This window comes from Talpa occidentalis, unplaced genomic scaffold (genome assembly GCF_014898055.3).
Source record: "Talpa occidentalis isolate TD23 unplaced genomic scaffold, MPIMG_talOcc4v2.1 talOcc4.9, whole genome shotgun sequence".
NCBI classification, from domain to species: domain Eukaryota; kingdom Metazoa; phylum Chordata; class Mammalia; order Eulipotyphla; family Talpidae; genus Talpa; species Talpa occidentalis.
Genome location: NW_023605305.1, coordinates 38,853,358 through 38,997,536, shown reverse-complemented (window position 1 = coordinate 38,997,536; position 144,179 = coordinate 38,853,358). Strand labels below are relative to the sequence as shown.

Genomic DNA, 144,179 nt, shown 5'->3' with positions numbered 1-144,179 from the left:
GCCCAGCCCCTTCAGTCCCTTTCCTGTGGGTCACCATCAAAATGTGTCTTAGACTTGTGGCAAGCTTTTGGGCCTCAGTGGCCCTGCTTTGGACCAACCCTCTTTGGCTAGGCATTTATCCACCAGGGGATGGGTAATTTGGGATGTTTTATTGGAAACTATTATCCTTTCTTTTCTTCTCTCTATTGCACACTATTCTATTAACATTCTTAATTACTAAGAGTATGTTTTATCTTGGTGCAGCGTATGGCAGAACCTACTTAGTGAGTGCAAAGTTGGGGGGTCCCAGTGTTCCCCTCAGCCAGCCTGCTAACAGATTCTGTTTCTCTATTTCTCTTTCAATGGGTCTTTTTTCCTTAGTATTCTAAGTGATTCAGTTATTTCTATTTACTCTCCACCCTATCAAATGAATTACTATGAACAGCTGTTTTTCTTCAGAGAATTAAAATTTAAAATGCTTACTCAGGAACCTCAAAGAGACAGAGATTTATTCCAACTTGTTGGACTTGGGGCAGAGAAACCAGGATTGTGGCTATTTTTAGTATATTAGGTCAGAAGTTGCCAATTGGTGCCAGGGGGCTAGTTGTGGCTTGTAGGCCTATTTTGTTTGACTATCTAGTCTTCTTTTAAACTTAAAAAAATAAAACCCACCAATGTACGACTTACTTGGCTTTACTAATTGATTAATGGATGAGCAGCACCTCCTCTAGTAAGTAGAAAGGTGCTGCAAAGGTCCACACAAAATGGAAGGTTTTTATAGACAGAAAGGGGGTGGGACAAGATTATTAACAAAAAAAAAGATTATTTCTGGCAAGATCATCTTCCCTGAGGAAATGCAAGGGGTTCTTACTATGCATATTATCTCTCCGGTGCTATTCAGGAAACATCGGACTGGTTTAAGATTATACATTTGGAGAGTTGAAAATACACACACACAAACTCCATTTTTATCTATTTTTTTTTTTGTTCTTAACAAACCAATACTTAAAACTCAGGGTATGCATAAAACTCAAGGTTTCTAGGTGTTTGTGAAAAATCAGTATATATGTCGATATTGGGTTAGCTTTTCTAACAATACTGGGCTTTAGTAATGGATTTAAGTCAGTTCTGTAATCCTCTAGACACAGCCCACACCCTCATACAATATATACTGTTCTCTTTATGGCCTGGTAGTGTATAAATTTGCAACCTCTCAAGTATGTAGTTTTATGGAGAAGCGCAGCAAATGCACTTGCCTACAGTGGTCTGTCCTAAGCCATCATACCAGGAGAAGTAATACTTGAAGGAGCTGTCCACTCACCAACAGGGGAGTCTTTTGGGAGAAAGGAAACTTGACCATTAGCAATCACATCTTGACCAAGTAATTTAAATTTTCTGAAACTCAGTTTCCTAATTTGTAAAATGAAACTAATAGGACTTATAATCCCTCCCCAACTACTGTGAGACCTTGCTACATAAAGCCCTTATTATTTTGTGTTAGTGTTAGTAAGCAGAATAAGGGCAACCCAGGCCTTTAAACCTGCATGCTCTAAATTAGTTCTGCCATCTGCCACATAAAAACATATAGTAGTGCGTAAGACTTTCAACAGAAAAGAACTTTAATACAATTACAGTGCAACAATTAGTGTACAATAAAGAGAAGAGAAGGAATATAGTTAAAATAGTTTCCAAAAGAAGAACCCAAAGTTACCCATGCCCTCATGGGTAAATGTCCAGCCAAACAGGGTTGGCCCAAAGCAGGGTCACTGTGGCCCAAGAACCTGCCACAAGTCTAAGTCATCTCCTGGTGGTGACCCATAGGAAAGGGGCAGAAGGGGCCATCAAATCAAAACAAAGGCTGCCATTGTCAGCCTCCCTATAGCTCTATCACTAAATTTTCCCTCTTTCAAGTGTTTCCTTCCATGTCCCCCAAGTCCCTGGTACATGCCCAAGGCTGAAAAGCAAGTGTGGTTTTTCACATGTCTCTCTGCTCTATACGCTTCCTCCAAGTCCTCTCTTCTTTTTCCCCTCCTTTTTCTTTGTCCTTTCTAGCTTCTCTGGGTTGCTCAGCTCCATCTTTCCTTGGGTGGGGCAGGGAATCTGCAACCTCCCCTTCCTATGGATATCACACTGATACATTAGCAATTAATAGCTGCTAAGTAAATGAAAATAATTATCGTAATTGTGGTTATTATCTGAGGCAATCACAAGCTTCAGGTGCAAATGCTAACTGGCTTTTCTGTGTATTTTATTCATGCATGTTTATTGATACCTCCTGTGGATCTCGTTCTGTGCAAGACATCAGAAACACATAAAGAATAAACATCTTCCTGCCCTGGGGGGATTCCCTGGTAAAAAGTAAAAGGGTTAAGAGAAAATGCATTTAACAGGACAAAAGATTTTCTTAATACCATCCAAGAGAAAAATTGGAAATGAAAAACTGGGAAAGGGGAAGAAAATTCAAGACCAGGGTCAATATAGTATATAGGAAAATGTCAAAAAAAAAAAAAAGTGAAAGTGAAAGAATACATCTGTTCCTTAGATTATGTTGAATTTGGAATTTCTAGAAAAATACATTCCATGTTTCACAGAATGATGAGTATCTGAAAATAACAACTCTAACAACTAATCCTTATGTTTCACTTCCTACATACCAGGCAGTACTTTAATTGCTTTGTACATATTAGTTCATTTAATTTGCAGAATAATTTTTTCAGATAGGTTCTTTCTGTTATTTTCCTTTTGCAAATGAATAAAGAAGAACGCAGAGATTATCAATAATTTGTCCAAGAGTATTCTATCATTGAATGGTGGAGGTAAGATTTAAAAAGAGGTCCAATTGCTGCATAGACCACATTCTTAAGGAAATTTGTAATTAGATCCTGGAAGAAGGGAGGTGTTTTCATGGAAGCACATTTCTAAGTACTAAGGAAAATATAATCTAACATGTTTAACCCAGTGCATTATTTACTGCAGTGGATATACAAGCTGCCTCATGGAATCTGGCCATCCATTTATTCTGATCAAACTCTGTCAGAAAACCCTAAATCCTAATCACGGTTTTGAATTTCTGAGGAGGCATCTAAAAGACTTTGGACATACTCAGGAGCAATCACACCATCTTTCTTTCCTGTTAAGTGCCGAAATTTCGGGAGTGAAAGCTGAATTAAAAGGTGAATGACTGACCATATAAATCGAATTGCAGGGTAGGATCTGGGTTGTTGTTATACTCAAGATATTGTAATGAAAAGTCCCTCCCAGAGTGGGGACACTTCACTGACTGAGGAAAGCAAGCCAAATGGATGCTTGGCACAACTTAATTGCACACCAAATCTGTACGAAGAAATCCATAAATGTATGAAAACAGTCAGTGATGATACTAGGAAATTTTTATTGAGTACTTATTCTGTGTCAGATTTGTTACCAAGTACTTCCCATGCAGTATCTAGCTTTACCTAACAATTACATGAGAGGGGCAATATTGTTCTTTTTGTACAGATTAATAAGCCAAGACACAAAGGCTACACAGCTAATAAGTGCTGGCGCCAGTTTTGAACCCAAGTAGACTGACCTAGGGTTCATATTAATCATACAATTTTTTATATTCAGGCACACATGTAATCTTAATTTCTAGTTTTTTTTACTAGATTGATATTTTTGGCGACAATTCAGAGCATTTTTCAGCCCTTATTAAGGACTGAGTCAAAAACTCATGCTCTTGGCTGCAAACTGCAAGGCTGATTGCTTTCCTAACACTTCTCTTAATCTAGGTTAAGCCTACATTTCCTTAGATTTATGTGATGATATATGGATAAAAATAAAATTATAAGTGTAGATTTCAATATTAATGTGAGTTCCTAAACAGAACTGAGAAAGAATTGTTTGAAATTTGATTTGGCTAGCAAATGTCTGCCTCTTAAGACTCATTAGGTAGTGATGATTTCTTTATATAGGAATGAATTTTCTGTTAATTTAAGTGTCACAATAAAGCAATGAGGCTACGAAATATGTATTTCTACATACTAGAACAAACTTTGAACAGATTCTTTAACATGAAAAACTTAAATCTTTTCACTGAAATCATATAACAGTTTACCACTAGATGGAGCAACTAATTTTTAAATTTTTCACTCATGGTAAAGCTTTCAACTTGTTTTGAACTTAGTCCTGATTTTAGGTCACTTATTTCTTATCTCCTCCCTCTTTAAAAAAAAATGTATGATATTTTTGGGTGTTTATTATAATCTCTAGCAGAGAAAATTTAATTTGAAAACATCCTGCTAGGGCATTTGATACTCTTAAACATAAGGCTCCATGAGAAAAGATTGAACATCGACAAAACGGAGTTCAGAATTTCAGGCAAAAGAAGTAAAAACTTTAACTTACACAGATGTTAATATGCTTAACCACTATACCAACTGTTCTTTTATCTGAAATCTATATGGAACAATGTGACTGATCCAGTTAAACCAAGCCAAAAATACCTTTGACCCACCAGAACAATGTCACACAGTTTGTGTATATGGCTTCATGCAGCCATGCTTTGTGCCTGCAACACTACAAGTCCTGACTGGCAGAACTGGGATGACGTGTGCATAGGAAACACAACATTTGGGGGCCAACGTTTCTGTGTAATTTGTGGGCAGATTTTTCTAGACCATGTGCATTATTCTCTTCCCACTGAACATCAGAATATACAGCCACTCATTTAATAAATATTTATTAAGGGATTGTTACAAGTTTGGTATCATTATCTCCACTCTCATCTCAGAGACAGAAAGCTTGTCTCACAGTTAGGCTGAGGTCAACTATGTGCTGGAATTTTCAGCACTATGTATGCGGGTCTGTTTTTGAAAAACAAGAAGGAAGGATAGTTAAAAGAATGAAGCAAAACTTTTGAAACTTGTGCAACTGGGATAATGGAAGAAGAGCATCTAAACTGAATGTGGTTAGAGATATTTCTTTTATCCACTACTAAGGGTGACACCAGTTCCAGAACATTGAGTATTTGGGGTCAACATCAGAACCTTAGACTTTTAAATTTGATCTGAGCATCATGATTAATATAAATACTCATAAGTTATATGCTCATATTTTAGGCTGAGCCATTTTTATCTGATTTTGTCATTATAAAGACCTGAATTAAAGAATGCTCATAGAACATTAAATTCTGTCTAAACCAATAATAGGAGCCAAGATTCCATTGATCAGAAAAAGCGTATCAGGTAAGAAGCTCCTCTTAACAGAATGATGCTTCATTAAAGGTTTCTTTCCTGCATGAATGCAACAGCTACATTAATGTTCAAACATTTTCCTTATAGTCTAGTTGGTTAGGCATTCACTAAAAAGCCATTTAATTTTATCTTATTTAGAGTTCAGATAAGCCCGGTTATTTGGTTTCCAAGTCCTTAGCAAATTTGAAATAACAAATGAGAAGGAGAATGATAATAACAAATATTTATTGAGCACCCATTATTTTCCAGACATTGTTTTAAGCATTTTTACTTCACTTAATCCTCACGACAATCTCATAAGGTAGATTCTATTATTCTCTGCCATTTCATGCACGGGGAAACTGAAGAGCAGAAAGGAAACTTTCCCAGGGTTTCACTCTCTTATGCAATATACCTGTTATCACCCAATAACATGGCTTCAGACTCACTCTTCAGGCTACTAGCTCTACTGTGAGAGTGGACTATTAACTGGCAGGCCCATGAACCTGTAACAAATGACAAAAAGTTGCTAATGGGATAGCAAGGGAAGGAAATGGTATGCGAAGGACAGCCAAATAAATTGAAAATGCAACTAGCAATCTAGGGTCATTTAAACCACAAGGAAACTATTGCTTATTACATGTTTTCTGGACTTTTCAGGACACCAGATTTTAACCCATTTACTCAAAAATTTCCCAGTTTTTCCAAATTTTTAATTCAGAAAATACCCAGAATTTACATAACATTAGTACAATCTACTAGAGATTATCACATATCTCAGAGATGTTGAGAGTCAATGTCTGAATGTACTATGACCTAGGAGAAAATATTATAGATGCAAAGTCTCTGAGAGTCATTTGTGGTCCAGGTAGTAGGGACCATCCTAGGGGCCAGGATTTCTACAAATGGCAGGCTGGGATCTGAAGTGTACCATCATATGACCTCTGTTAAGGGGAAGGCTTACAGAGGAGCTATCATAAATCACATTAAGAGGGCAGGGCATGTGCCCCACCCCATTAGGAAAGCTAGAGTTACAAGAGTTACTAGGTGTGCATAGTCTGGAACCAGTTGTCACAGCCAGTCAATGGCTTAGCCAGATCATGTTTCAGATGACAAAAGGTGAAAGCTGAAAAAATAAGACCCCCACCCCCACCAGTGAGACAAGTGGATACAGAACACCTGTATACCACTGCCTGGCTCCTCTAAGATCAACATCCAAAACTGACTTTTTAGGATGAGTCCCCCTTTCTTCCAAAAAATGAAGAACTGGAAAGTTTTTGCAGAGTTTTGTCAATTTCCTACAAGAAGACAAAACATTTCAGATCATGAATGGTCCTGAGATAGAGTGTGTGGGTGCAGGGGTGAGTACAAGGGTGGGTCTAGGTTTTATAATGCCTGATGAATGCTAATACAGTTTGGGAGTACCTATTAAGAAAGCAAATACAAAATTATAATGCAACACCCTTAGGTTCAAAAATGCATATTCATGTATTGAGTAGAATGAGAAAAGAAATAACAACAAATTAAAAATTTCGAGAAGCTGACAAAATTCAAAGACACCCTCTAACCCCCCTAAATAACATTTTATTAATATCATGACATTATCTATAATTTTTTCCTATTTTGGGCTGTATATTCTCTGATGACATTATTTAAATGACAATAATTTTTAATATTTCTGTAGAGGAAAAGAAAAGATACCTTTCCTCAATTATGTTTGATCAAATTTTTTTCATTATTGACACATTTGAAAATTTCCTTTCAGCTCACTCTTCCCAGTATCATTTTTAGGACCATTGTCAAATTTGGAAAATATCAAGTTTATCATAAATCAGTTGTAAGATTTCAGGGTAATTCACATTTTCCTAGCAGGGACTACACTAAGCTACTCTGGATTTGTACTCATTAACATATTACTGAGGTCTGGGAAGCAAGCCAGGCAGGTGGTGGACGCTGAAGATTAAGCATCAATAAATTCGTGGTAAAGCCACTTCTGAGTGCATAGACATGCTGTTCAGATTTGAGGACCCACAGAAAGCTCAGTAAGGTTTATTTCTGTGGTGGCAATGGCAGCTAACTACCTAGAGCAACCCCTCCCACAAGTGACCATTTGAGGACTTTGGATTCACTTCTAGCTTCAACAACTAAGCCCCAACAACTCAGAGGCTTCAGTAGCAGGATAAATCTCTATACCTGCAAGCTAAAGGAAGCATTGCTTGAATTCTTACCAAGTCAGTCGGTACTGAGGGTGGTCAGAAGTATAACAGTACTGCCCCAAAGGAAAACATTTTCTATTTCCTTTCCCAAGGTCTTATTCCACCAAAGGGGTGTAATAATAATGCATTAGATAAGAGGTGTGTATCATAGTAGGTGTTTTCAAAAATAACTTCCTTTATTTAAAGATCCAGAAAATACAGTATTGCAATTGATGGTATTGATAAAACAGGTGTGGACTTTGGAATTAAGGGACTTAGAATGAGATTTCATCATCCAGTTTCAAATTTTATTAATTAGCCCTAACCTGTTTTATCTGTACTTCTAATCTACACCAAATACCCTTAACCTCTGAGTAATTTTTGAAATAAATTTCAGAAATCAACTATGGGGTCCTAAAAATTTTTAACTTCTTGTCATTTCTTATCTCATTCTACATAAATATTCATTTTTGAAGCTAAGGGCGTTTCATTATAATTTCACATTTGTTTTCTTAGTAGGTACTCCCAAACCGTATTAGCATCCATCTGGCATTATAAAACTTGGACCCACCCTTGTACCCATAGCTGTTCATTCATAAATACCAACAATGTAGCTCTAAAAATAAGAACTCTTTAATCACTTTGGGCTGCTATAGCAAAATACTATGAATTGGGTGGCTTATAAGCAACAAAAATTTACACCTCAATTGTGGAGGCCAAAAGTCAGATCCAGATGCCAGCAGTTTCCAGTGAGGACACTCTTTTAAGACTCTGACTTGACTGAGAGCAGAGAGGGAAACAATCTGTCTCCTCATACTAATAAAGGTTGAATCCCACTCGAGGCCTCCACCCTCATCTGACCCTAATTTCCCTATCTCCCTAAGAGCTATCTCCCAAAACCATCACAATAGCACATTGTTTTCATCATTTTTAAAAGGCCCTAAAATAATATTAGTACTTATTAACTGTAAAATTTGGGGTTTTCATAAAATGTTTTGAAAACTATTAAAGCGTAACTCAGAACAAATCAACAACTTCCTGTGAACATAAGCAAAATTGTGCCACTGTTATCTATGCAGAAAAGATAATTGACTTATTCTATAATTTATCTGTGCTCAGCAGAAGGTAAAAACTGAAAGAGATTCTCGACTCTCTTGAGTCAGCATTAACCTGATATTCTAAGCACATCTCCTGGGAAGTTAGAAAAAGAAAATCAAAGGAAAATATTACTTCTCCCTGTTTGAGATGGAAGCAAGAGTTCTGTCTTAACCCATTACCAAGTAAAGTCCCTGCACCACAGGTATTGAAGGTATAGTTTAATTCTGTAATGTTAGACTGACTCTTCTACGTGTATTTCCAATTTTTCATCCAGCTTTCCTCAGTACCATTGCTCTGCATTGCTGCAGTGATCTTACAGATAAAACAATGACATAAATAAAGTAGGAAAAGAGTAAGACAGCCCATCTAGGAAAAGCCTGTTTGTGTGACAGACCTGTCTGCACATTTTCATGAGATTTAAGTTCACTTTAAGACAACAGGAAGAAGTCATCAACATAAATGCAATGAATTATAAAATAAGTCTTAAGTAAGAAAAGAGAGCATATTATGTAAGAAAAAATGTATAGGATTATGGGAAAGGAAAAATATATTGGTACATATTTAAAAAAAAAAAAACAGATTATGGGCATCCTGGAAGTCTAGAAGCAGAACAAAAACATCAGCATTTACCTAAGGCAGTTCAAGAGGCAATATCTCAAATAATATTAGATATACCCTAAAGAAAAGGTATGCTTTTTGTTACTGGAATGTGAAATAATATTTTAGGATGTACTATAATTTCTAATATTGCTGTCATCTTTCTCCATTCATTCTAATGTTTTTTTCTAAGAGATTATACTAACCTTAAACTCATGTACCTTGGTCCCAAACCTCTTCATAGGAATTTGTCCCTCTCTACCAACATCAGTTTGAAAATCCTAGAGGCTTGTTTCTAGCTGCTTGGTAACTTTTCCTTGTTTTGGGACCTAGTTAGGAGACAGGTCTGTATTTGACTCAACAAGATCCCATTTTACTTCTAAGTGTTTTCTCCTGTTCTTTCCTTTATGAATCACAGCAGACACCAGCGACTAAACCTCTACGGTTGCTGGAACACCCTGTATTCCTTTTCACCAAGCACTGTAAGATAAACATTCTAATCTTTCCCAGCTGCTCACTAGATGGACTCTAAAATCTTTTCTTTTGTTTGTATTCAGGATTAAGGTGAATTATTTACTTTCCTAACTCTGGATAACTTAGGAACCAGCATCTTCAAAACTGGACTGGATAACTAAAATTGTCAGCATTCTTAGAATCAAGCAGCACAGTAGAGAAACTTAATAAATTATACTTTCAGAACAAAAAATTTGACAACCTTATGTGCTAATCCTCCATTTTAATGATTAATAAATCTGCTGTCCCAAACACTGCCATGTTGGCCTGGCTTCAAATTGTAGGTTAAGCCTGCTTGTCATCATGGTCATAGCTGATCCCTGTCCTGTTATTAAAGGATATTTCCTTTATCTTTTCTCTCTTTTTTTTTTTAGGGGAAAACATGAATGCAGTCCCCATTACCACAAATAATGCAGTCAAGTTTCCCACATTTGGGGAAATATTAGGGGTCAGCACAGCCCTAATATAATGGGGGATTCTCGCCTTCAGCAAACATCTGCGTGATCAGTGTCTCCCCTGCCAGGTAAGTATGACTTTGTCTTGTCTCTAATTTCACCATCTAATATTTTCTTAAAACTTCATATGCACTTATAGTTCTCAAGTCTACTTATTTTCTAAGATCTTGACATACATTTGAAGAGGTATGAACTTATACCCCTAAATCATATACAGTGTGGTAAACCACCATTACTCCAAAAAAAATTGTACAATTTATAAAGAAAAACAAAACAAAATATTTCTCTTCAAGTAGTGCTATCAGTATTAGCCTGTGTTATAATGGAGGTTTCATTGGCACAGATCATGCAAAAAAGCTTACTTGATGATCTTACATGCCCCTGGTGATCTTTATCTTACTGATAAAAGTGCAGGCTTTTATTGCCCATTCACGGTCAGCTAATTATTCACTCTGACTCTATGTGTTTTGCTCACATGCCTCTGTATGGTCACAGTCCCTTTTCTGACTTTTCTCTTTGATAATTTATTTGTCACTGTTGCTTTGTGTTGTATGTGCTCCCATACAGTACTATATTTTTGGTTTCTAACACTTCTCTATTTGTCCAAGGTCATTTAGAATTCTGAGGTTACCATCCTGTTAATGGCTACCCATTGTGAGATGTTTGGAAGCATCATTGCTAACCTCTCATTAGGTCCACACCAGGCTCGCTGTATTATAACAGGAAACATCAGCGAGGAAATTTAAAGAGGGAATTCTCACCCACAATAAGCAATAGTTCAATGAAAACTAAAACTGCTGGATTTGAATCATAAACTTTAGCTTATAATTATCAAACTTCTGAAAAAATGGGATTAGACAAAACATTAATTAAAAATGTAAATATTAAAATGCTCATTGATAATACATTTTGTAGGTGAAGCTGCAAGGCGGGAATGGACACAGTGCAGGTTTTCTGATCCCATGCAGACCAGGTAAAGAAGGAAGAGTCAGAGTCCTCAGTGGTTTTTGCAGGTCTTTCATTGGGGTTCACCAGGCATATGGTAGGCAGGGGTACTGGGGGGCCGGGAAGCTGGCAGGCCTCCCAGCCCCCAGCAAGTCTCCACTCTATCTGGGCTCTCCGACCTTCTCTCACATTCTCTCTGCTCTTCTCATGGCTCTGCTTCTCTCTCGGCTTCTGCTGGCATCCCCGTGACGCTGCCCTTAAAAGCCCAATCGAATCCCACCTACCTATGCCCACACCCTACTCCAGGTGCCCGCCATCAGGCATGCATTCAGGACCGCAGGGTTCTGTCATCTATCCTAATGGCAGGAGGGTAGAAAAGCCTGATATCTTTTACCTTACCCTACAGAAGCTAAGACACATAGTGTTTCGCTTATAGTAGGTCCCTCAAGGCAATCATGTATTTGTCCCCTCATTGAGCTACTACATGTCAGGAAATGCTATTTGCAACTGATACTAAAATAAATACTATTCGTAGCCTTCTAAAAATTCACAGTGCAGTTGAATAACAAATAAATCACAGGACAATAATAAGTGCTGCTATAGAAGTCTGTGTCACATATTTTATGATCTAAAAGGACTCACAGCAGGGAGGCGGGGGGACAGAGGGTTAGCAAAAGTGAATGTAAGATGTGAGTGTCCAGTAGGGTTGACACTGAAGACAGGAATAGCAAGAAACTATCAGTATGGAAAGTTAAACCAGATCATATAGGCATTTGTATGTCATGCAAATGGACTAGATTTTTTCTGGGAGGTAATGAGGAGACACTTTAGAAGGAGTAGCAAAAACTGTTTGCATTTTAGAAATGAACCTCTAATGACAATGTGAAAATGCAGAAGAAGTGAGGCTGGAGATAGGAAAGTCTTCGGGAGGCTATTTCAAAAGCCCAGAAGTGAACACAAACATCTAAAGGAGAACCCTAAGGCAGTAGTGATAAGGGTTATGAAAAAAGTTACCTGAGTGATGTTAGAAAATAGGTTCAGTGCATTCCATGTGATGAGATATGAAGTAAAACATGGAAATGAGGACAATTCTGAGTTTTCTGGTGTGATCAGTTTGGTGATTTGTGGTGCCATTAGCTGAAATAGATAAAATGAAAAAAAAGCAAATTTGGAGGAAACACTAATAATGAGTTTAGTTGAAGATATGTGGAGTTTGGAATAGAAATGGACATTTATGTTAAGTGTTGTGTTGACTAGGACAAATATTTGAACAGGGTACTCATATGTAGATGCACAGATGATATCTTTTTTTAAAAAAGGTTTATTCATGCATACAAGAGCTGGGGTACAGGCCAGAGATGCGGGGGGTGAGAGGATTCACCAAAGACAGATTGGGGAACAGGCAGACTGACTGAAATACACTGCTGAGGGGAGCAGCGGGCGAGACAGGAGAGTTCTGCTGCGCCATGTGGGTTGAACTCGTGCTGCAGAGGCTGTGGATTGTTTCATAGTGCAATGCTTAACCTCTTGCACCACCAGAGAGGCCCAGATGATATCTTAATTAATGTGAATTGATGAGTTGGTCCACATGTAAAACACTAGTTCTTAGTAACCATTTCCTAATTCAACACATATGCTTGATAGATCTCAGCCCTGTTGGGAACTGTGGCAACAGGGTGATTGTAAAGGGTTGTGCTTCTAGCACTATTCATTTTAAGTTTTAAGAAGCAGTCTAGTGTTAGATTGTTAGATTAACAATCTAAGTGACAGAATCTGTGAGAAAGGCAATGACAACAGCATTACTGTTTAAGCATCAGCATGTGTAAGGCCATCCAGTATGCTTGTTAGAATAAAGGTGCCTAGATTTATCCAGAGATTTTGATTCAGCAGTATTGGATAAGGATCAGGTATCTGCAGGTTTAAAAGCAACTCCAAGTGTTTCTTATACACACTGATGTTTGAGAAGTTCTTCGGGGACGATCAAGGAAAAAGATAAAAGATAGTCAGAATTTGCATATGTGAATTTTGCCTTTAAAAAGGCATATATTTAACTACATTGGAAATAGTTCTCTTTTTTAATTAATTTATATATTTTTAATTGAGATGATCTTTGGATACCCCCATCAGGTATTGCCAGTGTGGTGCACCCACCACCAAATAATCACTCTTAGCTCCCCACCACAGTCCATTGTGCTTCCTTCCCTCTTTGTTTTTACCACTGCTCCACCAATTGGGATTATTTCTTTTGGTTTTTTGAAATTCAAAACCTAGAGTTATTTTTCCTGGGAAAGTTTTTAACAAATTAAGCTGTCTGGTTTGAGTCATAACGGCATATTTCCTTAGGCTTAATATGGAAATAATCTAAAGTTAAAAGCAAAACAAGCAGTGAAAAGCAATTGTTTACAAAATTTGAAAATGACTAATTTAAAATTTTGAACTCACTGGGCTGAAATTCAGAAAAAACCTCCTCCATTACTCAGTATCATTACTAAACTCAAGCATGCCTTTTGAAGTTTCCAGGTCTTCATTTTCCTATTAGTATAAGAAAAAATTCTCCTAAGATTCTATGTAAGATTGACATGTATTCTTTTGACCTTTATGTTGCTTTGAGACAGGGGAAATTTTATTTAATCATTTTGACCCACAAAAAACCCCCAAATTTCATATGGTTCAACATGTCTGGAATGGAGCTGATCCATTAGGTTTGAGTAGTCTTGAGGCTTTCTACCACTCCATCTCAATGTCAGTTTGCTTTATTTTCTCCAACTACAACTAGTCTTTCTCTACAACCACAAACAGACCCACCTTAATATACTCAACCTCTGGGATTTCAAAGGACAATCACCCTTTCACCTCTAAATCAAAAAACTTGGAGGATTCAAATTGATATGTCTTGAATCATACCCTCACCTCAGACAAACACTGGGATCAAGGTACTATTATTGACTGGAAACTCACCACTTTCGGCCCCAGGACCCAAAGGGCTAGAATAGTATGAATGGCAGTGTTTAGTTCCTAAAGGAAATGTGGATCTGAGCAAAAAAAAAAAAAAAAAAAAATTAGATGTCCTATTTGTGTCTGCATTTCCTGAGGTGTTTTGTGATTTAAAATGTACTTTCTTCATTAAAAGGACATTATCATTAAACTAAATTATAAGTAAGAGATTTGGATTCAAAATCTTGGTGACCTTGAAGTTATTTTCCTATTTTGAATCTTTTTTTTTTATTTTAAATATTTATTTATTTTTGCATAGAACAATGGGGATGTAGGCCAGAGGTACAGGAGGGCAGAGGATACACCAGAGACAGAGTGGAGAGCAGAACAGTAAGATTTACTCAAATACACTGCTAAGGAGAGCAGCAGGCAAGACAGGAGAGTTCTGCTGTGCTACATGGGGTAGCTCGCTGGCCAGGGATTGAACTCATGCCATAGTGGTGATAGCACTGAGACTTAATTCCTAGGCCACCAGGCAGGCACCCCTGAATCTATTTCTTATCTAAAAAATGTATTATAAATACATCCAAGTGTCATTATGGGATTATATGAAATCATGTGTATGAAACTTCTTTGAAAACCATAAGACACTATAAAAGTTATGGAAACTTTCATTCAATAAACATCTATTAAGTGCCTGTAGGGTAAGGCAAAAGCATCAGGCTTTTCTGCCCTCCCACCTTTAGGATGACAGAACTTTGAGTCCTGAATGCATGCCTGATGGCGGACACCTGGAATAGAGTGCCTGTAGATGGGATTCACCTGGGCTGACTGAGCTTTTTAAGGGCGGCATCACAGGGACGCCAGGAGAAGCAGAGGAGCATGAACCACGAGAGCAGCAGGACCACCAGAGAATGCCAGAGAGCACAGATAGAGTGAAGACTTGCTGGGGGCTGGGAGGTCTGCCATCCTCCCAGACCCCCAACACCCCTACCTGCCATGTACCCGGTAAATCCCAATAAAAGCCTGCAAAAGGCACTGAGGGCTCCAGGACTCTCTCCTTACCCCATCTGCTTGGGTCATAGAAAACCTGCACTGTGCCCATTCCTGCCCACTACAGTGCCTATTGTAGGTATTGATCTTTTAGGTGAGGATATATAAAGATGAATTCAGTATGATATCTTTGTACTCTATAACATATAGGATCAGGAAAAATATTAAATATGTAAATATATTTAGTGCATTGTAAGGGCAGGAATGAGCACGGAGCAAGTTTTCTATGATCGAGCAGATGGGGTAAAGGAGGAGAGAGTACTGGAGCCCTCAGTGGCTTTTGCAGGCTTTTATTGGGATTTACTGGGTACATGGCAGGCAGGGGTGTTGGGGAGCCGGGAGGTTGGCAGGCCTCCCAGCCCCCAGCAAGTCTTCACTCTTTCTGGGCTCTCTGGTGGTCTCTGCTGCTCTTGTGGTTCTGCTTCTCTCGGCGTCTCTGTTCTCGTGGTTCACTCTGCTTCTGCTGGCATCCTCGAGACGCCGCCCTTAAGAGACAAGTCTTAGCCCAGGAGAATCTCATCTACATATGCCCACACTCTACTCCAGGTGCCAGCCATCAGGCATGCATTCAGGACCACAGGGTTCCGTCATCTATCCTAATGGTGGGAGGGCAGAAAAGCCTCATACTTTTACCTTACCCTACATGCATCTTAATTTTTTTTAAAGTTTAAAATACACTAAAATATTTGAAAATTGAATTCAAGGGTATGACAATTTCACATATGCAGAGATAGTCTAAAGGGTCATATATACATATGTATATGTGTGTGTGTGTATATATATGCTCTTTCAATCAAAATTGGACAAATGGGTGAAGAAGCTATAACTATATTTTTAACTACAGTTAATAATATTGTATTACATGTTTGAACATTGATAACAGAGTAGCTCTTAAAAATTCTCATCACAAGAAAAATCTTTGTAACTAAGTATGGTGATGGAAGCAAACTGGACTTCTTACATTTCACAACGTATACAAATATTGAATCATTATGTTGTACACCTTAAACTAATATAATGTATGTCAATTGTATCTGAATTTAAAAAAAAGAACTTACAAAATGCTACCAAGATACAGATATCTATGATAAAGAGGTTAATAATCGTTTTTAATTGAAAGACAACTTAGAATTAGTAACTGCCAAAATGAGTTTCAATGCATGATTATTTTACATTTGTACAGCAGTTTCTGAAATTTGACAATAATCCCAAAAATATTACCAAGATCAAGTTTTGAAGAACTTTTCTAAACTGCCAATGATTAAAAAAAAAATCTTGATAGAGTTGCTTTAGGATGTTGAAAGTGTAACCCTAATGCAGGTAGACATTGTGGTAAAGCTGTGAATGGGTTAGGGTGTAGAGGTCAACTGTCATCATAAATATGCAAGGGTTCTCACTATTCATGTGAAGTGCCAAATGAGATTAGTTTGTTCTCCAACAGGGGACCTGTGTGAACTTTGGTATGCATCAGTAGTCTCTTGGGAATGCAAGTACACCTTGTGACTAGGAAGAGTAGGGTGAAGGTAGGTTTAGAGGTGGGGGATTGTGGGTGAGGAGATAAAATGATCTACCTCAGATCATGGCTTATCTAGTAATTCTGAGGGAGCAAGCTATGAACACAGGGATCTAAGGCTAAGTAAGAATTCCAAAAGAGAGATAGTAGCAGAGATGTGGTATTACTAGAGATTTGTAGTGAATAGAATATAGCTATACATTCAGGTATAGTTCCTAGCCTAAGATAAAGAAAAAAGAAAACCAACTAAGAAAAAGTGCTGGAGAGAACCCAAAGAAGAATTTGATGCTAGTGTTGACAGCACTAATCAGATCCCCCAGCAAAAAAATGGTGCAGCCAAATTTGCAGGGATTGTTCATCCAAACTTCCTGTGGTTTTGGAGAATACTTAGTATGAGAGATTATGAGCCCATGAAATATACTAGAGATCTCAACTAAGAAGTGGTGGTAGAAAAAATAGGATGGATGTAAGATACATTGGTGAAGTAATAAACATCAAGACTTAGTAATTGCCAATAGGTGAAGTGCAAAGTGGATAGAGAGGTAGGAGTGAAAAAATTCACTTAAAATTATTTTAGGCCTGAATAACTAGAAGAATGAAGATACTTTTTATAGAAACAAGGAAACCTGAAGGAGAGACTAGTTTAAGAAGAAAGATGATATGTTCAGTTTTAAATAACTTGTTTGAGGTGAATGTGACATATTCAAGTAGAAATATCCAGAATAGTCAATATTTAGTAGGAGATGCAAGGCTGAAGTTAGAGAAAGAGGTCAAGGCTAGAATTCTATAGAGTGGGAGGTGGAAGCTAGAGGAGAAACAAGGTGACTGAAGGAGGTTCTAAGGACCAAAGATTGACGTGTGAGAGTGTCTTTTCTCTTATTTCTACATGTTAATTTTAAATATGTAAACTGAAGCTATTCAATTATTCCTTGAACTGGTGATCATTTACTGCCTATAGTCTGAGACACAACACACCAGGGAGACTTGTCTGAATTTGAATTTCAATATTAACTTAGTTTAATCAAGATTAATCATATTTAAACACCATAAAGTTGCTCCCAACTAGTGGTACAAACTCTATTTTCAGTTACATTAAAATTTTAAATTGTCACCAAATACTGAACGAATACAATGGTCCTCATATACCATTTTTCTTTAAATCTATTTGTAGTATGTTTTTCAAAGAAGAATTTCAGATCATTTCTGAATTTTCTGAATTTTATAGTACTAAGACAAAAGAAACATGGCTTTTAAAATACAGTGTTAAAGAGTTTAGTACACTGTACAATCCAAAATACCTGTGTGAATGTTTAATTATACTGAGAACATTATGCAAATGTTTAACTGAATAAGGAAGTAGATGTCATTATTAATAATGACTTGTGAACGTAATTAGACATGAGTAATTAGGAAAAATACCACAGTAATAAAGAGTATACTTCAAAAGTAGTACACTGGGGATGTGAAATTAAACCTTATATATTCTTTATAGAGCAGTAGAACATATTTATGGTGCTCCACTGTCTTTGAAAATGATTTGAAGTGAAAGGTAGAATTAAAAGGGTCACAATGGTTACTAACTCCTTTGAGTAATTTAAAAATAAAATACTACATTCTATGTATACATAGACTTAAATAGAGTATGAATCAAATAAAATATACTAACCCCAGAAGAAGTGTTATCCTCTATAGAGCAGATTATATCATCTCCCAAAATAATATATAAAATTATAATATCATCTCCCCAAATCATATATACTTGCTGCATTTTATCAAAGAAGATTTTGCTTCTATAAAGGCATATTTTTTTTAAGATTTACTTATTTATTTATACAAGCACTGGGTACAGATAGAAGTGGGAGGATGAGATAATTCACCAGAGCCAGAGCAGGGAACAGAACAGGCAGATGGACTGAAATACACTGCTGAGGGGAGCAGCAGGCATGGCAGGAGAGGTCTGCGCGCCATGTGGGACCCTCCCTGGGGGCCGGGGATCAAACCGGTGCTGCAGAGGCTGCAGGCAGCTTTGCAGCCCAGCGCTCAACTGCTGCGCCACCAGGGGAGGCCCTGTAGTCAATAACTGTTAAGTGAACATTGAATGTATGGCCTCATCGCTCTGAAACTAGCCCTGAGACTGAACCATAGGATCAGGGAACAGAAAGTAAGGTTCCTGTCCTGTTCTTTTTTGACTGTTTTCAAGTCTGAAAGATTCCAGGTCTTCCAAAGGCAATGAATCAACAAAAGAAAGTTGAATTACTAATATGTATAGGTATATTAGAGAAAAGAGAATAACCTATAGGAAGCATTCAGTTTGGTGCCCACTCTAGTCAAGGACATGACAGAAAATTTGGAATTTAAAGAACAATGTCTCAAATCCTCTCTTTCTAGTAACTGGCTCATTCTTCTTATTTGGTTTATGACCATGCGTTCTGACCCAACCCATTAATAACTGGATTTGTTCACTGTTGTTCCAGTGAATGTTAGCATTATGAGAACCTAAGTTTTGGAGTCAGATAATTTTGAATTCTAGCTCTGCCTCTTGTAGCTTTGAAGCCTCAAATAGTTCACTTTAACCCTCTGAGTCTCCATTTCCTTCTATAAGGCTGTTAGGATGATATGGCATCAATGTTTATTATTATAATATCATTATTATTGACATAAATATATTTGATCCACATATAGACACACATATTGAACATATACAAGTTATGTTTTGTCATGTGAAATGTGGTCAGTAAGTATACTGGTTGAGGTAAAGAGAGGCAGAAAGAGAATTTTCACTTCAATCTCATAGAGTCAAACTTAGAATTTAGTGCTCGTATAGTTCCTTTGGAGAGAGGTAAAATTGAATGTATATTTTATTTAACTTCTAAGTTCTCCTGTTGTTTCATGCCTTTTTGCTGCTTTACTGTTTTATTCTTTGTAAGTTAATTAAACAAATGCCAATAAGACAGAGAAATACAAAATAATGCAGGTAAAAACAGTAACAGGAGTAATCTGAACCAAATCTAAAGCTCAAATACTAAAGTAACCTGCAGGAGTTTCTGTACCTTGGCTAATCATATTGATCAGATCCACAAGATGATTCAAATTAAGAAGCAAATGAGACCCTAACACAGTCACTTGATAGTTTTAAAAATTAAATATGATTACATATAAACAGAATAGTGACTGCTGAATACAGAGTTGAATAAGTTAGCCAATTAATCTCATTCTGATTATACTTATCTGAAAATACTGAATTGCTAAATGTGAAAATTAAATAGCTTATATATTTTAAACCTGAGAGTGAGAACAAACTTAAATTCGACTGAAAAATTTATAGATTTGACAAAAGGAAGAATTTTAAGACTAACACAGGGAAGACATGGATTTTCTTTCTTTTGAAAATGTTAAAGTTAGGCTTGCTCTCCTGTGATTTTCTTAGAACTATTAAGAACTATCAATTTTACACATATATGTGTGCATGCATATATGTATATATTACAAACCCTGAAATGAATTGATGCTGTAGCTGTGGGATATTACCCTTATTTTCTGCATGCGTTACTTCTCCAATCCATTTCAAGTAATTTCTAACCATCTGGGGTAAAGGAGGTGAGTAGGGGAGAGCAGGGGGCCTGTGTCAGGGAAAAAATGATGTTATACTGAAAAACGTTATTTTGCCACTTACAGATAAAATGACCATTTGTCTATAAGCTATCTCCATCAAGGAGACCACATCAATATCACAGCAAGTGTAGAGGGAATGAATATGTAGAAAATCCTGACTATCACATTTCAAATCTTTCCAGGTATGTCCTACCTTTCATCCGCTCACACTGCCTAAGGCAAAGGATGTTCACCATGAACTGCATACAGATAACAAGTCAAATCTTTAACACTTTGGGTTACCTTTGCTTTTTTATAAAAGTCTTTATAGCTTCTGGCTTCATTACCTTTTGAAGAAAAACAAATGAGTTTAGTGTATCCTTATAGGTACACTATAAGAATTTAAATTCTTCCAGCATTTAAGTGACAGAAGAAGGTCCAAATTGAGATCAACTTTTACTTGGTACTTGGGTAAATAAAACAGGTGCTAATGGAAAATGATTCACTCAGACTGCCTTACTAGGATTGTTAGTCTATATCATGAACCAGTGAAAGGAGAAAAACACATTAGAAGGTTAATGGCTTTCAAAGGACAGTTCAAAAGTGAAAATTTGAGGTAATGTAAAAATCTGTTAATGTAAAAATCTGTAAGAAATTATTTGCTTTATTATTCTGTTAACTATACACACATAATGACAAACCAAGAAGTTGGAAATGAGAAAATGCAGTTTCTTTACTTTTCCAAATACAACCTGAATGATGTCTACACAGTGAATTTTAACATATTAGAGTCACAACCTAAATGATATCTTTAAAAATGACTGACTAAAAAAATGTAAAAGAGCGTTTATTTTCATAAACTTCTTTGTCTATGATTCTTTGTCTTGATTCACATATTGGTGGATTTCACATATCATAGTAAATTTCAAATTTTAATATAGTGTGATCAAATCAAAGATTATAATATACTTAGTTAACGTAACATTTTCATTGTCTTAGTATACAAAATTATTTTTGAAGTGTGTTTAAAGTCAGGAAGACATGTATTTTCTAGGTGAATAATTATATACTTCAAGTACATATTTTATCAGCACCAGGACACTGAAAAAAGGATACTGACATAAGTAAGTCATTTACAAGTATTTATGAAGAATTTATGCTAAGGCAAATATAATGCAAAATTAAAAATGCCATATTCTTTGGAGTAGACCCTTAAACTGCTTATACCTACAATATGTGGTATTGTTTTTATATTTATCCCACTGTACAGGTTTTAATAAAAAAACACTTTATAAGGTTGGTGATTTTTATTCTTTTTAAAATGTGGATAGTTTCTAGCTTTCCATTCTCAGCACGTAAAATATAGGAAGCATTTTTCTATGGAGCAAATGAACTCATGAGAAGACTCTTGAATGTCTTCTCTGCAGTCCCAATTTCAGTCAATAGATTAAGTGTCCACATTGTTTGCAACTAAGTCACAGCTGTCTAAATTGCCTCAGAAATGTTTAGCAGATTGCTTTATAGCAGGATAACACAGTTTGAACCATAGTTTTTTGAATACATCTTGCTGAGAGCTTATCTCATTCAAATGATGAAGGCAGCTGAAGCATGGTATTTGAATCATCCACATTTTGTTCTAATAAAGGAGAACTTTAGGAAGTTGTAGTTGCGATAGGCAACACAGTAAGGCAATTGAAATGTGGATCTTATATTTTACACCAAACTGCTTGCATGTGTGTGTGCAAATGCGTGTATGTGTGTGTGATAAGATACTTAAAAAATAAAATTTCATTTGGCAAGAGGCTTATAGTTAAACTGTAAAAGCAATACACAGATCATGTGAATTACCAGCATATAAAAATAAACATGCAAATGACTATAATACTCTTTTCCAAAATAGCATCTTTAATAGGAATCCCTTCATAAGAATCTTTATAAGGTGATATATTTTAAGTCATTTTTATATTTTAAAAGTACTTATAACTAGCAGTTCTTATTTTTAATTAGAAAATAAACATCTTTTCAGCCATACTTGAATAAACTGTATGTATGAATATACATATATACTTCTATTATAAATTTTAAAGTATCACCAATTAAAGAAGTTCTCATCAATACTAAATGCTGCGGAGATTACAGAAGTCAAATACATTATTATTTTTTACTCAATATGCTTAAAATAACCCTAGAATCTTAAACTCTACTTGAAAAACATAAGAGTGAATATAACTGCATCCTAAAGTGTGTGGTTTTATAGCTATAACCTATATAAATTGTGGACACTCCATAAATATTGTCAACTGAGTGAATGAATTATAAAAGCTAAACTTGTTTTTATTTGATCATTTTACAGAATTTAAATCATTCAAAATTCCTAACAGTGGCAAGTTTAAGAAAGTTTATGTAAATATCCAGTTTGGAATGTATGTTCTAGGTATTTACTGTGTATATTTATAGCTCTGCCAGCCCAAAACGAATGTACAAATCAATCATTTTAATATGGTTACAAATTCTATGGTTCCAGAAATTGGACAGGGCATACCAGGGATTGTCTATCTCTTTCCATGTTGCCTATGGCTTCATATAGAATGACTGAGCTGGTGACTTGAATGGATGGATGGAGGAATGACTGAGACTGGAAGATCTGTTACCAAAATGGTTTCTTCAGTCACCTGTCTAGTGCTTGGACTGGGATGATTTAAAGTTTGGGATCAGCTGAGACTGCTGACCACACGCCTACAGATGGCCTCTCCGATTGGCTTTGGCTTCTCATAGAATGGTGGCTGTGTTCCAAAAAAAGCTCAAGCTATAAAGGAGTAACCTACTTTGAAAGCAATCATCTTCACTTGCCGAGTGTCAAAGAATTTGTTTTTTTTTTTTTCTCATTTTTAAAACAGACACAATGACTGTATTTACTCCAGACCCTAAGGAATCTGACAGTTACAGATTTGTTGTTTGCATTTTAAAGCCTGAGAAGTACATCACTTGGTTTATTGCAAAAATCATTGCTTAAACTCTATGAGGTGGATACTATGAACTATCAAAATCAAAATTATCTTATTCAGTAAAAGAATTGTGGCAGGCTATGACCGTTAGTGAGCACATTTCCCGGCTTCACTTGAAGTTATACTACAGTCTCAGAGTGGAATGGGAGTATAAATGATATGTGCTAATTTTGATCTTGGGACTTAAGATATAAAACATAGGCTCTCTTTTCCTTCTTGCAAGGTAGATCATGGAGTTTCAACCATGCAACTGAGAATAATACCATGGTGGATGGTAGAGTTTTAAGACCGGGATTCTAGATTCCTAGATGAACTTATGGAGCAGAGGAAGGCTTAAAATCGAATTGCTTATCTTGTATAATTCTTGTTTGTGAGAGTAACACATTTTAGGTTTCTTTACACATTATGTACTTGGTGTGTCCTTGCTATAAAAGTTTAACTTTATCCTAATTCAAATATTTGATACACTAATTATTGAATAATAGCTGTGTGCTGAAGTAGTAATGGTAGGGAAAACCACCTCCCTGTTGTCCACCTTCCACCTAAACCCTTTCCAATATTTGGTAGGATCAATATTAAGTTCTGTTTACCTATAATTTTTTTGTTGTTGCCACTTTATAATTGCAGAAGCATTTTCCTCCAAAAGAAGTATCCCAGTAGTAAAACAGTGATGTTTTACATAAACTTCCCACACCTATCTTCCCTTATCATTTCAACAAAGACAACTAAAATTTCTGATGTGCCACACGAAAGTTTCACTTGAAAAGTTCAGAAATTTATAATTGTTTTGGTATTATAAAATATATGGCATATGGCATTATAAAACAATTTATAGGGCCTCCCAGGTGGCGCAGCGGTTGAGCACTGGGTTGCGAAGCTGCCCGCAGCCTCTGCAGCGCTGGTTCGATCCCCGGCTGCTCCCCGGCCACCGGAGGAGGGGTCTCGCATGGCGCGCAGACCTCTCCTGCCGCCCGCTGCTCCCCTCAGCAGTGAACTTCGGTCCTTCTGCCTGCTCTGCTCCCTGCTCTGGTTCTGGTGATTTCTCTCACCCTCCCATGCTTCTGACTGTACCTAGTGCTTGTATACATAAATAAATAAATACATCTTTAAAAAAAAATCATAAAACATGTTTAGGTCAGCTTAACTCTGGAAGCACAGAGATAATATTCCCATGTTTACTTGTAGAAAAATCTTACTAATCCAGAATCATCATAGACAGCCTAATGGTTGAGATTAATAGTTCTTCAAGAGGGGTGATCTCCAAAAATATAACCATTTTTGTAATAATATTAATACAATAATAAAATATTATATATTATATATAACTAATAATATGAAATATAATAATATAATATTAAGATGTTACTGGATTCTTCACTCCTATTATACAGGTGTAGAGTTTTTCAGAGGCAGTGTAACATGGGATGAGGTCATCACTCTGAGGGCTAATTAAATCAGTTGATGTATTCTTGTGTTTTAAAAATTCTTCAGTTTTAGCTTCTAATACATTAAACATCAGACGATATAACCCCAGAGACAAAAGCTCTGGAGTCAATAATTTTGAAGACTATAAAAGGGATCCTGAGAATTAGAATAAGAAGTTTAACTTTTCAATGATTAAATCTATTTTCATTACCTCAAATACATAAAATTTAAAATGTTATCATTCATTTAATCATTATATAACAATGCTAGAAAAAATGGTAGCTACTGGTATCCCTTTCACAAGAAGAGTTTCTATTCCGGAGAGGAAAAATCCACATAATTCTATTTGATATAATAGATAAAAATCAGAAAGATCAGAGTATAGTCAAATCTTAGGAGCTTGGGAAAGGAATAGGAAATGCTTGTTAATCTATTGAGGGTGGAGAAAAGAGGGAGACTTACCATCAAGGTGAAAGGAACAGTGGAGGCAAAGAAAGGTTATTTATTTATGTATAAATAACCTGTGAGTCCCCAAAATTGGATTGGCCTGTGTTCAAAGTATCCTGAATTCATCTTCTTTTTTTAAAAAAGATTTATTTATTTATGCATACAAGAACTGGGGTACAGGCCAGAGGTGTGGAGGGGTGAGAGTATTCACCAGAGACAGAGTAGGGAACAGAACAGGCAGATCAACTGAAATACACTGCTGAGGGGAGCAGCAGGCAAGTCCGGAGAGTTCTGCCTCACCATGTGGGTAGCTCCCTGGTCGGGGATTGAACTTGTGCTTCAGTGGCTATGGATAGCTTCATAGGTTGTGTCTTAACCCCTTGCACCACCAGGGAGGCCCCTGAATTCATCTTCTTTGTCACTGTGTCTCATTAACTAAACTTTTGCAAGAAGGAAAAGCATTAACTAAATATGTTGCACAAAGACACAGACCAGATATGCTTTGGTAACCATTATATTCCTTTTCTCTTTCCATTGAGCAGCTTTTTCTGCATTTTTGTGTACATGCAGAAAATGGCCATCTAGCCCCAGAACCAAAATATTTCCCAATTATAGGGCCATCAATTGATCAGAATTCCAATGTTTTATCTACAAATTCTTGGAGAATCTGGTTGGCAAAACTTAGACATGTTCTATTGTGGTCCACCCATCATTTACTAAAAGATTTAGGTCAAGCCAAATCTACATGGTTCCAGAGATGACTTCTTTGGAGATGAGGACAATTCTTTTTATGAAGGAAAAGTGGGTTGATAAGATATCCCCCCAAATATCTACTGTAGTCATGATAGCATACTCTATTCTGTGTTCTTGACTTGTTCTCAGGGTTATTCTCATAGAACATATAAGGGACCAATCCCTACAAGAAGGAAAAGGGTGGTGATCTAATAGTTCCGTTTCCCTTTCCTTTGGGAGTCCCACTTAAAATACTTCAGCTTCAGGGCCTCCCTGGTGGTGCAAGGGTTAAGTTGCAAACTTTGAAGTTATCCCCAGCCACTGCAGCATGAGTTCGATACCCAGCCAGACAGGGAGCTACCCACATGGCGCAGCAGACCACTCCTGACTCACCTGCTATTCCCCTCAGCAGCGTACTTTGGTCAATCTGCCTGTTCTGTTTCCCACTCTGTCTCTGGAGAATCTTTTCACCCCCCATGCCTCTGGCCCGTACCCCAGCTCTTGTATGCATAAATAAATAAATCTTAAAAAAAAAAAAGAATACTTCAGCTTCATGTTGACCCATTGGGAGTGGAGAGTTAGTCTTCTCTTTTTCTTTTAACCCTAATAACAAGAACTGCCACCAAAACCAAAACCAAAGGAAAAACACTTCCCACAATTCTTCACATAATACTGCTGGGATAAGCTAGAATTTTCAAAAACACTTTTACTATTAAGGAAGAACAAAAAAGGAAATAAACAATACATAGCAATTAAAAAAATAAGTGTGGCTCACAAAATAAGTTTCTGACCCTTACCCTAGAGAGATGATTCTTGTCTTACTTCACTTGGGACCTAAGGGAAAAGAATCTGAAAATATGATTCTCAGCAACAGCACAGAAAAACAAAATTAGAACATAACTTGATGTGAACTATACTTAGGAGTCTCTAAAAACATTTGCAAATAGGAACTGAATACAACACATCTGAATCAACATGATACCAGTTTCCATCAAAACCTATTTCAAATATGCTTCAGTCTGATAAGCATGCTCAATGTCCTATTACTTTTTTGTCCCCCAGAACACAGACTGAGCTGGGTGTTTGTTTTAAGCTTAAATTAAACCAATTTACTATGTAAAATATCACAGTTTCCAGGACATCAAACAGTTTTTATAAAGTGTTGGTTTCTCTTTTGTATTGTACTGCTTTCTGTAGAAAAACTAATCTCAGATATAATACTTAAAACTTCTTATGTTATTTACATGTGATATGAAAAATTTAAATGATTATCAATGTTTCAAGACTAGAAATATGTAAAGTTTGAAGTCTCCAAGTTAAAAAATTTAAGGGGCTACTTACTGCTTTGAATTCAGTTTAAATAAGGATCCTGTTTTTAGGTTCTAACAGCAGCATGGTATAGGTTAAAACAAGTGGAGAATCGGCAATTAGGAGATTTAGGTTCTAGTCTCCATTTCTGCCAGTAAGTAATAATGTTACCATGTTCCTAATGTTTTAAATAAATTATGGCTCATTTTTTTCTACTTATAAGGGTTATTTAGAAACTTTAAGTCCCTTCTAACTCTAAAATGCCATGGTACTAAGATGTAAATATTTTCTTTCATATATATCTTTTTTTAAAAAAAGATTATTTATGCATACAAGAACTGGGGTACAGGCCAGAAGTGCAGGGGGTGAGAGGATTCACCAGAGTGGGGAACAGAACAGGCAGACTGACCAAAGTACACTGCTGAGGGGAGCAGTGGGCGAGTCAGGAGAGGTCTGCTGCACTATATGGGTTGCTCCCTGGCTGGGAATGGAACTAATGCTGCAGTGGCTGCGGACAGCTTCATAGGTTGCTTCTTAACCCCTTGCGCCATAAGGGAGGCCCCATATTTATCTTTTTAAAAAGAATTCTCATTGACTCTCTGTGTCACTAAGTCCTTTCATAGGTAATTTTTAATTCCATTATTAATAAGCATCTACTCTGTGCATATCAGTAATCCCAAATCCATTCTGGACTAAGGCAGGGCAAAAAACTAAGCAAAACATATATGCATTCCTTTAAGGCCACTATACATTTAAATGACTAAAAAAGTAAATTTTATATTATGTATATTTTATCACAGATTATATATGTGTATATATGTGGATGCAGCGCTCACCTAACACGTTGTGCTTAACATTTAAAATTGTTTTATAGTTGTTTGGACACCAGTCTGTTTCTCCAAAGGACTCAGTCACTCTGAGAACAAGGACTCTTTCTTAATCCTAGCTGTAACTCCAGGGCCTAGAACACTGTCTTACTCTTAGTTAACAGGGGAGAGCAATTATATCCAGGCTTTTCCAAGTGTTGTTATTTCATATATTTTAATTATGATTTTCAACCAAGGCAATTCATTCAGCACAGACTTTTGCAACACACACCAGAAAAATTCTTTATCTCATGTGTGAGTTCAGGAAATATTACCACAGAACTTTAGACTTTTAACAAACGTTTGTCAAATTAATGCCTGAGATTTGACAAGACAAAAAGATCAACATTAAGTCCTACAATCAGGCCAATAGATATGGAGTGTAAGAGAAGTACATAATGTTATACTTCTTAAGAAATATGCTAACTAAACCCTCCTTCAAGCAGCTAGCAGGGTGAATAACCTTCTACCACTTTCTCTGAGTGGTTTTTAACCAAGCCATTGTATTTCAACCTCAAATAATCAAAAAGTAGGCAGTTACCTAAAATAGCAATTCATTCCTCAAACAAAAGCTACCTGTTGGAAACTTTGACATTCCAATATACTATATAATGTCATTTTTTTTTTTAAACCTAAGCTTAGACTACTTATATAATTGACAGGTGGCTTGGATGCTTACTACACCAAGAATAACTGGCTTTTTTTTCCCCATTCGTGGGAATGATCAGATCCACCCCTTTAGTTACACAATTCAAGAAGCCAGTTAAATACCAAAATCTGTCGAATCCTCTAGTCCAAACCTTCGTTCAGCGCTTGGGAAAAAGCATCTTAAAAGACTATCAATAAAATTGTCAGGAATCTAGAGCTCTTTACATTCCTTGGAAAAAGTACAGAAAAACACCCCATGTTCAGCTAGCTGTGCACTTCACCGGCTGGAAAGGAAAGCTAAGGGTGGGGGCGACCAAAAATCAAAAATGACATCTTGGGTTGTTGGGAGGAGGAGAACTGAGTTACAGGGTTTGAGTCTGAAAGCTCTTCGGTAGTGGAGGTTAGAGAGCGGCCCATTCACGCTAGGCCTAAACTTCAGCCAAAGAGAAGGTCGCTCTGGGGGAAAAACAAGAAATATACAGCGAAAACGCTCCATATTTCTAGCGTTCTCAGAGGGGCCGTTAACCGCAGCAGGAAAAGTCGGCCCGTTTTCTTCTTCCTCTTCCCGCCTCCCAAGAGACGCGAACCCAGTCCTTTCCCCTCATTTTCACCCCCGGCGGGTCCAATGGCTGCCCCGGCCGGCCGCGGAGCCGCCAACCCGCGTCGGGAGCCGCCCCGCCCACCACGCCGCTCCGCCCCACCCACCCCGCCCGGCGGGAGGCGGCGGCCGCGGCCGTCACGTGTCCTGGCAGCCGCCAAGCGCGGCCGCTTTTGCGACGCGGTGACAGCCAAATGGTGCGACAGGAGGAGCTGCAGCCGCGGCCGCTGCGCCCCGCACCGGGAGGCTCGAGGCGGCTCCAGGCGTAGCCCATAGGGAGCGACCGAGCGAGCAGAGTCCGGCGCGGACGGGCGGCGGCGGGCCGGCGGGGAGGGGGAGCCCGCTAGGAGTGTCCTCGCTCCCCGCCGCTTCCATGAACGGGGTGAAATAAGCCGCGCCTCCAGCAGGGGCTGCGCCTCCATGAATCCCTAGTTGTTGTTTTTTTTTTTTTTTTCCTTTCTCTCCCCGCTCCTCACCCCCCGCCCCGGCTCCCGTCCCGCCTTCTCCCTTCGCCAGCGGCGGCCGCGTCCAGGTGCGGAGTCCAGAGCGGAGCGCAATGGCGTCTAACCCCGAACGGGGGGAGATTCTGCTCACGGAGCTGCAGGTAAGGCCCGCGGCCCGGCGAGGGGCTGGTGGCGGAGAGAGGGAGAAAGCCTGGCGCGGGGTCCAGGGCCGCGGGGAGCGGAGCTGCCGCCTGCCCCCCAGCCCGCTAGCTGCGGAAACTCGGGGTGTCACTCGGGAGCCGCTGCCTTCGGGAGCATGACCCTCTCCCCCGCGCCGGGTCCCCGGCCTGCCACCGCTTTAATTTGATTACCTCCCAGAGGAGAGACCCCCATTTCTTTTCGGCTGGAGCCAGCTCTCACCCGGTCCCGGGAGCGGCCAGCTTCCCGCCCCCTCCCGGGGTGTCAGAGCCGCGGGGGTCGCCCCGGTCACCCCCTCCCTCCGCGGGGTCGGCCCCGCCCCGCTTGTCCCTCGGACACCGCTCGGTAAACTCCTTTTGAATGACTCGCAAGCTGTTTTCTCGTCCCTCCCCTTCCCCTTCAGACTGTGCACAAAGAGCGCCCCCATAACTTCCAGCCCCCGACAAGTTTTTTTTTTTTTTTAAACGTGTCTCACCAAATGCTTGCTTAATTTCATCAGCTCTTTTCAGGTAACTGTATTTCATTCCTCTAAAAAGGGCTGCCTTTTGGTACCAAATAGTTGATATGTGTTCCTTTGCCCAGCTACTCCCTGTTTAGATCCGGAAGCTCAGATGCTGATGCTTTTCAGACTTTCATTTTCCCTCCCGTTTGAACTCCAGAGAAAGAGCTGCAGAAGTTGTTTACAAATCAGAAAGCAGTTGGCTAAGGGAAAAAGTCGGACACCACATACCCGCAGAAGATGAGAATAAAATAGGCCCCTTAATTAGTTAGGTCCATATCGAGTAAGGAATATTATTTCTTTGCAGTTTCCAGCTAAATGTTTGATGATGTAGGCTTGATTTTTGTCTTTGGGTCTCTGATGTACAAGGGGACCTACTCAATCCTTTAGGGTTTAATTCTTATTATTTTGTAGTGCTCCAGCGATGTCTCCATCTGGGTTATAAATGTCATGCTTATTTTTGACTTAAACTTATTTTTGTTTTAACGTAGTCATCTTTTCGAAGGTTGAAGATGGGAATTTAGGGCGAGATAGCATATTTACATTTCTTTTTCTGCATTGAACAGTTAAATTTTTTGAAAAAATATTGAATCTGGAAAGTGAAGGGTTGATTCTTGATGACGTAAACGTTGAGTATTGCAACTGCTTCTAAATTTCTCGCTGTTTATGTGTATTTTTAGATAGATCTCTAAGCTTGGTTTATTGTGCAGTTAGATGTAATCTGGAAGGCATTGTGATAGTTACACCACAAATAGAGAAATTTCAGCAAGATATACCAGTGCTTTGTTGCAAATTTGAAATCCTTTGGAAATGCAGAGCTGAATTTCATATCTTCAAACATGTTGCTAATTTTAATTACTCAGCCTTTTATGAGGTCTTACAACTCACCTCCTTTGCTGGCCGAATGGAATTTATTTTATTAATTTATATGAGCTTTTAAAATGAAGTTTGTTTTAGGCACATTGGAAATCATTGCCTAGTCATGAAATAAGAATAGCACGTTTTGATTTTGACAAAAAAAGCCATTAAAGTGATATTTACTTCACTGGGTTATGAAACTAGTATATAGTAGAAAAAGTATTTTGAAAACTTCTTTGGAAAAACTGCTTTTTAAAAAAACTTCTAAATTGTTTGAATTTATTTAAATTGAAAAGTAGTTTAATATGAAATTCTTAATGCTTCTGGGCCATACAGAGTTTTAAGTATCTAAATAGTAATTTATGTAGCAAGTTTTAAATGTGTTTAGTAGCAAAAAAAAAATGCTACTTTGCCATTACTTGTCACAGGAATACTTGTCTCATTCTGAAAGTTATGTGTTACAACCTACTTTTAATGAAAATTGATATTTAGAACCATTAAATATCTGACTTTTTTTTTATTAGTTTTCAAATTATAATGCAGAATTAGAAATGCTTTACTAGTTGAGCTGGAATTGGCTTGTTAATAACGTATGGTTGTTATTGTAAAAAGACAAAACTAAGAAAATATAAAAGCACAGTGCTTTGACCTGTTAATTACTATAAAATTTCTGCTAGGTAATACTTCTAATTCTTTACAATAACGTAGGAGGCAATTCAACAAGGAAGCATTAATAAACTACACACAAATTCTGGTTAGAGGCTTTGATGTGTAAGAAAGATATTTACTATACTAAAAAATAAATTAGGCTGTTTAAAAATATAAACTTAATTGGCAATTTCTAATTTTTATCTCTTTAACTTGTGTTATGTTCTCTTTCTTATTTAGTGAGATTCTTTTGTGAGGCCAAAAGAATACTTAACCTTGAATTACAGTGATTCATTTCAAGAAACATTTATTATCTACCAAAGCTATTTTGGTAGGTGGATCTAAAGATGAAAAGATAAGGTTTTTACTTCCTGAAGATACTACAAATAACATTTATTGATTCTTTGCTACAAGACAAGCATTGTACTTGGTACCCTTATATATTTTATTTAATCTATATAGCAATCCAATGAGGTGGATGTTGTGCTGTTGTTTACATTTTACAAATCAGGAAACTGAGTTTACTAATGTTAACTGAATGGTTCATGGTCAAACTGGAAGTCTGAAATTGAAATCAAATCTATTGAATATGTTCCCCACTGCACCATCCTTTCACCTGCCACTGTTCTGTGGACCTATAAATGTTTTACATTCCAGTGTTATAGATATGTGAACTTTCTAAAAATTTGTCAAAAAATGTAATACAAGCTTTATACTAATTGTAAGATTCCCCTATAACTAGTAAAAATGATGTCTATGCCCTATTTGGTAGTCTGTAATTAGGCAGTACTTTATTATTGCAAGTAAGGTGTAATAATTTGCATACAATAACAGTACAAAAAAACCTTGCAGGTTTTCCTCATTTAACAATTGCTGTTTCTTATGAAAATTCTCAAGTGCTTACCCAAAACCTTCCAAGAGAGTTGGCATTTCTCTGTAGACTGTGCATAAGATAAACTTTGCCTTAGAAGTTTATGTGTAAGCATGTTATGTGTTTGACATTTAGTGGGTACTCAATACATCAGTGAGAAGGCTCCATGTGTTACCTAGGATAGGAAATGTCTTTTGACTACTTTAAGAAAAGTTGATTATGGGGCCTCCCCGGTGGCGCAGCGGTTGAGCGCTGGGTTGCGAAGCTGCCCGCAGCCTCTGCAGCACCGGTTGGATCCCCGGCTGCTCCCCGGCCACCGGAGGAGGGTCCCACCTGGCGCGCAGACCTCTCCTGCCGCCCCCTGCTCCCCTCAGCAGTGTACTTCGGTCCTTCTGCCTGCTCTGCTCCCCGCTCTGGCTCTGGTGAGTTCTCTCACCCTCCCACGCTTCTGACTGTACCCAGTGCTTGTATAAACAAACAAGCAAACAAATAAATAAATAAATAAAACATGCCTCTATTAAAAAAAAAAAAAGAAAGAAAAGTTGATTATGGCTACTGACATAAAAAAATTACTTATCTTTTCCTTAATTTACGTTTTTGATCCCTTGTCCCAAAAATATTCCCTTGAAAAGTTAAAGGGATTTTGGTACTGGGTATATCTACATTTTGTTATTTTCCATTTGGTGGGAAGTTAGGAGGTGGCATCTAATGTTGCAGTGCTACTGGAAAGTGGAAGTCTCTTTTGGGGAGATTAAAATTTTAGGGTGGGTTGGAGAAATGGTATATGAGAAAGGAATCAGAGTAGATAACACAGATTTTATAGTTTTTTCAAGCTATATATGTAATACATATTCATTATAGAAAATATGGAAAATGTAGAAAAGCACAAAAGAAAATAATAGGTGCTATTAATTCTGTCACTCAGAAAACTGATAATTTTTTTCAACTTTCCCTGGCATTTGTGTCCATTTTCTTTTTCTTCCCTTTATCCATTTTATTTACTAAAATTTTAAAGAAAAAAAAGTTCACAAAGTTTTAAGATAAAAATTGCTATAGATTTATTTTCAGTTTTGCCTGTAGTCTTACATAAATGGATCCGGCTAACTTTCTAATCTCAAACTTTTGACTTTGAGTCGGTGCTTTGAGATGCAGTTAAGAAAATTGGAGAAGATAGCATGAATTTTGTAATAGACAATATAAGCATCAGCTCTTTGCATAATTGATACATTGTGGTTTTAGAATGCCACATACTTTATTGAATAAGATACATTATTAAATAACTTGTCAAATATTTACTAATTAGATAAAGGTCTGTACTGAAACTGGTGCTGTAAAATGACAACTCTAAAATGGATCGTGTGTTTCAATTATCTAATCAGTGCAACAGAAATTAGTTCAGGTTTCTTGCAACTCCTACTATGCACATTTATGATCAGTGTTGGAAATATGGAGAGATAGGGGTACTTTGTATTCATTGCCTTTTTACCTTAGTGCTTGGCATCTGATTCCTTGGGCTTTCATCTTTCTGCTTTTCAAATTCCTTTCATCAGATTAATTGCTGTGTGTCTGCTTTTGAACAAATAGGAAGGATGGAGTACGACTTTATAGATATGAATATAATTCAAAATAATGTTATTTCCAGAAGCATAAGTGATATTTGAATAGGATAGTTAATTCTGCATCATTTTCTAGTAAAAATTTTTAGATGTCTATTCTATTTTTTAAAACTAATTTTACTCTAGATTATGAGGAAACCATGGCATTTAATATGATTAACATTTGATATACAGCAGAGTTCAATCTTGGCAGCAAAATAAAGTTGAAAACTGGTTAATAGTTTTAAAAAGATTTTGAAAAATTTGAATGGGAAAAACATGCTAATGAAAAAGTAGCTTCTAATATTTTAGAAAAGTGGAACTGGAGAACTTTTATCTTGTTATATGTTTGGTTTCTTAATTATATCATGAAATTTAGATAAAACATTCAGTTTTTCACACTCTTACAGCAATTAAATTTATGTAACATTATACATATAAATACTGTTTGTTAAAAATGAAGAACCAGAAAGCCTGAGAGGAATGTATTTGATGATAATTCCTTTAGATGTTGGTGTCTATTATAAAAATGAACTGATATACAAGAATTGCATAATATATGCCATTGCTAGGATTTTACCTATTTTAGAAATTTGGCAGTGATTGCTTTTTCTAATTGGTTAAAACTATCATACTGGCTCACAAACACCTTAATTCATCAGGAAGTTGTTATTAGAGAAAATGGAATTTAAGCTTATAGAAGTTATACTTAGAACCTGATAGATGTACTGAATATCAAATATTTTACACATTAATCCTGTTGTTTCCCTTCCCTATCATTGCTGCCTCAAGCATTCTCTACGGAAGTGCTTATTCTATCTGTTTCAATTTTAGTTGAAAATTTTCATGCAATTTTTACTTTTTAAATTAACCTTAGATACACAACATTGGATTAATCATTGTCCATCTATCACTATAATAAGCTCCCTGGACTACCACTTACTCTTTCCCCTCTTCCCCCCAAAGCTAGGAACTTAATCTACATTTGGTTTTTCTCCACCCATACCTCCTACCTGTATACCATTCTTTATCATCCAAGGTAGTAATTATGAGTCCTGTACTCATCCTCTTGCTTTCTTTGTATCTGGTTTCGTTGGCTATGTAATTCTAAAAGACTTTTCATTTGGTTATTTTTATATTATTATGTTGAATATCATCTTTCTATACTTGATTTTTCACCTGTTATTGATAATTTCTCTGTATAACTTGCATGTTGCTGTAGTCAGTCGTTTTATTTGCTGTATAATATCTTGTTGAGTACAGTATTCAACCTCCTCTTACTTGATATTTGAATTTTTAGCCACTTAACTGTCCCTTATTGGGCATTTAGTTATTTTGTGTTTTTGTAAGTCTGAAGAATGGTTTTATGAACACGCTGTTGTGTCTATATCTAAGAGTTTCTATTCATTGTATACCTGGAGGTAGAATTGCTGAGTGCCCAACTCTGATTTTCTGTGCAGTTATAATCAGTTTATATTCATAGCAGAATTTATGAGATAAAAGATCTTTGAGTTATTCATCCTCTCTGACATTTGATACTATCTTTGAATTATAAATCAGATGAGTATAAAGTACTGTCTTACTGTAATTTGATTAGCATTTTCCTGTTCATCACTGATACAGAGCATTCCTTTTCATGTCTACTAACATTTCTGTTTTTGCTCTAGTAAAATTATTACTCTCTTGCTTGTTTTTCTAAATGATTTGTAAAAGTTCTTTTATTCTTGATGTTAATACTTTATATATGTTGTGAAATATCTTCTCTCAGTTTGTAACTAGTCTTTTCATTTTGTTGTAGGTAGGTTTTTTTAAAAGATTTATTTATTTATGCATACAAGAACTGGGGGACAGGCCAGATATGTGGGGAGTGGTGAGAAGATTCGCCAGAGACAGAGTGGGGAACGGAACAGGCAGACTGACTGAAGTACACTGCTGAGGGGAGCAGTGGGTGAGACAGGAGAGGTCTGCTGCACCATGTGGGTTGCTCCCTGGCCGGGGATCCAACTCATGCTGCAGAGGCTGCGGATAGCTTCATAGGTTGCGTCTTAACCCCTTGCACCACCAGGGAGGCCCTGTATCAGGTAATTTGTGGGAGAAGCAGTTTTAAATGTTTTACCATTTTGGCGAATATTCACAATCATTTAAGGCATTGTGATCAGCAAACCTGAACTTAATATCTAGTCTACATTTGGTATAGGAAGTTTAGTTATACAGTTTATGGACCACTGAGAAGTCACAAATTTTCCAAAAGGAACAGCCATAGAAAGTTGTATAATGTGTTACTTAACACATTCAAAGGCTAGTTGACTCAAGGAGTGAATTTAGGACAGAGAATTATATGTAAATAGTGCTTCATCTGTTTCTTTTTTTCATTCTGTATCTTCACTGCAAACTGTTGATAGTTAAAATTATTAATTACTAATACTCAGGTTTCTTTGTTTAAAGGGCAATAGTTTCCAAGTGTAAAATTAGGTAGATTGTTACTCTTTTTTTTTTTTTTTTTTTAAAGATTTATTTATTTATTTATACAAGTACTGGGTACAGTCAGAAGTGTGGGAGGGTGAGAGAATTCACCAGAGCCAGAGCGGGAAACAGTGCAGGCAGACTGATGAATTACACTGGTAAGGGGAGAAGCGGGCACGGCAGGCGAGGTCTGTGCGCCATGTGGGACCCTCACCTGGAGGCCGGGGATCGAACTGGTCCTGCAGAGGCTGCGGGCAGCTTCACAGTCCCGCGCTCAACCCATGTGCCACCAGGGGAGGCCCAGATTGTTACTCTTTTGTGTGCATAGTTTGTCAATAAAGTTTTAGAGTTGATTAGATTTAATATTGGCTATAAAAACAAAATATTCTCTTGCAGAATGTGGTGGTATTTTTATTTTTTTAATTAATTAATTAATTTTTTTTAAGGATTCCATTAGAGTACTACTATTACATGGAAGGAGGGAGAAAATTCACATTACATTCTAAAGGAAGGATGTATAATTTTTTTAAATATTTATTTATTTATCTATTTATACATACAAGCACTGGGAAGAGTGAGAAGCAGAGAGTCAGAAGCACGGGAGAGTGAGAGAATTCACCAGAGCCAGAGCAGGGAGCAGAACAGGCAGAAGGACCGAAGTACACTGCTGAGGGGAGCAGCGGGCGGCAGGAGAGGTCTGCACGCCATGTGGGACCCTCGCTGGTGGCTGGGGATCGAACCGGTGCTGCAGAGGCTGCAGGCAGCTTCGCAGCCCAGTGCTCAACCGCTGCGCCACCAGGGGAGGCCCTAAATTTATTTATTTATACAAGAGCAGGGGTACAGGCCAGATGTGAGGGAGGGTGAAAGGATCCACCAGATACAGAGCAGGGAACAGAACAGGCAGACTGAAGAAATACACTGCTGAGGGGAGATCTGCTCGCCATGTGGGATTCTCGCCGGCCCACCCGGATCGAACCTGCACTGCAGAGGCTGCGGAAAGCTTCACAGTGTGGCACTCAACTGCCTGCGCCACCAGGGAGTCCCATGTGTTGGTATTTTTAAAGTTAAAATCCTAAATGTGGTTTTTGTCACTGTTGTGGTATTTTTTTATAAAAAATTTAATTTTAGTCAAGTTTGTCAGTCTTTCAGTGTAATTACTTTTTGATTGACAAATTGTTCTTTATGCTGGGTCTAAAGGATAATCACTTGCTAAGAGTTTTGAAGTTTTAATTTTTACATTTAGTCAAGACATCTGGACTTGACTTTTTAACATGGAGTAAAATAAAGGACCAAGTTATTTTTTAATTTTTAAAATATATTGAAATGTATATCAATCTTATAATGTAAATTTAAAATAGACCACTGTTACATTTTTAGGACAGAGACATTGCTCAATAATCTTATTTAATTTTTGTAAGTTAGAAGTTAAGTTTACATCATAGTAGGTTATATAATAAAGTATACCTGAAGTTATCTTTCCCTAAATCATTAGTACTTCACTTTCCCCTTTTAGCACTAATTGTGGTTTTTATGTGATTTGTTGCATTCTCTAAAGTCTTGGGTCAGAGGAGGTGATTCTTAACTTTCTTCCTATTGAACTTCCATCCCCCTAGTGGCACAAATCTTTTACATTTTTGTAATCTATTCCTCCTTTATTTTCAGTAAATCACTGCCTCCACTGGATAGTACATGATATTTAACAATGAATTTCTTCAACTTTTCTTCACTTTAAGAGTTATTGGAATTTTAGCCCTAATTTTTTTCTTAACTAATTTGAAGGACAAATTGTTTGACCTTGCTAAAGGTATACTTTCCTGGGCTTCTTTTGGAATATCTTGCTTCATTTTTTTATAGGGTGGGGCTCTCATTCTCACCTGACTTTTTGTTTTAAAGCTAAGTTTTGTTTAAAAAGTGTCTGCTTTTAAAAGATAATTGAATTGTGCTTTTAGTTTTAATATTCTTTTCACCATACTTATTTAACCATCACTCTTTTAAAGAAATTTCTTAGTTGTATTTATTTTCTGTCATTTATTCAAATATTATTCTGTTGAAATTATTTTCTTATTAATGACCGCCTCCTCCTAGTTTTTAGAGGCAATTGATAAATCTTCAACTTCCTCAAACACTCTTGTTTAAATTAAGCTTCTGGATCCTGCACAATATTATTTTTAATAATATTTAATTTTAACTTTAAAATTAATTTTCTTAAATCTTATTTTCCTCTATTTAGCACCTTTTTTTGATAACTTCTTTCTTAATTAAAATGTTCAACCTCTGTCTATTCCATTTCTGCTATAATTTGTTCATCATAATTAATCATCTCATTTTGCTGGGGTTTTAGAGAATAGAAATAAATTTAAATTAACCTGAACAAAATACAGATTTATTGGAAAACTACATGGGCATTACACTTAACCCAAGGTTAGGATTTATAGCTAGAACCCATGAGTACTATATAAGAAACTAGAGGGTTTCTTTTTCTCTGAGGGCTGGACGTTCTCATGTTTCTTCTTTGGTTATGTATTTCCTCTGCATACTGGTTTTCCTTTCCGGTCATCGGATCATCCCCAGATGACACTCTTAACTTTTGAATTTACATTAACTCTGCAAGTTAATGGTCTGATGGTCCCAGCTAACTGGTTCATTTATTCTGTTCTATAATTCTAAATTCTTGGGTGAGAAAATCTGATTGATTCCATATAGAATGTGTACTCCTAATTATATCAACTATAGCAGTGGAGGAATGGAGTTCTCATTACCACTCTGTACTTAACTTGGCTGCAAGGACTCTTCTTGTGAAGCAGGGATATTCTCTGAGAAGGGAGTATAGGCTGACAATGCACTTTTGCTTAAGCACTCTGAGTAACTTTCTAGTAATTTTAGAATAAAATATACCTTGCGTCATCAGGTCCTTATCAGTCATTTCTGATTTTACTCCTTATATAGCTTATACTTTGTTACGTTAAAATATTTGCTGTTCTTGGAACTGCACTGCTTCTTTTTATCTCTGTATTTTTGCATATGCTGTTTCTAACTTTACTATTGATATTATACTGCTAATGGGACTACAAACTGGTCCAGCCACTATGGTATGCTGTGTGGAGGTTCCTCAGATTACTAAATATGGAGCTACCATATGACCCAGCAATTCCACTCCTAGGAATCTACTCAAAGGACACAAAAACATAAATTCAAAAGGAAACCTGCACTCCTATGTTATTGTAACACTATTTACAATAGCTAAGATACAGAAACAACCTAAATGCCCAAAAACATATGAATAGATCAAGATGTGGTGTCTGTATGCAGTGGAATACTATTCAGCAATCAAAAAAGATTAAAACTCATGCCACTTGCAGCAACATGAATCGAACTGGAAGGAATTATGTTCAGTGAAATAAATCAGAAGGAAAAAGAAAAATATCGTATGGTTTCACTTATAGGAGGAATATAGGGGAACCAAATAAGAGATCAGGAAAAAAGAAAGAAAGAAAACTAGCAGGCAACTAGAAATCCAAGATATTCAACAGGGGAAGAGGGGAAGGAGAGAGATTAAAATGGGCAGGAAGCGCACAAGAGACTTTGTTGATGGTTCACTGGTGACTTGATGATGGGAATTTTCAGGGACTACACCTGAGAGGAGAAATCAAACATTGTACAAAACTGAACAATGTTATTTATATATATCTATTAATAGATATATAAAATAGAATAACATGTAAAAATATATAAATAGAAAAAATTGATATTGATCGTGTGCCTCAAAAGCTTTTGACAAATTGGATACTCCTTAAAAACTCTTAAGAGAATATATCAATATATGAATATATTCATAATTGTGCAACCAAGAAAAAATTTTACATAACAAAGGTTTTTGATAAGTAAATTTAGTTATTATCATGTAGTATATTTACCCATCGACAAATTAACCTATTTACCATTTTGTAGTTCCCATTATTGAATATATTGCCCAGTATGGCAGTTAATTATTAAATTATCTCTCCCCTGTTCATGATAGGAATTAGGTTTTACCCATCTTAGTGTTTTTTGCACCTGGCATATGATTTATATGCCATAAGTGCTTGAATAATTAAATGAACTTTTTTCATTGTATGATTTACTGCAACTGATTTCTCTCTGTTTCTAAAGATTATCATTCTTCCCCTGCTTGTACATGCTAGACATCTGCAGTCACTTTTATTTGATTAGCCTTTTCATTTGAGTCTTCTAAATAATGCATCTTGAATTCATTTATTATGTTGCTCTTATCTATGTTTGGGCTTTCATAATCATTTGGATGACCATAGTATCTAGACAGTACTCCTCTACTCCTGTAGTCTCCTTTAATTAGACTGTCTACAATTGCTAGATTCAGAAGTTACTGAAGCGTGGCTCCTTACTACCTGTGAGGTAAAGTTCTAATTCCTTAGATTGACACTGACAATATCATTGTTGTAACCTCCCAAATGCCTTTTAATTCTTAACTTTTCATACAAACTGCACGATCAGTAATTTTCCTCATCTGTGTATTGTATTTTATCTACTTGGAATGTTTCTTGAAGGCTCAGTTCAGATCTTACTTTTTTCTTTTTTTCTTATTTTCCCCCAGTCATGTATAATCTTTTCAAAGCAAGATATTTATTTTTTGAAAATAAAACAAGATATATCATATTTCAAAACAAGATATATCATATTTATCATATATTGCATTGCCATGTGGTTCTTTGCATTCTTCTTTCTGTCCTGAATTGGATGATTAAAATCTTTGAGGAAAAGGAATATATATCTTTTACCCCTTTATAGTCTCAAGCAGAACAACTTGTACATAGTATCTACTTATTAATGCTTATTGAATAAATAACCGTTTCATGTCTGAAAATTTCTGGATTTTAGGTTTACATAAAATGTTACAGTAAACTCTTTTTTCTGTTTTTATTTTGGTATTTATGAGGGAGCAGAACTGCATTATCTCACTTTTCTTTAGATAGAGCTACTTGGCAGGTACATACTTGTAAATTTATTCGTTTAGTAATAATAATAATTGAATCTCCCATATCAGATTGAGAATATTCTATTGACAGAGAAGGGGCCATGTCTAGTTAAGACTGAAGTAAGTAAAAATGAAAGTGTGTTTGTATTAAAAACAAATTATAATTAATTCATACAGATGTTATTTCTTTTAATCCTTAAGACAACTGTACCGAAGTAGTGCTATTACCTCCACTTTATAGACAAGTTGGCTAGAGTTCAGAGAAGTTAAATTTAACTTCTTTTGGTCACATAATTGCTTAGAACCAAGATGTAAGTCCAGGTCTCTCTGCTTTGAGAACACAAATTCCTCTTAACACATTTACTCTAGTGTCTGTTTTCTTTTAGCATATATATTTTTTCTCTTTCTTTCTTTCTCTTTTCCTTTTGGCATGTTTCTCTGCTCCTCCTTCCCCTACACTCATCCCTACTTTAGTAACTAGAGCCTGTCTCTTGTAAGCTCAGGTTCTTAAATTGACCTTTCACTTTGTGCGGCATCCCTTGTTTTATATTTCTTTATCCCAGTGCCTTTTCTTTCTCCACTTGCCTTTTCATTAGGATTGTTCTTCATGACTGACAAGTTGATCTGAAAGGCAGATTTATGCTGAAATCTACATAAGATAGATTTGAACATTCAGTGTTATACCCTGTAGCAATCCTATGTCTTTTCAAGGTTTGTTTCCTTGGTAAAGGGCACTTAAATTCTCATGACATCCTCAGCTTCCTGGGTTTCTGTTTCTGCATGTATTTATAGAATACAGTAACTGGTTTCAACAAAGATACTTGTATTTCACTTAGTCCTTCCACCCACCTCCATGTATACCCAGTTTTATATCCTACATTAGCTCCCCTGTCCTCCTATTCATGTTTTTAATCTTTTCTTCCTCATTTACCATTGAAACTCCAAACTCTTCTCTCCCTAGAAAAAAATTTAGTTCCCTCAGATTCCTTCTCAAAGTCCTAGCCAAATTCAAGTGACATCAGATCAAAGGAACTTATGTATTTAATAGAATCATTCCTCCTTGGAAAACACTTATACTTGTAAATGTCAAAATTTATTTCTTGCTATGTCAGTGAAAGTTATTCTAATATCTTCTTATATTCTTGGGAGCCTTGAGGAGGGAGAAGGGTGTTTTTTAATCTACCAATAAGCCTGTTATTAGAGGCTATTACAATAAAGATACTTGAGGCAGTATCAGTTTAGTTCCTAAAAAAAAAAAAAAGAGAGAAGTTTCATTGAGTTTTTTAAAAACATTCATTTTTTTAAAGTTATTTAAGCATTTTACAACCACTGCATCATGGACCAATGCTGTTCATGATGATATTTTCATGCTAAGGACAATGTTATATGAGCATGTATTCTGTATATGTTGATAGAAGGTTGCCAATTTCTAAGTGAGGGGTAAACTATCCTTTATTCTGAGAAATTGCCATTTCTGCTTCTCTTTACTGCCTTTCTATATGTTAAAATACATTACTGTCTCATAATTGATACTAATGTCCTGACTGGCCAAACTATAAGTTAGTAACCTTGTCTGTATCTGAAATTTGTTTTTGTAAATTTACTGATCAGTAATTTCAAGGCCTAGCTGAAATATCTAGTAGATAATTCAAGTTTTGCAATCATATAGACCTAGATTTAAATAATATATTTTGCACATATTAGCTGTCTGACTTTGATGTGGTTTATTTAGATTCATGGGGCAAGTTTTCTTTATAAAAATAGGGATAATTTGTGACTTAGAGGACTGTTGGAGTATTTTTTTAAAAATATACCCTAAGTGCCTGGTATATTTTAGACACTTAGCATCCTTCCCCTTTGTCAGGTTTACATTTCATGCTTCATTTTTCTGTAAATACTTAAGTTATTGACTGCAGTTGGGCACGGTCATACTTCATATGTTAATTCCCCTGCCCCCCTTTTCTTCCTTCTTCATAGAGGGGATAATTAGGATAAGATAACTTACAAGAAGGTTTATATTTTCACAGTCGTCTTAATGTAAAACAATAGGATGCTAAGATCATATGTATGAATAATTAAAGAAATCATAGACTGATATAAGAGGAACTTCTGTGACTGAGTTTTCTCTTAAGTATCTGGGGTTATTTGTCATGCAAAAAATGCATTTTATATATTAAACTATAGAACAATTCAGTAATTTCATGAAACAGCTTAAATAAGCTCTCATCTTTATTTTGTCCTTTGCCAGAGATTTTTTGACTTTTTATCAATGTGAACTGAGATACGTATCTGCAAAGTCCAATAGGGTCCTGCACATATCAGCACTAGAGAATCATATTTAAGGTGATACACTAGTGAATATTAATAAGTAATATAGGTGTTATTAAATGTGGCTTGAGCTTTGATGTGTTAATTACAGTTAAGTGTCCAGTTTGTCACTTACTGCTTTGCATAATTGATTTTCTAGTTTATTGCTATGGAAACCTTATCTTTGCTTTCCAGCACCAGGAGATTCTTCATTTTATTATTGTTTTTGTTCTGGTATATGTTTTCATTGTGTTAAAACCGCATACAACCCTGCACAAAATTCTTCATTTAGTTTTGGTTTGTCTTACAAGCAATGGGAACCCTAAATACAAGATCTTCCCAAATCCCAAAAACCTCTTGACTGAATCTGTAAAAAGAGGTAGACCTTTCTTTTCCTTTGAGGTTGACAATTATTTCAGCATAGTGCAGTGGTAATTATAGAGAATATACAATAAAGAGAACCATGTTGAAAAAACACAGATATTACCAATAGTGGTAGCGATCTCTATTTATGAAGCTTTGAGTTACAAAGTTTCTTGATTCTTAAAATGGCCCTTTGACTAATTTGCTTATGGTTACTTATATAATTTGCCACCTAATTATAAGTATTCGTGGTAGTGTCAGGATTGTAGTATTTTTGTAAAATTAAAAATACTATAGAAGTGTGGTGATTTCACTTGGAGAGTTGACCATGATTTCAGTTTATGTAAAATTAAAAAAAAAAAAAACATTTGAAGAAGCTGTTAATGAAGTTAAATGATGTTTTCCATATTTATAAAGTATCTGTGTTAGAGGTCTAACATGTTACCCACAGTATGAGCTTGCAGAGTGAGTGATTTTTAGATGCAAAAAGATTTTAGTGCACTGACAAAATGCTTATCTTTTGTGTCTTTCAAGGGGTGTAATATACTGTCTTTGATCCAGGTTTATTCTTCAGTTACTGCTAATTTATGACTTTGGGAAGGGGAGTGTTAGTGGTGGTAAAGATCTTATAGTAGTAAATTGCTTTAAATGAATAATTTTTAAAAGTCTAAGAATAAACTTCATTTATATGCTCTTTTCCACTTGAGATCTATCCTAAAATATTTTGTTGTAACATATTGGCACTCTTAGTGGTCATAGTAGTTCAGCCTAAATATATTCACATAGATATATGAGGAAAAGAATGACCTCTTTAGTTTTCATCTATATTAATTTTATTCTCCTTTCTTGTGCATGTGCTATTTCTTATTAATGGTGGTGCTCTCATCCCTACCGTAGTTTTTTTTTGCTATGCTCTTTACTACCAAAGAGTCTACTTGTATTCCAACCTTCCACTAAAATTCAGTTAGTCTTTCCTTCTCAGGAAGTTAAAAATAACTGAATACATTTTGAGGTTGTGTTTTTCTTGTTGCTCAGTGTGCCTAGCTCAAGGCCAGCTCTATTGCTAGTGCTTCAAACCAAACCAAACACAAATACTTTACAATTCAGTTTTGACTTTGTCTAGCCTTGTTATTTTTTAAAGGAGTTCCTGTATGCTCTGTGTTAGTAGATCCCGTAGAAGTAAATTGCTTAGTACTTGCCTATGGTAGTGTTATGTAGTACAACTTGATTTATTATAGTGCTACTCTTTTTCGCAGCAAATCTGATGTTTCCACATTGAGAACACTTTATTGCCTTTACTGAGCTGAAGTACTTATTTGATCAAATTGAAATACTTTTAAAAATAATTGAAATATATGTTGTTTTAATCAGGTTAAAAATAATTTTAATATAGGTTATTTTGAACAGTGCTAGATAATGAATAACATGCTGATTGGTTTATTTTTATATCCTGAATTTAAAAAAACACAGAAAAGCCTCTCATGGATTGTAGAAATATTATTATTTACAGTTGAATAACAATTTGTTAATTTTGTTTGGAAATGATTGTTTTACATTTTTTCAGTAAGATCACAGATTTTTGTTTACTAACTGGAAAGTGTTAAACTATTTTGTTCTGGGTGAACTTTAAATAAACTAGTTCTCCAGTGAAACAAATTGTAACCAATGTCTTAGAAGTTTTATATATTAAAATATATAAACCATTGTATAATTTATATGTTTCAGAGATTCACAGGAAATAGTATGAATTTGAAATCATATTTTCTATCCATTCTTAGGTGTTAAATTGCATCCTTTTTAGGAATTGGAATTTAACTGGTCTCAGGTATAGAAGACAACAAATGATGATTCATAATTGTCTAGTTTTTTTTGTGTTGAGATCGTAAGCAGCTTATCTAAAAATTCTGCAATTTTTAAAAAATTGTTTTTTTAACAGAGATATAGTTGACGTCACATTGTATTGGTTTTAGGTGTGCAGCATGATGATTAGGTATGTAGATGTATTGTGAAGTGATTACCCCTGTAGTCAACACACATCACCGCACATAGTTAAAATATTTTTTTTCTTGTGATGAGAACTGTAAGGATCTCAATCACTTTCAAATAACTACATAATATTATCTAGAAATTCTATATTTTTAAGCACTTTATTGTCACTAAGATTAGAGGAAACTATTTTTTACTAACAGTCACAAATGCCATCTTTAGAGAACTGGAGGAGCAGAGTGTGTGTGACTGTCTTTTCTAATTCTGGGTTGTATGTTTTTATTAATACCAGTTTGTTCTGTCTTTAAATTTCTTTTTTTTTTTTTTAAAGATGTATTTATTTATTTATTTATTTATTTGTTTATTTATACAAGCACTGGGTACAGTCAGAAGCGCCGGAGGGTGAGGGAATTCACCGGAGCCAGAGCTGGGAGCAGAGCAGGCAGAAGGACTGAAGTACACTGCTGAGGAGAGGTCTGCGCGCCATGTGGAACCCCTCGGTGGCTGGTGGCCAGTGGCCGGGGAGCAGCTGGGGATGGAACCAGTGCTGCAGAGGCTGCGGGCAGCTTCACAACCCAGCGCTCAACCGCTGCGCCACCAGGGAGGCCCTAAATTTCTAAAAAATACTTTTAAATACTTAAAACAGAATTTTAACTTGCTGGCTATGTTTAGAAATGATTTTAACCTCCTAATTACTTGAGCTTGAGAACTTTTAATTATAGCAATTTCTAAGTAATTAAAAAAAAAAGCTCTTATTTAATTCCTTGAGTGTATTTTTTTTAAAACTTTGAGCCAAAAGAATAAGACCTCTTTATTTTGAAGAATGGTTTATGTATTTTCAAAATAGAAAGTTGTTCTAATCTCACTTAAATCTGTCTAGCGAATTTTTCCATATTAAAACTTTTATCTGTTAAACTGTATCAATTTAAAAACAATTTTTAATTAGAAGTAATAAAAAAATGTTTAATGAATTAAAATATACTGGATTCCAGGCCTCCCTGGTGGCGCAAGGGTTTAGGCACAGACTATGGGACTGTCCGCAGCCTCTGCAGCAAGAGTTTAATCCCTGGCCGGCCAGGGAGCTACCCACATGGTGCAGCAGACCACTCCTGACTTGCCCGCTGCTCCCCTCAGCAGTGTACTTCAGTCAGTCTGCCTGTTCTGTTCCCCACTCTGTGTCTGGTGAATCCTCTCACCCCCGGCACCTCTGGCCTGTACCCCAGTTCTTGTATGCATAAATAAATAAATCTTTGAGAAAAAAAAATAGATTCCCCATTAGAATTTTACCTTATGAAAGCAAGCATTTCCTAGATTAACTTTTATAAAAATATCAGTACCATCTACCTTCCTTCCAGTGCTCCTTATCCGCCTTCTGTCTCCTCCTTGGTGTATTACATAAAGTAAATGAAATAAAGCATTTATTACTTTATGTGCCTGCTACATAATGGGCACTCTGTAAATACCCTTGCTTAACCTTCCTGATTCTTTGTTAGCCACCAAATTCTTGTCTTTTAAAATTTATAACAAAAAATATTTTGTTTGAATTTGTTAATAATCTGGTAATTATTTTCATATTATATGATTTTAAATTACTATTTTTATAAGTAATAGTTACTAATTACTATTAATTGAACACCTGTATGTTACGGGCATGTGTGGAACATCTCACCCTTTTTATTTTACTAATCCTCACAACCTTGGTGTGAGTTTAGTGTTTTTACTTACATATAAAAATCTGATGCATAGCAAAGTAAAATTACTTGCTCATGTTACACAGCAAGTAATTAAACTAGATCTATCTAAATCCAAATCCATGCTCTTTTCACTGTGTATTTTGTATTTTAAAGTTATAAAATCTTTTTGAGTTTTCTATAAACATTTTTTCCCATCACAGAATGTAATTTGATTCACCGTAGCATTCAGTTTTCAGAATGCTAAATGATTAAAAGCAGAGGCTAGTGATCTATAGATCCATACAATATTAATCAAGATAGTCATTTATCAATTTAGTCTAATTTAAAAAAATTAAAAAGGTTAACTTAAAAAGGTTAAGTGATTGGTCTTCACTAAATTAGGGGACCGGAACTATACTATAGAACCAAGATATCCTACCGAGTAGAATATGGTTTTTAATGAACAACCTTGAATTTTAATAAAAGGAAAATACAGTCATCTTTACAATAAAGTTGTGAGAATTCAGAAGACTTTCTTTTAAAAAAATACCTATGAAATGTTAACATACGATAAACTGCACATAGTTAAAACATGTAATTTGATAAGTTTTTACATACCTCCTCACCTGTATCAGTGCACTCAGCATAATGGACATACTCTGTGTGGGTGGGTGGGGGTGGGAGTGTGGGTGTGGGTGTGGGTGTATAACACCCAAAAGTTTCTTTGTAAACTCTCCTCTTGCCATCACTGCCTTTTCCCCAGTTCCCAGTCAACTACTTTCTGTTACTATAGAACCATTTGCATTTTCTAGACTTTTTCACACTTCTTTATCCCAGAGTGCTCTTAGATAATGGCAGACTCTATTTATAATTCCTATTTGAATTATTAGGATTCTTGGGTCTGTAATTCTTATATTTTTCTTTTGATGCATTTTTACTTGTTTGTGAATTAGAAGAAAAATTAGCTTATTGTACTGTATTAAGTAGTACGTGGGTACCACACTGCCAGCCTGGAGGTGAGGAGAATCAAATAATTTATTATTAAATGTTTTCTTTATGCTTTACTGACTTTCTGTAGTGGTAGCCTACCTGTTATCCTCTAACTATGGCTTTTGTGCTTCAGCCTGTCAAACCTGTAGTTCTTGTATTAATGTGAATAGAAATAAAGAAACTAGTTATGGGTATTAACTGGTTGGTTCTCTTTAGGATTTTGTTATCTAACCCCGCCCCTGAAATGTCATTTTATAAACTTTGTTCCATTCAGTAGTGAAAAATATTAGCTCAAAATGTTATGTGTCTGCTTAATCTTTCCTTAGGGTATTGCTTATACCAGTGGAAAAGTTGGCTCTTCATTTTGGAGTATGCAACCTGATGTATTATAATATAGTAACAAGGCATACTTCAAATTACCAATTCTAAATTGTGATAAAGTGTATGTTTTATTAAATATCAGTAATGCCTCACCAATAGGGAATGTATTGTAGTTTTCAAATAAATTATCCTTAATCCTCTAATACTAAAATACTGATTTTTAAAATATTTTGAAAATATAGTTAGGCAGTGTATATGTTTGCCTGACTTAAGAATATACATCAAAAATTTGACTTGAGTACTATAGTACTTCTTATACCAAATACTAGTAGTGATTAGTATGATTTTTTTCTTCTTTTTCTCTCAGGTATTACTTCACTCTTTGTCACTTTTAAGCAGCCATTTCTCATTCAAAACATTTATTAAACACTTTGTATATTCAGAGTGTTATTTGGGTCCTGGTCATATAATAACGAACAAAATATTTAATAGTGATTACATATCCTTCGCTCTAGAATTTAAAGTATGCAGAGGAAGATATAGTAATTATACAAGGGTATTAAACTCCCAGGAGCCATGGGCCATCTTTTGAAAACTGCTAAGCTAGTATAATGAAGGGAGGTGAGATGGAAGGAAGCATACAAACCCAAATCATTAAAGCAAAAATGTTAATAGGATTCGGACTAGTTAATATAAAAAAACCAATCACTATTTTAAAAAAGAAGTAATTGAAACACAGTTTAAGAATTTGTTATGGATTTTATAGCTAACCATTGCCAGAACTGTGATTAGCACTTAGGTTTTACCACTAATCATTTTTTCTCTCTCTCTCTTTAGCTCTTGCCCCGTTGTCTTTTATATCTTACCTTTGCTCATTCATTCTGTCTATTTTTGCTGGTGAAACATGTTTCTGTGTTGAAATCACATGAATGCCTAAGATTTGTATTGTACTTACTCTCTATTGTAATAGATTTTTAGTTGTATTTTTGATAGGGATGTCATTTTTACCATAGTGATTTTAGCAATATTGAATGTGAGATAAGATTAGCTGGAAAAGATTTCCATAATAATGAAGTTATTAAATCATAGGTAATTTAAATTATTGCTGTGGATGTGCAATTCATTTTAACAAAATGTGTACAAATTTGGAGTGCTTTTAGGATGTGTATAAGACACTACACTGCAGGTAGAAATGTGACTATTCACAATGCTCAGTAAGTAGAGAGATAAAATTGTCACAATGAAAGGCTAAAATGAGGTTTGAGGAATGGTAATTATACTTGGAAGAGGAACTATAATTAATTTTCGTTGATTGCCTTCACATTTCTAATAAACATATCATATGTGATTTCATTGGCTTATGAAATTGTTATACTGGTATATTTATGTATATGTAGACTTGGTAAGAGAAATAGAAAATATGTGGAGAAATTATTTTAATCTTTTTCCTAAGCCTTTGTAATTTTAATGCTAAGACAAGTAAATTTTTGTGATACATTATTGGTTGAGAAATTCTGTTTTATGTGTATACATTCTAATGAAATTTTATGGTATTAATAATTACATTTTAAGATAACATGATTATATTTTTAAATAAATTATATTAAAGTAGATAACCCTCTGTAAACTTACTTGAGCCAGTAGTTTATAAGAAGAGTGGCTTGCTCATCTTTGTTGTTGTGTGTGTCTCTAGTATCTAGAATAGGACTTTATGAATAGCAGGTATTTAATAAATTGTTATTGAATCAAAACAGTTTTTAATAAGGCAAACAAGTATACTGAGTTAGAGGACAAATAGTATGTCAGAGACGCAATTATTATTTATATCTGATCAGACTATATTATGCCCATAACTTTTATCTCTGATAGGCTATTTTTTTAAAAGATTTATTTTTATTTATTTATGCATACAAAAACTGGGGTATAGGCCAGAGGTGCAGTGGGTAAGAGGATTCACCAGAGACAGAGTGGGGAGCAGAACAGGTGGATCTATTGAAATACACTGCTGAGGGGGAAGCAGTGGGTGAGAAAGGAGAGGTCCGCTGTGCCATGTGGATTAGCTCCCTGGCCAGGGATCAAACTCATGCTTCAGTGGCTGGCTAGTTGATAACGCTGAGACTTTAACCTCTGCGCCACCAGGGAGGTCCTATATCAGATAGGCTGTTTTAGACTGCTCCTGCTCCCCTATACATGTTTTTTAGGACCTTTTGTAGTGTGACTTTCGTGTAGAGGAATGTTCCTGCAATTGTGATTATTATATATTGCCCTAAAAATTTGTCACTGAACACACCGTATTCTGTTAAATGCTTTGCTACTAAGCTGTACCCCCAGTGTACCATATTCTGAATTGTTAAGAATATAATGCATATAGTTTCTTAAGTGAGTAATAACCAAGGTGTGCTATGTATTATTTAAAAAAATTACTATATCATAAGTGTATTTTATTTTATTTATTTATTTTTTTTAAAAGATTTATTTATTTATTTATTTATTTATACAAGCACTGGGTACAGTCAGAAGCGCGGGAGGGCGAGAGAATCCACCAGAGCCAGAGTGGGGAGCAGAGCAGGCAGAAGGACCGAAGTACACTGCTGAGGGGAGCAGTGGGTGGCAGGAGAGGTCTGCGCGCCATGTGGGACCCTCCTCCGGTGGCTGGGGAGCAGCCGGGGATCGAACCGGCGCTGCAGGGGCTGCGGGCAGCTTTGCAACCCAGCGCTCAACCTCTGCGCCACCGGGGAGCCCCATAAGTGTATTTTAAAGTCAGAATCCACAGAAGACACCAACTTATACAGATTTCACTCGCTTCTTAATATAATTGTGCCACTTAAATTGTTTTATCTTGATATATTAAGATTTTTAAGCTTTATAATATTAAAAAAAATCAGTGTGATATTACTAAATATAATTAAATAGGAAACTTCAATTTTAGGAATTGTAAAAGAAACTTAAGTATTATGCTGGGCATAAATTTAAATGTCTGCTAATACATACTGATATTTTTCATATACTGAAATACATAAAATTGTTAACATTTTTTCAAGAAAATGTGCTTAGAGGAGAACAGTTTTAAGAGGTTGAGATGCCTTTACCTGTAGTGTTAAAATTCCAGACGGAGCACTATCCTATGTTAGATGACCTTCTGGGATTCTACATCCTTTAAGTACTTACCCAATAATGAAATCCAACGTAGATAGCTCTCTCCCTTTATTTTTTGTATCTTTTCATCTTATCAAAATGTTATAGGTATATTAAAAAGTGCATTGTGGTGGCACAAGGTGTTAAGTCTCAGCACTGTGAAGCTATCCCCAGTCATTGCAGCACAAGTTTGATCCCCAGCCAGGGAGCTAACCCACATGGTATAGCAGACCTTTCCCACCTCACCTGCTGCTCCCCTCAGCAGTCTGTTTCAGTGAATCTGCCTGTTCTGCTCCCCACTCTGTCTCTGGTGAATCCTCTCTCACACACACCCTCTTCCCCTACCCCCTGTACCTCTGGCCAGTTCTTGTATGCACAAACAAATAAATATTTTTAAAAAGAGTAATAAAGCAAAACATTATTATTATATTCCCCACCCAGCTAAAGAAATAAACATTACTAGTATAACTGAATAAGGTCTCCCGGATACCTCTTTCTGACGTTTGTTTCTCCCCACCCCCATCCTTGCCCCTAACTATTATATTAAATCAGATATTTATCATTTTGACACAAAAGATTATTTCTTAATGAAATCTCTAGCTTTAAAACTCTTGTGAGAATCATTAGTTTTACTTTAGGGATATTTTAGTTTTATGGTCACTGAGTATCTGACAACTGGCTGTGCAGTTCTTCAGCTGAATCAATACGATAAAACATTTAACATGAGTCCAAAGTCTGATTCCCTCTTTCTGTCCTTCTATCTCCCGTACTCCCTTCTGTCCATTAGTTCATCTGTTTATTAATATAATCTTAGTTTGCTTGCCTTTTTTTGTATACTGTCCAACAATAAAAACATCTCTGCAATTTTCCTTTTGTAGTCTTCTCTTAATATCTCTTTATTGAAATCCCCGAATTCTTATCATTATGCTTGAAATAGATAAGTTACTGCCGTCTACTTTGTTTATGTCTCATTATTTAAACAAATATTTAACACTTTAGAACATAGGCGGTTTTAATGACAGATCTGTTCTAAATTAAGCATCACATAAAAATTAATTTGGTTCATATCTTTACATTTTATATAGTACTATCCTTTGCTGTATCTTTTTAAACTGCATTTAGTAACAATGGTAATAATGTGAACTCTCTTGGTAACTGAAGAAATGGTACTGCAAGATATTTTGACAGATTTATATATTTTACTGATTTGATCACTATAGTCCTTTGAAGTGAATGGCATTGTCTTGTATAAAGGATTAAGAGCAAACATTTTTTAAAAGTTGTGCCCAAAATCACTCAAATAAGTGGTAGAACCAAGATTCAAACAGGAAGATAAAACCTTTGTTCTTAATTGTGATATACTTGTAGATTTCATCATTTTATTAGTCTTTTGGATTTCTGTTTCTTAGGGTCTATGCCCATGCTGAGTCACTTCCCCACCTATCTTTCTGTCTTTTTGTCATCTTCACAACCAGAATGTCCACATATTTCAAAAGTGCCCCTAGGTGGTGCTAAGGTCCCCATTGAAAAGCCTTGGCTAGGGGAAATGACTTAGTTCACATTTAAAGGTGAAAGAAAAATAAAATGTGTAAGTACCCTCCCCCTTTTTTTAACCCTTTGTTTTGATTCTGGTTGCAGCATATTGGACTGTAGTAGCTATATGAAACTGTTATCATTTCTTACATTGTTATGATTGTGGACTTAAAACCTTTATGTCCTGGGAAGTTCAGGAATAGAGGAGGTTCAGAGTAAAGATCCCGTGTTTTATCTTCAAAGGAATGAGAACAAATGCAATCTATGCACTGAGGAAGATTTGTGTTCTCTCATCATTGTATTGGTAATACAATTTTTGAAGTTAAATTTTTAACACTTTTATATAAAGGAGGTAATCTAAGAAATTAATTGATCAAATTCTTATTGTATTTCTTTTTGTGACTGTGATATATTTTCATAAAACAGTGATTTTTTTTTTTGCATACTGTGTTCTTAAGCAAAAATGGATAGCTAGACGGTAACTGGTTGACAAAAGATTAGGCCTGCATGTTTTCTGAATTTGGGGTACTTAGATGGACTCAGGGGCCTGTGAGACCCTTAAACTTCCTGTGTGTGTGTGTGTGTGTGTGTGTGTGTGTGTGTGTGTGTATTGCACACAGAATTTTATGAAGATCCAATCCTTTTATCTGAATTCCAGAGCAGATCTTTGTGTCCCCACTCCTCAGCCCAGTTCTACTCGGAATAAAAGTTTGAGAACCACTTGCCACTTGCAGTCTTCTAGATCGTCAGGGTTGTGGACTACTATATGCTGAACAGTAAATGGGCTATGAATTAGCTTCCCTGACCTGGTGTGGTAACAGAATAGATCCTGCATGACTTGTTTGGTCACCCAAATCAGGTAAAACTGTGTTGAGTTCCCTGGCTAGATGGAGCCACAGGTTTTGTTTTGTAGACAGGAAAAGTCACGGGCTGTGTCAAGTGCCACAATAAGGAAGAATCTGGGCTGCATTACACATCTATCTTGTTCTCTGTGGTGTAGGGGGAGTGTTTCTGCCTCACCCCACCCGATTCACCATGCATATTCTAGAATTTTTCTCAGTGGCATCTTCTTCTTGAATAGTTAGTTGTTTTTGTGAGGGAGTGTGAAATAAGGAATGACTTGTGTTGCCATCTTGGTGATGTCACTTCCAGTTCTGTTTTTAACTGGTGTTCACATGGTCATTGTACATAAAAGTATGATTGATATGTGTAGTCTTGCATCCTATGAATTCATTTATTATAGAGGTTTCTAATTCATTATTATAGATGTTTCTGATCAATTCTTAGGATTTTTTTTTGTAGATGACCATATTTTTTATTAATTGGTCAGTTTTGTTCTTCCTTTCCAATTTATATTCCTTTTATTACTTTACTTTAGTACAAGTGTTGGAATGTCAATTTTGTATTTTGTTAATTGTATAATAGTGCTGAGAGCAGATATCTTTGTCCTGATCCTATTCTTAGGGCCAAGAATTTAAGTCTTTCACTATTACATATGATTTTAGCTGAAAGTTTTTTGTAGATGCCCTTTATTAAGGTGAGAAAGTTTTCTTGTATTCCTACTTTACTATGAATTTTTAATCATGAATGTTGAGTTTTGTCAAATAATTTTTCTATATCAATTGGTATGATCATGTGTTTTTTCTTCTTTGGTCTGTTGATATGGTGGATTGTATTGATGAATTTTTGAATATTCAACCAGTCTTGCATCCCTCAGCTAAACCCCACTGGGCTGTAATGTATAATTATATTCATTACTGGATTCAATTTGTTTATATTTTGTTTAGGATTTTTGAGTATAAACTCATGGAAAAAATTAGTTTTTGCTTTCATTTCTTGTGTGGGGGTAATATTGACCTGAAAGGTAGCTGAGAAACATTCCCTCTTATTTTCTGGAAGAGATTTTTGTAATAGTTATAGGACTCTTCCGATTATGTATTTCATATTGGGTGAGTTTGGTGGCTTGTCCTTTTTGAGGAGTCTTATTCATTCATTTAATTAAATTTGTTGATTGATATTTAGATTTGTTTTTAATATTCCACTACTATTTTAATTCCTGTAATAATGTAGTCATCCCATTTTATTCCTGATATTGTATTTTGTGTTTCTGTCAGTCTTGCTAGATATTTACCAGTTTTATTACTCTTTATAAGTAATCAGCTTTCGTTTCTAAAATTTTTTTATTTTCAGTTTTATTGAGTTCTGCTCTAAATTTTTATTGTTTCCTTCCTTTGCTTTCAATTTATTTCACTCTTTGTTTTATATCTTAAGATGGGAGCTTAAATTATTTGAGACTTTTCCTCTCTTCTAATGTAAACATCTTAGTGCTATAAATTTCCTGTTCAGTAATTGGCTACATCCCACAAAATTTTGTGTCTGAATGGAGCTGCTTAAATCACATGACTAATCCTAACCCAGTTATCCTAAGATTGGATACTCTTACATACATACTCTTTATTCTTAGTCTTGTGGAATGGTGGGGAAAACAAGGAAATTTTTTAAAGCAAATCTCTCTATTTTAAAATTAATGACCTTTTTGTGGTCTTTTTAGAAGATGGTTGTTGTCTCTCCCTGATTCCTTTTTCGTGCGTGTGTGTTGGCGGGGAAGAGTGTAAAGTGGGAAAGAAAAAAAATGTTTTTTTCTTTTTCTACATAATGATAACCCCCATCTCTTAAATTAGATTGTTATACTTTTTATAAATTGGAAGTCTTTTTTAAATTGGAAGTCAGCAAAACATAATTAAAAATAGTTGTAATTGAAGAGACTACTTAGAGCTATCATCTTTTCTTTAATTATTACAGTAGACTGTATCACATGTCAATTATAATAAACTCATCTTGAGTCTGTGGGTATATTAGGTGTTTTCTTCTGTTAGCCTCCCTTGAACAACTTATGCAGCTGCATTCAGCTGGTAGCTAAGCTGTACTGGAACATCCATCGTGGCCTCACAATGTTTAGTGTCTGCTGGATGGCTGAACAGCCAGAATGTTTTGGTTCTCTTCCATATGGCCTCTCTCATCCTCCAGGTTTTGCCTCTACCAGAAGAGTCTGGACTTCTTTACATAGTAGTTGGATTTTCAAGAGTAAAAACAGAAGTTATCACTCCTCTTGAGACCGGCTCTTAGAACTCCCTGTATATCATCAAGTGTCTCTCCTACCACATTGTCAGTCAAAAGGCAGACCTGGAATGTAGAAGGTGACTAATGATTATGTGAATGCAAGGAGGCAGAATTCATTCTAGGCTATTTGGTAAGAATCTACCATAGCTTCATAACAGGATTCCTTGCCCCTCACATCTACTCATCAGTTGTCTGTACCTTACCTAGTTCACTCCGAGTAAAAGCCAAGGTCTTTATATTGACCTACAAGTCCCTATATGATCATTAGTCAAATATTATATTTCATTTAACACAAGTCCAAAGTATAGAACTTATCAGACTTTGAACCTAGCTGATCAGTAAAGTTACAGGGTCCCAGAATTTATGTCATAAGACCCTATAGTTAATTCTAGCTGCAAGAGAGTCTGCTGGAGTGAGAATTTTATTTTTGCATTTCATTGCATCTAACAACATGGAAGTTTTCTTAGTAAGGATATTAGAATGATGGATATTATGTGGGCACCAAGCACTATTTACTTCATGCTGACAATGGGATAATGTGCTAGGAACTGTATTGTTGTTATGAAAGCATATTTCTTTGTCCTAGGCACAGCCATTATAAGACATGGAAATAATGCAGTTAATGTAGTTGTAATAATTCTATTTTGCAAATGAGGAAATTGAAGCATTAGCCTGGTGACTGTGTCAGGATTTTATGTCACCACTTTGACTCCAAATGCTAGTTCTTTTCATTATATCACAGTCTAACTTTTGTTGCATACGCGTGTACACATGCACTATGGACTGCATGAATGTGAAGCTTTGCTGCTGCTTCCAATCATGCTTGGTTTATGTCTTTCTTAATAAGTTGAATACCAGAAAGAAAGCAGGATTGTATGGCTTTTATCTTTATGTTTGTTTCCATTGCCTAGCATTCAGTCAAGGTTTGTGTAAATAAAGTTGAAGAAAAAAGTTTAAAAGATAGGAAAGCCAAACATCATTTTGCAGGTCTGCAAACAGGTACAGAGATGGGATAACATACTTAGGGGTTGCATAACCAGTAACAGAGAGCTGGTGTTAGAACTATTTCTTTGCTTTCTGAGAGCATTTTCTCCTAAACCAGTATCCTTGATTAAAGGATTATTCATGCAAGCTGATTGGACCAAGGTGTAGTTCAAATAAAGATGAATACGCCAAAGATCTCTAGGAAGGAAGTATGGAATAAAGTAGGAGTCAGGAGATGAGTGTGCTACACTCAACCAGGTCATATACTTTTCTTTATGTTTTTTGGCAAGTTGCATAGCTGCTTTGTACCTTGCTTTACTTAATACTAAAATTAAGGTAGTTAGGCTGTGTGATCCTTGAAATTCCTTGAGCAGAAACAGCATATTAATCATTGTACCCAGTGAGTTTTTATGTGTACGCTGACATTTCTTGGCATCTGTCTGGTCAGACTGTTTTATATTTCTATAATGCAGAGGAAGTAACGGCTTTTTTGCTTCTTCTCTGGGAACTTGGCCAGTGAGGAGTAAACATCCTTTCCTGTCCCTCCCTAAATTAAGTACTTCTTCACAAGTGACAGGCTTGTTCTTTTTGTCCTCTGCATCTGATTGCTATTCTTATTTTAGTGTGTTTTTCTTCACTTGTGAGTTTGTTAAAATGTAGTAAATTGAAAGTGTCAATTTATGTTTTAGTGCAAAGATCAGAATGTCTTTATTTCATAAAGTAAAAGGGATTTTATGTCATAATGTAAAAGGGATTGTTTGTATCAAATGCATATTAACATGTTTTCTATTTGAAATTTTTGACTGGCACTCTAGTGGTCTCACTAGAATCTAGGAATGTAGCATCCCTTACAATAGAATTGTATTGACTCAAAATAATCTAATTAAATAGCAGATAATCCTGTAGAGTATGAGGTGTCATTATATACCTTTTAAAGTTTTTTTTGGTTTCTTTCCTTTTTTCAAAATTGTGTTATCATTTATTGAGGTAACATTCATATACAACTCCAAATATAATTCAGAAGTATAAGTTCACATCTCTTCAGATGTTTGTTATCACATCTACCACTGAGGCACATATAATCCTCCTCCATAGTTCACTGAATCCCCTCTCCTCCTGGTAGCCTCAATTCTGTGGTCAGGGTTTGTTTTGGTTTGGTTTTATCTGTCCTTTGTTTTGTTTTTCAGTATTTCACATATGAGTGAAATCATCTGGTATTTGTCTATTCCTTCTCACTTATTTTGCTTAGCATAATCTCTTCCCAGCCCACCCCACCCCACTCCCTGTTCTATCCATATTGGTCACAAATGGAAAGATTTCATCTTTTACTTTTTTAAAAAAAAAATCTGAGTTCTAGTCCATTGTGTAAATATGCCATATATATATTTATTTTTAAGATTATATTTTATTTATGCATATAAGAGCTAGAGGGGGGCGGTAGGCTAGAGATGTGGGGTGGTAAGAGGTTTCACCAGAGACAGAATGGGGGACAGAACAGGTGGATCTACTGAAATACACTGCTAAGGGGTGCAGTGGGCGTGACAGGAGAGGTCTGCTGTACCTTGTGGGTTGCCCCCTGGCCAGGGATCAAACTTGAGTTGCAGTGGCTGAGGAGAGCTTCATAGTGGTGAGACTTAATCCCTTGCACCACCAGGGAGGCCCCAATATGCCATATAGTCTTATTCCTCTCATTTGTGGTTGGGCACTTAGGTTGTATCCATAACTGGACTCTCATCTACAGTGAACATAAGAATGCATGTATCCCTTCAAATTAATGTTTTTGCTTTCTTCAAGTAGATACTGGGAGTGGGATTGCTGGGTCATATGTTAAATCTATTCTTAATATATTTAATATTATTAAAAAATACTGTTTTCCATAGTGGTTGGATAATTCTTGAGTACTTGAGTATTTTTTTCATATTTCCCTTTTCTTCTACCGTGTGCCTTATCTTCAAAATCACTGAATCAGTCCTCTGACCTATTTTGCTTCCATAGCTTTCTCTGGGATTTTTAATATAGATATATGAAATAATAGATAATTTAATCAGTCACCTTGGACATTTTACATGCTGAGTTTCTGTTTTCTTCTCATCTCTTGTTCAGTGAAGCATGAATCTCTTCCATGCCCTTTCTAGTGCAATCTGTGCTGGTCTGTGCTGTCAAAGAGTGGTTAGAGATTCTTTACAAGCCTTGAGATTCTCTGGGTATATTGCTTTTGAATGAATACTTATCCGATCCTGTAAGAAGCAAGAAACTTTCTCTGATGCCATCTTTGTTTCCTGAATCTCTCTTTTTTTTTTCCAAATTCTCTTTTCCCCTCCTTTTTGAATAATCAGTATCTGTTAACAGTTAAATTTGAACAAAATGAAAATCCCTCTTAATTTTTTGAGATGATTATTGTTAATATTTTAATCTTCATAGGGTTTCTTTTCTGTTCTCATTTTCAGCTAATTTGAAAAAAAAAACTGTGTACATAAGCAGAATATATTAGGCTGGACATACTGTTATTGAATAAAAAAGGATATACAGGCCTCCCTGGTGGCGCAGTGGGTTGAGCACAGCCCTGTGAAGCTGTCCGCAGCCTCTGCAGTGTGGTTTCAATCCCAGCCGGCCAGGGAGATTCCCACATGGCGCAGCAGACCTCTCCTGTCACACCTGCTACTCCCCTCAGCAGTGCTTTTGGTCGGTCTGCCTGTTTTGCTCCCCACTCAGTCTCCTCTCACCCTCCTGCGCCTCTGGCCTGTACCCCAGCTATTGTATAAATAAAAAATAAATCTTTAAAAAAAGAGTATATACATAAGAGGAAATCTTTCCCTATTCCCTCTGTTTGAAATTCTTTTGTTATGACACTTTCCTAGCATTCTGACCTTTCTCTTTCCTTTGTTTTATTTTTTTAAAAGATATATTTATTTATTTACACAAGCACTGGGTACAATCAGAAGCGCAGGAGGGTGAGAGAATTCACCAGAGCCAGAGCAGGGAGCAGAGCAGGCAGATTGACGAAGTACACTGCTGAGGGGAGCAGCAGGTGGCAGGAGAGGCCTGCGCGCCATGTGGGACCCTCGCCTGGAGGCTGGGGATTGAACTAGCGCTGCAGAGGCTGCGGGCAGCTTTGCAACCCAGTGCTCAACCGCTGCGCCACCGGGGAGGCCCTCTTACCTTTGTTTTAAAACCCCACTTGTAAACTTCACTAGGAAGCCTATTCCCAGCACAGTACTTTGTACATATTATTGATTTAACTATTATTGAATTGGCCATTCTATATAGCAGTATAAGTTATAACTATTTTCTTAATTTGTATTTATAGAATTAGAATTATTGACTCAAAGGGGATCACTATTTTTAAGCTTCTTGTTACATATTTATAACTTATTTTTTATGGTTTATGACTTATGGCTTTTAGCTGGATTACTACATCTGGAACAGTTGCAATGAGGTATATCTTCTACTAAATAATGCTCCTACCCTAAAAAAAATTTTTTTAAATCATATATGCCTAAAATTATTACTAGTTAATGAAATAATGTTTTTGATATATGTAAAATAAATATTAGTGTCATGAAAACAGCTATTTAAACCAGTGAAAATCACTGTCTCAAATTGCTCATAATTTTTGTGATGGCCAGGTACAAAAGGATAATTGTATAGATACAATCCTCACTATCAGAGCACACAGAGGGGCATTTTATCTAAATTCCATGAGAGTGCATGGGCACAAAACAAAGTAAAAGTAAACTAAGCAAACATGGGACTAGGAAGTGATATTTGAAGAAAAAGGAAAGGTATCATATCCTGAAGTATACTATGCATAGGAGCTGAGCCAACAATGTATTCGCAGTAAATTTTTGTAATTTGATATGATTGGATTTTAGGTAACAAATGAAATGAAAAGGGAATTGAAGTAGGTGAGGGCCTTCTAGGATTCACAGCAAATACAGAAGCCATTTTTATATAACAGGTAGTCTTTTTTAACAGCCTTTAAATAGTGGTACCACAGTTCTCAAGCTGTGCTGCAAGATTCTCTGGGGTTCATCAGCAAGTTCTCAGGATGCTACAGTATACTTTAATAAGTAACTGTGGTTATTAAAGAATGTAATAAAAATGTGATATCTTTCAATTTGTGAAATTTAAATACCTACTAAATTGTTGTTAAGTATGTTCTATATAATATGTTAATAATGTATTGTGAGTATTCCCGTTACTCATCCTTACTACATAATAAATGAAATGTTTCTGTATGCCTGTTGGGGTATAGGAAAAAATTAACTGAGACACTAAGGTCACCAAGAAATTTAGGAAACCTGGGATCTATAATATATAATATTAAAGCACAGACTTGTGATGTTAATGTGATGTTAAGCATTGTTTTACTCATTTCACTTTATTTGAAGGTAGACAACAGGAGTTTGGGATTTTTCTTTTAATAGTTGTATTAGTGTTATAGATAACCAGCCAAAGATAGATCCATGAACTTTGGAAACTGAATAAATGGGTAGGATTTTATTGCATTATACATTATAATGTATATTTTATTACATTATTTTTGGCTCGAGTAGAACTTCATTCTATATCAGCATAGATAAGAATCAGAAATTACAGCCAGGGGCCTCCCCTGGTGGCATAGCCATTAAGCACTGGGCTGCAGCACATCCCCGGCCACCGGCAAGGGTCCTACATGGCGCAACAGACCTCTTCTGTCTCTCCCACTGCTCCCCTCAGCAGTGTATTTCATCAGTGTGCCTATTCTGTTCCCCGCTCTGGCTCTGGTGAATTCTCTCACCCTCCTGCACATCTGACTGTACCCCAGTGCTTGTATAAATAAATAAATAAATCTAAAAAGAAAGAGAGAAATTACAGCCAGTACTTAGGTTACCTATTCCAGGAATTCTTATCTAGCATTGATGGAACCTGAACACTGCACGTACAAACTTAAAATTTTCTTTTCTGCTATTTGTGAGGATTTTAAGGGACTTATCAGCTCTAGTAAGAATGGATTTGTAGATAAACTATTTCATATCTGTGTATAGTATTCCTATGGGTGCACAGCATAAATTTGTACCAAAGCCAATATTAGATCCCATATCTTCCCATCTGTTAACTCATTTTTTCCCACTCCCTTGCAAGACACCTCATTTTTTAAAGGTTGTGAATTAGATGTAAAAAGTATTTGTACCAAAAATTTAAACAGAACTTATTTATATGTATGTCAGGCATCCTCCCCAAAATTAAAGAAAATCTTTTAACTAATTAGATCTGTGGTGCAAAAGGCACATTAAGGGTATATAGTGGAATATTAATCTTTTTTCTATGTCCTTCACAAACTCAATTCCTCAATTCCTCTTCCCAGACATAAAAAATTAGTTTTTTGTGTTTTAGAAATCAAAAGTTTAAGAACCAACAGTACTGTAATAATCTATTGTAAAGTAGTAAATGATAAACATAGGTAAAGCATTATTCTGGTTGTTTTAAGTGAAAATTAGATGCGTATAACTGATTTCTTTTTTTTTTTAAAGATTTATTTATTTTGCATACAAGGGCTGGCGTGCAGGTCAGTGGTGTGGGGAGGTGAGAGGATTCACCAGAGACAGTGGAGAGCAGAACAGGTGGATCTACTGAAATATACTGCTGAAGGGAGCAATAGGTGAGACAGGAGAGGTCTGCTGTGCCATGTGGATTAGCTCCCTTGCCGGGGATCAAACTTGTGCTGCAGTGGCTGTAGATAGCTTCATAGTGTGGAGACTTAACCCCTTGCGCCACCAGGAAGGCTCTGTTTTCTTATTTTAAGATGAGTAGTTGGGTATTATGTATTGTCTTAGCACTATCTGTAGGAAATAACTTGGACATGCTTTCTAATAATGATGTTTTTGTAGTGAGTTCTGCAAATTATTGAGATAGTTAACTGTAAAATGTTTTGAATGTGGCCTTTCCAAGTATAATCCATGTGACTCATTAAGTAAAAAGTAGTCATAAAGATAGCACTATATTATCACTAATATTGCCAGTATTAAAGTGGTTTCTTAGAGAAAATAAAATAACTCAGCTGTAGAATTTAATAATACTTTTTATTTATTAAGAGACTACAATGGGCCAAGAATTATATTTGGAACATAAAATATTTTGAATTATTACTATATAAATCATAAAATATTTTTAATTATTACTATAGCATAATGCATGTAATACCTGCTCACACATCTATAAAATACTAGTGCTATTATTTAGATTTTATAACCTTTCAGTAGTTTAACTTATTGAAAGGTTAGATAACTTGTCCAAAATTCTCAGTGTAGATATTGGTAACTCATTTGGTTTGATGGTATATCAAAAATCCATTGCCTTTATACAACCCAAAGTATTTTTTGTGTGCAGATGTTAGTTTATTTTAATATAGATTTATTTATCAAGTAATGCTAATGAGTGGGCAGTTTTAGAACTTATGATTTTGAATGGATATAAGAAAAGTGGTAAGTAGTAGTCTTTATTAAGGAAAGAATTAAATGTAATGTACTTATAAAGAATCACTTTATGTACAGTTTTATTCCTATGCTGGGCATTCTACTAGTAACTAACATTCCTAAATTCTCATATTTGTATTTTTTTTTTTCTCTGTAGGGAGAGTCCCGAAGTGTTTCATTTTCTGACAATGTGAGTGCTGTTCAAAAATTAGACTTTTCAGATACAATGGTGCAACAAAAATTGGATGATATCAGGGATCAAATGAAGAGAGAAATAAGGAAAGAGCTGAAAATCAAAGAAGGAGCTGAAAATCTTAGGAAAGTTACAACAGATAAAAAAAATTTGGCTTATGTGGACAACATTTTGAAAAAATCGAATAAAAAGTTGGAAGAATTGCATCACAAGCTACAAGAATTAAACGCACATATTGTTGTATCAGACCCAGAAGATGTTACAGGTATATATGTATTTTATTTCATGTTCATACTGTATATTGATAAGAAATATATCAGTTATTGAAATAGTAAACCTTGTGACTTAATAATTTATAGTAGCTTTTCTGAATGTATAGGGACTATTTTTTCTCTTACACTTAAGGTCTTGGTGATAATCTATTCAAAAGGGCAGAGAGTTAATGGATATGAAAATTGAAACATTTACTTAGAGATGATAATTCTGCCGCCTGTTCGCCTACCCTTTGTCAGCAGGACATTACTTAGAGTTATTTTTCCAGTGTTAATCATTTATATTAAGTGAACCACAAGCTCTTACTTGATTCATTCTGTGATCAGCAGCATAAGTTTGCCAGATGACATTTTAAAGTTAAAAATGCGTTCTGTGACCAAAAGACATCTTTATTCTTTGCAAATGTAATTATTTAAACCTGTGACCTTTATTCTTAGTGTACTAAGCAACTGAATTAATAACTATACTACCAGGCATATTGTTTTAAAAAGACAAAAATTTTCAAAGCGAACATTACTTTTCCCTTCCTTAAATATATATAGATAATAAAAGGAAAATATAATGCATAAATCCAAACTAAGCATAATTTTTAAACAGTAGAATATCACAAATGTTTGTGTTGGAAATTTTCAGTGTTACAGAAAATAAAAATAGAAAACTACTCTTGTTCCCCCTAAACCTGCTCCCTAAAGTTAGCATTGCTAATTTTTTGATATATCCTTCTAGAAAAAACTTGGTATTTGTACCATTATCTATCTTTCTATGTATACATTACCCCTAATAGTTTTCATTTATAAAATTATGACATATTTGATAGAATAGTCTTTGCAAAGATGATATTTTTTAGCAAGATATTTAATCAGTAACTTGATTTCTATACTCTGTAACTCAATTTCTTTGCCTGCAAAGTAGTAATACATATAGAGTAATATACATACAGAGCAATACATGTAGAGTATCAAGCATCATAGAAATTATAGAAGAACCTGTGCAATTTCATAATGCAAAATAACGGATATAAGTAAAATTAAATTCAATTAAGAAATACATAAATTTAAGAACCTTAAATTATCAGTCTCATAGATTGCATAAATTCTTCTAATGTTTAGTGTGCTTCATAGAACTTGTTTTTTAATACATCACTTTCAAACCATAGGGATTTCATTTGGAGACTTCATGTGGACTTCAGCCTCTAACAATAATTGAATTTTTAAAATGAAAGGAACCATTTTCTTATTTAGAGTTGAAATAATCCCAAAGGTGTAAATTAATTTGTCTAGAATCGTAAGTTAGCTAAAGAATTCTTCGGTATGTCATCTAGCATTCTATTGCTCACATTAAATAATTATATTATAAATGGAAATTTTTATTAAAAAGTTGCTTTTTAAATGCATTATATAAACTTAGAAATAGCCTGTTCTCTTGGAACTCTGCCGAGCTCTACATATTTTGTCCATTACATCTTTAGGATAGAGTCTAAAATAAGAAATGGTCCTGGGGCTTTAAACTCTGTTTATTTAGAGAAAACATTTTCCACCTCTCAGAGTACCTTGTAATTGGAATGTAGAGAGTTTCTGCCACACAAAGAGCAGCCCCTTAAAAAAAAACCAAAAAACTTAAGTATAAACTACATATATTAAAATGTGCATATTTTAACTGTGTGATTTAATAAGTATTAACAATTGTGTGCCCCAGGTAACCATCACTGCAAGCAGTAATCTTGAATATTTCTATCATCTTAATGGTTTATATATATATATATATATATATATATATATCAGTCAATTCCTAATCCTCATGCCTGGCCTTACTCAACCATTGGTCTGCCTTCAATTACTTTCTGTTAAATTTGTATTTTCCAGAAATGCATAGAAATGAATTACCTTTAAGTCCCACTATCAAAATCCTTTTCTCCATGAAAAACCAATTTGGACCACTGTAAAACCTTCCCTGACTTGCTCTGATTCTTCTCTGTTCTGCTTTTTCCATTGATTAATATATGGACATCATTTATTTCTATACATGTTTATATCACTACACTGTATGTTCCTTCAGGGCAAGGACATATTTTCATTCATCTGTTTTCAAGGTTTATCCCAGAACCTGGTATATTTTGTATTTACACAACAAACAAACAAAACATGGCAAATAGAAATCTTGTATTGGCTCTTATAATTAACACTAAGATATAATCTCTCATATTTTAAATATTTGATAAATTAAGGAATAAACCTTAAATAAAAGTTTAGGAAGAAATTCAGAAACTTTCTTTACTGATCACTTTTAGTGTTAATTTTTCAGGTAATTACAAGGCAAATGTTATGTGAAATAGTTTCTACTGTGACTTCCTATTATTTCAGTTTGTAATAAACTTGAAAAGTTTATTTCCAAGTTATTAAAATTTTAATTTATTAAAAAATTAGCTCTCTTAGTAGGTGGCATATTCACAAAATTTGATATTAAGGTTTTTTATGTTTTTTTTTATTTACCCTCATTATTGACTTAACAGCATTAAAAGCAAAAACAACACAAGAGTATTAAAGATAGTTCAGCATTCATTTTATGTCAAGTTGCCATAAGATTTTATATATTTTGCACTGCACACAAAGGTAAGCAAAATTATATCTTTTAGATTACATCTGTCAAGAAGATTCAGGACATGGTACATTGCTCTCACTTCTTTAAAATATGTGTCTGATAGTTCTGGCCAAAACCTCTAATATTAAAATAAACAGAAGTGGTGACATTGGGTATCCTTGATTTGTGGTGGCTCTTAGGAAAACTTTACCTTTTTTTACCATCATTATGTTGACTGTTGGTTTGTGATATTTAGACTTTATTATAGTGAGGTAGGTTGCTTCTGGTCCCATCTTGTTTTGAGTTTTTATCATAAATGGGTGCAGAATCTTATCAAATGCTTTCTCTGTGTCTATTCGTATTATGATTTTTATTTTTACTTTTGTTTATGTGTTGCATCACATTGATTGATTTACACATACTTAACTATCCTTGTTTTTCCTGAGTAAATCCCATGCGATCATGGAATATAATTCTGTTGATTTTGACTTGCTAATATTCTCTTGAAGATTTTTGAATCAGTATTCATCAGATATATTAATCTATAATTTTCTTGTCCTGTCTTTGTCTGGTTTCAATATTAAGGTAATGTTGACACTGTAGAATGTATTAGGGAACATTCCCTCTTATTTTTAAAAACAATTTGAACAACATAGATATTGGTTCTTTTTTAAAGGTTTGATGAAATTCATATGTAAAGCCATCTACTTCTGTGTGGTTTGAAAGATTTTTTATTACGGTTTCAATTTCCATGCTTGTGATTGGTTCATTTCATCTGTTTCTTCCCTGGTTAGTCTTGATGTAGGGTGTTATTAACCTAAAAATTAGTCCTTTTCTTCAAGGTTATCAAGTTTATTAGCATAGAGTTGTTGATAGTAATCTCTTGTTTTTGTTCACCATTTCTTCATGCGTCTGAGATGTTCCTTCTAGAGTCATTTTCTTCTTCCTGAAGGTATATCATTTAAAAAGGTATTTACCATAGGTATGCAATTCTAAATTGGCATTTATTTTCTCTCAGCACTTGAAAACTGTCATTTCAGTTTTCTGGAGCCCACTGTTGTTGAGGAGGCAGATGTCAGTGTAATGTTTACAGCCAGAAAATAACTTGCCTTTCTCTCTAGCTGCTTTTAAGATACTCTCTGTCTGAGGTGTTTTACCCTTTAAGAACAGTAGCATTTGCTCTGTTTGGGATTTGTTGGAGTTTCTGAATCTGAAATTTGGGTATTTCATCAATTAAGGTGATTTTTAGCTGCTGTCCCTATGAATATTGCATCTCCTGTATTTCCTCTAGTCTCTCATTTTCGAACACCAGTTAATGAAGATAATTTCTTCAAGTTTCTCTCCATTTCTCTAATACCTTCTTTACCTGTGTGCAGTTTATTCTTTGTAGAAAAAGTTGTGATGTATAATTTTTTTAATTTACTTTTATTGAGATATAATCTTTAATGTTTTAGTAAGAATAGTTTTTAATTTATGTCTGTTACATCATTGTGTATTCCCTATAAAATTCCCATTACCAATTCACCTGTGAACCTTCACCATAGTCCCTTGTGCTCCTCTCTCCCCGTTTTGATCCTTTCCCCCTCCCTCGCAGAATGTAACTGAGATATAATTGATATGTAAGTTCAAGGTGTACAACGTGTTGGTTTGATATATTTATATATTGCAATATGGTTATCACCACAGTATTAGCTGGCACCTCCATTACATAATTATCATTTCTTTTTTGTGTTAGGAACAATTAAGATATAGTTTCTTAGCTTTGAAGTTTATAATATAATGTTGTTTACAGTCACCATGCTGTACATTAGATATCCAGGACTTGTTATGTACTGGTTTCAAGTTTGTACCCTTAAATAACCTCTCTGATTTCCTCTAACCCCTAGCCACTGGTAACCAGCCACCGTTCTACTCCGTTTATTTATAAAATTGTCTGTTTTCAGAGTGCACGTACAAGTAATGTCATGTATTGTTTGTCTTTCTCTGTCTATCTCAATTTAATGCCCTCAAGATCTGTCATTGTTGTTGCACATAGCAGGATTTCCTTGTTTCTGATAATAGAATAATAGTCCATTTGTGTATATATGCACACACACACATATTTCACCTCTTTATTCATTTCTTGAGGAAGAACCTAGATTGTTTGCATATCTTGGTTATTGTGACTAATGCTGCTTTGGATATATATCTAGGAGGGGAATTGCTGGACCGTATTATATATATGTTATTAATTTTTTGAGGAATTTATCAGTACATTCCCAGTAACAGTATACAGGGTTCCTTTATCTTTAAGGAACCCTTACCAATGCTTGTTATCACCTTTCTTCTTACTAACTGTTCTAGCAAGTGTGAGGTTGTATCTTATTGTGGTTTTGATTTGTGTTATCCTGATGATTAGTGATTTCAGCAACTTTTCATATACCTGCTGGCCATTTGGATATTTTTGGGAAAATGTTAATTTAGTTTCTTTGTCCATTTTTTCATCAGACTGTCTTTCTGATGTTTTCAGTCATGTGAGATCTTTCAGTATTTGCAGATATTCCCTCCTGTAGTTTGTCTTTTCATTTTGTTGCTCTTTTACTGTACAGAAAAGCTTTTTAGTATGATATAGTCTAACTTGGGTTTTTTTTTTTTTTTTTTTTGCTTTTGTTGGTTGTGCTTTTGGTGTCAAAAAAAAAATCATACCCAAAAAATCATTAAGACAGTGTTAGTGACTTCTTCCCTACATATTTCTTCTAGTTTTTTGGTACCAAGTCTTATGTTTAAGTATTTGAGTTACTGATTCTTGCTTGCCTGTAACTGGATGCTAAAGTGAATGAGATTCTTCCCTGGTTCCCTGGTGTATAGTGCTGGATGGCACAGACCCCATAGAGGCACCCTTGTTCATGGATGGATGTCTAATTTCATTGTTAGAAAAGGGGAAATGAAAGGGAGGAACCATTATAGTCTTCTGATGCTGTTATCACCTATAATTTTAGTTATTCAGTTTGAAATATTTTCCATTGTCTTTGCAATCCGGTGAGTTACTTAAAGGGGTGTTTCTTAGTTATTAAACAAATGAGGATTTTCGAATTATCCTTTATTGATTAATTTCTTATTTAATCACACTGTAGTTCTTCAAATTTGCTGAGCATGTTCTATTTGCCCTATATATGGTCAAGTTTTAAAAATGTATTGTGTACTTAAAAATAATATTCTCCAGGTGTTTAGTGTTATTCCTGATATGTTAATAGGCTAATCATCTAATTGTGATGTTAAGCCTTCTGTATCCTTGCTGGATTTTTGTCTGCTTATTTTCTATTGCAAAAATATTGCATTAGTGTTTAGTGAAATGTGAAGTTGCCATTTTCTTTTTAATTCTCTTAATTTTTGATTTATCTTTTGGCCTTATTAGTTGGCACCTACCAATTTAAAATTGATACATATTTTCTCTTGAAAAGGAAAATAAGTTATTCTACATGACTTTTTTAAATTTCCCAGTATTTTTGTTGTTAATGTAATTTGGAGATTGGTGTTACTGATTGCATGAAATACCTTTTTTTCAGTTTTTTACTTTCAACTTTCTATTATGTTTTGGGTATGTATTTTGTGAATAATATTGGGTTGGATTTGATTTTATTTGTTTGTTTTTATCTATGCTAGTGATCTTTATCTTTTACCTGGTTCATTTGGTCCAGTGATTTACATAACTAGTGGTAATATTAGGATTTATATTTAATATCTTATTTTGTAATTTTAACAATTTTTTCTTGCTACTTTTATTGTATTTTTAAACAAAAGTCAGTTATCTTGGAAATTTCTGTCATGCATACTTATCAAAGAACTTAATTACTGTATCCATCTCTCACATAATTCAGAAGTCTTAGAATGCCTCTATTTACCCATAACTTGATTTATATATTGCTGTTACCTTAATTTTAGTTATATTTAGCATGAATGTCAGAGATTAAGTATTTAAAGTCATTCAAAGGAAGCTTTTCTGTGCTCTTCATTACTCAGTTTTCTTTTGATGTACCAATTAGTATTACTTTTTTTCTTCCTGAAGTACATTGTATAACATTTCTTCTTAAGAATTGAGTATCATTTCCATTTTCCTTTGCTAGTGTTTTTATTTTGTTCTCATTCTTGAAAGGTGTCTTCACTGAGTTTACATATAAGCTTGATGGTTATATTATTAACTTAAAGAATCTTCATCTTCTTCTAACCTTCATTGTTGAGTTTGCAAAGTCTACTGTTAATCTAATAGAAGCTTTTTTAAAGGTGCCTTTTTTGTGGCTGTTCTTAAGGTTTTCTGTTACTTTTTTTTTTTAAATATATAAATATGTGTTCTACCATGAGATGTATATGGTCCTGTTTTTGCTTTGTTTTTTTTTTAATTTATTTTTGTGTAGAAGAACTGGGGTGTAGATCAGAGTTGCAGGGTGAGGGATGAAAGGATTCACCAGAGACAGAGTGAGGAGCAGAACAGGAAGACCTACTGAAATATGCTGCTAAGGGGAACAGCAGGCAAGACAGGAAAGGTGATTAACCCCTGGCTGGGGACTTAACCCTTAGGCCACCAGGAGGTTCTGTGTTCCTATATTTCTGCTGGAAGTTAATTGGACAACTTGAATCTGTGGAATGGCATCTTTCCTAAGTTCTGAAAAAAGTATAGTCATTATCTCTTTATATGCTGTCTTTGAATCATTTTTCTTTTTCTTCTAAAACCCAATAAGACATATTTTAGTTTTTGCCCTGCTTCTACCCTCTTATTTTCAGTCTACACCTCCTTTAAAACTCCATTTTTCTCTATCTAATCATCTGTTAAGTTACTCATTAAAATAGTGAAGATCAAGTCCCAGCACTCAAATATTTATAGTCTTGGAGGTAATACAGACATGAAAATAGATCATTATACATTTTCGATACAGAAAATAAAATAAAAATAATTTGAAGACAAATTGAAGGATGATGAGAGGATGTTCCCTGGAAGAAATTAATGAATAAGTTCAGTTATCACTAGTATGAAGGAAGACATATTGTATTTTTCAGAGATAGGAAGAGTCGTATATTATTCAACTAAATATAGACTTTGACAAAGAAACAGTAGTGGAAAGTTAGTTTGGAGTGGTTAGAATAACACCTTTAATGCCTAGATATGAAGGTAGTACTTTTGGCAGGGAGGTAGGGGACTTCTTTGATCTAATATATAAGCATTGCATTAAAACATTTGTATTGAATTTGTATAGTTTACATATTGTAATGTTTAGAAGGTTAGAAGCATGAACAGTTCTTGAAATAACCCCCCCCCGTAGTTCCCAAGCTCACTTTAGTAATTATAGCAATAAATGTGGCAAATGGATATAATGTCATTCGTTTCAATCATGAAGTGTAGTTTATTAATCGACAAAAAAATTACTTAGCTTTTTACATTTCCTCTTTGGAGAATTGTCTTTTTAGTTCTTCTGCCCATTTTTTGACTGGGTTGTTTACTTTGTTTTTGTTGAGTTCTGTGTGCTGTTTGTAGATCTTTGATATCAGTCTCTTATCAACCACTGTATGTTTTATAATGATATAACTTGCCCTAACCTATAAAGAGAAAACTGGTGAGAAGAAAATTAGCAAATGGAAAAGCACCTTAATAGGGAAAATAGGTGAGATAGAGGAAGGCGGCAAAATGTTTCTCTAAATTGAGCAAAAAAAAAAAAAAAAAGGACTATATGAAACAAGGCAGAAACATTCCATGCATAGTAATATGTTAAGTACTTTTGTAAGCCTGATCTGAGAACTTATCTACCTTTATACGTGTTTTCTGTAAGAATGTCATTTCTAAAATCAACTTTTGGAGCAGCTTATTTGTAATTTATGGAATTCAGTTGCAATAAAAATCTTTCTTGAATCTTGGCTAAATGTTTGGCTTTACCTGTTTTCTTACACATAAATTGAGGGTAATGTCTGATATGTATGATAGGAATACACATTTGTGTGTGTGTGTGTGTATAGTAGTTATATATGGAAGTACACACACATGCACTCTACTTGTTTATAAGGCTTTTACATGGCAAACACATCATATAAAATAATATGGTAAATTTTGGGAACTGTATGACCTTGGATAAGTTTGTTACATCTCAGTGCCCTAGCCTTCTTTCCTATAATATAGATATAATACTCCTTGTACTGTTTGTGAGGATTTATGACTTTAGATTTAAATTTTATGAGTTAAATTTATGAGTTTATCAGGACTTTACACCAACATATATTTTGATTTGCATTTCATAGTAATATATAAATGATAAAATAATATTTTATATCACTATCTGGCATAGTACCTATTTTTGTAGGTAAATTAGCAAATAATATTTAAATGATTTTTGAACTAGTGGATTTTTTTAAAGGAATATAAAATCACACATAAAACATTCATTTAAATCAGTTAGTAACATATTGTAGAGAAAGGAACACTGAAACACAAACATTAAGTACCTTAGAGTTTAGGCAATTTTCCAGTGATTGCTTACTTCTAACTAAATTATCTCTAGTCTTCTAGTTGTTTGTTTTTTGTTTTTTAATAAATCAAATAGGCACCCAGTGAGCATAAAACAGTAACTTTGATTGTGAGGACTTTTAATTACATGGGAAAATTATTAGAAGTGTTTCAATAAGAATTACTCTGAATAATTAAGGGTCCTATTGGAAAATTTTGGTTTTGTTTTTTTAAACAGAAGCAGCACAGTTTTTATTTTTGGTAAGAGAAAAAAAATACAAGAGAAGTTTAATGATACATATACCTCCTGTATACATAGGAGAGACCCAGTAAGACAGAGTAACTTGTCCATGTAACACAGTATCTTTAATCAAAAGCTGTCAACTTAAGTTTTTCGTCTTCCTACATCCCCTACAATAAATATGATAGCAATCATTCACAATCTTTAAAAGATTTTTTACTGTGACTAACATCCTGATAGAAGAAAACTAAATGTGAAGCCTTTTATATGTATGCTTAGGCTGTTCCTAATTAATGTTAGCATTATATTTGAATTATCCTTAGTTCTGTTTATATAAAGAATTACCTTAGTGGAATTTGTATGTTGTGTTATGCTTTGTTCTCTAACCAATTGAGCAATAAGTAGGGAATTTAGTTTAATTATTGATTTGATTATTCAAATTGCTTTGACTTACAACAGTGTTGGGGAAACTTTGGACAATAATCTAATTTAGTTTTAGACTCAGTTTTAGTTTTAGACTCTGTCCTGCAAATCTGCTTGAATATTTTCTTGACTTCAGCAACTTTTGTTAAACACAGATGAGATTTCATTTAGGTGACTTCAAGCTCTTCTTAAACTCTGTAAGTCTTTACTCTTTGAAAATATTAACTTCCAATTTTAAGGAGCAATTGATCCTAGTAATAAATTTTAACTTACTATTCACAGATTGCCCACGGACTCCAGATACTCCCAGTAGTGACCCTCGTTGTTCCACTAGCAATAATAGATTGATGGCCTTGCAGAAACAATTGGATATAGAGCATAAAGTGAAACAAGGTGCAGAGAACATGATACAGATGTACTCAAATGGGTCTTCAAAGGTAAGTACAGTAAGTAATTGTAAGTCTATATAGTCAGTATTTATTATTTGTATATTTGGTATTTAAGAATTTACTTAAATACCCCAAATTAGTACTTAAATACCCAACTTTACTCAAATACCCCAAATTAGTACTTAAATACCCCAGTTTACTCAAATACCCCAAATTAGTACTTCTGGGACTTTCGCAGTCATTTGTTGACATGCACAGAAGAGTAGAAACATCAGTTCATGTGTATGTTCACAACTGATGTGAAGTCACGTATCATTCTGTTGCCTTGTTTAAGTTGTCACTTTTTTGCTTTTGAAAATTTTACTATTCAAACACTATGATTGGTAGGTATATATCCATGTGTATATATTTATATTATTATAGAAGTATACATGCATATCTTAGCCTTCAAATTTGAAAGTATCAGCAACAAAGTAAGTTGAAACAAAATGGTTTTTATTTTTTTAACTATAACTTTTTTATTATTAATTTTTTCATTTTTTTTAAGATTATTTATGTACAAGAGCTGGGGTACAGGCCAGAGTCGCGGGAGGGTGAGAGGATTCACCAGAGACAGAGCGGGGAACAGAACAGGCAGACTGACGAAACACACTGCTGAGGGAAGCAGCTGGCGAGATAGGAGAGGTTGGCTACACCATGTGGGACTCTTGCCGGCTGGCCAGGATCAAACTCATGCTGCAGAGGCTGCGGACAGCTTCACAGCACAGCATTCAACCTGCTGTGCCACCGGGGAGGCCCCAAATGGTTTTTAAAATATTTTTAAAATTACTTATTTCTAACAAAACTAATAGAAAATTTGGTTACATAAGTATAGGGTACACAGCACTCTATTTGCAAATTTTGTTAAAATAGAAAATTTTTTTAAAAATCAGATCCTATTGAATTTTCCATTTCTGCATATGTTTTAATGAAACGACAGGATATTCTAGCATAAATGATTATTTGGACTAGATCTGTGAGCTTTTGAGGGATCTGGTATGGGTATATAACTCTTACTTGAAAGTCATTGTTACAGGGGAAAAGTGTTACTAATGACACAGTGTCCTTCTTTTGAGGTATTATTTTGAGAAAGAAAATAATCGGGAACCACTGAACCAGATTATCTTGAAAGTTCTTTCCAATTTTAGAGTCTGTAGTTTTTAAATTTCTAAAAAGGATAGATAGGTGTATTATAAAATGTACTTTTTAACTCTCAGCTCATTTATTTTAAAGATGCTTGCCTCTGCAGATCAATGGGTTTTTCCCATATTTTAATAGATATTTATTTAAAAAATTCAAGATAAAAGTTGTTTTTTGTGTTTTCTTTTTTTAAGTTTAGGAGTAATTTGAAAATGAGAGGTGGGATCTTCACTCAGTCATTTACCTTACCGTTTGAAATTAGGGGAGATGCGAAAAGATAGAAATGCACCTGTGTCCATATTCAAAGGCATTTTTAAATGTTAATAGAAATATATTTGTTCCTACTTGATACATTACTTATGTGATGTAATACAGACAGTATTTCACTAACTTTGATCATTTATTATGGAGTAGCAGAGTTGGTATTTTCTGTTATTGTTCTTGGCATTCAATGCTGACCTTTAGTTTTAGAGATTTTTCATTTTTTAATCAAATGTTATTTTGAACTTTTTTTTAGAGGGCAAATACTATGTTTTTATTTATGTGGATACACTATATTATGCTGAGTGTTTTAAAATTTAATCAACCAGTAACCATCCTTTGGAATAAGGGTTTTTAATCTAGGGAGGATGGATTAGATTGAGACATTTCTGAACCCTCAATGAATGAATCAGAGCCATATGTTTCATTGTATTCTCAAAGTGGTCTGCAACCACCCCCCAGCATTGAATAGGGTTATAGACATGCTTAAAGTAAAATAAATAAAATACTACCATAACTACAATTATAAATTGAATAGGTCTATGAGCAACTTGCTAAAACAAATGAATAATTTTCCCATAGCCTTTTATTTTTAATTAGGAAATTAATCTGAGAAGGGAGTCATGTAGAGGTCCAGAGCATGCTAACAGCTGCCGTAGTCTCTGAGGTAGGCATGCTAATTATTGTTGTTTAAGTTTGGTCTCAACTATTTTTGTTTTTCATCTCTGAACCTCTGAAAGGGTCAAGTGTATCTTCACAAGATACAGGAATATTTTAAGTTGAATAGGATATTAGTTTATTTATTAAGAACTTAACAGTTTGGGAGCCATTATGCTAGGTTTTGGTATATGAATGTAACAAAGATAGTTCCTTATACATAGTAGATACTCAGTAGATCATATCTTACTTTCAAGAGAGCCATATCTAAAAAAGATACCACATGTAAGTAATTACGTATATAATAGGAGTATGTTATTTTGGAAGCACAATTGTGAAAAATCACTTAGCTGATATAAGAAAATATTAAAGTCTTAAGAGAATATTGAAGGCTTAATATAAGATTAGAAGGATTTGTAGTTTAAGGAATTACTTTCTAGGGATGGTCCTGTGGGTGAATCAAGTATGTACAGGTTAAGCAACTGGAATAATGTGGCTTTTTCTAAGAAATGGAAGTGCTTTTAAATGGCTATCACAACAGTGCTCAGCTTTTTTCTTTTTCTTTTTCTTTTTTTCTTTTTTTAGAACTGGGGTATAGGCCAGAGGTGTGTGTGGGGGGGGAGAGGATTCACCAGAGAGAGTGGGGAGCAGAACAGGCAGATCTACTGTAATACACTGCTGAGGGGAGCAGCAGGCAAGACACGAGAGGTCTGCTGCTCCATGTGGATTGCTCCCTAACTGGCCAGGGATCAAACTTGTGCTGCAGTGGCTGCCAATTGCTTGGTAGCGCTGTCTTTAACCCCTGTGCCACCAGGGAGGCCCTCAGCTTTTTTCTTATGTAACTTATCTGAGGGTAAGTGAAGTGCCCTTCTAACAATAACAGTCATCAACTGTAACAGTCAAACAGTCATTTTCAATGAAAGGTCATGCCTTCATTGGAGAACAAATCTAAACCTCTAGGAAGGCACATCTTATTTTGGATAATCCTCCATGTGATTCCAACAGGAGGTTTTTTTTGTTTTTTTTCTCCTGTTCACAGCAGGTAGAGCTTTAATTGGGTGAGGTGTAGCATAAGTGAAAGAAACCCAGATTATAAAGTATACTTTGGACAAAATGAAACAGTTGAGATTCTATCTTATAAGACAAATGGGGCTGCTGAAATACTTCTTAGCAGAGAAAATACACATCATCAGATTTAAAGTTTAGAAAGTTCACATCTATTTTCCTCAGACTTGAAGATTTAATTAAAGAGGGTCAATCAAGTCTTAAAGGCTGCATGTTTAAGTAGACTCTTGGGAAAATCCAGGTTAAACATGCTTCCTCCCCTTGTAACAGCAGTGAAAACAACAGTCATGCTATGTAGTTAGAATAAATATGTGGTCTGGATATGAAGTAGAAGGGAGAATTGAAGATGATTTTTAGATTGGTTATAGTCAGACTGTTAAATGTTGGTGTCCTTACAATGATAGGTAATTCACTATATATGGAGCAAATTTCAGGAGAGGAATAATTCATTCAGTTTTGCTCTGAACAATTGTCTTTAAAACTCTGGTTAGGGCCTCCCCTGGTAGCGCAGCAGTTGAGCGCTGGGCTGCGAAGCTGCCCTCAGCCTCTGCAGCGCCGATTCGATCCCCAGCCCCCAGCGAGGGTCCCACATGGTGCGACAGACCTCTCCTGCCACGTCCACTGCTCCCCTTAGCAGTGTATTTCCTCAGTGTGCCTGTTCTGTTCCCTGCTCTGGCTCTGGTGAGTTCTCTGACCCTCCTGCTCTTCTGACTGTGCCCAGTGCTTTTGTAAGTAAATAAATAAATCTTTATTAAAAAATAAATAAAACTCTGGTTATTGGATTCTGTATGATAAAATTGTTATTCTAGGACATCTTAAGCCAGAGTAGTCCTTTCAAAAAGTGTAAGTCAAATATTTTCACATTCCTGTTCAAAACCCTGCAGTAACTTTCTATCATGCTTAGAACAAAATCCAGATTTCCTACTTGAGACTGCAAGTTCATACATGATTTACTCTTGACTACCTTTTGATCTTCTAAAATACTTTCATTCTCTTTTATTACCCTCCAGCTACATTGGCTTCTTTGCTATCACTTGAACATACCAAGCACACTCGTACTTCTGGGCCTTTCATTTACTATGTCTCTGCTTGGATATTTCTTCTCCCGAGTACTTTACATGGCTTTCTCTCTCAGTTCTTTAAAGTCTGCTCAGATGCTACCACCTCTACAAGTTCTTCATTACTATCCTATGTAGAGTAGCAGCCTCTGTCTTTGCTTCTCCCTTTTACTGGATTACCAGTACTGAAAATTATAGTTAATAGAGAAATAATATTAATTTCATGATTCTAAGCAGCACTGCTGGTTTTCAGAATAATCTCTGAGTGCTTGATAAGACATGTCTCCAACATGTCTCCCATTTATATATTCAGATGACAAGACAAACTGTTAAAATTTGAATTCCTTCTAACCTCTAACTCTTCTTTTTAAAAATGCTCTCACATCTTTTCATACTTTTTACTCACTTGAAAATACCTGACCATTTATCCAGGCTCCCCTTTTCGTCTTCCAGTACTGACATACTTCATATTCAATTTTATGTACAGAAACAACTCATAAAACCTTTTTGGATCCCCTTAGCTAAAATTAATCCCATCCTTCTTTGAGCTTTTCCTTGGGTACTTTTAATATTGTATACATCTGTACTTTTTCAGTCAAACTATAAGATTTATAGGGTAGCATCCTAACTAATTAATCTTTGTATTTTCACTAGATGTGATAACCATAGTATGCAAAATTAGCCATAAATATGTTTTGGAAAAATAATAATTGGTTTATTTATTTCTGAAAGTTGTATGTATAATGTAGTTTATTTGTTATAGTATCCCACTAATGACTTGTAAAAGTTTTAAAATAAAATTTAAAAGTATATAATTTGAAATTATAAAACATTAATTTATGTTTTTGTAATTGTAAAACACTGCACATTCCAGATTTAACTGTTCATTATGGAATGCTAATTACCAATAGTAAACTGCATTAAACAGTCCTTTTTATATGATTCAAACAATTATATAAAAAATTTCCCTAAAATCTTAGTATAAAAGAAAGGTTATTAAAATAATTTAAAAGGGAGTAGCTGATTTGAAAAGCATACTAGGGCTTCCCCTGGTGGCGCAGCGGTTAGCGCTAGGCAGCGAAGCTGCCCGCAGCCTCTCCAGTGCCGGTTCAATCCCCGATCGCTGGGGAGGGTCCCACATGGCGTGGCAGACCTCTCCTGTCGCGCCCGCTGCTCCCCTCAGCAGTGTATTTCGTCAATCTGCCTGTTCTGTTCCCCACTCTGTCTCTGGTGAATCCTCTCACCCTCTCGTGCATCTGTCCTGTACCCCAGTTCTTATATAAATAAACAAACAAACAAATAAATAAATAAATAAATCTTTTTTAAAAAGCATACTATTAGTTAGAATTTCATTGAAATAATCATTAATCAATCAATATTTTTATTGCTCTAAAAAGCACATTTAATCATGTGCTGGACAATATAATTTTAGTTTTATTTAATGCTTACAGAAGTTATATATTTTTGAGTGGCATTCCTTGTCTGTACAATTTCTGTAAGAAATCTAAAGCTTGCATTAAGATAGGCAACTTCTCCAAGCTTATATGTAAGAGACTTGGACCTAAGTCTATCTGCAAGCACATTTGTTCACATTAAATTAGGAACTTCGGGATATTAAATTTTTCTGCTACTGTGATCTGGTTTCAAAGAAATAGAAAAGTAATTTCCTATCTTCGGTTTGTCTGATGTTCCTAATACTGTATAGGAGGAGGAGAAGGAATAAAAGTGAAATTAAAGAGAAAATTATTTTCATTTTAAGTTTTGAAGGCAGATAGTTGATATAGTTGTATATATAAAAGCATATGTAATAAGTCATAAATACCAATCAAGCCAGTATCCTTATTGATAAAGCAAAATTAGCAAATTGGATGTGTGTGCACCTCTTGGTATAAATTGATGTTCAAGGGACTTTATTAAACTAATTCAGCGCCTTGGTGCATGAAATCTAAATACTTAAATATAAAAAAACAAATTGAAAGCTATTTTCATTATTGACTAACCCAGGGAAGAAATGGAAGAAAAATTCATCAATTTGCTGGTTACTTTTTCTTCCACTGTATAGTAACTTAGTTTGGTATTTAACGCAGTATATTTCACCTCACTTTCTTTCTTTCTTTCTTTCTTTTAATTATATAATGGCAGTATTGTCTTTCCTACCACACATATTTCCTTCTTTCCTTTTGTTCTTGTATCATTGTATATACTGTGTGTGTGTGTATTTGGTTTATAGATGCTGCCTTACAGTCTTTAATCTCCTAACAAATATAGCTTGATTGTACTTTATTTACAAATTAATGCTTTCTGCCTTTAGTGGTAACAAAAAAGATGAATAAATAATATGAAAAAATCTGCCTGAAAACAAATGAGTGCTTAATAACTTGATACTTAGTTTTATTTATTTATTTATTTATTTATTTATTTATTTATTTATTTATTTATTTATTTTTTGCAAATTGAAATCTAGACTTCAATTGATGTAACTTTTAGAGCAGGAGATTGCATTAACTTCTATTAGTTGTCTCTTATGAGACTTTGAAAAAAATGCTTATATTAGTTTTCTGTGATTGCTGTGACAAATTATCACAAATTTAGTGACTTTAAAAAAGCCTGAAATGGATCTCACTGAACTAAAAAAATAACAAGGTCTTGGCAAAGCTGCCTTGTCTTTTGAGGATATAGGAGAACTTCTTTTTTCTTTCCAGTTTCTAGAGGCTGCCCTCATTCCTTGGTTCATGACCCCTTCCTCTGTTCAAAGCCAACACAGCAGACTAATTTTTCTCACATCACTCCGACCACCTCTTCTGCTTTCCTCTTCCACATTTAAGGATTACATTGGGTCCACTTGCATAATGTGGGATAACCTCATATTTTAAAATTTGATAACAACCTTAAATTCATCTGCTATCTTAACTTCCTTTGTCATGTAAGGTAACATATTCACAAGGTCTGGAGATTAGGACATGGACATCTTTAAGTGAATCACAATTTTGCCCACCACAGATACTAAAATGATTAAGGTTTTTTTTTGTGATTTTTCTGTCAGTAACATTCATTCACTGTTACTGGAACTAAACAGAGGTGCTACAGTAGCATTACTGCACTCTATTGAGGACTTTTCTTGAAGTCTTAATAGATGACAGATGTTTATTCACTCTGCCTTCCTCCCTAGTTTTACCATTAGTGTTGATAATTGTTTGTGGTTTCCTTTATTAGAATTTAAGGGAACACAAGTATTCTGTGATTAGCTGTTTTTAAAATTTGCTTACATATTTGAAGCTCCATGGAAATGTAAGTGAAATATAACAGGAGAAGAGATTATCTAAAATTTTTATGTTTGTCACTCAGGTGTATGTCACTTACATTGCTCTGGTGTATGTGAGCTGTATTGACTGTGATACAGGAAAACTCTTTATATTTTATGTAAACAAAGAAAGAGAAATGGGCCTCCCCAGTGGCGCAGCGATTGAGCGCTGGGTTGCGAAGCTGGCCACAACCTCTGCAGTGCCGGTTCAATCCCCGGCTGCTCCCCGGCCACCGGAGGAGGGTCCCACATGGTGTGCAGACCTCTCCTGCCTCTCGCTGCTCCCCTCAGCAGTGTACTTCGGTCCTTCTGCCTGTTCTGCTCCCCTCTCTGGCTCTGGTGAATTCTCTCATCCTCCCGCGCTTCTGACTGTACCCAGTGCTTGTATAAATAAATAAATAAATCTTTAAAAAAAAGAGAAATTTGCAGATAGCAATTTGAATTTTTTTGAACAGTAATAAAATTCACTTTTTCCCCCCAAATTGTCTTAACTATAGGTTTCCACATGCTCAAAAAACAAACAAACAAAAAAAACCAAAAACCATGTAAAATTAATGGTAATAGCATTCCCAGTGCTCCAGTATAACCTATTAAGTCATACCAAATAGGAATGTTCTGCTTTCAGATAGCAAGGGATATCTGTATGGGAGTTGTTTTTCCTCATTACCCTATCTGTTTGGTGACTTTTTACAATAAATTTATCTACAAGAATATATATATATATATATATATATATATATTACAGTGCTCACTGCATTCATTTATTACTCAGTTTTCCATTTGCTCATATCATTTGATCTTATTGAGAAACTATGAAGATGTTTTTATTTGTTTATCTATTTACCTTTTCAAACTTCTTCCCAATAGGATCGGAAACTCCATAGCACAGCTCAGCAACTGCTCCGGGACAGCAAGACAAAAATAGAAGTCATACGAATGCAGATTCTTCAGGCAGTCCAAACCAATGAATTGGCTTTTGACAATGGTGATGGAATAAATTGTTATTGTTTTTATTATGGGCATAGCGTGCTATTATGTAGGAAAGAAGCAGTGGTTCAAAATTAAGGAGGAAGAGGCATATTTTTATGTTGAGATTTTATCCTTGAGTTTTTTGTTTTTTTTTTTTTGAAGATTTATTTATTCATTTACACAAGAACCGGGGTACAGGCCAGATGCACGGGAGGGTGAGAGGCTTCAGCAGAGACAGCGGGGAACAGAACAGGCAGACTGACAAAATACACTGCTGAGGGGAGCAGCGGGCCGAGACAGGAGAGGTCTGCCGCGCCATGTGGGACCCTTGCTGGCCAGCCAAGATCGAACTGGCTCTGCAGAGGTTGTGGGCAGCTTCACAGCACAACGCTCAACTGCCTGCACCACCAGGGGAGGCCCTATCCTTGAGTTTTGATGACTAAAAATGAAAGGCTCTGAATTTCAGCATTGTTTCTGTTCAGTGTTACTTCAGTGTTTATTTACTTAAGGATTAACTTTTGTTTTAATATAGACTGCATTTTGTTTTCATGAGTTTTAATCTGCACATATTAGACAGTCAAATAAATGGCTCAATTTTTTTTTTTCTTCCCTCTAGCAAAGCCTGTCATAAGTCCTCTTGAACTTCGGATGGAAGAATTAAGGCATCATTTTAGGATAGAGTTTGCAGTAGCAGAAGGTGCAAAGAATGTAATGAAATTACTTGGCTCAGGAAAAGTAACAGACAGAAAAGCACTTTCTGAAGTAATTTTAAATAAAACTTTTCCCTTACTGAATATATTATTCAAAAATATAATTAATTTAAATGATGACAATTACCTTTTCCCTTTCAAGGCTCAAGCAAGATTTAATGAATCAAGTCAGAAATTGGACCTTTTAAAGTATTCCTTAGAGCAAAGATTAAATGAACTTCCTAAGAATCACCCCAAAAGCAGTATTATTATTGAGGAGCTTTCGCTTGTTGCATCACCAACACTAAGTCCACGTCAAAGTATGATATCTACACAAAACCAGTATAGTACACTATCCAAACCAGCAGCACTAACAGGTATGTAGTTTGTGTCTCCTTACTTTTATGTGTACATTTTGTCCCTAGTCTTGGTTTCATGAATGATTTAAAAATTTATGCATAGAATTTTAAAATATTTTGGTAAAACACACAAAACCAAATTTATTATTCTAAACATTTTGAAGTATATGATTTAGAGGCATTTAGTATCCTCACAATGTTGTGTAACTATCACTACTATATAGTTCTAGAGCAGTTTCACCACCCTTTTAAAAGGAAACCCCATACCCATCAAGTAATCACTCCCCAGTCTTGTCCCTCACCCTCTAGCACCACTTTTGACTTCTATCTCTACAGGTTTGTCTATTCTAGATATTTCCTATACGTGGAATTAATAATTTGTCACCTATCATACGTCTTTCACTTAGCATACTGTTTCATGGATTTTTTCTTCTTATAGTGTGTATTAGTACTTCATTCCTTTTTATGGCTAAAGAATACTGCATTGTATAAATATGTATTCAATTTTGTTTATCCATATATCTTTTTTTTTTTTAAATAAATGATGGTATTTATTTATTTATTTTTTTTTAAATATTAAATTTTATTTTTATATTCCCCCATACAATTGCAAACGCCCCATTCTGACCCAATCCTTCCCTCCCGCCCCCCACCCCCAAAAAGTGTCTCTGGTTCATAGTTTTTTGTTGATTTTGATTTTCACTTTCTTATATTCATTTTCCTGGTCCCTTATTTAAGTTTTCTAGATTCCTGCTATGAGTGAGACCATCCGGTATTTTTCTTTTTCTTTTTGGCTTATTTCGCTGAGCATGATCCCTTCCAGTGCCATCCATGTTGCTGCAAATTGCATGTGTTTATCTTTTTTGAATGCTGAGTAATATTCCATGGTATATATGTACCACATCTTCTTGATCCAGTCATCTATTTTTGGGCATTTGGGTTGTTTCCAAAGCTTAGCTATTGTAAACAGTGCTGCTATAAACATAGGAGTGCAGGTGCTCTTTGGAATTGATGTTTCTGTGTCCTTTGGGTAAATACCTAGGAGTGGAATTGCTGGATCATATGGAAGCTCTATGTTTAGTAGGTCCAGAAATCTCCACACAGCTCTCCATAGTGGTTGGACCAGTTTGCACTCCCACCAACAGTGCACAAGAGTTCCTTTTTCTCCACATCCTCGCCAACATTTGTTGTTGCTAGTTTTTTTAATATGTGCCATTCTCACTGGTGTGAGATGGTATCTCATGGTAGTTTTGATTTGCATTTCCCTGATTACAAGTGATGTTGAACATTTTTTCATATGTCTGTTGGCCATTTGCATTTCCTCTTCAGAGAAGTTTCTTTTTAGCTCTTCTGCCCATTTTTTGACTGGATTATTTTCTTTGTTGTTGCTGAGTCTCATCAGCTCTTTGCAGATTTTTGTGATCAGTCCTTTATCATTAGTGTTGGGTGCAAAAATGTTCTCCCAGTTGGTGGGGTTTCTCTTTGTTTTTGTTATTGTCTCTTTTGCTGTGCAGAAGCTCTTTAATTTGATGTAGTCCCAGCTGTTTATCTTTCTCTTCATTATCACTGCTTTGGGTGATGTGTCTGTAAAGATGTCTTTGATGTGCAAATCCCGTAGTGTTTCGCCTATATTTCCTTCTATGTATTTTATGGTTTCAGGTCTTATGTCTAGTTCTTTAATCCATTTTGAGTTGATTTTTGTGTATGGTGTGAGGTAGTGGTCAAGCTTCATTCTTTTGCATGTAGCGACCCAGTTTTCCCAGCACCATTTATTGAACAAACTTTCTTTGCACCAATGCATAGTCTTCACTCCTTTGTCAAAGATTAGTTGACCATAAATCTGTGGGTTTATTTCTGGATTTTCTATTCGATTCCATTGGTCTGTATGTCTGTTCTTGTTCCAATACCATGCAGTTTTGATGATTATGGCTTTGTAGTATAGTTTGAAGTCTGGGAGTGTGATGCCTCCATTTCCTTCTTTTTTTTTCAGTAGAGCTTTGGCTATTCGGGGTTTTTGGTGATTCCATATGAATTTCATCAATAATTGTTCTATTTCTTTGAAGAATGCCATTGAGATTTTGATTGGAATAGCATTGAATCTGTATATTGCTTTTGGTAGGATGGCCATTTTAATAATGTTTATTCTTCCAATCCATGAGCAGGGGATGTCTTTCCATTTCTTTGTGTCTTCTTCTATTTCTTTTAACAGTGTTTTATAGTTTTCTTTGTATAGGTCCTTTACCTCTTTTGTTAGATTTATTCCCAAATATTTGATTTTTTTTGTTTCGATAATAAAAGGGGTGGTTTTTTTGATTTCTTCTTCTTCAGATTTATTGTTTGTGTATAGGAAGGCTACTGACTTTTGCGTGTTGATTTTGTATCCTGCCACTTTACTGAATTGATTGATGAGTTGAATTAGTTTTTCTGTGGAGATTTTGGGGTTCTCTATGTATATTATCATATCATCTGCAAATAGTGATAGTTTGACTTCTTCTTTTCTTATTTGGATTCCTTGGATGTCTTTCTCTTGTCTTATTGCTCTGGCTAGGACTTCCAGTATTATATTGAAAAGCAGTGGTGAGAGTGGACATCCTTGTCTTGTTCCAGATCTTAATGGAATTGCTTTCAGCTTTTCACCATTGAGAATGATACTGGCTGTTGGCTTGTCATAGATGGCCTTTATGATGTTGAGGTATGTTCCTTGTATCCCAAGAATTTCAAGGGCTTTTATCATGAATGGGTGTTGCACTTTGTCGAAAGCTTTCTCAGCATCTATTGATATTATCATATGGTTTTTATATTTCTTTTTGTTGATGTGTTGGATAACGTTGATTGATTTTCGGATGTTAAACCATCCTTGTGCCCCTGGAATGAATCCAACTTGGTCGTGGTGAATTATCTTATGGATACATTGTTGGATTCTGATAGCTAAAATTTTATTGAGGATTTTTGCATCAGTGTTCATTAGGGAGATTGGCCTATAGTTTTCCTTTTTTGTGTTGTCCTTATTCGGTTTTGGTATTAGTGTAATATTGGCTTCATAGAACGTGTTTGGTATTGTCCCTTCCTTCTCAATTTTTTGGAAGAGTTTGTGAAGGATAGGCACTAATTCGTCTCTGAATGTTTGGTAGAATTCATTTGTAAATCCATCAGGTCCTGGGCTTTTGTTTTTGGGGAGGTTTTTAATTACCATTTCAATTTCGCTGCTTGTAATTGGTCTGTTTAGGTGTTCTATTTCTTCTTTATCTAGCTTTGGGTGATTGTAGAGTTGTAGGAATTTGTCCATCTCCTCTAGATTGTTGAACTTGTTTCCATATAACTGTTCATAGTAGTTACTGATTATTCTTTTGATTTCTGCTGTGTCCGTTGTGATTTCTCCTCTTTCATTTATGATTCTGTGTATTTGTGCTTTCTCCCTTTTTTCCTTTGTGAGCCTGGCTAGGGGTTTGTCTATTTTATTGATTTTTTCAAAGAACCAGCTCTTGGTTTCATTGATCTTTTGGATTGTTTTTTTAGTTTCAATTTCATTTATTTCTGCTTTGGTTTTTATTATTTCTTTTCTTCTACTGGTTCTGGGGTTTTTTTGTTGTTCTTTTTCTAGATCTTTGAGCTTCGAGATTAGGTTGTTTCTTTGAGTTCTTTCTTGTTTTGATTGATGAGCTTCTATTGCTATATATTTTCCTCTTATTACTGCTTTTGCTGCATCCCATACATTTAGGATATTGGTGTCCTCCTTGTCATTCAATTCAAAGAATTTTTAATTTCTTCTTTGATCTCCTCGTTAGTCCAGTGGTCTTCCAGTAGTGTGGCTTTTAATCTCCATGAGGTAGGATAGTTCCTTGCCTTCTTTTTATGATTTATTTCTAGTTTGATGCCTTCGTGGTCAGAAAAGATGGTTGGTATGATTTCAATCTTGGTGTATCTGTTGATGTTTGTCTTGTGCCCCAGTATGTGATCGATCCTGGAGAATGATCCGTGTGCGCTTGAGAAAAATGTGTACTCCGTTTTTTTTGGGTTTAGTGTTCTATAGATGTCTGTTAAGCCCAAATGCTCTAGGTCCTTATTTAGAGCTTTAGTTTCTTTACTTATTTTTTGTCTTGTTGATCTATCCATTGTTGATAGTGGTGTGTTGAAGTCTCCCACTACATATGTGTTTTTCTCTGATGTCTGTTTTCAGAGAGGACAACAGTTGTCTGATATATTTTGGTGCTCTTTCGTTTGGTGAGTATATGTTAATGAGTGTTATTTCTTCTTGAAGTATTGTCCCCTTAATCATAATGTAGTGACCATTGGGGTCTCTTTTTATTTTTTTGAGTTTGAAGTCTGTTTTATCTGATATAAGTATAGCTGTTCCTGCTTTCTTTTTTGGCCCATTTGCTTGTAGGATTGTTTTCCATCCTTTGACTTTGAGCCTATTTTTATCTTTTGTAGCTAAATGTGTTTCCTGGAGACAGCAAAAGGTTGGGTTTTGTTTCTTAATCCAGGCTGCAACTCTGTGCTTTTATTGAGAGTTTAGTCCATTTACATTTAGAGTTAATATTGATATGTTAGCATCTGTATTTGCCATTATGTTTGTCTTTCCTTTGATTTTATTAATAACTTTTTTTTTTTTTTTTGGTCTTCTTTCGTTGTTATTCGTCCCTCTGAGGTTCTGGCTTTAGGATTCCTTGTAGTATTTTTTGGAGTGGGGGTTTAGTCGCAATGAAATTCCGGAGTTTCTCTTTGTCTGGGAAGGTCCATATTCTTTCTTCATGGAGGAAAGAGAGCTTTGCGGGATAGAGTATTCTTGGTTGGCATCTGTTTTCTTGGAGTCTGTTGACTATGTCCCTCCACTCTCTCCTTGCCCGTAGTGTTTCTTCAGAGAAGTCTGATGTCAGCCTGATTGATTTTCCTTTGAATGTTATCTGTTTCTTCCCTCTTGTCAGCTTCATTATTTTTTCCTTGTCCTGGATTCTTGGGAGCTTTACTATTATGTGTCTTGCTGTGTTTTTCCTTTCGTCGTGGAAGTTTGGTGTTCTTCTTGCTTCTTGTATATCAATTTTCAGCTCCTTCTTCTCATTTGGGAAGTTCTCTTCAATTATATCCATGAATATTTTCTCTGTTCCTACATCTCTCTCCTCTCCTTCTGGAATTCCTATAACTCTTATATTTCCTTTCCTCATGGAGTCAGATAGTTCCCGAAGTCTTTCTTCATTCTTTTTCCTTCGTACTTCTCTTTCCTTTTCTGTTTTGGTTCTTTTTATTTCTGTGTCTTCAAGATTACTTATTCGTTCTTCCATTTCATCTATTCTGCTTTCATTGCTTTTCCCAGAGTTCTTTAGTTCCTCCATTAATTCTTTGATCTCCTGCATTTCTCTTACTTCCCTCTTTAGGGACTCAATTTCCTTCTTCTGATCTATCACTTTTTTAATCATGGCAATTTTAAATTCTCTTTCTGGAAGGCTCAGAAGTTCTTCCAAGTTGCTGTCGTTGCAATCTGGGGAGTGGTTTCTTTTTGTGGTGTGCTTCTTTCCTGAGGAGTTGTTAGGTTGCGTGTGGTTCTTCTACTCCCTACTGTCTGTTTTCTAATTTGTCGTATGCGTTGGGACACTGTGTTGCTCGGACTGACTGACATCTTGGGTGAACTTCTCCGCTCCCCTCTGGCTCTTCCAGGAGCCATCTCTGTCTTCTGGGGGAGCTTTCTGCTGGTTTTAGGCAGTTTTTACTGAAGAAATGTCCCTGTTCTCAAATGGCGAAGCGGGATGCAGTCCCTGCGCCTCCGGTTTCAGGCACACTCTTCTGCGCCCCCGGTCTGCCCCGGACGTGGGTGCCTGCTCCCTCTGTGGGCTCAGACTGCTGGTCGGAAGGGGCCTGGCGTGGAATAACTTCCCGGCTGGCCACTGGGTCCTCCAGAAACCTTCTGCCCTTTTCAAGCAGTCTTAAGAAATGTCCTGTTTTATAGGGTGTTAGTGACTTTTTTTTTTCCTGGTCGCTAGGTGGCGCCAGAGATCTCTCCTATTGGCCTTGGGGGGCTGTTTTTCGCCTCCCCCCACCCCGTGGGACAGAGAACAGAGCGGGAATGGTAGGGTACACCTCAACAGCTTTGGGGTGCTGTGTCTGCCTTGTGCCCCACCGTCGTGGAGAAACCACGCCCCGAATTTTCGTGCCCCGGGTCTCAGTTCAAAGCCCTCAGTTCCAGGACGCGGGCTGTAGCCCAGTTCAGTGGCGCGGGAATGGCGCCTTTTGCACAGCTCCCGTGCCTGGGCGCCTGGTTCCTGCTCACTCAGGGAGGGACCTTCACCTCAGTGAGGACCTCCGTGCGTCTCCCCGCAAGCCTAGGTCGCAGGCGCGGGGACCTGGGCAGCCGCGATCCAGGTCTGCACTTGCTTTTCAAGCTCCCCGAGCGCGCCGCGTTTCCGCGCCAGCTTACCGGCAGCCCGGGCTGTGTGTGCGTCTCATGGAGTCTTTGTTCTTCTCTATTGGCGCCTGGAGCCGTTCGCTCACCGCCGCGGCGGATCCTGCAGGGTTCGCCTCAGCTCCCGTTCACGGGGTGTGGTGGCTGCAATAGTTCCTTTCCACTCACAGTCCCGCTTGCTGCGTAGTTTGTTCTTGTGGGCCGTTTTGGTTTGTTGTTTCCTCCTCTCTGCCGGTCGGAGAGTGCCGCCTCTGTGGGCGGGGGAGGGGAGCAGGGTTCTGCGCTTCCCTCCCTTCTAGTCCTCTTTTATGGCCACTTTCTTCTTTGGGCAGTTCGCTGGCGTCACCCGTTTATCTTCCGTGTCCCAGTTCTCACTGGGACCTGCCGCTTTTCCTCCCTATTCACTTTTTTTAATGGGAGATCTTACTCGCAGCGTCTCCTCGCCGCCATGTTGCTCCGCCCCCAAGAATTATCCATATATCTTTTGATGAACTTTTGAATTGTTTCCACCTTTAGACTATTATGAAAAGTGTTGCTATGAATATTTGCAGGTTTTTGCTTAAACAACTGTTTTCTGAGAATTGTGTTATTAGGTGATTTCATTACTGGGAAATACCATAGTGCATACCTACACAAATCTAAATATTTGAGCCTACTCTACACCTAGGCTATATATAAGGACCACATCATGTATGTGGTCTGTTTGTAACTGAAATGTCATATGGCATGTGACTGTATAATTACTATTTATTTTGAAAAACTCTCAAACTTTTCCATAACAACTGTATCATCTTATGTTCCCAATAACAATGTATAAAGGTTGCAGTTTCTCCACATCCTCATCCACACTTTATTTTCCTTCTGCTTTTTTAATTATAATTACCGTCTTACTATGTCCATGACTGAAAGTAGGAAAGTCCAGATATTTTTGTAAAATTGTGTATTTTTCTTTTCAGTTACAAGAATTTTGCTTCATGTATTTTTGAGCTCTGTTGCTAAATGCATATTCCTATAAATTTTGTATCTTTTTGATGAATATAGTCTTTAATCAAAATATAATGTCCTTTGTCTCCTGTAATGTTGGATTTAAAGTCTGTTTTGTCTGCTCTTTGATATTTGTCTAATATTCATGTAGCTACCTCAGTTTTAACACTTTTCGGGCTATCTGTTGTTTGTCCCAACTGATATCCATTGTATCAGGCTACAGTGACTGGTTCATTTCCCTTTATATGTGTTTGAGAAATGCCCTACACTTAACTCTTTCTCAATCCTTGATAAATTTCTGAGTTGGGGAGCAGAGATGAAGAAAATAGAGCCCTTTATAGTCTTTCAAGGAGGTCTTAGACAAGTCAAAGCAGGCAACCACAGTGCTTTGAGAATGAGATACCTGTCTCCTTGGGTACCAGGAATTTACTTCAGGAATACAGGTCTCTTCAAGATCATCACCAAGCATTGTGGGAGTAAGGGGCAATGAAGCATAGGCTAGTTATAATGTCACAAAGATCTTACAATATAACGTATTGTTGTTACAGATTTCCCTCATCCCCCAAATCATTAAATTTTCTTATTACCATGAACATCAGTTAGAGATTTACCTTAAAAATAATATTAATATTTTGAAGTTATGAAAGTATTCATAATTGCATAGCACATACTATCACGTTCTAGTTAGCTTTAAGTACCACTAATCAGTTTTATACTATGGCAGACTTCTGTATTAAAACTTGAAAAGGCACATTTCATTTACAGTTAAATTATGCTATTAGGATAAGTCTAAACCTACAGTTACTAACTTGAGTTCCTATTTTTTCTGCGATCAGACAAGGTTGGGCACATACAGGGTGTATGACCATAGACAACTTGAATTCCTCTAGGTTTCTGAGGTATTCTGGGATGGCAAAATGAATTCACTGGGGGAAAACAGGAAATTTAAAATTTTGAGGGAAATTTAATGTTACGTATTTCCTGCAGGCATCAAATTACTAGCTCCAGGTAGTTAAGTTTCAGCATTAGGTGGAACTACATTCTTTTCAAGGATGTCATATGTTGATGAAACTGGGCTTTCCTCTATTGCTATCTTAGTAAATACTCCTAGAAAATCAATATGGAGTAGAAAATAAGGTAGTGGATTCCAACTTGATTCTAAAGTTTAAGAAGTTACACAGTACTCAGTCCATATACTTATCCCATTAGGAAATAATCATGGTAATGTAAGAATGAAATAAGATTACTTTTTCTTTCATGCTATGTATATTATTTTTTCAAGTAGTAATTTTTTATATCCTGCATATAGAACAAACAAACAGTTAGATATATCTTTTAAACTAAGAGGATAATGAAACAATTAAGATAGTGTACTATGAAATAAGAAACTTGGGACCCTCTGCTCTAAACTTTCCGTTTATAGGATTTATATTTATCTTTTTAGCCACATCTTCTATAATTCCACCATGAATCTTCTTTCACAGTTAAGTTGACTTGTACACAGTGACTATTTTAAGTCTTTGCTTTATTATTTGTTTTAACTTTTTTTAAGAAATCAAAACTGAACTATATACCTGTGAGGATCAAATACCTTGTCTTGTATCTACATATAATTCTAGTTCCTAGCTTGAATACTTTCTACATTCAACAGATACTTGGTAAATATGATTTGATGATTAAGTGTGGACTCTGTACTTACCATCTTATGACTCAGAATTGTTGTGGAAAGAATTTCTGAATAATTCGCTAATTTAAAATATAGTTTGCAAATATTTGAAAATTAACAGTATTTCTAGAAAAATAATTAAAGCCACTTTTCAGAAAATTGGCTTATGTGACTGAAATTTTTTTCCTTTTCTGTTCTGTCTCCTCTCAATTCTTTGACCTTTCAGTCTCTTTCCCTGTTCTTTATTTCCTAACTGAACACTACTCAATGTGATGTAAATCTATAACTCTAAAAGGGATCTAGAGTATCCCTAAATATAGAGTAACGAGGACTAGAAATAGTATTGATATTAATAAAGGATTAGAAATGATGTGGGATAGTATCAGTAAGTAGTAGGAGCATTTACTGTCCTGAGTTGTTCAGTATATGCTTTTATGTGTGAATTTGTCTAATTTATACTCTGGTTTCTTTGCGGTTAATACTGAAATTTGCAAATTTATTGCTACTTTGATCTAAGGTATATTTAAAAATTTTTGGTCCACATTTTGAGACATTATTAATTTTTGATAGAAAATTTCCTCAGAATTAAAAAGTATTACTCAGTTGTACTGAGATTAAATACTAAATTAGTAAAATGTATATGAAACTTTATCCAGAAAGTTAAAAGAAATAAAAAAGCATTTACTTGTTCTGATGGAATTCCTATCTACTGCTTATGAGTACAAACAGTTACTTCTTGTATTTCCTTGTTTTAAAAATTTCATATTGTGAGCTATAAAAATAAAAGATGTAACTTTAAGCTATTTCTAATATGGTTATATGCAATTGCAGTTGTGTTACCTCATAAAAGAAAGAAACTCGAAATGTTTAATAAAGATCTTAAATCTCTCTAGAATTTTTTTTTCCAAATGAAAGCAGGTGTTGAGCATTGTCATCTACTAATATATTGAAATTACTAAAATATTTAATAAGCAACCAAGGTTTGAAGTAGTGGCCAGATGTTTTCAGTTTCCCCAGGATGACTTTTACAGCTGAGCATTTACAGTGGAAATGAACTAAGTTTGCCAGTTTAACAACAAAAAAGGCAAATAAGATACACAAACACAAGTTGTTTCTTTTGAAATAAAATAAAAATGTATTCATTATACTTAAAATTGATGCTTCCTTCCCTCCCCTTTAGCAAATTTATTGAGTTATAATTTATATACATAGAATTCCCCCATTTCAAGTATCCGTTTTCATGATTCTTTTAGTAAATACTGATGGTGCCGACATCATCAGTATTCACTTGTTAGAACAGTTTTATTGAGGTATTCCTGACATACAACAAATGATGTATAAGTTAGAGTTTGGATGTTTTGTCATATATTTATAATGAGAAACTACCACCATAATCGATAATTATTAAAGATATCATCAATAGAGGACATCCATATGTCCTCATGCACCTCTGTAAAATCCCTTTCTTGCTTTTCTCGTGCTCTCCCCACAACCATCTCCAAGCAATACTGACCCGTCACTAGATATTTTATATACATGGAGTCATGCAGTATATACTTTTTTCTTAGGTGGCAGGAAATCTGATCTTTTTAATGCAGAAAAATTATTTTAATTTTTATGTTACACATATTAATGGTTCCTTTAGATTTACTATTACTAGTATTCAATTGTGTGGCTACACAACTGAATTTTTTATTCACTTATGATTGATATTTATCTTGTTTCCACTTTGTACTTTTTCTTCTATAGCTACTGATAGCTTCCTTGTACAGTTTTGTGTAAATATATGAATAGGTGTATATGTATATATTGTTTAATTCACTTAAGCAAATATCTGGGATTGGCATGGCTGGCTCTTATATGAGTCGGCTAATAGTGAATGCTTCACCCATTTTTATATCTGAGTAGTGTTCATTTTGTCACATATTTGCTTGCATGGTGTGAAAGAATAACTCCCAAAACTCCTCACCTATGAATATGATGAGTCATCCCTTCTGTGTTACTATTTTATATGGCAAAGGGAATTTTGCCTGTTTGATTAAGGTTACTAATCAATTGACTATGAATTAATAAAAAGGGCAGTTATCTGAGTAGACCTCAGATATAATCATAAGAGCCCCTTAAATGCAGAGTTTTCTCTGGTTAGTGGTAGAGGGAAAGTGAGTCCTGAGTCATGAAAAGGTTTCTATGTGCCATTGCTATCTAGAAGATGGAGGGGTGGGGCAAAAGATTTTGGTGGCCTCTCTAAATTGAAATCAGCCTTTGACTATCAACCAACTGGAAAACATGGTCCTCAATCCTGTATCTGCAAGAAACTGGAAGTATATTTTTCTTGAGAATGAACTTGGAAGTATATTTTTCTTGAGAACTTAACCAGCATAGCCTTCAGAGATTTTTTTTTTTTAAGATTTATTTATTTTATACAAGAACCGGGGTACAGGCCAGATGCGCGGGAGGGTGAGAGGATTCACCAGAGACAGAGTGGGGAATAGAACAGGCAGACTGACGAAATACACTGCTGAGGGGAGCAGCGGGTGTGACAGGAGAGGTCTGCCGTGCCATGTGGGACCCTTGCCTGCCAGCCGGGATCAAACCCATGCTGCAGTGGCTGTGGACAGCTTCTTTGCCGGCACTCAACTGCCTGTGCCACCAGGGGAGGCCCACCTTCAGAGATCTTAAGCAGAGATTGCCTACCAGCCTGCAGACTTACAGAACTATGAAATCATAAGAGGGTGTTAAGCCACTAAATTTGTGCTAATGTGTAATGCAGAATAAATACAAATAGATCTAGTAACCTTTGACTAGATGCCAAACATTTTGAATTTTAGCTTGTACATTGAATATTTTTGTATTCCTATATTCTTGAACTTTGTTCTAGGTCAGATAAGTTATTTGAAAGCAATTTGATCTTTTGGGTATTGCTTTTAAGATTTTTTTATGTGAGACCAGAATATCACATGGTTTAGTAGTAATTGTGCTCTACTACTGTCAGGGGAATCATCTGCACATCTTAGGAGTTCTGTCTCTGGACAACTGTCCTCTTTCCTTTACTCTGAACTTTCGCCACATTTGGTCTCTTTGTATTCACATTTGTGTTTCCTTAACTCCTGTAGTTTACTTTAGTAATCCCTCCTTGCTCTGTGTTGTGGATACTCTAAAAAAGTAGTAAGCTGGAACAGTCTTAGGACTTACCTCATTTGTTTTTCCTCTCTAGAGAGAGCATTGTTTTCATTGCCTGATGCCAATACCTTTAACACTGTTTTTGTATATTTAAGCAGATATTTTAGTTTCAATTATGAAGATAAATCTAGGCCTTTAATTTTGTTAAAAGTCCTTTGGTTACCTTTAAATAAAAACTTTAGATAAATTTGTTAATAATTTAAGTTTAATGGGACAGCTTTTATCAGGAATAATCTTCTTAAAGGGTTATGCTCTGTGCAACATGTAATATTTTTAATAATGAAGTGCCCTTTTAAAATTCTAATATACTTTCTAGCCCACATGATGACAAAACATACCTTCAGATGACCTAATTTACTATCCTCATTTTCATTTGAATATCTTTAACATTTATTTGCCTAATGAAATTACAGTTATTTTATGCCTTTGTAATTATGATCCATAATTATTTGATTAGCTAAACTATTAGATTGTAAAGATACTATTTTACATCTCAAGTAGAATAGAAATCCATTTATTTGTGTAAAAAAGAAAAATCCTATATCTGCCTATTGAACATGGCTGTTATTGAAATAGTTTTCCTTGTTTTAATTTCTATGTGTTTATTTTAATAGGCATGTTATCTCACTTTGTTTCCCCTCCCATATGGTCTAAACACATAATTCTGTAATTCTCTCAAGTAGTTACAGAAATGAATATTCACATACACAAAAAGTTTATGTAACTTGTTTTATGCCCACAGACAGCTTTTGGGAGATACTGTTGTTCCTATAAAATTCTTCATAGTTGTCTTAATTAAGACTTTTTGGTAAGTTTCTCTAATTAAAATAGGAAAGATGATTGTTACTTGGCAGAAGCTCTGAAAGAAAAGATTTTGCAGATCAACCCTCCCCTATTTCTGAATAAATAATAAAATTGTGTGTATTTAGAATTGATGTTCTTATTGGACATTTGTTTATGTTAACAGGTACTTTGGAAGTTCGCCTTATGGGCTGCCAAGATATTCTGGAGAATGTCCCTGGACGGTCAAAAGCTACATCAGTTGCACTACCTGGTTGGAGTCCGAGTGAAACCAGATCATCTTTCATGAGCAGAACAAGTAAAAGTAAAAGTGGAAGTAGTCGAAATCTCCTAAAAACCGATGACTTGTCCAGTTGAGTAACCAGATTTTTTAAAAAATCATATCAGAAATTAAAGGGTCTATACAAAGGACTTTGTGGGATCAGTGAAAGAGTGAGAAGAGTCTGAGATGGATTAAAAACTTTAAAATTAAGATTTTTTTGTAACAGTTTTAAAATACTAAGAACTTTAATGACAAGAACACAAAAAGTAACAAAAATTTTCTTTAATGGAAATTTAATAGAAATCTGAATGATACAGCATTTATTCTTCCGGAAGAATGAAAGATTGAACAGTACTCTTTGTATCAAGTCAAAAATACATAGAGATTTTGAGATGTCACCTTACAGTATCACACCGTGATTGTTTTAATGGTATAGTGACATTTCTAAACATTGAAATTTTGGTAATCACTGGACCAAACATGTATACTTGGGATAGTATACAAGTAGTAAACTGATATAGGAGAGTGAGGAGAGTAGTAAGAGTAAATGCAAGAGATTGATGAAGTACTTTGGAGACATCCGGAAGTGTAATTTAAACAGAGATATAAGTATAACTTTGGGAATGGGGATACATGCCTAATTCAATATATCTTTGTTTTACTGTATGTAAAAAGAGACATAATGAATAGTTTCAGATTAAAGAACTGTTTAAGTTAACAAATGAATTGCTTAAGGTAACAAATTTGGAAGGAAAAAACTGCTTGATTACTATGGATATATAAACACACATGGAAATCAACTACTGACTACCTCTTCAATCCTATCAGTTATATTCTAATATAAATAAAATAGGAGTTAACTGGTTTGTCAAATACGTAGCACAATTTGGGAGAGTCTAGTGGAACTATAATGTTGTAGATATAGAGCTGGCCATTAAGATTCAAATGATTTGGTATTGATTATGGAAAACCTTATTTTCTTAAACAATGGTACTTCTGCTTTAAAAGTTTATAAATATTTAAGTAAGTTTATAATTTTGTAATTACAGATGATGTCTGTGCAGTTTTGAAGCTAGATAATACTGTGGTTGGTCAGACTAGCTGGAAACCCATTTCTAATCAGTCATGGGACCAGAAGTTTACACTGGAGCTAGACAGGGTAAGATGAGACACTTTTTACTTGAAATTTCATTATGCATATAATTCATTCTGAATGTAAGTTTTATTTTTTTTTAGAACCACTTAGAGAAATTCCATAACAATAAAAGAAGAACCTGGATGTTTTTTTAATTTCTTATCTGATGTCATATATGTTTGCCTTAAGATAGTGGTGAATATTTGACTGCTGTGGTAGCTTTCATTGTTCAGTGATTTGAAAATATGTAGATTGTATCATCCTAAAGATGGACTAGATGAGATCTAATACTGAAATGCTTTTACTTTAGTAATGTCCCCTTTAACCACTAAAGTGATTCTTCTCACTTACCATTTCTAGGTTTTATTATCAAAACTGAATTTGAAATGAGCTGTTTTGCTCAGTCACTGGATCCTCTATGTGTCTCTGTGCGTTTCATTAATGATGTGAATGCCTGGAATGTAAACTAGCTCTAGAACCTAGCAGAAATTAACTTGGTCTATAGTAGATTCAAATCTGTGATAGTAAGTTTATTATTTAGATTTGAATCCCTCTGTTGGAGTATGAGAAAGAGATATTAAAGCTTAATCATAATCGTATTTAAAAATATAGATATTAAGTCTTTTTATCAACATTCAGATTGATGGCACACATGTTATTTTAAAAATCACATTAGTGGAAGCAGATTCATAGTGTTTAATGATCATGTGAGTTAAACGATTTTTGTTCTAGCCTCTACTTTAAAATATTTTTCCAATTTTTTCTTTTTTCCTTTTCCAATTTATCTTTCCTGTTCTCATAGCCAGCATCTCATAGCCAGGGCCTCATGCCTCATAATTGTTTTCTTTTTTTTTTTTTTTTTTTTTTTTTTTGGTTTTTTGAGGTTTTTTTTGCTTTTCATTTCTTTTTTTTTTGAACTTTATTAAAATATAATTGACAAATAAAAATTATATATATTTAAGGTTCAACCTGACATTTTGATATATGTATACATTGTAATCACCTCATCAAGTTAATATCCATCTGTAAATGGTTACCATTTCTTTCCTTTTTTAGTGGTGAAAACATTTAAGATCTACCTTCTTGGCAAATTCAAATACACAGTATATGCATTGTTAACCGTAGTCACATTGCTGTACATTAGATTTTCAGAATTTATTCTTTAGATCAGTTACTAGTATTATCCCATTTTACTATATTTTTTCCCCAAACCACCACTCTTGTACGCCCTTGTCCCTTTCTTCCTATCTCTTTCTCTTAACCTCACATCCCTCAGATGTTTATTGATGTCTACTGTGCTTTTTTTTTTAAGTATTTTCAATATCAGATTGTCTTATGTAAATGTGCATTATTTTTTTTATCATTCTAACTTGCTTTACTACACATAATTCCCTCCAGTTCCTGCCATTATAATGAAAATGATTTCATTTCCTCTTTCCTTATGACTGAATAGAATTCTTGATACAATCATCTGTCAATCGAGTTTAGACTGGTTCCATGTTCTAACTATTCTAAATAATGCTACAATAAACACTGTAGAACATACAGTTTTTGGTCTTGATAGTTTTATCTTCTTTGGGTAGATGTCCAAGTGTGGGATTGTTGGGCTGCATGGTATTTACACAGTTAGATTTTTAAGGTAAATCTAGATTGCTTTCCATAATGGTTGTGCCAGTTTATATTTCCATCACAGTGTAATATAGGGTTCCTTTTTCTCCACATCCCCTCCAACACTTTATTTTGGGAGACTTTTTGGTATATGCCATGGTATCTTCTTGTAGTTTTAATCTATATTTCCCTCATTAAGAGTGATGATGAACATTTTCTCATGTCTTTTAGCTTTCTAGATATCCTCTTTAGTAATTTATCAGTTCATATCTACTGCCAATTAGTAATTGCATTATTTGATTTTTGTTGTTGAATTATGAGTTTTTAATATATCTTAGATACTAATTCCTTACCAGTTATAAATTGTGTAAATATCTTTTTCCCATTCAGTAGGGTGCTTGTTTAATCATCTTGTATTTCTTTGCTGTGTAGAAGCTTTTTAACCTGAAGTAATCCCAGTTGATTATTTTTGGTTTTAACTCCCTTGCCTTAGAGTGAGTCCCAAAGATATTTTTATTATTGATATCATGAAACATAACACCGAAGTTTCTTTCTTTTTTTTAAATTTTATATGTTTTTGTGTAGAAGAACTGGAATGTATAAGCCAGGGACGTGGGAGGTAAGAGAGTTCACCAGAGACAGAATGGGGAGCAGAACAGGCAGATTTACTGAAATGTTTTGCTAAGGGGAGCAGTGGGCAAGACAGGAGAAGTCTGCTGCTCCACAAATGGGTTAGCTCCCTGACTGGGGCTTGAACTCAGGCTGTAGTGGTGGTAGTGCTGAGACTTCACCTATAGGCCACCAGGGAGGCCCAGTGTTTCTTTGTATGTATTTTATTGTTACAGATTTTATGCCTGAATCTTTAATCCATTTAGAATTTATTTTTGTGTATGGGGTTAGCATGTAATCCAACTTCATTCTTTATGTGTGGCTTTCCCATTTTCCCAACATCATTTATTTAGGAGAAAATCTTTTCCCCATTTTATGATTGTGGTTAGATTAGGTGCTAGTATATACTTTAGGTACTGGTGTATGCTTTAATTTATTTCTGGACTTTGAGTTCTGTTTCATTTGTCCGTGTATCTATTTTTGTGCCAATACCATGTTGTGTTTTAATAGTGTTGCTTTATAGTAAAGTTTAATCAGATGCAATGACCTCTGTTTCTCTCCTTCTTCCTTAAGGCTGCTTTTAGAATTTAAGACCTTTTGTGGTTCTATATAAATTTCTATATTTTTTGGCTCACATTCTTTGAAAAATATGTGGATTTTGGTGGAGAGTGCATTAAATTTGTATATCATTTTAGACACGACAGTCATTTTGATTATATTAATTCTCTCCTGTGAGCATGGGCTATCCTTCCATCTCCTTTTGTCACTAATTCCTTTAATAACATTTTATAACTATCCTGTGTGTAGGTATTTTACACTGTTGTTAAGTAATTCTGAGGCATTTAATTTTCCTTCACAATTATAAATGCACATTTATAATTGAGCACGCCTGTCATTCAGTCTTACTTAAAAGATAGAAAAAGTTCATTTGTAAAACCATCAGGTCCTAAGCTTTTATTTTAGGGAAGATATTTTATTGCTGCTTCAATTTCCATGGTTGTGATGGGTTTGTTCAACTCGTCTGTTCCTTCCTTGGTTAGTCTTGGTAAAATGTATTGATCCAGAAATATGTCCATGACTTCAAGGTTATTAAATTTATTTGGCATAAAGTTCATAGTAATCTTAATCTCTTATAATCCTTTGCATGTCTATACTCTGATAATTTCTTTCATTGTGATTCTGTTTATTAATATTTTCTCTCTTCTTTGTCAGCCCAGTTAGAGATTTGCCTATTTTGTTTGTCTTCTTGAAGAACCAACTTCTAGTTTGTGATTTTTTTGTCAGTCTTTTAAATCTCTTTCATTTATTTCTGCTCCTATTTTTATTATTTCCTTTCTTATATCAACTACTCTGGATCTTCTTTACCTTTCTTTTTCAAGTTGCTTTAGGTGTAGTATTGCTTGTTTATTTACAATTTTTTTCTTGTCTGCATTGCAGTTATCTTACCCCGTAGGTCGTTTTTGCATGGGTTCTTGTAGCTTGAATCTTCCTTTTTATTAGTGTCAAGGTATTTTTTTTTATTTGTTTTATCTTCCTCCTACCTGATTGTTATTAAACTCTACTTTAGATGGATTATTTAGGGAAAGTCTTTTGATGAGGCTACACTGACCTAAATGGGTAAAAAGCTGCCAAATATGCAGAAATATAGAGCTTGTTCCCAACAAAGAACAAGCATACAACCCCTTGAAATAAACAAAAATGTGATGTGTTACAAGAATAAAAATCATGAGTTTGAAGATTAGTGTGAAATAAAGTAGCAAACATAGGTAGGTACCAGGTTACTTGATACATTATAGGATGTGAATTGAAAAGCAATTGAATAGGTTTTTATAGGGGAATTGGCATGGATTTACCTATGGTAAATTCTTTGATAGTAATGGGTAAAAGTTTAAAAGAAGGAAAACAAAGGTCTAACAATCAAATACTAAGCAGTATCTTAAGGATAGGAGGGAAAAGGTGGTTTCCCAGGGCCTCCCCTGGTGGCGCAGTGGTTGAGCACTGGGTTGCGAGGCTGCCCGCAGCCTCTGCAGCGCCAGTTCAATCCCCAGTCACCTGCAAGAGTCCCACAAAAAAAAGAAAAGAAAAGAAAAGGTGGTTTGCTGAAGAGAAATAGAAAACTTTGAATTGGAACAGATCAACCTTAAATTAGATATGCATTATAAAATCTTATCCAGTGAGTGAATAATTGCCAAGGTAGTAATACAAAATTCTTGTTACACATGAAACAGCTAGGTGAAAATTGGGTTTTTAGTCTATAGAGATATAACAAAACTTTGGTACTTGTCTTTAATGTTTAGAATAGGGACATGTGTAGGAAAAATTAGACTAGGGATGGCAATGAAATTTTAATTTCTGTATGTCAGCTCTGATCAAATGGTAGTTACTTTCTTGAGTTCAGTATACACTGATGAGGTAGCTGTGTTTTTGCCAAATGACTGGAGAAGGGACAAGTAGTAAGTTGCAGTACATGTTCCATTCTTGGGTTGACTATTTTGTTACTGTGGAAGAAAAAGCAAAAATCAATACGTACATTTTATTTCAATACATAGAATTATGTGGTTAACAAAATGAAGTGCACTGCTTTAAGAAGTACTAAGTTCTCTCAAAGTGAGTGAGCAGCATGTAGGAGAAACTTTAAGGGAATTCTTATCAGAAGAAGGTTACACTTCTAAGATATTTAAAAATTTACATATAATTGATATGTTAGTTGATATAATTAATTTATGTTATGTATATATTCAGGTGTTTGACAAAAATTTTATATGTTTACAAATTGCAAACTGTAGGTCTTATTAATCTCCATCACCATACATAATTACATATATTTTTTCTTGTGATTAAAACTTTAAAGATCTAAGTATTTTTCAACTGATACTTTCTCTTTCAGGGCAGGATAAGCACTAGCATTGTTATATACTATGAAGGAATTAATTTGACTTACTAGTTAGACCAACATAATTCAGTGAAGCCCATCTGAGAGGGAATACAATTAAGGTTGTTAGTGTACATAGAGTTTTCATGTCTTGTATTTGCTTCTTTTTTCTAAATTGTGGATATAGAAAAACTTATGACCATAAAATATTTCTTTCATTTTTTAAAGTACTGTTTGTTAATGGACAAGTTACAAAACCATAACACTGGGCATTTGTTTTACCACCTCTAAAATGGGGTTAAAATATAGTATTCACAGGATTGTTAAGATGAAAAAGATAGTGTATGTAAAATACTTTACATTGCCTGTATATTTTAGCCACTCTGTGATAGAAATTCTTTCTCTAGCCCTAGGCTTTAATGTGTGACTATTAATTTGAGCATAATGAAAGAATATGTTAGGTAATGGGGAATTAATTGGTTTAATGTCATTTTCTTTTATTTCAGAGCCTATTTAAAGTAATTATAGGAATTTTGACGAGTGATATGATCCACATGAAACGTAAGAAAGGGAATTATTGTTAGATGGAAAATCTCTGATTAAAAGATTTCTCTTGTAGCCAGGTTATTGTGTTACATAGTTTTATATTTAAAATAGAACTTTAAAGTATTTGTCTTGGCATCATTTTATATTTAAGGAAACAGTACCAGCATAAAATAAATAATACTGGTACTAGACCTTCAGTGTTCTTCTAAATAGATACTCTTTCATTTATGGTCATTTGAAGGCATAAAAAGATAGTGAGTGACACAGAGGAGGAAATAGCAGATGATGATGAAAACACAGAAGAGAGATAATAGTTAAAACTACCTAAATTACAAGCTTAGAAAACTATAAACACTGATAGAGGTTAAACTGGTCATTTTTAGTTGCATTTGTAATCTTCACCTAAATTTGTCTTCTCCATGATATCAATCATATTCTTCCCACTTAGGAGTAATTCTTTCTTTGAAATTTTTTAAGACACTGCACTGCTGAGTAAAGCTGTTCATCTCTCAGGTCAAGTGACTGTCTAGGTAACTGTGCATGTTAATCATCCATAATTTAGTTATAAACTCCTCTTCAATAGAGACCACACATACTTTATTATGATAACTCCTATTTATGTAGTACATTTTATTTTTTACATGTGCTGTTTTCTTTTGTCCCTTATACTTGTATTTATTTATAGAAAACTTTTATGGAAACATTTATAGAAAATGTTATTTTAAGCTGACATGTTCATGCCCAGCATTTTACTTAAAATGTCAGATTTCTGTGGTATTCTTGGAACTAAGTTGTATGGTTTGTTTCCTTTTCAAGATATAAATATTCATAGATCTTTTTAGGATTGCAGGATATTCTATAGATTATCTAAAGCTAGAATGATGTAGAAAAGCTCAAATTATGTTCCTTGTTGCTCAGAGCTTTGCAGAATTGTTTCAGGAGAAAATATAGAGCCTCTCTCTTTCGGAAATTCTGGGTAAGATGTCCTTTGCAATTTACTACTTTAAAAAAGATTTGAAAATTACTGCTGTAATCCAGCCCCCTAAATTTTGTAGATTAATAAGAAAATTTTGGCTAATTAGGCTAGTTAACTAGCCTAAGATATAATCGAGGTGCTTTATGAAATCTGTCAATTCTGTACTCTTTCTGTTCTTAATTTAGCCATTTTATATTTTCTTTAAAAAATTGTTCTTTACTAATGATTATTGCAAACACAATGGCTATGTAATTACTCATATTCCTCAAATTCCCTCATCCCTTTTGTTATGAGAAGTTTAATCCTCCCCTGAGAGATTAAAATAAGACCAGGGTACACTAACTCCTTTTATCTAACATTTTCAGTTAGATAAGGAATCAGTGCTGTTGAGAGCAGAGTAATAGCAAATTTTCTCTTATCATTGGGAAAGAAGGGAGAAAGGACATAAAGCCAGTGAAAAGGGAAAGGTTGAATGGACTGGAGGTAACATTGGGGTTAAAGGATCAGTGGATATTGAGGTACTAGACAGAGTGAGAAATGAGTTGTGAATTCTTACTATACTTGACTTCCATCAAATCTCTTATTCTCCTTAATGAATTGAAGTACTTAGATTAATACTTTGTACATATGATAATGCAAATGGTAGATGTTATTGTTACTCCTCTGGCTCTTTTACTGCTGTGTTACCATAAAGCTAGATGTTTGATCAAACATTTTCATATTCTTGATTCTTTTCTTTTTTACGTTTATTTTATATACTTTTTACACCATTTTTCAGTTTTGTATAATGTATGCATTTACATCTTGATTATTGTCCCCATAAAATTCCCACCCCCCCCCTTGTTTTGATCCCACTCCCCCCTCCCAGTAGTATGTCTCTGGTTTATAGTTGCCTGTTGATTTTGATTTTTACTTTATTATAATTGGTCTTTTTCCTGACCCTTATTTAGGTTTTCTAAATGAGTAAAACCATCCAGTATTTTTCTTTTTCTTTCTGGCTTATTTCACTGAGCATTATCCCTTCCAGCTCCATCCATGTTGCTGCAAAATATTCTTGATTCTTAAGATTTTTTTTTTATGCCATTGGTCCCTGACAATGTGGTCCCTGACAACTGGTTTTACTGTAAAACCAGTATTATTACCCAGAATTCTTTCCTTACTGATGTCCCCAGAGTATTTCTCAGCCTTTTCTTTATACCACACCTGCTGTGAAAACTCCCAACAACGAATCAGTCTTACCATTTATCTTTTCCAGTATTCTAAGTGTTGCTGAAATTAAATATACTTATTATTACAGATTTTAGTCTCTAACCTCAACCGGCACCATGAAAGTTGTCCTTTCAGCTTTCAGTGTTGATACTTCTGATCCTTTTCCCCTTTCAACAACTATTTTTTTACCTCTCTCTTTAAAGGCTTCTGACCTACGTCAAACTACTTTGCTTCTATTTTATAGATAAGATTCAGACCACTGGACCTCAACTCCCTCAGTTTCCTCTCATTTGTCTTAGAGAAGTCGTCTTTCCTGAAAGACTCTACAAGCATTCAGTTTGTTCTCCAGTTTCCATTCTGTGTCAACTCTAAACCTTGTTCTATCAGTTGTCTATTTTAACTTCCTTTCCTCTCACTTCTGATCCTCACTGTATATATTCACATTTCTCTTATTTAAAAAAAAAAATTGTTTTGCTTCCTTATAACTCTGTCCATAGGTTTCTTTTTCATTGGCAAAATTCTTGAATAATTAGTGCTGTTCGTCTTCATCCTAGCATTATACCTTAAATATTACATTGAAACTTCTGCTGTTACAGAGTTCTAAACGAGGCACATTCTCATTTAATCCTTACTATCATCATAGGAGATACTTAAAATTATTATCATTATTTCAAGGATTGCTGAGATCCTAAAAGTTTTAAAGGCAACACAGCTAGAAGCAGTAGTACTGGGATACAACACAAATGTCTGAAACCAAAGCCTGTGTTCTCCTTTATAGTGGACTAACTTGTCTTTTTGTATCTAGTCCATTCCAGTCCATTCTAAAAATAGATTTTTAAAAATCATATATTACAATAACAGTATTGAAAGCTGGCATATACTGAACACTGACTGTGTGCTGGGTTTCTGTCAACTCTTAATTCTCACACAACTCTCAGAGTTTTAATACCATTATTATATGTATATTTTTACGTGTAAGCAAACTTAACCAAAAGGTAAGTAACTTGACCAAAATCAGAATACTAAAAAGTAGTATAGAACTAAGAGTCGAACGTCTTTCTTTCAACAGGAATTTATTGAGTATACAGCATCAGGCACCCTTGATTTTAGAGTCCTTTGTTTTAGTTGCTATACTGCCTGATCTGATCTAACTCCTACTCCTCTATATTTTAAATCCATTACAGCCAGGTAAGTTAAAAACCAGATTCCTTTGCAATTCATACAGAGCCCTTCATGACCTGTCATTGTCTAGATTCTTACTTTTATTTCCCAAAGCATTCCTGTTTCCTGCTAGACTTTAATTACATGAAAACTATATCTTATTCTTACAGTATACTATGTACTTCCTTCACTTTGCACGTTCTTTTCCCCCTGATTAATGTGTCTTCTCTTTAATTTTGTGATTCTTCTCTCAAAACCCAGTTATAACAATTTTTTTTTTTCTGATCTTCTTACTACCTTTCCCTGAGGAAAATTTTGTCAGCTCTCCCTTTTATGTCGTTGAGCATATTCTAGCCAATATGTGGGCAATATTCTGTTGCTGATGCATATGTACATTTCCATCTTTCCAACATAACCGAGCTATTTGAGGACTACTATATGTTGCTTTTTTTTTATTTCCAGCACAGTACTTAGATTAACACCCTTCAGCTAGCTAATACAGTGATTCCCTTACCTATACCAGTATTCTCACACACATTTGAATCTGATTTAGTTTAATCCTTTCTTCAAATTTTATTAGAAAATTATAGGTTTGGAACAATAGGGAATCTTGGAAGTTTTATAAGGTATAAATTGATATAGGAAGCAGTTATACATAGCTCTTGGAGCATTAGTTTATTTCATAATTGCTTACTTTTCTCTTTTCCTATAAAGGGAACAGAGTTACTCACATCCATAGGAAGCAGCCTTTACAGACAAGATCACAGTCTTATGTTCTCCTTTGTCTCTCCTACTCTTCTCTCTTAAATTCTCATCCTCCAAAAAAATCCTAAGGGTTTCCTCTTTTTGTCTCATTTGTTCCCACCAGTCATTGGACTCCAGAAATGAAAACAGATTATACTGTCTTGTAAAGTGGTTGTTTTATTTGCTCCCAGTAGGTTTCAGTGACTTCCCTTCCTTCTCCTACTCTTCGCCCCTATAGGCTGATAGCTGCACCTTTAAATTACTGGGTTCTGACTTAACAATGGAAGACATTGTTGGTAAATCCAAAGACAGGAGGAGAAAGAAATCAGGGTGATTGTTTCTTTCCTTCCCTTTTCCAAGATCCAGTTCTCATTGGACTCTGATAACTGTTGCCTCTTGTCTGATCAGGATAGGGGTGGTAATGAATTTCAACTACTGCTAGTTCTCAGATACTTGCTTCCTCACTCTTGTTGGTTCCTTAACGTGAATGACATCTCTATAAAAAGCTAGTTTTTAAAACACATATTCTTGGGGTATGCAGTCTGTTTCCTGATGAGACCCTAACTGATAGGGTTCCCAAGACTGTCGTTGTACTCAGAATTTCATAGACGACCAATTAATGTGACATTTTCCATGTGCACCTGTATAAAATCTCACCTTTTCTTGCACTTGAATTTTTCATGTTTTAAGTGATTTTTCTCTATTAGTGAAAAATGTTTGCTTTCTAGCCTTTATTTCCAATGATCTTTTATACTATGCCTCTAGTTATTGGGGTTGGAAGAATTATACCCAACAATTTCTTTCACTAAGTAGTTACTAGTTACAAAATTTCTGCACAGCAAAGGAAACAATCAACAAAATGCAAAAACAACCTGTAGATAAGAGAAAATAATTTGCAGATGATCTATCTGAAAAGGTGTTGATACCTAAAATATATAAAGAACTCATACAACTTAGTAGCAAAAAGGTAGTGTGATTTTAAAATGCGCAGAAGATCTGAATAGACATTTTTCAAAATAAGACATCCAAATTGCCATTAGATACCTGAGAAGATGCTCAACACCATTAGTCATCAGAGCACTGCATATGAAAAATATGAAATTCCACCTCACCTGTTAGAATGTTTATTATCAAATGATAAAAGTTTTGGTGACCATATGAAACAAAAGAAACCACTATTGATGGTAATGTAAATTGGTATAGTCACTATGGAAAACAGTACGGAGGTTACTCAAATTTAAAAGTAGAACTACCACATGAATCAGTAATCCCACTCCTGGATATATATTTAAAAGAAATGAAAATAGGGTATCAAAGAGATGTGTCTGCACTCCTAGTTTATTGCAGCATTATTAACAATGGCCAAAATAGGGACACATGTAGCCAGAGTGTCTATCATGAATGAATAAAGATACGGTATATATATTTATATATGAAATATGTTTCATTTAAATATATTTCAAATATAAAATGAAATACTTTTCAACCACGGGAAGAAAGGAAATCCTGCCATCTGCGACAGCATGGATTGACCTTGAGAGCATTATGCTAAGTGAAATAAGCCAGCAGAGAGGAACAAATACTGTGTGGTATTTCTTATATGTGGAATCTTCTTATGTTTTTTTAAAGTCAAAAAACTCACAGAAACTGGGAGTAAAAAAATGGTCATCAGGGTTTGGAAGGTGAGGGAAATAGGAAGAAGTTGGTTAAAGGATACAAGCATTTGTAAGATGAATAAGGTATGACATAGTGACTATGGTTGATAAACTCTATATGCTATATGCAAATTAGCTATAATTTGCTAATTGAATAGAACTTAAATGTTCTCAGCTAAATATATATACATTCTATGTAGAATACAAACAAAAATATGTAAATGACTATTAACTCTATGAGATGAATCCTTTACAGTGCATACATGTAACTAATCATCATGTGCACTTTAAATTTCTTAAACTTTTGTTAATTTTCTTAAAAAGTAGTTACTATCTTAAAACTTGTGTTCTAAAAAGTCAGTACATTTTGAGAGAAAAAACACTGAGAAAAACAGGTAATATTTTAATCTCATTTTTATGTCATCAGTTACTTATTATATACTAAGTAATTTGTCAAAATTTGAAATCTGAACCCCATACCCTTATTTTGCCTCCTCTTTTTTTTTTTTTTTTTTTAACATGGAGTTGCTTTTTGTTGTTGAAAATTCAGTTTAGCAAAGATATGTCATCAGAGGAATATAGTACATTCTAATGTTGAAAGTATGAATTTACTGTGAACTTTTATTTCTTACGGTGTTCCACAAATATCATAGTGTTTCTTTTAATAAGTAAAAATATCCTTTCTTACCCCAGAGTTCCTGGCAGTTTTCGAAGCTTGGCCTTCTTTGTGTTTCAGTTGTTTTTATGGTGTATATGTATTGAAGGGTATTTTAATTACAGCACATGTTTTAATTTGTTGCTCTCCTTCCTCCCCTACAAGTAGAGCTATGCAATGTCTCTTACCTTTTTCTATTTACTTTCAATCCTTACAAAGACTTCAGACAAACCACATAGATTCCTTAGGTCTACTATAGATTTTTATCATTGATCTTAGATTAAAATTCATAGTAAGACAAAATGGAGTGCAAGTTGGGACAGTTTGCCAGTATTGCTAATCAGTACCTTGCTCAGATTATACTACTCCACTGTTTTAGTAGTGATTTTACTCCAACTAGAATTTAATTGCTCCTGAATTTGTCATTGTCTTAAGCATGCCTTTTACTTTATAGAACTTAATCCACTGCACCTGGAAAGGTGCCAGCAAACAGCTACACTTGTAGCTTAAATTCTATAAAATTTAGTAGTATCTCATAGTGTAGAAAGCAATTTGTTTTTCAGATGATATATTTTTCCCTATCCAGATCACATTGAATATTTGGGATTGAAGTAGGGTTGGGTTTCCATGAAAGAGTATTGTGAATACTGACACAAAATATCTTTGTCTGCTCTAGATCATAGCCACCCTCCCTCTTAAGTTATAAAAAGAGTGATACCTGTGCAAAGTAACAAACAGTGAAGAGCTTTTACTCTTTAACACCTCACTGTATAACTGTAAGCTAGCCTAAGGCTTTGTGAGAGGACCTTCAATTCCAAATCTCACATTGTTCCAGCATACTTTAGTTTGAAGCATGGAGTAAAGAGAGGAAAGAAAAATGAGTCAATATGGTAGTTTTACCAAAGTGACTAAAATAAATAGCGTATGACTATAATAAATTGCAAATAAATAAATAGCAAATTGGACCTCTTCTCATCCAGAGAAAGATATTTCCTTTAGCAGTGTGAAAGTATAAGAACTTTTTTTTTTAAAGATTTATTTATTTATTTATGCAAGCACTGGGGTACGGTCAGAAGCGCAGGAATGTGAGAGAATTCACCAGAGCCAGAGCAGAGAGCAGAACAGGCAGACTGACAAAGTGCACTGCTAAGGGGAGCAGCGGGTGGCAGCACCTTGTGGGACCCTCACCCAGCGGCTGGGGATCGAACTGGCGCTGCCAGCTTCGCAGCCCAGCATTCAACCGGCTGCACCACTGGGGAGGCCCAGTATAAGAACTTTAAACAAGTACTAATTCCAGCTTCACCATCTATCAGTAGATGCCTCACACATCTGCCTGATCCATAACACACAGCATTCCCTGAGATAGTAGAAGATGGGACAATGTAGACCTCTCCTCCTCTAATCCAAAGCAGTGTATATAGTCTAAATAACCAATCCCTGGTTCAGTTATTCCATTTACTTCAAGTTACAAATATTTATTTCAATTACAAATATTGTAATTGTTTCCCAAATACTTAAATTTCTAACTGGAATAAAATATTATAGCTTTAATGTCCACCCCTCCTGTATGTATCTTAATTATAGTCTACATGTACTTCCTCTTTTGTGACAAGTTTTCTCTCACATAATAAATATATATATCAAAGAAATGAGGTGGAAGGCCTGGACTCAACAACATAATGCCATAGATAACTTTTATAGTCCTTTCCTGATTGGTTATGAGACCTTCTAACACATTGTGTCTTGACTTAATTTTTTCATGGTCTATATTTTATGTGTTTCCTGTGTTCATTTGCATCAACTAATTTTATTATTTAAAGTAAAAATATTTTTTATTACGTATACTAGGAGCTTACATAATAGGATGCATAAGTTCATAAATTGATAGTTATTATATGAAAAGTAATTATTTTGTTGAGCCTAAAAAGAAAAACTTTTATCTTGTGGGTAGTCTACAAAATCCTGGAAAAGCAAAATAATAGAAAAGACTGGTGTATCATAATTAAAATATATGTTGATTATGACATGTATATAGAGAGATGTTTATGACTCAACCCTGGTATATAAGTTGATCGTTAAAACCTTAAATGTGTTTTTCCATATAAACATTTTTAATGATCACAGAGTATAACATAGTATAACATACTCAATTTGTCCCTGGTTTTTAGACATTCAAGTTCTAGTTAATTTGCCTTTTTTTTTTTTTTGATATTGTAATAAATGAACATCTTTCTGTGTAAAGCTTATTCTGAATTTCCCTTTTCCTTCCTACTTGTGCAGGCCTATGCTGTCACTGGTCCTATTACCCAGTGATTTTTTTTAAAGATTGAATGACCTGATATACTTAAGAGTGCTTACTAGCACAATGTGTGGCACACTGTAAGTGCAAAATAAATGCTCTTTGCATATCTTCTCCTGACTCAACTCTGGGTCAAGGATGTAAGAAGGTTTGAAATGAGCTTTCTGAGGTTAGCACTGGAGTCTTTGGTAATAGCACAGCAAGTGATGCCAAGTGGAAGAGGAAAATTGGAAAGCTTGAAGCTATATAATGCAAAAGCATTTCTGTGGTCATTCATATGTATTGGTTGTTCCAAATTGTGTCATCTTTACCTAAAATGAATACCTTGGCTGGAGACTCTTGGGATTTAAGTTTCTTTCTTTCAGTTAAAATGTATGTATGTTAAAATAATATGTAATATGGAAGCAGTACAAAATGCTCTTCGAAAAGCTTGACTATTGTGTGTGTTGTCTTTGTTTATTGTATTTTTATTTTATATTTGCAATGTTTTATTCAGTTGTGTGTCCAATGATGTCTTCTATTTTTTTTTCTAAATTATCCTAGTCACGTGAACTGGAAATTTCAGTTTATTGGCGTGATTGGCGATCTCTGTGTGCTGTAAAATTTCTGAGGTTAGAAGACTTTTTAGATAACCAGCGGCATGGCATGTGTCTCTATTTGGAACCACAGGGTACCTTATTTGCAGAGGTAATAAATGTATTTTACTAACTGTGCATAACTGCAATTGAAATTATGTATTTAGGAAGTATGATGTAAATGGAGAAAGTATTGGGCTGAATAGCAGAAAACCTTATTTTTTGACTCAGTTGTGCTACTGACTAGGTAGATTGCCTTGAAATAATTTATCTTTCTTGATCTATTTTTTCATCTAGAAAATAATAGAGTTAGGCTAAATTTTACCTATGATTCTCTTAAGTTTTCAAAATGTAAATGTTTAGTGAATTTCATGAATCATAAATCCATTACTATATTGCTGTCAACTTGTATTTTCTTCACTGCAGGTTACCTTTTTTAATCCAGTTATTGAAAGAAGACCAAAACTCCAAAGGCAAAAGAAAATTTTTTCAAAACAACAAGGTAATTACTAAGAAATAAAATACAAAGTGTTTTTGTTTATTTAACCCTTTGCACTCCGCTGTCCCCTCTCAGGGGACATCGGAATTCTAGCATATCACTCGGATGTCCCCTCTCAGGGGACATTGCAATTTATTAGTGATTACGGGGAATTGAGTTATTTCAACGCAACTTTTTGAGACATGCATGTTTCCCTGAAGTTTTATCTTGAAATGGCACAAGAAATTAAATCAAAATATCGTAAAATTACTAAGATATATACAAGAAATGTCAGCGGGCTTTGTGTCGGACGAGAACGTGAGATGTGTGCTCACGACAGTCCGAGCACTTTGCGACGCCACTTGAAAAGAGCAATAAGGGGAGTTTGTAGAAGAAAGGTCGGTTTTCGAACATAGTGCGCACTGTATAGTGAGATATATAATTACAAATAAACAAGTCTACATCTGGAGGAAAAGATTTTCAAAGCTGAGCTCATTTTGGTTTGAAGCTTCGAGCAGTGCACATAGATCTAACGAGGAGAAAATCAGAAAAGTGATTCTTAGTGAATAAATTGTTTGGTGAAAGCTATTTTGGTAAATATCATCTTGTCAGTTAGTAATAACAATTAGAAATTTTCAACCCATGCATTTATTCATATTTTTTATTAGAACAATGGCAAAGCGTCCAACCACGAATGAGTCTCATGACACAAGTAGTAGTGAAGATGAGCTCCAGATAGACCTCTATACAGACATGTCAAACATGCACTAATCAGCCTGCAATGCATATTGGGGAGTGTTACAAAACTTATCATACTGTACAAAATTATAAACAATAAAATATTGGTTTTTTTGCAAATATACATTCCTCGATGTCACCCAATTCATATAAGTCCAATATCATTATAATACGTTACTTGGTTCCAAAATTATACTAAATAATATGAGGGTCTGTAAATGCACGTTTCTGCTGCAAAGTAGTGTCGAGTACCTGGTAGCCAATGTCCAGAATGGTTCGGAGTGCAAAGGGTTAAAAAGTTATTTCCATCTCTGGTTTTTGTTCCATCTCTTTTATTTGTTCATTTATTTCTAACATTTTATTAAGGAACATTTCAAGCATATCCTTAAGTAAACAGACCAGTGCATCTTACCATCACTCAGCTTCAACAGCAGTCAGCTCATGGCTGATTTGTTTCATCTGTATTCCATACACTCACTACTTGCTCAGATTATTTGAAGCAGGCCCAGACATCATATTGATCCATCCACAAATATTATTATCTCTAAAAGAAGAATTCTTTTTTAAAATCTTAACCACATATCAGTAGTAGATTTTTTTTAAAAAGTGAACAATTCCTATTTATTTCTAAAACTATGTTTGCTGCTTTTTGCTAGCTTTAATAGCAGATAGTTAAGGGCTATTTTTTATGTGACAAATTTTGTTTATTCTTCATAAATTATAAATGGATATGAATTTTTACATTATGGCTTTTGGTAATATATTAAAAAATTACTTGTTCTATTTTCTTTATTCACAATACCCATAGGCAAAACATTTCTCAGAGCTCCTCAAATGAATATTAATATTGCCACTTGGGGGAGGCTAGTGAGAAGAGCTATTCCTACAGTAAATCATTCTGGCACTTTTAGCCCTCAGGCTTCAGTGCCTGCTACGGTGCCAGTGGTTGATGTACGCATCCCTGAACTTACACCTCCAGCAAGGTATGTGTCTAAGATTTTTTTCAACATTGATTATATAAAATAGTTTATTGTGACATTTGTATATATTGATTACAGTGGATCTATTAAAAGCATCATTTTTTTCAAATAGTGTTTTGATAGTGCTTCTATTAAATTTAAATGATTTGCTTTCATTTTAAAGTTATTTAAAATACTTCTGATTACTGTTTTGGTGAATTACTTTATCTTCTATAAGTGATTCTACAGTAACCAAATTAGACTTTGATCTTGAACCTGAACCTCCTCCGGCCCCACCACGTGATTCTTCTCTTGGAGAAGTAGGTGAATCTGCTGAATTAAGAGATTTGGATACACCCGGACAGGCAAGTCATTTTAAACCTTGTAAATTCCTTGTCAATTGAGTTATCTGTAGAAGCATCATAATGTTTAAAGTGTACTTTTTAATTAATTAAAAATTACTTGTGCGATCTGTGTATTTGTTTCTTATGAATGAACTTTTCTTAACTAAATTTGACCAAGTTGACAGAAAATGATCAGCTTATTAGTGTTAGCATGCCTTTGTCATTAGCCTGTGATTTTCATGAACCGGTAGAGATAGAATAGACTTGTGAAGTTAGAATGTGCTTTGGTAAGAGTGCTTGATACCAGGTGACATATTGCCTAAAGCACTCTGTCTTCTCACTTGGTTAACATGAATTGTGAATATGAATTAGTGATAATAATTATGTACATGTTGTTCATGTTTTTAGATAAGTAATGTAAAATTAATAATCATAAGAATGAATAACCAATATTTGAATCCTTTTTCAATAATATTTATTTTGAATTGACATTTTTTCTTTATCAATTTTTTCTGAATGTTTCTGATTTAATGAGTATTCAACATTTAATATTTTACAGGATTCAGAAACTGCTTTTGACATTGAAAATGACAGAAATAGTTTACTTCCAAAGTCTCAGTCAGAATATGATTCTGATATTCCTCAATCAGGCCTAAAATATAGTGATATTCGAGAAATTGAGGATAAAAGGTAAAGAATATGTACACAACTTGGTATTTCATGTTTGGTCACATACGTTTGCCTTATTTTTAATTGAAATTACCGTTTTCAGATCTCAACAAATGTTTCAGTTCAATCTACAAGACTTCAGATGTTGTGCTGTCTTGGGTAGAGGACATTTCGGAAAGGTAATTTTTAAAATTTTCTGGGATACCTACAAAATCAATACAATTTATTTTACAAATTATTTATAATTAAATATTTTAATCTCATTTCAGGTGCTTTTGGCTGAGTATAAACACACAAATGAGATGTTTGCTATAAAAGCCTTAAAGAAAGGAGACATTGTTGCTCGAGATGAAGTAGACAGGTTAGTTTTTTAAGAATGAGTTTTTTTTAATTGTAATGTAATATAAAAATTGTATTTATTGCAATAGCAAAACTTTTCGTAGTAATATGCATAAGAAACTAAATGTATCTATACTTGACATAAGGTAGTTGTTAATTGAATATTGTTTTTCTTCCTAACCATTCCTTCTTAGCGCTATTTATGACAGTTTACTGGTTAGTGGATATCAAGGAGGGATGGCAGAATGTTTTAACTATTTCTATTAGTATTTTTATACTTGGAGATGTAAAGTGTTTATGTGGAATAGGAACTGTTTGTTTATGGTTAGGTGAGACTATTTCCTATTTCATCTAATGGAAGTAATAAAATGTTATTTATAGATGATCTGTAGTTAAATGGCTAATATAGTTTTTAAAATTCACTTATATCTGTTTTTCCCTTCATTTTTTAAAAAATGGGTTTTTTCCACCATACTGTAATATCTTACCTTCCTGGGTTAAATAAATGCAAATTGATGTGGATATGTCTTTATGTAGTTATTAAAATGTAAGTACTTTAGGAATAAACATCTTTATATAGTTATTAAAATGCAAATATTTTAGGAATAAATAATGTTGTAATTAGGTTGGAGAATATACTTTAAAAGGACTATCTTAAGTAGTGTGGTTAAATATGGAAATTATTGTGTAATAATGGCATGTTATCACAGAAGGCTTTCATTTGATATTTAAAAGTAGTATTTTTAAAAACCATTAGGATATATCACTTGACATTAATGGGAGACACCCCTTTATAATGCAAAGACTCTAGGACTATGAGTGGAAAGACTGACTTATCTGGCCCCAGGGCAACTCTTGACTTCACTGAGCCTCAGCTAGCCAACCAACATATTTTAAAAATATATTTTATGGTAATACTTGCCTTATGAAATTAAATTAAGTGCTATATAGATATACCTACCAAATTGCTACTTTTCATGTTTTTCCCAACATTTGTGAAGTTTACTGAAATAGAGTAAATCTTAAGATTGAGGATTTCCTTTATGTGAAAAATCCTTTCCTTTTGGATTTGCTTTTTTTTTTTAACCTCTATTTCTTATTTACTGATTCTCATACTCAATTGTATTAAAATATATACTTTCACCAGCCCTTACCTTCCTTTTGAATTGTCTTTGCATATATTTCTGTCAGCATAGTCTAAAACTTTATAAAAAATTACCGGAGGGCTTTTTGTTTCTGAATATGTACAAAGTTATTAAGAGTGTCAAATCACAGCTGCATCTAAAATGTGCCCATTTTAAATGAGCTTAAACAGTTTCATAATAGCTGCATTTACTGTTGGTATTTAACAGCTTTAGGTCATAATCCAGATGACAGCTTTTTATTAATATAGGATTAAATACCATGCTTCCTCTTCACAACAGGTAGTATGCTTTATTTAAATGTCTTCAAAATTTAATTTAATTTTTTCATCATTGCAATGTAATCTGGAACCCAAGTAAATACTTTTAAAGTGCTTTTAAAAGATTAACCCTTGTTTAAAGTGCAACCGCCCCCCCCACCCCCCAAAAAAAAGAGAGAAATGGGTCTACCTCCTTTTAACCACAGAATTTTAGTTTGGCATTTTGGAATCAACAACAACATAAGCAAGTTTTTAATTTCAAAAATAAATAATTTTAATGCTTTTATTAAACAAGTAGTCGTCAATTTTTGGTTCCAGTTTCAAAATCACATAAGTGCTTATTTTGTATTAGAAGCAAATATAATTATTTTGATTAGGTGCTAAAAGTAATTCTAAGTTTTATTTGTATAAAATTTCACCTCATTTTTCTCTAGTTTGAATTTTAAGTAAAATTGATTTGCTAACTATTTTCAGAGGAAGAGAGGTAAGTTTTGCTATTTTGGCAAAACTAGCATTTCCACAGTTAATTAGTTTGGCTGCTGTTCTTTGTAGTAGCTTGTAATAGTTCTTAGAGGAAAAAAATCTGTCACTGCTGTAGATTTAACATAGAAATTACATAATTCTCAAGGCATTTCCTGTGATGCATCGTATGAAATTCTCCACTCAACCTCTTTATTTTCTGGTCAGCCTTCTAAATTAAAATTTTATGCAGCATATCTTTACTTCAGTTTCATCTATTATAGGATAAAACATTTGAATACTGCAGCTTATGAATTATAAATACTATCCTTGGAATTACCTTGGTCACAAACTTTATATTTTTAAAGATACGCTCTAGTTTGCTAAATCTCTTACCACTTCCTGGTAAATTTTTAGACTTCACCCCTAATTCTGCTTTTTTTTAATTAATTGTAACCACTAGCTTATATGTGCTACTATGAGACTATCAATATGAACTCCACAGTTGTTGTGTCACTGATGATCATATATTTCAGTATTCATTGCTGTATTTATTTGAGGTTTTGTCAGTTCAGAACATAGTGTAAGTTTTAGATGTACGACTTTATTTTTCAACATCTATATAGACTACATTATGATCTCATTAGTATATTTCAGTTAATATTATTTTTTGTATCAAAGGATTGATGCCAAAATTAAGATATATTTTATGGTATTTCCTACTAGAGCTTAAAAAGTTTATTAATTTTGTAATATTTTCTCTTCCAGCCTGATGTGTGAAAAAAGAATTTTTGAAACTGTGAATAGTGTAAGGCATCCCTTTTTGGTGAACCTTTTTGCGTGTTTCCAAACCAAAGAGCATGTTTGCTTTGTAATGGAATATGCTGCCGGTGGGGACCTAATGATGCACATTCATACTGATGTCTTTTCTGAACCAAGAGCTGTGTGAGTATGCTTCAGAAATTTCTCAGTTTTTTTATTACTGATTTCTCTCTAGGAAGAACGAAAGCTCCTTGAATTTTTGATTTTTTTTCCCACGTGGAAGATAAGTCTCTGCAGGGAATATTAGAACTCTTAACCTTTTGTGATATGTAAATATTTCTGTTTATCTTACTGTCCATGTTAAAAATTTTTGGAGACCCTAAACCGAACTTGATAATTTAAATACATAGTTTATATTCCTTTCAATAAAATTTCTTTTTTCCTATTATATTTTCTCCTTATGGAATGCCATCCATAGAACAGTGACTAAAATACTAGCTATACTCAAAGTACATCATTAAGGGAATAAAGTATAGAAAACTGTATCATTTGTAGAAAATATTTTTATTTTCATTTTTAAGGATAATTTAAAAGAATATTAAGTAGTTGCTTACATATACTTATGATATCTTTTACTTATAAAAGAAAGTTGTGTCTGTATTGCCACCAATGAAAGGTACAAAAAATAGCCCCAATTCTAACAATAATCTTAATTTTATGCATTCTACAGGCTATGAAGACCGTTCCTCCCTTAATATTCCCAAAACAACTATCCAGTCCCATCAACCATTGCCAGTCCTCATCAAATAGATTTTCCCTATCACATTTTTTAAGTTTTTGTGATTTTTGCATTTGATATTATTTGGAGGTTTACTTATTAAACTGCATAAAAATAAACTGAACACTTGAGGTAAAATATATATATTTTCTCCAGTTGTTATCATTGTTTTATAACTCTCAAGTAGTTGGACTAGGATTCAACCCTAGGAAAGTGCTCTTAATAGATATATTCTACATGCTGGTATTTAGCAAATTGTTTATAACCCCAACAGTTTCCTTAAACTTCCAAATCTATTAACATTCAGCATCCAACTTGATTTTTCCCTTTGTATGGCTAATAAGTATTTTTTGTTTAATTTCTGAAGCTGTGCACCTGAATTTTCCTACTTTCCCTGACTCACCTCCCACTCGCTATGTTTATTACTCTTCTAGGCTTCTCCCTCTTACTCAACAGGGTACCCTGTTGCTAAAATACAGTGTGTCATTATTTTCATCTTTCCCTTCCAACATGCAACATCTAAGCTATTAGCAAGTTAAATCAGTCCTACCTCCAAAACATCAAATTATAAAGATCATAAATCAGTGTAGACTTTTATTGGGTTTATTCTTAAATTTTCAGTATCTGCCTACATTCTGATGAAATAGTAACCACACCTTTTATTTGATTGTCATCATAACCATTAGCGATATATAGAGTTTATCAATACTATTATACCCTCGTGTTTCAGATGAAAAAATAGGGAGTTGGATAGTGAAGCTTTTTATAAAGAAGGCAAAAGTCAGAAAGTGATAGATGGCTACTAGTAATTATTCCCTGAATATTTAAATATTAAAATCAGGATATCTAGACTGTGCCTCACCTTGTGCTGCCATGTTAATGTTTGTTTTCCTTTTGTTGTTACCTTTTTTCCTTTAAGAAAAAAGAACTGTTTGGGTTTTGCTGAGAATGTAAATTATATGCATGTGAAACAATTAAGTTCAGTGAAATATAAGAATGAAATGCTACATTTTACATCATATCTGAATTACCTACTTCTAATCCTTCAGCGCTCACCTCAAATGTCATTTCTTTGAGGATGTATTTTTTTTTATAATTTTATTTTTATATTCCCCATACAATTGCAACCGCCCCATTCTGACCCCAATCCCTCCCCTCCCGCCCCCACCCCTCAAAAAGTGTCTCTGGTTCATAGTTTTTTGTTGATTTTGATTTTCACTTTCTTAGAGTTATTCATTTTCCTGGTCCCTTATTTAAGTTTTCTAGATTCCTGCTATGAGTGAGACCATCCGGTATTTTTCTTTTTCTTTTTGGCTTATTTCACTGAGCATGATCCCTTCCAGCGCCATCCATGTTGCTGCAAATTGCATGTGTTTATCTTTTTGAATGCTGAGTAATATTCCATGGTATATATGTACCACATCTTCTTGATCCAGTCATCTATTTTTGGGCATTTGGGCTCTTTCCAAAGCTTAGCTATTGTAAACAGTGCTGCTATAAACATAGGGGTGCAGGTGCTCTTTGGAATTGATGTTTCTGTGTCCTTTGGGTAAATACCTAGGAGTGGAATTGCTGGAATATATGGAAGCTCTATGTTTAGTAGGTCAAGAAATCTCCACACAGCTCTCCATAGTGGTTGGACCAGTTTGCACTCCCACCAACAGTGCAGGAGAGTTCCTTTTTCTCCACAACCTCGCCAACATTTGTTGTTGCTAGTTTTTTTAATATGTGCCATTCTCACTGGTGTAAGATGGTATCTCATGGTAGTTTTGATTTGCATTTCCCTGATTACAAGTGATGTTGAACATTTGTTCATATGCCTGTTGGCCATTTGCATTTCCTCTTCAGAGAAGTTTCTTTTTAGCTCTTCTGCCCATTTTTTGACTGGATTATTTTCTTTGTTGTTGTTGAGTCTCATCAGCTCTTTGCAGATTTTGTGATCAGTCCTTTATCATTAGTGTTGGGTGCAAAAATGTTCTCCCAGTCAGTGGGGTTTCTCTTTGTTTTTGTTATTGTCTCTTTTGCGGTGCAGAAACTCTTTAATTTGATGTAGTCCCAGCTGTTTATCTTTGCCTTCACTATCACTGCTTTGGGTGATGTATCTGTAAAGATGACTTTGATGTGCAAATCACGTAGTGTTTCGCCTATATTTCCTTCTATATATTTTATGGTTTCAGGTCTTATGTCTAGTTCTTTAATCCATTTTGAGTTGATTTTTGTGTATGGTGTGAGGTAGCGGTCAAGCTTCATTCTTTTGCATGTAGCAACCCAGTTTTCCCAGCACCATTTATTGAACAAACTTTCTTTGCTCCAATATATAGTCTTTGCTCCTTTGTCAAAGATTAGTTGACCATAAATCTGTGGGTTTATTTCTGGATTTTCTATTCGATTCCATTGGTCTCTATGTCTGTTCTTGTTCCAATACCATGCAGTTTTGATGATTATGGCTTTGTAGTATAGTTTGAAGTCTGGGAGTGTGATGCCTCCATTCCCTTCTTTCTTTTTCAGGAGAGCTTTGGCAATTCGGGGTTTTTTGTGATTCCATATGAATTTCATCAATAATTGTTCTATTTCTTTGAAAAATGACATTGAAATTTTGATTGGAATAGCATTGAATCTGTATATTGCTTTTGGTAGGATGGCCATTATAATAATGTTTATTCCTCCAGTCCATGAGCAGGGGATGTCTTTCCATTTCTTTGTGTCTTCTTCTATTTCTTTTAACAGTGTTTATAGTTTTCTTTGTATAGGTCCTTTACCTCTTTTGTTGGATTTATTCCCAAATATTTAATTTTTTTTGTTTCAATAATAAAAGGGATGGTTTTTTTGATTTCTTCTTCTTCAGATTTATTGTTTGTGTATAGGAAGGCTACTGACTTTTGTGTGTTGATTTTGTATCCTGCCACTTTACTGAACTGATTGATGAGTTGAATTAGTTTTTCTGTGGAATTTTTGGGGTTCTCTATGTATATTATCATATCATCTGCAAATAGTGATAGTTTGACTTCTTCTTTTCCTATTTGGATTCCTTGGATTCTTTCTCTTGTCTTATTGCTCTGGCTAGGACTTCCAGTATTATATTGAAAAGCAGTGGTGACAGTGGGCATCCTTGTCTTGTTCCAGATCTTAATGGAAATGCTTTCAGCTTTTCACCATTGAGAATGATACTGGCGGTTGGCTTCTCATAGATGGCCTTTATGATGTTGAGGTATGTTCCTTGTATCCCAAGAATTTCAAGGGCTTTTATCATGAATGGGTGTTGCACTTTGTCGAAAGCTTTCTCAGCATCTATTGATATTATCATATGGTTTTTATATTTCTTTTTGTTGATGTGTTGGATAACGTTGATTGATTTTCGGATGTTGAACCATCCTTGTGTCCCTGGAATGAATCCTACTTGGTCGTGGTGAATTATCTTATGGATACATTGTTGGATTCTGATAGCTAAAATTTTGTTGAGGATTTTTGCATCAGTGTTCATTAGGGAGATTGGCCTGTAGTTTTCCTTTTTTGTGTTGTCCTTGTTCGGTTTTGGTATTAGTGTAATGTTGGCTTCATAGAACGTGTTTGGTATTGTCCCTTCCTTCTCAGTTTTTTGGAAGAGTTTGTGAAGGATAGGCACCAATTCATCTCTGAATGTTTGGTAGAATTCATTTGTAAATCCATCAGGTCCTGGGATTTTGTTTTTGAGGAGGTTTTTGATTACCATTTCAATTTCGCTAATTGTAATTGGTCTGTTTAGGTGTTCTATTTCTTCTTTATCTAGCTTTGGGTGATTGTAGAGTTGTAGGAATTTGTCCATCTCCTCTAGATTGTTGAACTTGTTTCCATACAACTTTTCATAGTAGTTACTGATTATTCTTTTGATTTCTGCTGTGTCCGTTGTGATTTCTCCTCTTTCATTTCTGATCCTGTTTATTTGTGCTTTCTCCCTTTTTTCCTTTGTGAGCCTGTCTAGGGTTTGTCTATTTTATTGATTTTTTCAAAGAACCAGCTCTTGGTTTCATTAATCTTTTGGATTGTTTTTTTAGTTTCAATTTCATTTATTTCTGCTTTGGTTTTTATTATTTCTTTTCTTCTACTGGTTTTGGGGTTTTTTTGTTGTTCTTTTTCTAGATCTTTGAGCTTCGAGATTAGGTTGATTCTTTGAGTTCTTTCTTGTTTCTTGATGTGAGCTTCTATTGCTATATATTTTCCTCTTATTACTGCTTTTGCTGCGTCCCATACATTTAGGATATTGGTGTCCTCCTTGTCATTCAATTCAAAGAATTTTTTAATTTCCTCTTTGATCTCCTCATTAGTCCAGTGGTCATCCAGTAGTGTGGTTTTTAGTCTCCATGAGGTAGGAAAGTTCCTTGCCTTCTTTTTATGGTTTATTTCTAGCTTGATGCCTTCATGGTCAGAAAAGATGGTTGGTATGATTTCAGTCTTGGTGTATCTGTTGATGTTTGTCTTGTGCCCCAGTATGTGATCGATCCTGGAGAATGATCCATGTGCGCTTGAGAAAAATGTGTACTCCGTTTTTTGGGGGTTTAGTGTTCTATAGATGTCTGTTAAGCCCAAATGCTCTAGGTCCTTATTTAGAGCTTTAGTTTCTTTACTTATTTTTTGTCTTGTTGATCTATCCATTGTTGATAGTGGTGTGTTGAAGTCTCCCACTACATATGTGTTTTCTCTGATGTCTGTTTTCAGAGATGACAACAGTTGTCTGATATATTTTGGTGCTTCTTCGTTTGGTGAGTATATGTTAATTAGTGTTATTTCTTCTTGAAGTATTGTCCCTTTGATCATAATGTAGTGACCGTTGGGATTCCGTTTTATTTTTTTGAGTTTGAAATCTGTTTTATCTGATATAAGTATAGCAGTTCCTGCTTTCTTTTTTGGTCCATTTGTTTGTAGGATTGTTTTCCATCCTTTAACTGAGTTTATTTTTATCTTTTGTAGCTAAATGTGTTTCCTGGAGACAGCAAAAGGTTGGGTTTTGTTTCTTAATCCAGGCTGCAACTCTGTGTCTTTTTATTGAAGAGTTTAGTCCATTTACATTTAGGGTTAATATTGATATGTTAGCATCTGTATTTGCCATTGTGTTTGTCTTTCCTTTGATTTTATTTATTCTTTTAATATCTTTTTTTTTTCCTTGCCTTCTTTTGTTGTTATTCATCCCTCTGAGGTTCTGGCTTTAGGATTCCTTGTAGTATTTTTTGGAGTGGGGGTTTATTGGTAATGAAGTTCCATAGTTTCTGTTTGTCTGGGAAGGTCCTTATTCTTTCTTCATAGGGGAAGGAAAGCTTTGCGGGATAGAGTATTCTTGGTTGACATCTTTTTTCTTGGAGTCTGTTGACTATGTCCTTCCACTCTCTCCTTGCCCATAGTGTTTCTTCAGAGAAGTCTGATGTCAGCCTGATTGGTTTTCCTTTGAATGTTATTTGTTTCTTCCCTCTTGTCAGCTTCATTATTTTTTCCTTGTCCTGGATTCTTGGGAGCTTCACTATTATGTGTCTTGCTGTATTTTTCCTTTTGTCATGGAAGTTTGGTGTTCTTCTTGCTTCTTGTGTATCAATTTTCAGCTCCTTCTTCACATTTGGGAAGTTCTCTTCAATTATCTCCTGGAATATTTTCTCTGTTCCTACATCTCTCTCCTCTCCTTCTGGTATTCCTATAACTCTTATATTTCCTTTCCTCATGGTGTCAGATAGTTCCCGAAGTCTTTCTTCGTTCTTTTTCCTTCGTACTTCTCTTTCCTTTTCTGTTTTGGTTCTTTTTATTTCTGTGTCTTCAAGAGAACTTATTCGTTCTTCCATTTCATCTATTCTGCTTTCATTGCTTTTCCCAGAATTCTTTATTTCTTCCATTAATTCTTTGATCTCCTGCATTTCTTTTACTTCCCTCTTTAGGGACTCAATTTCATTCTTCTGATCGTTGATTATTTTTCCCTTATCATTGTTTTCCTTTATGAGTTCTGTCATTTTTTTAATCATGGCAATTTTAAATTCTCTTTCTGGAAGGCTCAGAAGTTCTTCCATGTTACTGTCGTTGCAATCTGGGGGCTGGTTTTCTTTTTGTGGTGTGCTTCTTCCCTGAGGAGTTGCTATGTTGCGTGTGGTTCTTCTACTCCCTACTGTCTGTTTTCTAATTTGCCGTATGCGTTGGGACACTGTGTTGCTGGGACTTGCCGGCATCTTGGGTGAGCTTCTCTGCTCCCCTCTGGCTCCTCCGGGAGCCATCTGTCAGTTTCAAGCAGTCTTTACTGAAGAAAGGTCCCTGTTCTAAAATGCCGATGTGGGGACACACTCCCCTGTGCTCCTGGTCTGCCCCGGCGGTGGGTTCCCTCTCCCCCTCTGGGCTTGGACTGCAGGCCAGAGGTGTTCTGGTGTGGGCGAACTTCCCCAGCTCACCTCTGGCTCCTGAGGGAGCCTTCTGCAGGCAGTCTTTACTGAAGAAATGTCCCTGTTCTAAAATGGCGATGCGGGACACACTCCCTGCGTGTCCAGTCTCAGGCACACTCTTCTGCGCACCTGGTCTACCCCGGCTTTGGGTACTCGCTCCCCCTGTGGGCTCAGACTACTGGTCGGCAGGGGCCCGGCGTGGGCTAACTTCCCAGCTGGCCACTGGCTCCTCCAGGAGCCTCTGCTGGTTTCAAGTCGCTAGGTGGCGCCAGAGATCTCTCCTAGAGCCCTTGGGGAGCTGTTTTCTGTTTTTTTTTTTTTTTTTTTTTTCACCCCATGGGACAGGAAACAGAGCGGGAATGGTAGGGTAAACCTCAACGGCTTTGGGGTGCTGTGTCTGCCTTGTGCCCCACCGTCGTGGAGAACCCACGCCCCGAATTTTGTGCTCCGGATCTCATTTCCAAAGCCCTCAGGTCCAGGACGCGGGCTGTAGCCCAGTTCAGTGTCCACAGAATGGCGTCTTTTGCACCCCGCTCCCGTTCCTGGGCGCCTGGTTCCTGCTCACTCAGTGAGGGACTTTCACCTCAGTGAGGAGGGCCTGCGCGAGTCTCCCCGCAAGCCTAGGTCGCAGGCTCCGGGACCTGGGCAGCCGCGATCCCAATCAGTGTTTGCTTTTCAACTGCACTGCTTTTCCGCGCGATCCCGATCTGCGTTTGCTTTTCCAGCGCACCGCTTTTCCGTGCAAGCTTACCGGGCGGCCAGGGGCTGTGTGCTGGTCCTGGCCTCCTCCTGGGGGGCAGGGTCTCTGTTTAATGGCGCCTGGAGCTCACCTCCGCGCGAATCCTGCAGGGTTGTCCGCAGCTCCCGTTCACGGGGTGTGGTGGCTGCAATAGTTCCTTTCCACTCACAGTCCCGCTTGCTGCATAGTTTGTTCTTGTTGGTCCTTTTAGTTTGTTGTTTTCCTCCTCTCTGCAGGTCGGAGAGTGCCGACTCTGTGGGCGGGGGAGGGGAGCAGGGTTCTGCGCTTTCCTCCCTTCTAGTCCTCTTTTATGGCAACTTTCTTCTTCGGGTAGTTTGCTGGAGTTGTCTGTTTATCTTCCGTGTCCCAGTTCTCACTGGGACCTGCCGCTTTTCCTCCCTATTAACTTTTTTTAATGGGAGATTTTACTCACAGCGTCTCCTCTCCGCCATGTTGCTCTGCCCTCCTATCGAGGATGTATTTCTGATTACCTTATCTAAAATAGCATCATCAAATCAGGTCACTCTGTTTTGCACAGCATTTATTTTATTTTTTCCATAGTGCTTTATTTCTACCTGAAATCATCTTACCTTTATATTTTTTGTTTTTGTCTCCCCTCCTTAAAGGAGAAGAATAAGAACCATATCTATTCTATTACTGGAACTCCTGAAGGATAGCTGATACATACTAGGTGATCAGTGACTTTTTATTGAATAAGGTTATGGAATCAAAATTAGTTTGATTCCTAGTTGATGCTATTTTGTTGTGACTTTTTACAAATCAGTTATACTTTTGGAGAATGTCATTTTCAGCTTCTATATAATACTTATCTTAAAGGCTTGATTTCAAGATTAAATAAGCTGATAACAAAATCTCTCATAGTACCTGACTCTTGATAAATATTCATACTTTTTTACAATATTTGGTCACCCAAGTAAGTTTGCTAATAAATCATATGTATAAAGTAAACTTATGTTAAGTAATTATATAATAGTTAATATGTAGTCAAGTATTCTCCCAAATTGGCCATTTTTATAAAAATCAGTAAACACAGAACATAGTTACTTATTTAAATGTGTGTCTAAATCCATTCTAAAAATTTGAACATTCACCAAATTAACAAGAGTAACAGCTCTTGTTGGGAACTACTAGTAACTGTTATTGATGGGAATGGTGTTTAGGTGAGATTGATGAATGAAATATTGAGGTAACATTGGTGTTGTAAATTATTTAGAGGTATAGGATCTCTCCTTGGGTGTCGTTACCACACTTGCACCCACCACCAAACACCCATAGTCCATTGTGCTCCCTCCCACTTTGTTCTCTCCGCTACCCGCCTCCTGCTAATTTCAGCACTTGGGGCTACGGTTTTATAAAGAAAATATCTATATATTACTGGTGTAATGAAGAACTGATTTTCCTAAAGTGTATCCTTACAGGCTATTTTCTACTGAAGACAGAGCTGCAATTTTTAAATTCAGTTATTTATCACCTTAACTACTCCTTCAATAAACCTACCATACGTCAGCCATTATGCTAAGTATTTAGGATAAACACCAAAAAAGACAATTATGATCCAATCTTTCAAGAGTTAATATTCTAGCTAGGTTCAAGTATTCCTAAAATCTAAACCCATATGTTCAACTTCTAGACCTCTTTGCCTGTCCCAAAGCAGTGCAGTGTCAACATATCTAAAGTCAAACTCCATTTCTTTACCTTTTCATTACACTAGGAAACTGTAAGAGTCATCTTTTCCTTTTCTTTCATAGCTTTTCTCTCCCCTTCATTGTCTACAGCTGCTTGAGACTCATACTTCTTTTTCTTTAATTCCTCTAGAGTCATTTCTAATTTTTTTTTTGCCACTGTATGGATATTCTTATGATCTTTTGTCTATGCTATAGTAATAGCTTTATCTATTCTTCTTTCCCTCTAGATATCTACCTATTACTATACTAGTCTTCACACTACTATAAGAAAAATCTCTCTAACATAAATCTGGTCATTCTGCCCTGATTAAAATGCTTTGATTTTCTATTGCTAAGAGATTTCAGTATCCATGGTAAATTCAGGGGTCTTCACAATTTGAACGCGGGCTGTCTTTTTAACCTCATCTACTACTTCTTCACCATTCTATACTCAGCCACACCGAACTTGGTAGTAGTTGTTAAATATGTTATGTTTTTTATATTTCTCTTCATTTTCTTCTTAGGGGAATGCCCTTTGTTCCCCCCAATGAAAGTTCTACCTTACAGGTTATCTTTTGTTCTTCTGGCAAGTTATATTTCTCTTACAAAACCAGATCAAATGTTTACTATTAAGACATCAGTGATTGCACCACACAAAGTTAGTGACTTCATTTCTAAAGATTGTATTTTTTTCATTTTTTAACTGTACCCTCAGTATCATATACCCTTCCTGCATTTGCTCATAGGAAGGACTAAATAAATATCTGTGAAATTAGTCACCTATAGAATTCTGCTTTGAAGCATAAACGTATAAATTAGAATTCAAAAGAAGTGGAATTTATTAAATTTCTTTGATTTAATTCTTCAAACAGATTTTATGCTGCATGTGTAGTTCTTGGGTTGCAGTATTTACACGAACACAAAATTGTTTATAGGTAAGTGAAGTTTTGACCCTTTCTAATGGCTTACTTTGGTGTGAATTAGAATTAATTAGATAATGTGGAAGGACAATTTGTATTTACAGCGTCTTAATTTTCTCGTTACTATAAGTGACCACTAAAAATGTCCAACTTGAATTTTGAAAGATGTGGTTAACATAATAATGATATAATGAACCTCTTCATTCCTGATCATCTTTCCATTTTCAGGTTAAAATAGTCAAATTATAAAGTAGACTTTTATAACACATTTCACCAACAATTTTTATCTGTTCTACAGATGAAAACCAGAGACCAGTAGTACACAAAACGTGTCCACAGTAAGCTAAGTAGCTTGTGATAGAGTGTAAAACATCATCCTGCTTCCTTCATTAGTGCTATGTGTCATCTAAACAGTGTATTAGGTGACATAGTTGATTTATGTACTGGCACAAGGTTCTTATCAAATTGAGGACCAGTAACAATTAGTTATAGACCAGTGTACAAATGTACAGGTGATTCTTTGAATATCATTACTATAGACTAGATAAATTATGGGAAAGCTGATCAAAATTAGACAATACATTTTGACTTGTTCAGACTTCTAATAATATTTCCAATGTGAGGTTCTGTTTTACTCAGAGGATAAAATGTTTTCAACTACTTTATGATCTGTTAGTATAGGTGGACAACTTTCTCTTTATTTTGAATTACTCAGTAGGTTAAATTTGTCCCCCTGATACCTTATTTAGCTTGATGATTCTTTCTTATGGATTGTATATAGGCAAATTTCAAATTTAGTCTAAGTCAGATTATCACAAATAACAAGTTAATAAACCTGAGGTAAAGATACTTGAACTCCTTCTGTTCTTTAAAATATACATTTAAAGAGATAAAACATTATTTTTTCCAAATCATTCTTCCATTTCTCTATAATAGGGGAAAAAATTCAGAAAGTAAATTGTATAGCAACACGTTTGCTAAAATACAAAAAAATGACCATTTGTAATATAGTGTTTAAATCTCAAATCATAACTGGAAAAACTTGGTTTTTTAGTTAAGTATGGCTCCTGTTGAAGCAATTATTTTGCTACATCTATTGATTTTGTTGATTTTTTTTTTCATTTTACTTTTTTTTTTATCCTGAATAGGGATTTGAAATTGGATAACTTATTGCTAGATACAGAGGGCTTTGTGAAAATTGCTGATTTTGGTCTTTGCAAAGAAGGTAATTGGATATTTTAAAGTTCTTTTTCTAGATTACTGTTCTTTGTACCTTAGTAGTTTTCAAGTTTGTGAAAAGTAAAATAGATTAAAAATATGGATTGTTTACACAACCTGATTATCACATTAAGAATTTGTTCTGTAGATTTGAATATGATTGTTTTCAGAAATCATAATAGAAAATTAAGACTTTCTTTGTGTGTTTAATAATTTTATCATAACTCTTAAGGAAGCACCAGAATTTTCAGTCTGCTGGCACTGTACAGAATAAATTACATAGATCTAATAGACTTCTAGCTTTTTTAAATGTTTAATACCTTTAAATAGGAAAAATATATGCTTCTGTCTCAAGAATGCTTTCTGTGTATTGAAACAAAAACAAACTAGGGAAATTTGAACCAGAGGTAGCATAAGAAAATGTAAACAGCATGAGCATGGGCACCAGACAGATCACTCTAGGTATGAATCTTAACTCTGCTGTTTATTTACTGCGTGTCTTTGAAGGAGATAGTTTAAACATTATTGAGTCATTTTTCTCACTTGTAAAATAGAAATAATCCTTCCTGTTTCGGAGTATTAAGAGAATTGGAGATAATTATAAGACACAGTTCCTAAAATACAAGTAAAGAGGTATTTTTAAATTTACATTTAGTATATTGTATTATAACTAACATTGTCTGTCTCTTTCTTTACATTGGTAGCTTCTTATTTCTGAGTTTTGCTTCTATAGCACATAGTATAATGTTTGTCACATCTTAATCTAAGTAATTGAATGAATAAATGAATAAACTCTGTAAATTATTTGTTCACTGATTATCTACTGACCTAACTATTGAATCCAGTAGAAGTTTTTTCTCTTATTGAGCATCTCAGTATTTGACAGTGTTGATAATAAATGCTTTTGTTCCTCAGAGTCTGTCCTTGGCCCATTGTTCTTCACTGATAGTTTTTAACTATATGCTAATGATTCCTAAATACATTAATTTTTTTCTGACACACTCAACCATCTACCTTAATAGTCAATAACCACCTCAAAAGCTTTATGAATAAAAAAAGCCTCTTTTCCTCAGATAGCCTAGCTCATAGTTAATAGTGCCAGAGTGCTCTTAGCCTTCCAACTTGAAAATGTGGAATTCTATCCGGGCTCTGTTGTTTTTTCTACTTTCCACATCCACTTAATCATCAAATTGTGCTGACATCTACTTCTTTAATATTTCTTAAATCTTTCTTTTTCCTTCTGCCACTACTGCCAACCATCATCTATTTTGACAAGACTGCTTTAATAGCCTCTTAACCTCTACTATCTCTAGTCTTTTTCTCCTTTATATCAGTCTGCATGTAATTACTAAAATGTTAAAGAGGCCCACAAAAATACAAATCTTACCATGATATAACCCTGCTGTTATCCTTTAATGGGTAAAATATGATATACAGTGTCCTTCCTGATCGGCCTGCTTATTTCTCTAGCCAGATCGTTTGCTGTTGTCTGCCAAGTACATTCTGCTTTAGCAACGAAACTGCTTACAGGCTATGTCTCTTCACCACTGTCACCTATCTCAGCTCTACTTGCTAACATCCACTTATCCTTGAGGCTTAGCTTTGGTGTCACCTCCCCAGATAAATTACCTGAGACTTTTCTCCTGTCCCAGCTCTCAGGAGCTATTCTTCAATATGTTTTCATAATATCTTACTCTTACCATATCATCATAAGATTTTATTTATGTATATACACACATGTATCTGTTTCTTCTACTTAAGAACTCTCACTGTTGTGTTCCTACCACTTGGCATGGGTGCCTAGAATATAATAGGTACAGGTACTCAGAAATATGTTTTGAGTAACCATAGCATTTAAATGTGTTTTTCTGCATTATAAAAATATATAAAATAAATTATAATTGTAGTTAACAATTTCTGAGCACTTATTGTATGCCAAGAACTTTGCCAAATTGGTTACATATATGATCTCCTTTGATTTGTAACAATCTTAGGAGGTAAATAGTACTATTAACTCTGTCATACGGATGAGGAAACTATGCTTTGAGATTTGGCACGTTTCCCAAAGTCTCACAGCCAACCCAATGGCAAAGCTGGAATTTAAACCCAGATCTTTATGACTCCAAAGCCTCATGCTAACTACTTCATAAACTTTTACCAATTTGAAGTCCTAATAACTAGTTTGACTACTTTCAGTGTACTTTTAAAAAAGTATCAGAGAGCAAGAAACTTTTATCAAATGAATGACATACCAGTATTATTGTAATTGACATATACATTGTACTAATATGTCACAGATTTTGTCATTATTATAGACAAAAGAAGACAAAAAAGAGTAGTTGTATACCAAAAGTGTTACATGTAATATGCTTTAGTTGTGAAGAATGCAGAATAAAAAAAATTTTTTTAAAGATTTATTTATGCATATAAGAACTGAGATATAGGCCAGAGGAGGGAGGAGGGAGTTGAGTGGACTCACCAGAGACAGAGTGGGGAACGGAACAGACAGACTGACTGAAATACACTGCTGAGGGGAGCAGTGGGCAAGTCAGGAGAGGTCTGCTGTGCTTTGTAGGTAGCTCTCTGGGCCCAGGGATCGAACTCATGCTGCAGAGGCAGCGGATAGCTTCATAGTGCTGTACTTAAACCCTTGTGCCACCAGGGAGACCCTACATAATAAAAGTGAAGAAAAATTAGTTCTCTTTCTTTGTTAACTTACTTTTTTCTAATCCTGGCAAGGGTATTTAAAAGACTTACACAGAACGTATGTAAATATTATCACAATTTTTTTAAAGATAATTTATTGAAGAAGAAAAGCCAGTATGATAATGTTCAGAAATTTTGCAAAAAAAATAAAAATCCTCCACCCTAAAGTATTTTGCCTTAGTCCTAAACTTAGAAATTCATTTGAAATTTTCAGTTATTATAAATACATAAATATTTATATTTAGAATTGAGAACATTTATTTCAGATTCACCCATAAGATGGCATTCATAATGAATTTTAACTTTAAAATGCATTGAAGCATATTAAATTTGTAGAATTATGAGGAAAATGTATTTGGAAACTTGTTAAAATATTAATATAATAGCTCTATACTATATGACACAATCAACTTATTTTCTTTAGAAGTCTTTGTTTTGTGTTCTTCAGTTTGGTCACATCACAAAATGTGCAGTTTGCCAAATTTCTTTCTGTGTTAACAAATACTCAAATTTACTTTTTTCAGGAATGGGATATGGAGATAGAACAAGCACATTTTGTGGCACTCCTGAATTTCTTGCCCCAGAAGTATTAACAGAAACATCCTATACAAGGGCTGTAGACTGGTGGGGCCTTGGTGTACTTATATATGAAATGCTTGTTGGTGAGGTAAGCAATAAGAAATAGGTGACAGAGAAGAGAGAGGAAGGATGATTGAAAAACCAAAGCATGTCATATTCAAAAAACCACTTAATATGTCCTTCATAAGTAGAAATTGTTTTAAATAATTATAATGATTACCTATAGGTCTGTTACTTTTACTGTCTTTTTTTTTTAGATTCTTGCATTTTCTGCAGAATGCATTACCAGTGCTTTGAAAGTAGCTCCTTGTATTTCAGTAATGCTGTGGTTATGAGTTTAAGACATAATTATTTATGTCTTATTTATTTTTTCATAGGGAATAGAATAGCAGGAAGACTAACGAAAAGAATGTACTTTATATGTATCACGAAAAGTCAAAAGTACAGCAAAGTTGAAAATATTAACCATTTTTTCCCTGTTTTCTTTAGATTAACTTAAAATAAATTTCTGGAGATAACTTAGATAACAATTTCATACACAGAAATCGTTACTACTTAGGAAAAAGTAAATCATAGCAAATAAAGTAGTAATATTTTATTGTTTTTTAATGTATTTATTTACATGTGAAATTTAATTAAGCTACCAAAAATTATATTCTTACTTAAAATTTACTCTCTATAGAAGTGATATGTGAAAACTGTGAGTTTATTGCAGAATACTACACAATTAAGAACCAGCTAATTCTACTTTCTCTTATTCTAAATGACTGGAAGACTTGACAGTGAACAGATGAGGAAACTCCTGTTTGTGTGTGTGTGTGTGTGTGTGCATACTTTTTTTTTAAGGAGCTTATAATTGATAGAGCTCTTAATTATCTAGGCGATAAAAGATAATGGATCTGGCTGTTCTCCTGGATTGCTCTTTGCTGTCTTATTTCTCTTTAGTACCTCAAGAGAATAGTTGGGAAAAAGAACTAAAATTAAAACTTATCAATATACTTCATAATTTCATAGCATTGGTGGTGCAGTGTAAGCAACAACTATTTTTTAGTTTTGCCTAAAATTTATGTCACATTTCTCATTATGAGTGATTGAAATCTCAATCAGATTGAGATTTTCAAATTTGTGTTTGAAATTTATAATTGTACAAGTTTTGAGGATTAGTAAGGCTTCAGGCATAAACTAACATACCAGGACCCCTTTTCCATGCAGCAAAAAGAAGTGCAAGTATCAGGGAAATTAAAGGACATTATATGATATGACCAAATTTGTTGTAAAGATCTGTGAAGTAAATTTACAGACTAATTTAGTATGAGTATATGGTACACCCTCTAGGCTATTGACATCTATTGTGGTTTCCTGTAGTCCTCTTTTATTGTTTTGGTGGGGTTTTTGTCTTCTTATTGCTTGGTTGTACTTTGGAGCTTGGTAGGATTTTATTGTATTGCAACTCATTTTACTTACTCAGAGATATTTCTTCTAGTCTCCCTTTCCTGGCGATGATGAAGAGGAGGTATTTGACAGTATTGTAAATGATGAAGTAAGATATCCAAGGTTCTTATCTACAGAAGCCATTTCCATAATGAGAAGGGTAAGAATTAATGGTTTTTAAACTACTTACATTTTTTACGTTGAATGATATGTTCCAGTAGAACATTAGAAATTGTTTTTTCCGCTTCATAGATGTTGCGTAGTTTAGATAAGCACATCCCCAAAAAACATCTAGATATTTGCAGGTTATAAGATGAAGTTGCTAGTTTAAATTGTTTTTGCTTTATGTTGTTAGCTATTGAGAAGAAATCCTGAGCGGCGTCTTGGAGCTGGTGAGAAAGATGCAGAAGATGTAAAAAAGCATCCATTTTTCCGGGTAAGTATGAAAGTTTAAAATTTTTTATGGAACTATAGCAATAAGAAGTAGGGAACTAAACTGGCCATTTTATATTTTACAATCCAGCTAGTTGATTGGAGTGCTCTGATGGATAAAAAAGTCAAGCCGCCTTTTGTACCTACCATTAGAGGACGGGAAGATGTTAGTAATTTTGATGATGAATTTACCTCAGAAGCACCTATTCTGACTCCACCTCGAGAACCAAGGATACTTTCAGAAGAGGAGCAAGAAATGTTCAGAGATTTTGACTACATTGCTGATTGGTGTTAAATTCCTAGATACTGTGAAACAAAGCAGACTGACTCACAAGAAGACCTCTTAAAAATAGCAACCCTTCATTTGCTCTCTGTGCCACCAATAGCTTCTGAGTTTTTTTAAACACATGAAGATTTGTTTAAATACTCTTCTAATACCTTCTTGAAAAGTGGTTTCTCAATGTATTTTCAACATAAATCTGAGCACTGGAAACAGTTTCATGGAGTTTAAGCTGAATGAACATTGGCCATGAAATCTATCACAAATGAATACTTTTGAATCAAAGTTAAAAAAAAAAAAACCAAAACACTCTTCTACAGTCCCTCGTTTTGCTATATGTCTGCTTTCAATGAAAGGAAGATTATTAATCGGTTAACTTCACTTAGCTATATTTTACAAAAAGAAAACAAAAGGGCTTGGGATGCTATAACTATTTACACATAATATGATTCTGTTTGAACAAGGCAAATGTTCTTATTTTTTTAAAGAAATTACTGTAATGTCAAAAAAAATTAGTAGTAGATTATGCACATTTTGGGGGCCTTTTTTAAATGAAATGAATTGATGTTTTATAATTTTTCTATATTTATTAGAAAATTTTGATTGCCTTATCTTTACTAACCATGTAACAGAGCCTTATAGCTTTCCAACAGAGCTACTTGCCAAACAATTTTTTGTTTATTAAACTATGCCGAAACTATGCCGAGACAAACAGGAACTACTAACATCAGCATTTACTTAAAATTTTAAGAGTAAGGACTTCTGATGAACCTGAACCAAGACACTATGTCATGTGTATGCATTCCCAAAGTCTAGACATTCAGTGTGTTCAGTTGTATCTTCTTCCAAAATCAGTGAACTGATCATTCTTTTTTGATACTCATTGTATATTTATCAATCTAGTTCATCTTGTTCTTGTGTCTACTGTAGAAGGAAGCTATATCTTTTTTAAAACATAGGGATTATCATTGTATACATGCTGTGAACATGTATATGTGCAAGTTGTAATGTATTCTATGTTGTAGGTTTATTATTTAATTTCACCACTTTATCACTTTTGTACAGTGGCCAAGCAGACACCTCAAACTCCAGCATATATGTTAAAGTGCATTTGTACATTTTGGGCCACTGGATCCAGATTTTATATTGGCAGTTACTAAGGGCAAAAGCAATATATTGTAACAGAATGTATAAATATTTTTGATAAAACAGTCTATATTTTATAAAAATTATTATAACACTAAAGCTGTACCTCAAAAGACTCAAAAATAATTTGATCAAGTACTTTTTACAGAGGATCCATTTGTGGCTTTTTTTAATGCTCTTATAGGAAAGTCTTTTTGCAAACCATGACTTTTCCACATGCCTGGAGTTTTGTTTTTTGTTTCTTTTCTTTTTTTGGTTTTTCTCCCCCACCAGTCTATGATTTCATTATTTTTCCTTATTTCAATAACAACATCTTTCATTCTATGTTTTGCATGTTAGGGTATCATACCTCAGGAATAGCAAGTTGTTAGCTAACCATACACAATTAACCATTTAATCAAAGTGATATCATGTCATGAAAATTATTCAAGTTTAAATTCTATAAGGAACATGAAAGCATATGAATTTAGAGTTGAGCTAAAAATAGGTATGTCAGCCTTGCCACAGTATGTTGGCATGTTCTCCTTGTACTCTGAGAATAATCATAATTATTCAGAGATATTTTATGCATTCTTTTCAAATTGATTATTATCCAAGATCCTCGGGGAGAAAATCTTAAACAATGTATTGTTTAAAATTATTCTAAAACACCAGTTAACTTCATTAGTAAAGGACAGTAGAGAATCATAGCGTAATTATATGGCTTTAATTTAAACAGTGTTAACAAAATATTAAAAAAGAACTCTAAATACTTTTGAGGTACAGTCTGCTCACCTTTTCTGGTTCTCAAATACGCAGAGAGAACAATGTCTAAAATAGACTTTTAGCTTTGAAAATTGACATAGCATTTTGTAACTACACAGTGTACAGAAACTTTTTTTCTTAAATAGAAGTCAATCACTAAAAAAATTAGAGGGCAGGCTATATTCACACAATTAAGCTGAAGAAAGCACTAATTTTTTTTCTGTAGTCTTAAATATATATATATATATATTTTAGTCAGATTAAAAATTTTTAAACTATAGAGTGTAAATATATTTTGCTATTACTGTATGTGTAAGTGACTGCTAAAGCACTTTGTAAGGAAATTAGAATATTTTAGAATGGTACACTATGCATTCAAATGAAATGTGCCTTTATGTCATTCTAAGAAAAAAAGTGTTTTTGCAGTCATAAATTACCACAAATGCACAAATTAAAGTTTAAATAGATTGTAATTTGTAACTTTGGTTTTAAGTATTATTTCCTTTTGGAAACCCCTTATTGGTCAAAATATAAGTTGGCTTTATTTTAATCAAGATCTCAAAGGCTAACTTTAGTTAGCCTTCTTGTGTGTACTTTCTGTCCTGGGGAAGGGCTTAATCATGAAAATTTTGAGCAAAGTGTCTACTTCACTGGTAATAGTGGAGAATATTTGCGCTCTAATCATAAGGTTTGTAGCATCTTTCATTCAGTGGGTGTTTATGGAATATAATCTGTATGCTTGACACTAAGGATTGAAAGGTGGGGTGTAAAAGCATCAAAGTGTTCATTAATGAAGACATTAGTGCTAAAATTTGAGCACCAGTATTATATGTACTTTTCTCTTGTTTGAGGTTCAGTTATTTTATTTCAGGACCTGGTATTTCAGAAAATAGGTAAATGAAAACATTACTATCCATTTTGTGGTCATCTTATTTAAAAATGGCAAGTAAAATATTTTAGAAACATAAAATGATTCATGCTATCTCCATATGGTAAATTGAGGTGATAGTGGAAATTGCCTTTAGATGTTGACTAGGAGAAAGCTACATTATAGATCCAAGTCTAACAAAAATTTTACAGGTGCTACTGATCTTTGCAAAGCAAGTGAAGATGAGTATGAGAAATACAAAAAGGCAAAGCCATTCCATGGATCATAATCTTAATTTAGAATGCTTATTTACTTGCTAACTGTCTTTTGAGGTCTAGTGTTCTCTGAGATAATTGCCTTATATGTACATAGATATATAAATATGTGTATTTGTAAGCATATGTATATAAACTTATAAATAACCATCTAAGTGTCAGAAATCTTGCATAATTTCCACTTTTGTTCTAGTAATTAGAAGCTCTAGGACTTCCAATAACACATGAATTTGAGGCATTACTAATCTCATTAAAGGTAAGAGTGGTCTCTAACAATTCATCATCCAAGAGTTAAGATGGGACTATGTAGAGGTTGGAACTGGAATCTGAGTCCACCGAGTAGACCAGAGGAGTAGAAGGTTGGAGAGGATAAAAGAATGGCAGGGAAATGGTTTTGGAAATGCACCACCAAGATGAAGTGGGATTGCCAAGAATGGATTCCTGTATCAACACTACTATGGAGATAATAAGCCTTGCAATAGCAATAGAATTTATATTCTGTGCTAAAATTCTCTAGTTTGCAAGTCTAGTTTGCAACTCTACCAACCAGAGAATCAAATATTCTCTGAACGAAAGTTTCTCCAGGATGAGAACATAGAGCTCCTACAGAGTAAAACGTTATACACTGGCAAACATCACCCAGTTTATGAGACAGCAAGCCCCCTTCAGTGAGAGCCAACAGAAACCGTGAATTTAGATATCCTCTCCAAAAGAGATTTCATGTATTAGAATTCTCAAATACAAAACAGATAATAGCTATGTATAAAATGTAAATATATATCTAATATTACTAAAATAGACATAGAAGAAATTTTAAAGAAATTATCAATCTTTTTAATTTTGTTATCTTTAATATATTACAATGCTATACATGATTTAGCAGAATAGTTTCACAATTTATCAGAGGTATATTATGACACCAGCACCCCCATCAAAGCGTCCATAGTCCTTTTCCCTGGGCTGTTGAGCCCCTTTCCAACTTCTTCCCACCTAACCTCTCCCTCTTAACAACTTTAATTCTGCAGTCATACTTCTAGGATTTGTTTTGGTTTACTCTCTCCTTCCTTCTGCTGGCTTTTGGATTCATTTGTTCTTTTTCTAGTTCCTTAAGCTGTAGTGTTAGATTATTTACTTTGGGTGATTTTTTTTATTTTATGATGAGGGCCAATATTCCTATATTCTTCCCTCTTAGTACAGCTTTTGTTCCATCCCATAGATTCTGGTAGGTCATGTTTTCATTTTCCTTTGTTTCCAGGTAAATTTTAATTTCTTCTTTGAAGAAATTTCTTTATTAATCCAATTGTTCAGTTTCCTGCTTTCTTTTTGATTGCAGGTTTAATACCATTGTAATCAGAGAAGATACTTGATATGATTTCAGCCTTCATGTATATTTTGACACTTGTGACCAAGCAAATGGTCCGTCCTATAAGACATTCCATGTGCACTTAATAAGAATGTGCTCAGAGGTATTTTTTTGAGTGTAGTGCCCCATTAATGTCCAGTAGGTCCATCTGGTCTACTTCCTCATTTAAGGCTAATGTTTCCTTGTTGATTTTCTGTTTAGTTGATCTGTCCATTGTTGAAAGTGGAGTGTTGAAGCCCCTCGCCACTGTTGTGTTGCAGCCAATGCCTGCTTTTAGATTTCGTTAATTGTTGCCATATGTATTTTGGTGCTCCTTCATTTGGTTCATAAGATTTAACAAGTGTTATATCTTCATGAATGTGTTGATCCCTTAATCATTAGGTAATATCCATCCCTGTCTCTTGTTATCTTTTTTGCTGGAAGTTTATTTTATCTAAGTTTGGCTGTCCCTTCCCCTCTTTGGGGTCACATGTGCTTGTAGGATTGTTTTCCATCCACTTGTTTTGATCCAGTGTTTTCTTTGGAGCTAAGATGGGTCTTCTAGAGGCAACAGAAAGTTTGGTTTTGGTTTCAGATCCAGCCACCCTTTCTTCTCTTGCAGGTTCAGTCCATTTACATTTAGAATGCCATTGTGTTTTTCAGTTCTGGTTCTATTTCCTTGTTTAATTTTTTGTGGATTTTCTTCACTTTGATTTAGATAGGAGTGCTCCTTTCAACATTTCTTAGAGATCATCCCCAGCCTAGCTGTAAGTATGTGGAGGAGGTAAGCCCAGCATCTTCATTCTGTCACCATCTTGCTCTCTTTAGGAAACATTTTAAAATCCCAAAATGAAAAATAACAAATGTGAAACTTGGGGAGGTTAACAACAGATTAGGCAGCTAAAGAGAGAACTGTAAAATGTGAAGAGATGTCTGAAAAAATCAATACCAAAACAAAGAAATAAGGAAATGGAATATATGCAAATAAGGTTAAGAGAAATGGAAGATGGACTGGAGGTCCAAGAGGGAAGAATGGAAGAAATCTAGTATTTAAAGAGATGGTAGCTATGAATTTCCCAGAGATGAAAAATATCCAAGTACTCTCCATAAAGGACAAATAAAAATAAATAATATGCATAGTACCACTGTCGTGAGACTAGATCACAGAAGACAACATTCTGAAACTGAAAGGAGAAATTATGAAGGAATAAGACTAACAACTAAATAGCAACAGTGGAATATTGTTTTCAGAGCATTGAAACAAAATGTCAACTTGGAGTTGTAAAAGGTAAAATTATTGTTTTATGAATGAGAGCAAATGAAAAGTTATTTTTAAATGAGGGCTTACTACCAAAAGATAGTGCATCCAGAAAGGTGATCTAAGATAACAAGAAAGTTTTATGAACAAATAAAATGGTAAACACTTATGAAAATAAACCAAGTCAAAGATGATCCTCTCTTGTTTCATCTGCTGCCCCTCTCAGCAGGGTATTTAAATAAAGACACCTCTTCTGTTTTCCAAAAAAGAAAAGATACCAAGCCAATAGAAGACTTTTTTTTAAGTCAACAGAAATTCTGAATAACAGTGGTAAGAAAATTGAGATAAGGAAATAGTCTATTACTGGGGGCAGGGGGAGTTGAGGCATTAAGGTATTAACTTTAAGTGTAAATCATAAAATATTAAGGATATTCACTAAAAGAGTATAGTGTGTATAAATTCCAAACCAAATATAGATGGTAGAAATAAGTCCAAACGTATCAGTAATCACAATATATGTAAATGGTGTAAACTATCCAGTTTAAAGCAAGCTACTGATTTCAATTTGACATTTATAAAAAAGCACATCTTTGTTTTGACAAAAACAGTTAAAATCAGTGTCATATGAGGAAACATTAGGATTCCTTTTAAAAGGGCCTCCCTAATGGTGTAAGGGGTTAAGTCTCAGCACTATGAAGCTATCTGCAGCCACTGCAGCATGAGTTTGATCCCTGGCAAGGGAGCTGGCCCACATGGCGCAGCAGAACTCTGTCTCACACGCTGCTCCCCTCAGCAGTGTATTTCAGTGGATCTGCCTGTTCTGCTCCCCACTCTGTCTCTGATGAATCCATTCATCCCTCATGCCCACACCTCTGGCCTATACCCCAGTTCTTGGATGCATAAATAAAATAAGTCTTTTAAAAAAAATTAGAAATAAAACTAGTATGCCCATTATTACTACTACTTTTCAATACTACCTTTAGTACTATAAAGACTCAGAGAAAGAAACAATGTTTATTATTTTAGGTGATGTGATTGTCTATGTAGACAACTCAAAAAAGTATCCTTTTTAAAAGTTAAAAACTAAACCAAATCAAATATAATCTTGGTAAAATGTTGCCTTTTTCTTTTTTTTTTTTAAGCAAGGGAATGTTGAATCAGAATTAAGACAATGAGAATCTAATGTGGAGGCAGAAGAATATGGTAACTGTGGAGTGCATTGGTAGGTATTAGTTGTTGGTAGTGTTTCAGGTCTTCAGTATCT

At 34.9% G+C, this 144,179-nt stretch overlaps 1 protein-coding gene and 1 non-coding gene across 2 annotated transcripts; one reads left to right on the top strand and one right to left on the bottom strand.

Annotated features, from left to right (window-relative positions):
• Positions 1-9,966: 9,966 nt before the first annotated feature.
• Positions 9,967-10,126, bottom strand: LOC119237367 (U1 spliceosomal RNA). Its single transcript, XR_005123303.2, has one exon. It is a non-coding gene; the product is annotated as a U1 spliceosomal RNA (small nuclear RNA).
• A 19,209-nt stretch (positions 10,127-29,335) lies between these two features.
• PKN2 (protein kinase N2) lies at positions 29,336-141,101 on the top strand. Its single transcript, XM_037500669.2, has 22 exons — positions 29,336-29,719; positions 64,705-65,005; positions 75,003-75,157; positions 83,498-83,615; positions 84,216-84,361; positions 84,452-84,665; positions 97,839-98,024; positions 98,984-99,093; positions 113,947-114,090; positions 114,405-114,480; positions 116,003-116,177; positions 116,392-116,518; positions 117,057-117,187; positions 117,270-117,345; positions 117,436-117,527; positions 120,135-120,311; positions 130,589-130,651; positions 131,785-131,861; positions 135,085-135,227; positions 136,623-136,730; positions 136,926-137,006; positions 137,094-141,101. The coding sequence occupies exons 1-22, from the start codon at positions 29,672-29,674 to the stop codon at positions 137,295-137,297; spliced, it is 2,952 nt and encodes a 983-aa protein (XP_037356566.2). The 5' UTR covers positions 29,336-29,671; the 3' UTR covers positions 137,298-141,101.
• Positions 141,102-144,179: the final 3,078 nt, after the last annotated feature.

What these genes read in the sequence shown, in the direction of transcription:
- PKN2 (XM_037500669.2), top strand. Translation starts at nt 29,672, where the DNA reads ATGGCGTCTAACCCCGAACGGGGGGAGATTCTGCTCACGGAGCTGCAG. An exon ending in TTACACTGGAGCTAGACAGG is followed by an intron (nt 99,094 to 113,946) that starts GTAAGATGAGAC and finishes AAATTATCCTAG; the next exon opens with TCACGTGAACTGGAAATTTC. An exon ending in AGGGTACCTTATTTGCAGAG is followed by an intron (nt 114,091 to 114,404) that starts GTAATAAATGTA and finishes TCTTCACTGCAG; the next exon opens with GTTACCTTTTTTAATCCAGT.